The sequence below is a fragment of the Pyxicephalus adspersus genome, chromosome 1, assembly GCF_032062135.1.
Source record: "Pyxicephalus adspersus chromosome 1, UCB_Pads_2.0, whole genome shotgun sequence".
Classification (NCBI taxonomy): Eukaryota; Metazoa; Chordata; class Amphibia; order Anura; family Pyxicephalidae; genus Pyxicephalus; species Pyxicephalus adspersus.
This window is the reverse complement of record NC_092858.1, coordinates 87,418,357-87,554,138: the sequence shown is the minus strand read 5'-3', so window position 1 is coordinate 87,554,138 and position 135,782 is coordinate 87,418,357. Positions and strand designations below refer to the sequence as shown.

The window sequence follows — 135,782 nt, the reverse complement described above, 5'->3', positions numbered from 1 at the left end:
CATGTTGCTCCCATCATACCATCCACACTCCTCTCCTGTACATGTTGCTCCCATCATACCATCCACACTCCTCTCCTGTACATGTTGCTCCCATCGTAACCTCCACACTCCTCTCCTAAACATACTGCTGACCATTATACCCTCTACACTCCACTCCTACAAATACTGCTGTCTGCCATAACCTCCACATTCTTCTGTTCAACTTACTGCTAGCTATCCTATTCCCCACCCTCCTGCACCGTATCTGCACATGCTGCCCACTGTCAACAATCTGTTTACATTTTTTGAGCATATTGCCTGCTAAGAAAATCCCTAACATTGTTTTTAACCACCAACATTTTTGCTTATTGAAACACGTTTGACATTATCTCAATCTGCTTTTCTCAGTGAAAAAGGAGAAACGTTTTTCTTCCGTGCATGCTTTTTCAGTGAAATCTGAAGCAATGCTTTTCTGATTCTGAGGCTTAGCCACCAACAGTCTGTCCAAGTTCAGTGATTTGTTTTTACATTTGTTCAAAGGTAGCATAGAAAATGATGTGTTAACAGATCTGGTTACATGTCTTGGTGCATAGAAGTAAAATGAAGTCTGTAGTGGAGATGTGTTCTTCTGCCCATTCCATTCATAACAAAATTAGCCTGTCTTCTTAAATGTATTATACAGCTAAGTACAGCTTGAAAATGTTATTTATACACTAAGTAGCACCTTTTTTAGGTATCTCTGCTAAAAGCCAAACAGAAGATATTTGACTACAACTCAATAAATAAAGCATGAAGTCTGGATGTTTTTTTTTTGTAACCTGACCAAACATTAGAGTGGTAAAGGATGTGTAATGTAAAACACTTTGGCTGTGAAATGATTGTTAGTTCTAGACACCATGGTTGACGTATTTCAGAAAAGACAGAGCTACTGCTATTTTATTACATTTCAGTATCATGAGGTCAAAGAATGGCTCAGAAAACAAGTGTAGCATCACCTGGGTTCCAGTAGTGTCAGAATAAACAGAAAGGAAGGATCATCAACAGCCTTATAAGAATAACATGAAGAGCATGGAAAAACAATAAATAGATCTTCAACAATGTAGGCCCAATTTTTTTTACTGGATGCTCAAATTACTAAAATGAAGCTGTCAAGTTTTGGTTGTATGCCTGTCAAGGGAAGGGACCTCATGGGTATTTGTATAAAATAATAGGGCTTACAGGGGGGCCATTTGGCACAGAACAAGTCCAGGATATTTGAAAGGAGCATCTGTAACACTCAGGAGATATTTAGGGCCCAATAAACCCTTAAAACCACTGCCATTTAACCTTCTCAAATTGCCCCAACCCTGTTGATGACAAGTTGTCCCTGAATATCATTTTGCTTGAATGGATAACCCCAAAATTGATACAGTCTATTGTCTGTTCTTCTATAAAGACAAATTTTATGTTCTCACTTTGGCTAACCAGAAGCCAAATATCCAAACATCATAATGCGACCCTACAGTATTTTAAAGGTAAAAGATGGTTCAATTACACAATATTGTGTTAAAACATAACATGGCCAAAAAGCACATCAGTCACTGAAATCATACTGGGATCTCTGAAGGCTAATGTTTGGCATCTATGTTAATGGTAACATTAAATTAGTTCTTTCTTTATACTCTCAAGTAACCCCTGAAGAAACAGTAAATTTATGACTGCATAAATACATATACAGGCAAAGATATAAAGGATGTACACAGCTAGCAGACATTTCTGAAGCAAGACAGTGGCGTCCAATTGGTGTTATGAACTTAAATCTACATGAAGCAGATCCAGTGTAGCTACTATAAAATCTCAAGAGCTCATTTGTTAAGTATACATTCTACAGCCAAATGTAATACATTATAGTAATCAGGATCTATGTCGATTTTTCTGTGGTATCCTCACATTTTGGTAATGAATGTATTTGTTAAACAACACTTTGCTATGCTAATAAATTATGATCCTATATGTTTACTGCCAGGATTTTAGTTTAGAGTCTGAACTGGCCGAGACCAAACATATCTGAAAGAAGCACATCAATCCCCTCTGTGATTTCATTCCACTGGCATAGTCTGACCTTTCAATACCGCATTCAGACTTTATAATCATTTACTGTACTTGTCTACAGTCACACTCTGGCCCTGTACAAACCATGTAGTTTCCCTTCATAAACTTCCTGGTGGCAGTTGCCAGTTCAGTTCTGTTCAGGTTTCTAATGATTCATATTAATTTGCTGTGCCTGGGAGTATACTTTTTGCTGGAGTAAATCCTGCTTGTGGTTTGTCTGAACCATGCTCATGCCTATTTATTTGGTCTCAATCCCTCCACTACATACCTAGTTCTGTTTCCATTTCAATGGCCCTGATTTATTAATGTTCTCCAAAGCTGGAGAGGATACACTTTCAACAGTGAAGCTGGGTGATTCAGCAAACCTGGAATGGATCTGGTTCAGGGTTCAAAACATTTGCTAACAAATAACAATTTCTTTGAAAAAATCCATTTCAGGTTTGCTGAATCACCCAGCTTCACTGATGAAAGTGTATCTTCTCCAGTCTTGGAGAGCTTTAATAAGTCAGGCACAATAACTTGCTTTTATTCCATGAAATTGCCTTTTGTTAACCAAAACTAATATATTACACAGCATAGATTATAATCCTAAACTCCCAAGCTGCTCTGTTCTTTTAAGTGGCAGCAGTAGTTCTGCATGTGTCGATAACTAGAATCTAATGAGACTAATAGACCTGGAAGAAATTCTAGGACTGTAAAAGACCTGAGGCACCTTTGTGTACCCTAAGGAGAATAAGGATGCGGCATGCATAGCACATTGCACCCAATAGACATGGCTACATTGGCATGGTTGAATAAAATCAGAGCCTACTCACTTCATGCACGACACACATATGGCACAGTCTATGTACCCATAAAATATAATTTTCCTGGTAAGAATCTCACAGACACATAAAAACCACAATCATTACTTAATCACTTACATTATCTGTGCTTTCTGCACACCTAAAATAGATAGAGAGCTAACTTTCAATCTGAGTTTATTTTAAATAAGCTGCTCCACAACTATTACCTGCAACAATAAATACTCAGGTCGGGTGTATGTTATCTACAATTTAGAATAAAAGGTTTATGGTTTAGTTGTATGTAATGTACAACTGATTCAATAATGTTCTCCAAGACTAGAGAAAATGGACTATCATGAGTGAACCTGGGTGATCTAGTAAATCTGAAATAGATTTGTTAAAAATCATTATCAATTAGTTTGCAATTTTTTTAAATCCTGGACCAGAATGCATGGGTCAAATAAGGTATAGATAGTATGCAATGGTCAGGAGTCTGTATTGTACAGTGTGCAGGGGTCTAAAGAGTGTAATATACAGTTTTAGAGTTCAGGGATGTACAATCTACAGAGTGCAGGAGTCAGGGGTGGGTATCAAACAGTTTGCATAGGACAAAAATGTGTAAAATTTAGAATACTAAGGGGTTCAGGGGTATGCAACAAATTGCCAAAAATGACTCCCTCTAAACCTTCCAGAACAAGGGTTCAAAGTGCAGAATTCAGGCATTAGGAGTATGTAATGTATAGATTGCAGAGGTCAGGATTGTATAAAACATAAAACAAATGTAGGGATTAGAAGTGTGTATTGCAAGAGACAGAAGGGTGTAAAAAATCTCCCCTAAGCAAAATGTTCCCCTTCTTCTCCCACCCCTACTTCCCGCCTTCCTGAACTCACCAGATCTCATCATCCTAATCATACAGCACACTGACTGAGGATTTTCCCCAGGCTTATCTCGGCCAATGACATATGAAACATCAAAGGAGTTTAGAGAAGTTTCCTTTGGCTTTACATTGCCTTGACTTTAAGGACAGTGGAAACAATTGATGACTTTTGCAAGCGTGTCAGGCATTAGGGCATCCAGCAGATGGATAACCTAACAGATAGTATCATATCTGTTCATCACAAAATTAAACAGAAGATAATACCTTTTATAGGATTGATCCCTATTAAGACAGAATTTATTCAGCCAACAAAATGTTATCAGTACGCTGAGTTTTTATATAACAAGTTTGGTTCCTTTTTGTACACCAGATGCATTTTCATATGAATTTTAAGAGTATCCACCACTCTGTAAGGATTGTTATAAAAAAATCAGCAAATATTTTTTTGTCTGAGTAAGGGAGTTTTTGTGTGTGTTTAATATATTTTTATATGCTTGCTGTGCATGTCTGCATTTTTTCAGAGGCTTACAAGACTCAATGTTGATCCCAATAGTTACATAGTTACATAGTGTTTATTTTACTTATATATTACATGAATATATCACTTTTGTCCATTGGTTGATGACTGGGCTCTGTCCCATGTATAATATTACTTGTACATACTTAACCCGGTTACTCTAAAATGATGAATTTACAAAAAATAAAATAATAAATAAAATGAGGTATTCCAGCATTCTTATTTTAAGTTTTTTTTGCCAAATATATTTTGAGTTGTATCTGCCCAGCCGTGTTCTGATATCTAAGAACCTAAAAGCACCTAGCGAGCTCATTGCAGTAAGTTTAACAAGCTATGTGCCACACAATAATGTATGTTGTGTTAAAGCTGCTCATTTCTTTACAGGTACAGTAAATGTAGTACAGAGGTCTGAAAACTGGATGTGCACCATTTTTAATCATAGTTGATTTTCCGACCAAAGTTGTTATACCTGGTTAGGTTGTGATTGAAAGTGAATTGCAACAAATTAACACTTATTTGGTGTATTTCCATGTCTTGCATAATGTAAATATTCCATCATAGACAAAGCTCAGTCCTGCCGGACTTCATAGCTATAGGGTCTTCATTACAATAAAATCCATAAGTTGCAGAACTGATAGTAAAGAGCTGAAAGATTCTTGTTGCTTCCGGGTTCCTTCCCATTGAATAGTAATGTTTTGGTGAGTCACTCTGTGAAAGAAGACATATGACAGACACGTAGTAGAGTGAAATAAAATTAAGAATTAAAAAGCAGAATAAAAATCACATTAACAGCTCAGGGGAGCTTGCCAAATCCTTACAGCACACTTGGATTGCAGACCTGTAATCCATAAATTGTTCAGAGGAGGTTGGCAGCCGTAGACTAGTCGGTGTTGATATAGTGTCATTTTGACAAATGAAACTGTGCAGTCCACCAAAAATAAAGAGCACAGTCTATGTCACACTTACCAGTCTATTCAAGTATTGTTTTTGTCTTCCACGATAGCCTTTTTAATTACAGCAGTTATGTCAACATATATCAATAAGATGTGTTTGTATTACTGTATTACTTACCAGATCTTATCTACTGTATGTGAAATTATTTTTGTACTCAGTCAGCAAATGTCTATTTTAAACTTTTTCCAAGCTTTACTTTTTCCACTTATTTTCTTTAAATTACCTTTTTATGGCTTTCTAGTGTGTTTGGAGACCATTCTAGAATTTTCTTTGTGCCTAAAATAATGCAATGTACGTGACTTCACAGTGCTTCACACTGACTATGCCTAAATTGTTCCATATAACAAAGGACACTGAAATGGAACACACACAGCTGTTTTCAGAAAAGGAAAGAAACAAACTAATGTTTTGCATATGTACTCAAAGCATATACTCATGATGCTAATAAAATTTAAAAGGAACTCAAAGTCTTAACAGAAATTTACCAGTGTTTGTGTTATAATGAATCGTGCTATACACAGGAAATGTTTTGCAGTCTTTTAGGTAATTTTGGTAGAGCTCACTGACCTTTATTAATACACCTGTTAAATGAAATTTGGTTAAAGTGGAACTTTCATAAAAAAAAAAATAACACCTTTATGGCTAAAAAGCCCTTAATCATGTAGGCTCTGCACTGTCCCGGCTTACTTCTTTCTAGTGCGTACTGAACAGTGGGTGCAACCACCATCTTTCTTTTTGTCAAAGCATGTACTTACACACCCGAACTTGAACTTGGCAGACGCAGCCAGCAGGATTAGGCAACTTGTCTTCCAGAAAATGTAAAAATATTCACTCTGCATGCATGAGATTGGGAATTTTTTTTTCAGAAAGCCCCTTATGACACAGGTTCAACCCTGGCCATGCCCAGAAGGAGCAGTCCAGAGCCTCCTGATAAAATGTGATGATAGGTCTGCTTTAAATCCAAGAATATACTTACCTCTCCCAATGCCTGTGCTGCATTTTGCTGAGACATAGCACCTTTCTAAATCTTCAGCATCCAAAATGCTTTGCTTCCTGCTGCACTCCAATCCAGCCCCTACTTCCCTATTGTGTCCATTATTGACACTGAAGTATATGGGAATAACTAGAGAGTACAGTCCAGGTCCAGGCATCCAACACAAGTGTCAGTTAGCTGGATCTCTGCGAAACAGTGCAGGTGAGATTAGAGGTACATCTTGTTGCTTGAACAATTTGTATATAATAAAAATCGTAGAACTGCCTTTCCCAACCTTTCTAACATGACTGAATCCTAAAATAAAACCTTCAGGTGTAGGGGAACCCCTACTATAATTACAATATCCACAGCTCATGGTATATTAGTGTTGTGGTAGGTGGAAAGAATGCTTCTTACATTGCTGGCCAGTGGGAAGTATACCACTCTTATAAACAGCCAAAAACATGTGAGTGGTAATTGACCTGAGAGGTACAAATTGCTCATGTTTCAAAGAACCCCGCAACTACTGGAGGTTCCCTGGTTAAAAATCACTGCCGTAGAAGGTTAAACTTGTCAGCAGCACAGAATATGTCAGGAACTTTTTATTCATATTAGAATATTATTCAGAATATGATAGAAGAATACAACTGTAAAGCCATGTATTTGCCTAATGTAGGTCCTGAGCTAGTCTATTTATAAGGTCTATTTATAAAGCAGTGAATCTGAATCTGACATACATTGAAACATTACAATGCAGAGGTAATCTTCCAAGTCAATGTGTTTCAATGCCAGTAACTGATTCTCCACTAGTGAAAGTTTTGATGAATGTAAGATTTTCTGCTTTATAAAGAGACTGCTACGTGACGCAGGGTTTGATTCTTCTCTTATTTCCTTAGTGCTGCATCCTTATAGTATTAGCCCTTATATGTTTTATTATTGACTGTTTTGTTTGATTTTATAAACCCAGATTCATTTGTGCTGAAATCAAATCTGCTGATATTTTGCCTTCCCTGATCCCATCCTCCTCAAAATGCTAATAACAATTACTAAATGAAACGTTTACATTTTTTTTGTTACATATCTGAATTCAAATTCAAAACTACATGGTTTTTAAGTTTTTTAAATGTTAAATGAAAAATGTTTAAAAATTTAATTTAACAAAATTTAAATTTTAAATGAAACTTTTACATTTTTTGTTTTGAAAACAAAACATTTATCTGAATTAAAATTCAAAACTAAATGGTTTTTAAGTTATCTAAATTTTAGGCAGATTATGGTTGGTGAAATAGGTTAGCAGGGTGCTGTATCATAAAAACAGGAAGCTGTGATAAGGCCCAAATGTACTGCTAAGCATTCAGGAAAATAGTTATAATCCAATGAATAAAAGGGATGGGCCACAGAAAAAAAGACTGGGAAGGGAAAGAACCAGATGATCTTGGATGCCATTAGCCAGTAACTTGAATCTAATGTAAAAAAAGGTCTGTGAGACCATTGTCAAGCTAAATTAGTGGTGAGCTTTAGTTAGTTAGTTGTCCCTTAGCTACTATTGTCCCATTCCGTCTACTGGAAAACCGGAAGAGTAGATGGAAAGGGCGATCAATAGCTGGAGTTTAGGGGAAACCTAAAAAGCGGAAAAAATTTAACAAAAGCAAAGGTAAACTACAGCTCAGCTGCTAAAACCAATACATAACTTAGGCTAGAAACAATTCAGCTTAATTATGAACAATTAGAAATATCTTCTGATGCAACAGGAGCTGAAAAACCTTTAACTTGAGTGGTCATCCATTCTACAACACAATACAATAAGTACACTCAATTGAATTTTATTGGGTACATCTGGTTGTTAATGCAGATAGCCAAACAATGAATAATGTGGCTGCAACTCAAAAGAGAAAACATGCTGAGATAGCCAGGAGGTTCACTTAAATCAACGGCCAAATATTAGAATAGGGAAGATGCCTGACTGCTGCTGCCAAATGTGGTGATTGCTGCATCCCTGTCCACAGGAGAATCGTTAGAATATGTCCGGCTGACAGGTTTTCCCCAACTGTTCAAATAACAAATATAATTACAGTAGTGTTGAGAATGGGACCTCTGTGAGCTCATAAAACATAGTCCTCCAGCAAGTTTATCTAATCCTATAATTTACATAGCACAGCCCTGTCTGGTATACAAGGTTACCTTATTTTACTCAGCTGCCTTTCCGTAACTCTTACAGGTCTTCCACATATTGTAACTGAACAGTAAAAGGAGAAAAAAAAGGTTGTACTTCACTCTGCAATGAATAATTGACTTAACTTAGGCAAAGAGCTGTTGACTCCAGCTATCCAATTACTGTGTATATATATATCTATATATATATATATATGAGTATATTTTTTAATTCCTTGCAGATGATTTAGGTATTCTTAGCATAATTAGTTTGTATCTCATTGAACATTATAAACTTATTTAGTAAAATAACCCGTACTGGCTCTAAAATAGAAGATTACATGTTTTGAACCGGCACTGGCTTTGAAGTATTTTAGAAATCAGAGGAATGATGAATCACAAATGAAGTGGTGATGAAAAAGAGTCAAAGAGAAAATGCCAATTGTTTGGCCTAACTTACAGTAGTTGGAGAGAATTTACACATGTTTTGGCAGCAGCAAGGTAAAGAAAGGAGGAGAAGGACATGGTGGATGGATATGAGAGGCAACCATAATGCAAGGCTAGATGGAAAGCAGTGGTAAAAGCAAGAAGAGAACATGTATTTATAAATTCACATCTCTGTTAATGTAAGTATTTTTTTATCTGCTTAAATATCAGGTTTATTCTGATTTGGTATAAAGTTTGTGGAAAATAAAATATTTAACCCAAGGCAGGGTATTCAGCAAATGTGTATAGTTACATATGTTTCTTTCCTAGTACTAATGTTATATTTATGATTATATGCATGTTTAAGTCATCAGGTAATGCTTCTAGCATAAGAGGCACCACACCCTCCGTACACAATCAGATAAATGGCATATGTAGTGATACGATTAGTTTACTGTGAAATTGTAAAGGTTTTATTGAGTCAGCTGCAATGGAAAACATTAGTAATATTTTAATGCTGACATCATAAACACTAAATCCACATTTCAAGTTTCCTTAGTATGCAACTATTTCAATGTTATCCTTCTGTATTAACTTTAGAAACTTGGAGATAATAATAGTCAAGGCAAGTCCTTTTTAAAAGACTATGCATTAGAACATTAGCTCCAGGTTCTCTTCCACCCATACTGAAGCCCCATTTAGATATTTTCCTTAAAAACCATATACGTACCATTTTTCTTCAACATTTAAATAATCTATTAACGTTACAGGGCCTTCCTCTTTCTTCTTAGTGACAAGGGTGGACAAACTCCTAAACTGAGTAGTGTTCATGTAATGATGTGTGAAATTTACTTTGAGCCAAGGTTACGTAAAAAGTACCCTACAGTGAGGGTTCAAAAATATACTTTAGTTACTGTTACAACAGTGCAAATATTGAGTGTAAAGAATCATGTGAAATAAGAAAACGATCATTTATTTATCTACTGTAGTAAACATTTTACTTAAAGATTTTTCATACACCATGGATGTGAACGGGATGCTCCCAATCACCCAAATAAAATCTGGCAAGTGTAAAGAGAACAAAGCGTTAGAGATAGACCACCAAAGTAAAATAGTTATTAGTTCAAAAATACAAATTTACACCAAAAGAAGTTCTTTCAACGTAGGTGAAAAACTCTGCTAGGATTCCAAATATTTTGAAACAGAAAAGGGTCTTTATTGTCAGAAAAACCCGAATGCAACATTTCAAAAATTTGAGATCTACAGGAAGGCATAAGATAAATGAAAAAAGGCACACCTATCTAATATTCCTATATTACTATGTAAACTCACTTTGCAGTAAACTAAAAAAAAATGTATGTAAATAAATATATATGTAATGCTGTTTCCAGAACAATTCAAAATGCTGGAAGAGGAGACAACTATCCTTCACCGTACCCAAAGATATTGCTATGTACCTGGACATATCATTTTGGCTTTGACTCTCAGGTAGGCACCGTCTCTATCATATGATGATATTTCATCTTGTTCCTAAAGTGTACCTGAACTCATTAAATATTTTAGCTAGTCCCCATAACAAAGACATTTTTACACATAACAATTGTTTGCACTTGAGCTGTTTTTAGAAGATAATGACCAAACTTTTTTTTAACAAAGCTCATTTGACAGTAATATTGGCGCATTATTGGGTTACAGCAAATTTACACCAGAGAGTCTTAGAAAAAAGTAAACCTTTAGAGTTAGAAAAAACACCAGATCCATGAGCTATGCAATGCAGTTACCTCATAAAGTAGTGACAACACACTCTGAAGACCTGTTTGGCAAGGTAAAATGACAGGGCACTAGTAAAAAATTTTTAGGTATGTAGAACATGGCAAAGATAAGATCAAGTGAAGGAAAGTTTAGTTTAGGTTTGCATGAACCAATTAGGGATTTTTTTTTTAATTAGGGTTTATGCAAACTCAGTGAAATAAGCACCTTAAATGACTTCTTTTTTAGCTCTACTAAAAGTTCAACTTATATTTAGTTCTAGGAAATGTGTACAGCCCAAGGATATTAGAAGATTTAATCACTGCATTTGTTAGTCCTGGCGTCAAAATTGCGAACTGCTCTGTTTCAACAGCTGACATTGCCCACCAGTGTCAACATGTCAAATAATTTCTTTGACAGTTATTGCCACTTTAGGATTATTACTTTACATACCAATCCTATTACCCAGATCTTTAAACCTTAACACTGATTTTATTATGCACCTTGTTTAATTTTATAAAGCCTTTCTCACTGGACTAAATAAACAAAACGTGCAGTACACTAAAAGACCCAACCTTTATAAAGCCCTTATAATTAGATCATGTGATGGGTCATATTTAAATGTATGTCAAAGTGTCCCTAAAATAATGGGAAGCAACTTTACATTAGTACTGTCCTCATAAAATGGAAAATAACTTTCTTATTATACTTTTTACACTCTTACACCCTAGTGGATTTTTCATATCTGATCCAATCACAGATCTAACAAAATAGTAATTTTTGCCCAGGATTCCAAACTGAGTTTAACAGGTAACCTATTGAAGGCAACCATTTTTTTTACTTTGGTCCTTGATTTAAGGCACACAAGTTGTGTTGTGTGAACAAATGATTAATCAAGTTTTATCAAGAGCTCCCATCTGTCAGTGTATTTTTAATCTGTGGTCCTGTGGTTCACCCCATCTCCACCCAAACAATCAGAAGGGCAGAATATCATCCATCATGGTGAAAAGAGACACAAGTACATCAAGGTTAACCAATACAAAAGAGTAAATATTGAAAACCTGCATGCACAGAAGACTTTCTTACAGCTGAACCAGAGGAAGGCAAGAAACCCCTCCTAAAAAACATGGTCTGATTTGCTCCAACATAGGGAGTACAGGTAGTCCCTATGTTGAGGGAATGTTAGATTCCCTGTTGTATAAATAAAGCCCCTAGAATTATATGCATCTTTATATTTACATTACAAAGGAACCACAACCATCAGAAGTAACAGTTGTTTGTAACAGGTTACAAACGAGATAGGGACTGTAGGTTTGTTCTTAAATTGAATTTGTATGTAAGTCGGAACAGGTACATCATTTTAATAAATGCAATTAGGACAGATGTTTGTCACAACATATTATTAGGCAGCCTGGTGTCAGTTACTGTATAAAATCCTCACTGTGAGTTAATCACAAACAAAGCAAAAAAAAAAATTTATGAAGCCTAGACATTCATTAACTTCTGGGGCAAGCTGTACTTTGATATACAAAAAGAAACAACTGCAGAGTTTGTCTTGGTCATTAAAAAGTTACAAGAGGCTGCAGAAGAGCTCAGTCCTTAAGTTTACTCACAACCTCTGTTGTGTTTAGCAAAAGATTTCCTCTGCAAGTCATGTAAACCGCCCCCCCCCTCACCCCCATCAAGCCTCCATCCTGCACACGAGCAAGCAGGAAAGCCCCCTTCGTATCTAGGAGTCGTCCCTATGTCGAATGTCCTTAACTCAGGGATTACCTTTACATCCTTCCTGATATATGGTAATTGGATATTCCCTGGATCAACAGTCTCTAATGTGTTTAGAAATGCATCCAGATTTTAGTAAAAGACCATCAGATGGATTTTTTTTCTTCTGAAGATTGTCCAAAAGATCTTTCAGTCCATTTTAAACTACTAGTATATGAACGTATAAAAAAGAACAAATAACTTTCAATTAACAAGGAAAACTATTATTCTGTCTATTTTTCTAAAAGTCTAAGCAATGCAATGTGTTCCACAAAAATTAGGTCTTGGTACTACTTGGTAACTACATTTTGAACATTTTCTCCAAGTCATGCAGTCTGTAATGTGCACTACTTTGCTAATTAATTTTGTGCAGCCTGGTAAAATAAAAATATGTTAATAAAGACATTTGTGGAGCAGCTGATCATTTACAAATGTTGTTACCATTTAGACAGCTGTGTGGTATGAGCTGAATGAAAACCACTAACACTGGTAATTTGATGATGAATGAGACCTTAAAGAGGGATTAGGCAAAGTAAAAGAGGGTATTAAAATTCAAACCACTGTTACTTCTGATGGTTGTGGTTCCTTTGTAATGTAAATATAAAGATGCATATAATTCTAGGGGCTCTATTTATACAACAGGGAATCTAACATTCCCTCAAACATTCCCTGTTTTATAAATTGAGTCCTAGATAATGGTGATATAGTGGCTCGCAATAAGGCAACAAAAAGGGTCATTAGAGAAGAGGGGTGGTGCCAAAGATGAGTTATTTGCTGCATATCTCCACAAAGGTCAATTCATATTAAAGTAGGTAAACCTGTACATAGCCAGCTCTTATAAAATAAACATTTTTCTTTTCAGGGTACAGAGGTTCCTGCTCCAGAGGATGAGGTTTCAAGCCACCACATTTAAACTGAAGTGAGGAATGCTTTCAGCTGCCATGGCAAACAAAAGCTTTGGAAAGTGACATGATCCACCGAAAACATACTAAAAAGTCCAACACAAGTGCTAAGAGATTACCCTTTTGCAAAAATCATCTTTTGATCAGTGAAGAATATTCTGATGTTACACCCCTTGATACATGGATCTATCTATTTTTACATGCACATCTGTAGATTCCAACCTACCCAACTATTATGAACTACATTGTTCTTCAGATAACTAAATGGTCCATAGTAGTTGCAGCTAATATTTCTCCTAGGCATCACAGCTTAGGTTTTTCATTGCTGGCTTCCTGGTTTCTCCTGTCCAATGGCAAAACTTTTTTTTTCAGTTAGCAATATTAAGTTCATTGTTCCTGTTAGGACAAGATAAAAGAAAGCTGTCAAAAAAACAACCAAATAAAACACATTTGGTGTGTGTGATCCCAGTGGGGGCTTTACTTGCTTTCCGGCCATAGGTGCCCAGACCAGCTTCAGGGATCCGTCTTCTCCCACAATAAGCAAACACAAGGTTCTGGTTTTATTATTTACTTAAATATGTGATTTACAGATGTGAGTTACCGTTCTCAATGGGTTAATCATAGAAATCCATAGGGTTAAGACCTTGTTGGCGAGAACCTTTTTGGAACAATAAAAAAGACTCCAGTAGAGTGTAGTTTAAATCCTTGTTATCCACAAAAAAAAGATTTTACCTACAGCAAGTAGATTTCCCCTATATTTTTACGACACATGTACCTGGATGTGTGTTTTAGACCTAACAGGGTTGGTTCTGGCAACAAAAAAAATGTTGCATTTTTTCCTATTTCCAGAAGTAAGTGTTTACACTTTCTAGCTGATCTTTATAGCTGTTGTTTTGTGCATCTCAGTGTTTTCCTTTGTTGTTTCACTCTATTACAAAGTGGCCCAGCATTAAAAAAAATGCTGCAGATGGTTGTTTAGCTACAAACGAATCTGTTAATAAAGGTTGTAACTGCAGAGAAGAGCAGTTTTAGCTGCAGACAGTAGGCTATGCTGCAATTATAGGCCTAAGCTCTCCAAGACTGGGGAAGATAGACCATCATGGGTAAACCTAAGTTATGTAGCAAACCTGGAATGGATCTGGTCCAGAATTGAAGAATTTTGCCAAATAATAATATATAAATTGAGGATTACCCAGGTTCTCCAATGATAGTCTATCTTTTCTAGTCTTGGAGAGTCCTTAATAAATCAGGTGCTAAATTTACTTTCTTGTGTTTATATAGCTTTGACATTTATCTCCTATATCCTATATATGCAAACTAATTTATTTGGAAATAGATTCTAATTCTATTTAGTCTGATTTGTCCCATTGTGGTGCTATATTGTATACACAGCTGATAATGATTCTAATAGGCTTTATAAATCTGATGTATGTAGATGCAGTGAGATGTAATATACATTTGTAGTAGTGGATCACATGAGTTATATAAGTACAGTTTAGCTCCTTTGTTATCTGAGTTCAAGATTGCATGTCTATTATTTACACACAGTTAAATATTGTAATTATCATTTACAGTTTCCTATTCCACAGGAGGCAGTTCTATGTAGTTCAGGAACTGTCAACATCAAATATTTTGTGTTTGAGGTTACTCCAATATACAAACTTACAATATAACATATTACTATAGATGAGAACCCTTACATCCCTTCGCTACAATATATTATATAGGATAGTTTGTTTCTATCTACAGATCTTTTGTGTTCAGACATTAACTGATGTTGGCATACTTCCCAATCCAGTGTTTTGTTGTTATGTTGTGATGGTTTATTGCTATTTATAGCAATGTTGGAAGATCCCCATATGTTAGAAACTGTTACCAATAAAATGAAATTATGGGTCTTCCTTTAGTTTAAAGTAGTCCACTGCACTGCCTTACCTATGTATTTCTGTAAATGTAGTGAATGAGACGTCTTACTTTGCCCAAAGCCAGAAGAGGGTTTGGTTTGCCAGATGCGCTCTTGTATCATGGGTTGGCCATTTGATGTGTTTGGTGGACCAGTGTTATCACAGTAAATGCAAGCAGTGGACCACTTTAGAGTCCTATTTTACTAAGGTCCATTTTACCTGGCCTTCCTTGGGCACCCTAGGGAGTATTCTCATCACTTGGCAAAACATCCCACCATCGTCCCTACTATGAGAATTCCCCATGCATATCAGCCCAAACCACAGCTCTCTCTATATCCCTCGCCGCTTCTCCCTGGTATTGTGTCCTTCTGGCCTTTCTCCCAAGCCTATCTGAGCTTTTCTTATCTTTATCTTACTGTTTTTTATCCAGCCTTCGTACCCACCGCATCTTTTAACTATCCCTCTCAGTTTAAACATAAGTGTATTCAGGAAGAACCTTGGCATCTTACGTTATACTAATTAGCAAAACTCCCTCTACTCCTCTATGCTTTATATCCCCATGGGAAATGGAGTTGGGAATCTCCCTTCCAGCTGACCAGATTGATTGCACCATAGCTTTCACCGAGGTTTCATCACCAGTAGGTACCAGTAGATTTACCCTATATTTAAATTATACATTTTTAACTTGGTGGTAAAAAGGCATGAGTAAGTAGAACAATGTTGCTTTAAAGACAATACAAACATTGATATATTTTATCCTCTTTTAAATATATACTGATAATCTTACCCTTTTCAGTCGCTCTTCTTTTAAGGTTGGAATTCCAATAAATAAGACAACCATTACACAAACACTTATAATTAAATCACAACATCATTTTAATGTTTTTCACTATTCCAGAGAAAAAAAATGACCAGTAAAGAAACAAAAAATTCTAGAATATGTCTGAAAGTGTGCCTGCTTTTCCTGAAGAAAAGATTTATGGATTTAAAACTGAAGAATATAGTCCTAAAATTTGGACCTTCACATCAGCTCCAGACATAATTTATAGCTTTGATAAAAAGTAATGAAAGCAACTGGAGCTGCTGCATCATCGAAATATGTGTTTTCCCCATTTATTTAATATAAGCAAAATGTCTATGATATATCTAAAAAATGACATTTCCAATCTGTTTGGATGAAGCTGGATTTCTTATAGATGGTATAGAATATTGTCTGATATATAAATGCTATTTCCTTCACTTCCATTTGCCATCTCTACTTTTTACTTAACGTTTTTTTCTACATCAACATAAAAAAAAAATCTTAAATAGATGTCTTGAAAAACCCTGGTAACATTCACAATTTTATTAAGCATATCATCTGTAAAAGCAAAGCTTCATTTGAAACATGGCCTCATTTTTGATAGATATATATTTATACTTTTATATATATACACTTATGTATAGGTATAAATAGCTATTCAGCATGCAAACATTTTAGTGATCCCATCATATTATCTTTTTTTCTTAATTCTACAAATATCTGCTATGGCACCTGTTTAGATAAACTCAATGTTGCAGACATGGTAGACACAAGCCATCTGGGTGGATAATTTTACCCTGTATAGTATTCCTTTTAGATCATGGAGGAAGAATTTGCTTAAGTGCAGGATACTCACAGGTGTCAACACAACATAGATTAGATTGTCTTGGTCAATAGAACATTGACTTGAATTTGAGTATTCAGTCTGTTGCAGCTGCAGTCATCCATCGGTCCAGTTTTCCACAGTCCCCATGCCTGAATGATACTGTAGGGATGATTCTCTAGATAAAGAAAAGCTTTGAGAATATAAAAACTCATTGGCTGTGTTTATGTGAGGGGATGGAGGTTTTCTTTCACACAGAGAAGGGTGAACTCTCTCTCTAGGGAAAGATGAAGTGGGAACTCTCTCCCGTACCTGAGACTGTGAAAGTTGATTGTAGACACTAAAGTGAGATTCACTTGGAGGCTGCGACCCTTGGCTTGCAATTGTTGGAAGGCGAGGCATCATGGTGGTGGTAGAAAAGTGAGTTGGAAAAGGCTGGTATGGTACAGTTTCCATCGTTTGGACACTATAACTTGTGTAGGGTGCAACAGAAGTCCACATATTACAGCTTAACGGTGGGGGTGGGGGTGGCAAATCATCAACACCTGATACTCCGCCAATTTCTGGTCCTGAAGTAGAGTACATACATGCTTCTCTGGGTGTCACATCGTTGCGATAAGGTGGGCTCAACATCTGTTGGTCATACGGTGGAGGAGATCGAAAGTAGTGATCGTCTGTCATAGAAGAAGAGGGATCTAGGTAAGATCTCTTGCAAGGAAGCTCAAGGTGGCGTGCACCCTCTGTAAAAGAAAGAACTAAGAATTTAGAGAAGTGCTCAATGCATGCCATGAAACCTCCTGATTCTTTTGGAAGGCTATGACACAGTACAATTGATCAACATAATATTGGTGGATTATTGTACTGCTTCATCAAACAATCACGTGTTTGATGAAAGGCAAATCCAAAATAGAGTTCAATTTTCAAAGTTATTGTGTTCCAAATTCTTTTAAACGTAAACAGGATTTTTTAAAATTGACAATGTAAGAGTAACTGCTAATTGCTTTTATTTTGTATTTTTACATTTGATATAGTTCTGTTTAAAATTTTACCAAAATTGAAGTGACACTTCTTGCACAATGGGTGGCATTTATCAAAACTGTCCTATTCACTGCAGTAGCTATTCTGTTGCTTTCTTTTGTTATTGCTAGGTAATACGTTAATTTCTAAACAATTCAAAATAGGGAAGTTAGGGAAAGATTTAATTTCTAAAAAATTGTGTAAGAATTTAGCCTCAACTGAAATTAAACATAGCTGCAATGATTCTTTAGAGCTTCAAGTTTTTGTAACAGTTCTCTTGTATGGTATATAAGCACTCACACATTTTACATTAATACCATCCTCCATTGCGTTTACTAAGAAGTGTGAAGAACTGAAGTGACTAAAAAAGTGACTGTCAAAATCTGTCACCTATAAAAGTCACACCTGATTATTTAATCGAATTTGTTTTATACTTTACAACTGATTGATAATACAGGTAGTCCCTAGGTTACATACGAGATAGGAACTGTAGGTTTGTTCTTAAGTTGAATTTGTATGTAAGTCGGAACAGGTACATTATTTTAATAAATGCAATTAGGACAGATGTTTGTCTCAATATATTATTAGGCAGCATGGTGTCAGTTACTGTATAAAATGCTCACTGTGAGCTAATCACAAACAACGCAAAAAAAAATCTTTATGGAGCCTAGACATTCATTAACTTCTGGAGAAAACTGTGCTTTGATATGCAAAAAGAAAGAACTGCAGAGTTTGTCTTGGTCATTAAAGAGTTACAAGAGCTTGCGGAAGAGCTCAGTCTCAGCTGTGTTTAGCAAAAGGTTTCTTCTGCAAGGGATGCAAACCGCCCCCTCCCCCCTCCAGGCCTCCATCCTGCACACAAGGTAGCAGGGAAGCCCTGTTCCAATCTAGTCGTCCATATGTTGGATGTCCCGAATTAACCTGGGGACTACCTGTATTACTGTATTGTCAAACCTGTTGATTATTTTCACATAATAGCAAAAATAATTGTAATCTATTTTACTGTCTATAGTGGTTGTTTATTTAGTATAAAGTACAAATCTTACTAAGATCCAGGGGAGTTAGATTGTTAAAAAAAGAAGAAAAAAATGTTCCTCTGTTATCTAAAACAAATGTTCACTCGCATTATATTATTTAAAATAGGTGGCTGGACTAAGCATGACTGATAGTGGGCCATGATAATGAATTACACAGATAAGCTGAAATCACAGTTTATCTTTACTGTAGACAGCAGTGTAGACTTTCCACTGCCATTAATTGTGAGGCCAGTTAAAAGTGATGAATATTTTCTCTAATAAATCCTGTGGTGTCTTGCTTGCTCTGATGATTCTATAACAGACCACTTATTCATTTCTGGTAGGATATTCATAGCACTAACAGCCATAAATAAGCACTAGCAAGTTCATTTATTATAAGGCAAATAGTATTTGATGTAACCTGTAACTAAACAGATTATGGTTGTTAGTTTACTCTGAAGTAAACCTATTACAGCCCTTTATATTCTTTATTTTCCTTCTTTTCTTTTTAGCTTGTTGTTGCAGCATCTTAATGATACACCTTATTAGTGGAAAGGGGGCAGGAGGCAAAATGTAAGCATAGTACAGCTGTAATCTTTCTACTTCTAGGTTAAAATTATTTTCATGCTAGAGATTTGCATACACAAAACGTATCTTGACAATGAAAATAATATAAAACAGCACTTCAAATATGTAAGTCTTTACCTTTACATTCAACAGCTAAAATATTTGTGTGCATATTTAAGTATAATTGACGAAGGGAAGGGAAACACTAACAGACACTTTTGGTGCCAGAATTTTCTGGTGGGAAAACAATATCAATCAGCCCAGTTGATCAATATGTCCTTTGAAGGCTGACTTCACATTGGCAGTGAGGTTGCAGTGCGTTTACCACTTCCTCATGCCAGGACCTGTTGGCACTTTGCGATAGTCCCATAGGGAATTGTTATGGGTGGCAGTGAGTGGTATTAGTACTGCTGCCAGCTGCTGCATTCAGGGATGCATGTGTTGGAGCTTTTGGCAAGGTGGCAGCGGCAGGGAGCAGTACAAAACTGTGCAACTTAGGGGTATGTGTGAACTTGCCGCAAGATAAGTCACCCAAGAGGGTATCTGGGGAAATTCCAAGGTGCTCAAAGAATATTTAGCAAATTAACAGGTCAGATGTTCATCTAATGTCTATGGCATTTAAAAATAAACTTGAATTCAAAGATAAACCTTATCTTTCACTATAAAAGTTAAGCTTGGCTTTCAAACTTACCTCCTAAGTCTTTCTATTTGTCCTGTAATATAATAGATCGCCTCACTAATCAATGCATTCAATTTTTACAGCAAATGCCAAGGTTTGAAAATAGCTTTAGCTGCCTTAATCTCTGGACATACTGATATTTTGATGCAATGGGTCTGATTTATTAAAGCTCTCCAAGGCTGGAGAGGATACACTTTCATCAGTGAACCTGGAATTGATCTGGTCCAGGATTAAAAACATTTGCTAACAAATAGTAAATGACTTAGGTATTCTATTCCAGCCTTGGAGAGCTTTATTAAATCAGGCCCAATGTCTTCAGTAATAGTTAGCTATTCCTCCCATGGCTGTAAATGAGTTCTCGCTTAGAATTGTTTCCTAGATTCCAGTAAACAAATGACCTACACTGGAGTGAAAATTGTACTGGCAATATTTGTGGATGAGACAAAATCACCTAAATCATGCAATGCACTACCAACAATTTAAATTTGATCATTTTATCAATCAAAAACTAAATGAAAGTGGTTACACTTTCTGAAATTTGCATGTGTTTTTTTGCTAGGACAAGTCTATTCAGATTATTATCCTTCATTATGATTTACAATGTGCTTTTAGAAGTTAAGTTAAAAAAACCAAAAATAGAAAAGTTAAAAACTTAGAATAAATATATATAAAAAAAACACTATTATGACCACTTTACCATTGATAACTCCCATGCAATTAAAAAAACATGCATTTTGAAATTAAGGACATTTTTCCAAAATAGTAGTCAAACAGTTAATCTAATGTAGTTTAACAGTACCTCTTCTTTTTAAACAGTGATAGAATAACCCAGAATCCCTTTGTGCTGTGAAGGTGTTAAGTGGCAGATCCTGAGCATCAGATGCAGTAAACTGTATGTGTGCCCCATTCTCATACTGGTAATGCTGAAGGCCTTGATGGCTACCATGTAGTGCATTCAGATCTGATTTACTAGGCAGTTGCCCTGGATGACTTGATACCAATCGCTGTCTCATGATGCTTTTTGAGATCACAGGATATTCTTTGCTGTAGGGAGAAAAAGATTACTTGAATTATAGAATAGTTCAGATGTGCAGATGGGAATTCTGCGCTTTCGTTTTGAGGAGTGTATGATAGCAATATACCAGTTAGTCCGTCTGTGGCTTAGCTTCTCCTAATACAGACAGATATATTTTGCTATGGAGTAAAGGTTGTTCATTAAGAAAAGCAAATGTTAGTAAAAAGGATACTCATCAGTTTACCTAATACCCAACAATGTGAAAGGGTAATTACTATTTTTTCTAGCACATTTGAGTATTTATAGTAAACATGCCCACTTTCTATTTTCTAACATTCACTTTGCGAAGTGCATACACAATGCAAACAGTGTACAACAAATATGTATACAAACACCATACCATAATATCATACCACTAAAATATACATTCCCCACAAAGCAAGCAACTAGGAAAATTAAAATTTAGAAACAATACTTCTTTTGTAGAACCAGGATACTCAGGCTGAAGTAGGAATTTTAGCAGCCAAGCTGGATTGTTTCAAAACTATAAATGCATACCTAATGTTATAATAAACTATTGCTTGCTCTAACTATACGGTAGAGTTTTTTCACTGTCTTGCCACTGCCATAATCAGTATAGCATAGAAAAATCTTTAGGCTAAGTTTATTTTAGCAAGGAGGATAAAATTCTTTGAAAAATGTTGATAATAAAATAAAATTTCTTTGAAAATGGATTTTGGGGCTGGCAAAGAGATGGTTTAAAACACATACAGTAGGTGTACAAGAATGTTCATTCTATATTGCCCACTCAGCTATGCCAGGTATATTTGTGATTGATCAAATTTCCATTTATTTTTTTGAGTTGACAAATGCAATAAATGAATAAAGTCCTATAATAAAAATGCACAGTGTTCTCATCTTATACATATCACCTAGCCACAAAATGCATTTTAGCATTCACTTGTACAAAAGAAAAATATTTCTTCTTTTTGATACTTTCAGAGATGCTTTTGAATGTATTTTAAAAATCAAACAAAATTCATGATTTCATGATATGAATTTTAGATATACAGTTGACTTTCATTTATATCTGGACAATATCAAGACCAACTAATATAAATATATATATTTATTTTTACCTTTGCAGACGTGCCACACGGAGGTCACTGTCATCACTTCCTCTAAAGCCTTTGGCAAAGGGATTATTTTCAATTTTTAACTGGGTAATCTATAAAATACAATATAATAATATTTATAAAGATCTGTGCAATCTCTGCAGAAATGTAGACAAAACCTTAATATTTAATATGTCAAAGTAAAACAAGTCCTTATGATTTATGATAACAATAGGCATGCAGTAGATACAGTAAATGTAGGTGATGATCTTCTAGTAAAACTAAACTCAAGGGAACACTTTTATACCACCCAAATGTCCTAAACTGGAGACATATTTTATTTTTTAATGACCAGGCTTCTTAATGTTTAAACTAGAGATCAAATAACTGAATTCAAAATTATTTTTTAAATTAAGTAACCTTAGTTACTTAAATGGTCAACAGATGCAAAATGCTGTTTAAAAAAAGCGCCATTGATCCTCAATGTGGCCTATGGCATTTTCTATTAAGTAGCAATTCTTTAGCTGATACAGTAAATTATACAGACACTTTCATAATTGGGGCAAACTAAGAATGGTGTTATTTGTGTATAAAGGGATATAAAACCAAGCAATTTCACACTGAATAAAGCATGGTACTGGACCCTGATTTGCTTAGCAGTGCCTTTCCTAACTAAAGGTAAAACTGGTAAAACCTTTGTGGATCAACAATGTGGAATGACAGTCATTTTTTACATTTTAGGTAAAATTGAAATATCTCTTTAATCCTCTCCTGTCCAAAATCTGTAGATGAATATTCTCCTGTAAAGCTCCCCTGATTTCTGCTACTCAGTACTAAAAAAAGAGGTAGGGAACCATTTTGTGTTGTAAATGATGAAAGAATCTGATTAAGTGCCATTCACAAATGGTTTGGTGAATTTTGTTCAAAATTCAGTAAATCTGAATTTATGGGTAAATCCTGTTGAATTTTATGAAGGGGGTCACTGTGTTAAATTCTGGCTTTTTTAGGGCTATAGAAATACAGCTTCCTAACTGACCCCAATTGTAAGTATTAATAATCGGATCGCCAAAACTTGACAATGTGATTCTGCAAGCTGTTTTTTTTTCTTTTATGCCTTCCTGAATTTTCAGGTATGGTTTTGCTCTGCCAATCTGCCATCTTACTATCAAAGATATAGTTATGTCATATCAAACTTGGATTGCTCAGATTCCAGGTTCCCATCTGAGGTTGGAAATCAAGGTAAAAATCATCTCTGACCAGAACTATCTGACCACTGCTTTTGGTATGTAGACAGCAATCCTCATTCAAGTAAAAGCTGATCTGGGATATACTGAACTTGTTTTTGTTAAGAAAACCATAATGTTAAATTCTATGCCATCAGCCTAACAATGAATAGAATATATGTGTGTGGAACATGTATGGTTATGTAGCAGTGTATTTTGTGGTAGTGCACACATCTCTGTTATTTGATACAGCTGTAAACCACTAAGTTTTATGGCCACTGTGTTCATAACGTCTCAGCAAATACACGTGCTCTAATAAGTTTTCACCTTAGATTTATGGGCAAGATTTTCTCATCATTATTAGATTTGCTGTTCTGTTTGAATGACATCTCAAGGTTTATGAGTTAGCTGATTCATTAAGCAATATCCCGGAGGGTACTATTTGTGAAATATTTCAATTTAATATTGCATGGGATAATTGTGGAGTTTAGAAAACACATAATATTTGAGGTCTGTCTATAACATAAACGTGTTTTACTTACTATAATAAGCACTTGTTAGAGTTACCTAAATGAATAGTTTATTTTTAAATGTTCTCCTTTGTGAATTGTGACTGATAATTGTAAAGAAATTGTAGTGTAGTATATATATATGGCATTGTGAGTATTACTATTGCGTAAAGTTACAATAATGCAGAAAAATCAAAGTGGGCAAGAAGTCATAATAAATGAATGTTAACAGATGATTTAATATTCAGAATGGCCGCCATGACTTACCTTGTGATTCTGATAAGAGGTCACAGATATAAATGCTGTCTCTGAAAATACATGAGTACAGAAAGCTGTGTTTTTGGATCCAAATGCATTGTTTTCATCTGCTTTGACTATATGTAACCTTGGCTGATATTTGTGCATTGAGTTTAAAATAATCTGAAAAACAAAACTCAGTAATCAGAAGTTCTGATATATGAAATTGAAAACATGAACTTGCAAAAATATATTATAAATATTGGTCAGTTATTCTCCAGTATTTCAAGTTATTTCATTCTCCCGACACACACTTCAACGTTTAACTAAAGTATATTCAGGTTTATTATAAATGTATTTCTAGCACAATATATTATTGTGCTACATTGTGCTACATTGCTTACATCCATGATCATTTTCTATCATACCTTCCAAATTTATGTATAGATATTTAGGTGATATATTATAACCCTACATTGTTCATCTTCAAATAATTAGGGTACTCAGAGCAGTACATTAGATAATTCTGAAGAGCGACACAATACCAGATCTACTGAATAACTTGACAGGCTAGCTTCTCTTAGGTGATCTTTGAGGTATGTTATGCTACTTACCATGACTGCTACAGCTATCAACTATGAATAGGTGGTCACAGTGCCAACCTAATACTGCAACATCTCAAAATAGTACTTGGTTTGTAACAAATCTACTTTAAAGCTTCATAAATTTCTGACCTAGAACAAATATGCAGGTCAGGAGTTGGGATTTTTTTTTTACTTGAAGTATACTTATTTAGGGACCATTACAAATTATTTTGCAACCCCCCCTCCAACAAGTCAGATGAATACAGAAACATACAATTTAAAAATACACAAACTCCTCTGCAATGATAACCACCTCAACGACAAAAATAACATACAATTTTATGGGTCAATATAACCAATATAAAACAAGACAATGTTAATTTTATTATACAGTATTTATATAGCACCAACATATTATGCAGCGCTGTATTCTATAGTCATGTCACTAGCTGTCCCTCAAAGGGGCTCACAATCTAATGTCCCTACCTCAGTCATATGTCTTTAATCTAAGATCAATTTTGGGGGGAAGCCAATTACCCAAACTGCGTGTTTTTGGGATGTGGGAAGAAAACTGGAGTACCCGGAGGAAACCAACACAAACACGGGAAGAACATGCGTATAGTGTTTTGGCCGAGATTCAAACCTGGGACCTAGCACTGCAAAGGCCGGAGTGCTAACCACTAATATGTAATTTTTACAGTAGCATTAATAAATGACTAACTATACATAATTACACACAACCTTCAATTCCATTCTCAATTTATAAACACAATTACATATGTAACAATTCACATGCATATTCCCTATTTACTATATTTATTGAATGTTCTCTTCCTATTGCCACTGTGGTTGGTCCTAAGCCTATACAAAACGTTATTTATGTAGTCCCCTTCATTTAGTGGACAATGGGCCTGATTTATCAAAGCAAATGATTTTTAAGAAATTATTCCTGATATGTTGGATCTCCCTTGACAGTCTATCTTTTCTAGTCTTGGAGAGCTTTAATATATCAAGCCAAAAGTGTCCACATTTCCTTGCAATGTACACTCTACTGTCCTTATGTCTAGCTGTTGCACATAGCTATGCTTTCCCTATTGTGTAAATTAAATTGATTTACATAACCTTTAATACCTTATTGAAAAAAACTAAGCCATTAAGTAAATAGGTAGCAATAATAAAACATATTTCAACAGCCTAACAATATCTTATTTGTTTTGCAGCTTAATGTAAAATATTCTGGCTTCTTTAGATCTCATATGAATAACTTTATGAGTATCCAGTGTCACAGGCATCTGTATCCCAGACAAGGCAGAAGCTGATGACCATCTGGCCTAAGGAGTGACAGCCAAAAATACATTTTTCTTCATCCAAGTAGTAGTACTAATGTTATTTTTAGCAGTTTATTTTCATCCAATTGCATAGCACATTCACACTGTGACAAGAATGTGAAAATGTTAATTTGACACCAACGTTTAGCACGTCTGTGGTCAGAATATAAAATTCTCACCTACACCTTACCCATAGAATTGCTTAAAGCAAACCGGTACTGAGAGAAAACCTAGCCTGAATTTGCTAGCTTCATTCTGAAAACACTTATTTAACAGCTGTCACTGGCTAATACTTTATGAGTACATGACTTGGAGCAAACATAAAACTGGGCAAATCAAAGCAAAATCATAACTTACTATCGGAAAATTTACTACAGGTCACTGACCCCAAGAGCACTGGTTTACCATGATAATCAGGTAAGTAGGATTTTCTAAAGGGGAGACCATATTTCTATCTTTATATTTTTAGGCAGAACTCTGGTTAACAAAGAAAATACGCACACTGGGAAAATATGCCAATGCCTCACAAACTGAACATCAACTACAAGAGCTCTGTAAATCTGATATTTAAATGAATCTCCTTTTCTAAATGTCTACCTACCATTGCCTTGTCTGCTCTATCTGATTGAAACCAGATTTAGGGTTTATTAAAAGGAATGTCCACACAGAGTTATGGTCTAACAATCTTTAGGCCAAAAAGTCCAATACATAACTAATAAAACAATTCCCAACACAAGGTCTTCTGTTCTATACTTCATTATCCATCTTCCCTACCTTGCTGGTATGTATTACAGCCCAGAGGACTCTTCAGTCATATCACTACCCTTAATGAAATTCTTCTATCCAGCTTAAGGAAACTAACCATTTAAAGGGTCCCCGTATGGACAAGATGGACTTCTAATGAACAGACAGTTCAGAAATGAGGACAACATGACTTCTGCTAATGGCAAGCCATTTAATCAAAAATGGAGCTCTGCTTCACAATGACCATAGGCTAAATGTAAGTCAGATACAAAGTCAGGTATAACAGAAATATATTACCAATACATTAGTCGGAAGTTAGGACAATTATTTCATAACTTATAAGAAAATAGTTTTTTTTTTATTAGCACACGTTTGATAGTTATCATTTATTAAATAATATAATAACTTATGTTAGTTTATTTGGTTTAAATAGCCATTCATCAGGAATACCCACCCCTAATATCCATATGGGGATGCAGGGAAACTTTGGGATTCCCTGCACCCTGATAATGTATTTCTGACCTCAGCCAGTGGTGCAGACCTGGCTATGGGTCTCCTTACCTTCACATTTTATATTCTAGTGGAGCATACCAACACACCCAGGTTTTCTGACATATAGAAAAGCTACAGCTACAGAGCAGACCTACACCAGCCACATACATTATAGTCCCGAAATTATCCAGATTAGCAAGTAAAGACAAACACATAAAACAATAATAAGGAACACAAAAAAATGTTACTTGAAGAAAAGAAGACCAGAATGGGTAATACAAAATATGGAAAGGAAAAGCAAAAGGTAGTTCACTATAACTTTATGTGTTGCTTTTAAAATGTAAGACCATAATTTGCTAAATGCTCTACCTTTCCATAGCACGCTTGCATTCACAGCTGCAGAAAAGCTATAAAAAAGGTAATCGCCTTGTGCAGCAAAAGCAACAGTAAGGTTTAAACACCCACAAAACAATCCATTAAACCTTCCAGAGTATGATGGAACATTAAACCCTGCATAGAATAATTACTTCTTGGAAAATTTTATGTTGGGGTTAAAGGGGAAAGGTTTTTGGGCAATTTAGTTTTAAATCAACACAATAATATAGATTTATCCTTAAGAAGCAATTCTTGAAGCGGAACTATCAGTAAAAAAAATTTAATAAATAACACTTACCTTTATAGGTGGAAAGTCATCGATCTCAAATCAGCGATTCTAGCTCCGTAGATCCTGCGCTGCACCGACTTCCTTCTTCACTTCCATCTTCTTCTTTTTTTAAGGTTCCTCTTCCTACCTTACCAGATCTCGCACTATGCATGCACAAGATTGGGTGACTCGTTTCAAGAGAGTGAAACAAAAAAGTGCCATCTCACTGCACGTGTGGGATCACCATTTTTTTTTTTTCTTACATTAAAGGAAAGCCCCATCGATATCAGCCATGCGAAGAAGGAGCAGCCCATAGCCTCCTGGGATATGTGATGTATGTATCCCAGGAGGATGCAGATTTCCTATTCAGTCTTTATTCAGCCATGTTTTGATGTATTAATAAAAACTAAGCTGCGTTGATTTTTACATGTTTTATACGTGAATTTTAGCTTTAATTTTAGAACTTCTGATTATCATACTCGTTTCAAGTCAATCATTTAGAAAGCCATTACATAAGTATGACAGCCAGGCAACGATTTTCAGAGGAGGTCAGCAATGGCGACCTTTATTATGCCTTAGTACATGTCTTCTCTACATGCCGCCATGTATTTTTATTGTGAATAGTAGAAAAAAAAATTTAACCCCTGATCTATAATTTTTTTTTAAAGTTTAATTTTTATTCACGTGTTAGTGACTCACTGTGTGTTTGTATATTCTGTAGCCTCATATAATTTGAAATAAATAATCCTGGATGGGTTATCAGATCATCTGGCCCCGTTAAACTTGACCATCCTGCACTTACTTACTGCTTTTCTATGAAGACAGCATCTGGCAGATTACAAAAACAGAATCTGCAAGTTTGTCTTCACATGATTAAGGATGTGTAGCTTACAGGTAATAGTTAAAGATAAATGTGCTTTCAGGAAGATAAAACAGACTGCATTGGAAGCTAGTCTAGATATAAGCAGTAAAAATATTATCCAAATTTAAGTGAATCTGAAAAGATACCTTAAAAATTGTGAATTGAATATACTTGTGTTTGCCCCCAGTATTTGTTCATTAACATTCCACTGTAATTTTTATTGCTGATGTATTCCAGATAGTGTCCTTTGCTTACCCTTTTGCAGAATGATGGTAAAGTACATGATATAGCATGAAGAAACTGCTATGAAATATTTATTACTTGAAGATTATATCAGGGTAGAAATATGGGAGCTGGCATTGCTGGCTTGTTTTTGATGGTGCATAATTCTGGGTTGTCAGATCTGTCCTTTATCTTCATTGCTTAGAGAGCAACTGATCTAGAAGGGGTATGTGTATATCATGTGTCGGGACAGGGTGGGTCCATGTCAGTGACTCAACTAAGCAAGTATGTCAGTATTGGATTTTTTTCTAAGCATTTAGCAAATTTAGTTCCTCAGATTATAAAAGATGACTTAATACATTTTTTTACTTCACTATAAAGTGCAATGATGTGCAATTAAATAGGGGATACAATTGACAAACCTGCATAATAGTCAAGCACAAACAATGACAAAGGAGGAGAAATGGACCATGTACAAGGAAGCTTACAGTCTGAGAGTTCAGATTTCCTTCTATATATACCTACTCCCTAATTGAATAATAAACAAGCTTACACAGATTTGCGGGAATATATCAAAATATAAAATGACCTCCATGAATACTAGCCTAGGGAAGCCAAAGTTTTAGACTTAGGCAAATAGTAATAAATGTATTTCTGAGAGGTAGTTTATAGGGACTGGCCAATTTAGATTGTTATTTACAGAGCATGTAAAGCTGCAATATATTACATTTTTGTTTTTGGGTTTGGATCAGAGGTTGGACGAAGTCGTCACCCCTGAAGTCCAAGTCGAGTCTCAAGTCATTGACATCAAGTCCCAAGTCAAGTCTCAAGTCACCAAGAACTCTTCCAAGTTGAGTCCCAAGTCAAGTCACTTCATTTATCCCCATTTGTCCCCACAGGATCGCATTTTAAGTCCACGGCTTTCTCCTCTGACAGCTGAACAGGGAAGGGAGGAAGGCAGTGAGGCTTCTGTAACACCACCCTTCTCCCCGCCCCCTTCAGCTGTCAGAGGAGGAATCCATGGACTTGCAAGAAAGGTGGGGAGGAAGACAGTGAAGCTTCTGTAACACTGCCTTCCTCCCCGCATTCCTTGCATTCTAAGTTTACTTAGTATGGCATTCTCCTCTGACGGCTGATCTGAAGAGGGAAGGGAGTGAGGCTTCTGTAACACTGCCTTCCTCCCCAACTTTCTTGCATTCTAAAATTTCTCCTCTGACAGCTGAATAGGTAAGGGAGGAAGGCAGTGAGGCTTCTGTAACACATCCTTCCCCACCCCCTCCCTTTTCAGCTATCAGAGGAGAAAACTTAGAATGCAAGAAGGGCAAGGAGGAAGGCGGTGTTACAGAACCCTCACTGCCTTCCTCGCCATCCCCTTCAGCTGTCAGCAGAGAAAGCAAGTCACAAGTCAAGTTGCAAGTTGCTGGGGAAAAACCCCAAGTCGAGTTGCAAGTCATTCATTAGGTGACTTAAGTCGGACTTGAATCCAAGTCGCGTGGCTTGAGTTTAAACCCCTGGTTTAGATACAATTAAAAGGAAGATACTAACGTTTATTTAATTAATAAATTAGGCACATTCACTTAGTTTAGTAAATTAAATAACGGTCACCCTACCCCTGTTTTTTTTTTTTTGTTTTTTTTTTAATTCATCACTATGGCATGCACAGTCTGGAGTCAATAAATTTAGTAGTCCGTCTTCTCCATCCGTCCATCTTCTCCTGACAACCCCTCTGATAAGGGGTTCTCTGTCGCATCAAAAATATCTGCTTTTTTAGAGATGGAACTTCAGTAAACATTTCTTCAACATAGTTTACATGGTACCGCCATATGTTGAGCACCAACAGGTTTCTGGCAAGCCGAAAGACTCAGCACTGAGTTGGTTGGTAGGAGACTAAATAAAAAAAAAGTTTTGTCTATGGGTTCTCTTTCAATGTATCATTGTGAAGTTTTATGGTGTAGAGTAAAGCTGCTTTTGCGCAGCCCACAGCTGATCTGTCTAAGTGTTGTGGTAAGAGATCACATCCTTAGCAGTTTCTCAGCTAGTCTTCTACATCATCTGTTTTTATACTATAAGTCTTTGTTCTCTGAAACCAAATGTCACTATGATATGACCATAATAGGTGAGGAGCAAAAGGTTAGAGGGTAGTCCTCTGCGGGTTTATGTAGGCCAGCAGGCAAAAGTCTTTCACATCATGGAGCACAAATCATGTAATAACATCACCTTATGCATAAAAGCCACATTTACCACATAAATATCTGCAGTGATTTATTAATCATTTCCTTTCCTTAAGACTGCCAGTTGATGAGCCTACCCCCACTCCCTCCCGGTTAGCCTAGTAGATTGACTTTGCACAAAGCCAAGAAATGAATTTGAGCAGCTGCATAGAGAGACTTAAAGTTAAAACTCGTGGTCTAGCCAAAAGTCATTAGAAATGCAAGAATGGAAGTGAGTGAAAAAGAAAATGATGCATAATACCATAAAAAAATCAAATTGGTTGCCAACAATATTTTAATGGACTATCAGAACAAAACCTTATTTCACCATGACAGTATGTAAAAAACAGTAAATACTAACAAAGCAAACAAAAACAACAGTCTGGGCAAAAAAAAAAGACATATACACGTTTCTTATAAATTAGTATTACTTGGTATTAAATTGCAAATTGAATAGAGGAGTTAAAACCTACACACAAACATATATATTCAACTCCTTATTTAAATGTATATGAAACTTAGTGTTGAGCTATGAATAGTCAAATAAACTTCAAAAATACATGAACCATTTAAATGCATAGCTATTGTTTAGGTTTACCAGTAACTTTTGTGACTGAAACTAGTTCTTCTTAGTATGGACGCCAGTATAGGCTCCAATATATCCAATAGGCTTAGTTATGAATTCACTGACTATAAATTAATACTTTCCCATATATATAGATATATTGCCAATCCTGTGATGTACACTATTAAGGTTAAACAAATTCATTTCTGATGAACCCATAAATTATATGGCTTTAATATAACCTTTCTTACAACCACTGTTACTGGAAGAAACAACTCATGCTGACATTCTGACCTTCAAAGGTTAGTTAAAGTGCAATATTATCCACATAAAAGAGGGGATTAAATACTAGTACATACTACAGAAAGTCAGATGTAGTGTTTTTTAAATATCTTAGTAAAATGTAAACTCAAAAGTATAGTGTTCAAAAAGTATAGCCCAATGTTGATGATGTGCTTCTCTTTTTGAATGATATATTAATATTTCCTATAAATACAACACATTAATTGAGTCTAAAGTCTCAAACAGGAATATGCTGGAGTAGGGGGATGCTACAGATTTATCCTCAATTTTTATTTTAATATTTAGAGTACTGATGGTATATTTCTATTGGGTAGGACTCTTTTAACAATGCAAAAGTTTGCCCTTCCCTGGAGGAACACTCAGAATATTTTTTAGGGGTCAGGGGAACTCTACTAAAATCAATTCATTGGGCATCAGTTGGAAATAATGCTCCTTACATTTGTTACCTATGATAGTTTATACAGTGGTCATCAGATTACTGACAAACGAGGACTACCTGTAGTTATTCGTAATGTTAATGACTTACCTGCTTATCGAATGCCTCTGCACCCAAGACCAGCTCTGTACAAGAACTATACTGTACAAGAACTATACGGTGTACGTCAACATGGCATCTCCTCTTCTGTCTTCTGGGCTCCATCTGTCTTCCTCCTTTGCAATCCTTTACAATTTCCCAAGATCCCCGGTCTGCAGACTGTCAGTGAACTTGTCATGGTACGTGCTTGCAGGGCTTAAGGCTGGGTTTATCCTATGTTCCTCGCTTAACAACCAAACCTGGTCAAAAAATGAGGAGCATCTGTGCAAAGACCCCTGGCTTCCTGCAGCTGGCTCTGCCAAATGGTGTTGGTCTCTATACGGGCATCATCAAATGGGAGGTCAATCAACCACAGCTCAAAGAACCCCTAATAACCTCTGGAGGAACCTTAGGGTTCCACTAAACCCTTGTTGAGAATGCCTTAAATAAATTGTCCTTTTCTTCAAGAGATAAATTGCCTCAGTGGAATTGCAATTTCGGCATTGTCAATTGTGTACTTTTATTATACCATAAAAAGCAGGCAGCTCTAAGTTTATTTCAGGTGCCTGAAACATTGAATGCTTACATTTTTATATTCTTCTAATACCGCAATGGGCTGACATTTTATTCTTGAGCTGTAGATTCTTCACCTGTTTCCTTAGAGAAAAACTGCAGAATAAAATTTTTGGCATTCTTATCCTTAATTGCTGTACCAGAGAATGGTTTTAAAATGTTTAACTGGTTCCTATACAAATGCTTCTTGAAAAAAAAAAAGATGTACTAAAATGATCCATAAAAAAAACTATAATAAATATAGAAGACAACAGAACAGGAGTAGCACCTGCCTGTTGTTGGGTAGACTAAAACAGGCATATACCCATCATAACCAGCTTTAGGTAAAATTAGTTCAACTGTTATAGATTATAACCATTTGAATAAGAGGTAGAAAAACACAAATTAAATTGTAGATGCCTATAAAATGTCTTCATAATCCCAGCATGGAAAGCACATGAATTCCAGGACAACACAGTATTTATATTTTTATTTGCGTATATAATGTACATTTATAATGACTTTTTTTCCTCCCTTTGAATATCTAAAACGGATTTAAGATTAAAAGACCATAGCATGAGCTTAAATGCTGGATGTACACAATTGTTTTACTTTGTTATTGCATTTAACATTGTATAATTCATTTTTTATCAGTTTTACTGCGATTTATTTTTCAGAATTAAAATGATGATGAGCATGATCAGATAGCTTTTTTAATTGCAAACTGATTGCGTGGTATCTTTCCAAGTTTGCAATAAAAAGTAAATTGTATTGCGGTAGCAACCAAGCAGCACACTGCACAGGATCAATCACCTCCCAAAAATCAATAAATATTTGGGCTAGTGACACTAAAAATATGTTCCAACATGGAATACAATCAATCAGTCACTGCACAAATTGAACTCACTTGCAAATAATAAAAACCATTCTTCTTATATATAATATTATTTGGAGATGTGCTACTTTTCAAAAGAAAGTGGATCCAAAAAAACAACTGAACTCTTCAATAGGAAAAAACAAACAGTTTCTTGACATCAAGGGAGAAAATATCATTCTATGGTCTCCATTCCATTTCCGTTTAAAAACACAACCCCGGTATTCCCATAAAATCTTTCATGTGCATCCAAATCTTTCGCAATCCTTGAGTTTGAAACAATTCCAAAATCGATAAAACTTTAAAACCTCATCCATGAATGGACATACAGATCCTCACCCTAATGCTGACTCCCAACATATGTGACGTGATTGCGTAGCCCAGGCCAAGTTCACAAGGCCTTTACGCATTTCGTCCAACCAGACATTATCAGAGGACGTGAACATGGGGGGGGGGGACTACGTTTTTATGAAGGCATAATAGGAGGAAAATATATGAAAAAATGTTTGGATAAGAGAGTAAATAAATTGCATAAATTATACGTTTCTAGGTTAAAACCTACCAACTATCATGAAAAAACTTGCCCTTTTGTATATAAATTGATGAATTAGTCTAGACAGGTCCATAAACCACTGTTTTAGTAAAATAGAGATTGTTCAGTCAGATTGTGACATGTATGGTGAGATCTGTTTTTTTTTAGGTTTTTAATGCTATTGAGGAGAAATTGCATCACTTTGCATCCTTGTTACACCAAAGCACGAAATAGATTTCAGTAGGACAGGAAGGCATGGACAGCTTTATAAATTGTAAACTCCTTCACTAAATCATCTTGCATGTTTTCTTGATGGCTAACACATTATTAGAGTCTTACCAGCTAATTGTAACTCCTATTTTTTATCTTTGAACAGTTGCAATCATGGAAATATGAATTTCTGCAGCACCTGCCTTACAAACAAGTAAGAAGAATGTAATTACTGTATTGACTACAAATACATTTTCTTTATCATCAAAGAATAACTTCACCCTTCAGAAGGAAGTTGCAATAATCCGAAGGCTATTCTATTAATGTCAACATTTATACTGGACATACGCCTATCTGTAAGATAAGACTCTTTGCTGTAAATCCTGAGGATATGTATGATCCTACATTGGGGGAGGTAGTAAGGAGTATGGGGATTTTCAAAACCAATTTTTCTTGTTGATGTTTTTTTTCAGCCTGAATGTGAGTTATGTCGACTAGAAATACCTGAGCATTTAGTGATTGTCTTAAATATGTATATGCATATTTTCTTCAAATATGTAATTGTTTTGGTTAAAGTTCTATATTTATGAACAGCACAAAGATTGTTCCTTCATGTTCCTGCCTCAGAGGAACCTGTAATATCATATTCTAGGGACACTGACCTTCTATGATGAATTTAGGTAAAAACCAGTAGACCCAGTAAACACCACTGGAGAACATAGCAAGATCAGTGACATAAAACCTTTTCTTGAACAAAGAAGTCTATTATTTATAACATGAAACTGTTTAGCAGATGTGACAGTATTAGGGGTTGGGACAAACCAGATCAGTTTTTCTCAAACCACGGTTCCCCCAGAATTTACAGGGGTTCCATGAGCAATAGGCAATCAATCAGTTTGACATCAAGTGACACCAATGGTCTTTTTGGTTAACTGTAAGGGTGGCATTCTTCCTACTGTTCAGCAGTGTAAAATACATTCTTCCTACCTGTTCACAATGCTAATATACTAAGATCTGTATGTAATATGTAATTATGTAAGTATCCACATGGGGTATGCAGCAACATGTAGACCTAATATGAAAGCACACCTGCCATGAGACTTAAAGGACTGGCAATATTTTCATCCCTCTATTAATGCCAGGTACTTGGACGGTCAGCACTTTTTCAAACAGTGACTTCAAATATGCATGTTACAAAACCTAGAAAAAAGTCAGGGGGCCCTAGGTGCATACGAGTTCTAGTTCTGTAATTCAGAAAGCAAGGGATCAGAATGACAGATAGGAAATAGCAGCAACCATGTGTATTTTTAAAAACTGATTTCATTCACAATGTTTATGTTTTTTCCCCATGGTTTTGGTTCTTGAAGGTTGTATATACTTCCTCCAGCAGAGGACACTCTAGTGTTCATCATAGCTGAAAATGAAGAAGCATTTGTTGTGTTTCAGTATTCTGTATTTGGTTGGTACAAGACATGTCTAATCAGACATGATGGGGAGGGGGGAATGAGTGCAACTTAGTCGTTTCAAAATCTAGAAAAAATATTAAGGAACACATTTTTAAAAAACATTTTTTGACTTTGTTATAGTTTTTGTTATACATAGACAGTGGTGTCTCAAAGCAGCTGCTAGCTTATCAAATTATGTGGGCCAGACAGAATTGTGACTATGAACTCGAAATTTGGTGTTAATAACTTTAAGGAACTCAGACTGCTAGGCTCATAAGAGTGATGTCCTGACAGAGAATCATCAGTTTCCTATTTTCCTGTGTGGATACAATTTTCCACACGGGGAAATAGATGAGTTATAGTTGGAGGCTTGGTATTTATTGAACAGTATGAACTGGGCAGTGTTTTTTATGTGTTTTACTGGATGAACAACTGACAAATAAGTTCAGTGGCCAAAAGTAAAAGAGTCCCTAAGTTTGCTGGGAACATGTTTCATGGACGATTAAAATCTCACATTCTCAATTTGTCTATCATACAATTATAGAAGGTGATTGATGATATCATTTTCATGGTAGCACTTTCAAATGACACTGGCTGAAAGAGATGCATATATTTGATGCACAGTGTAGTCTCTTTGCAATAGTAAAGCAACTTGTAAATAGATAGACACTAACTTCTGTACATAGAAACTGCCCATTTCTCACCATCATTACCATCACCATCTCCACTAAGATTACGTACACGTCAGATGATTCTCCCCTAATAGAAATGGTAAGGATTGTCTCAGGTGAACAACCACAATATAAGCATAACTTCTGCTTTAACTTACTAACTTACTTAACAAGCCAAACAAAATTATGAAAGGAAACACCCATTTCTGTTGCCAGGTTATTTTTTGCCTTGATACATTCTGAGCCAATAACCTTTATTGAGCATGCAGCATGTGAAGTCCGATTTAAAAAAAATCTGCATACTTGTGTCAGGTCAGTGGCTACAAAGGTAAAAAAAAACACTAATATCAGGATAACAGCCAGACAAATAATATTTTCAAAACAGGAACTCTGTCACTTTTCACATTTACATAATACCATGACTTAAAAAAGAAAAGGAGATCTAAACTTTTCACCCATTTAAATAAACAATATATATTTTCATCTAAATATGTAAAAAGTGAAAGAAATTAGAAATGATACAAAAAAGGCAAGTAATATTTCAGTAAAAAGCCACAAAGTAGTCCAAATCATCCATTTTAAAAATAAGAAATGAACATTGCATAACATTTAAAAAATGCATGGCAAATATTATACTGCACAATACTTTGTCAATGGTGTGTACAATAAGCTAATAATATAATTAACAGTTAATTATTATAATTAATAACATTATTATTATATATATATATAATATATTATATATATATATATATATATATGTATATATAATAATAAAATAAAGTTATAGGCTAATTCTTTTTGTTTAATATTCTAATAACATTTTTTTTAATCTTACATGTCCAAAGGGATCAAGATGGTTGTTGGTCAGCTTTAATTTTTGAAACGACACCAGCTGCCGCATCCAATGAGCTCCGGTTGCTGGGGAATCTGGATGAACATATAACCTTCCAGGCATTGCAGGTTCTGCTTTTCCAGCCACCATCCTATAAACATAAAATGGTCGCCTTATTTAAATGACTATCAAAGCCAAACATTAGCTTTAAATATGATGTATACAAGCATTTGAAAGACTATTACAACTCAATATGAGTGGTTCAGATCTGTGTGAAGTTTTTTAGTACTCAGAAGTTTAATAGAAAGATACTTTGGATAACCCCTCCTAAAGAAGGAACTTTGTATAGCTATTGTATAGGAGCCCCAGTTGTTGAAAATTGGGATTAACAAAATCAGACTGCAGATTTAGTTTTCAAGCTTGCACTGGTAAAATAATATATGTAGTAGGATTGTTTTCTAAAATATTTTGTAACTTTTCTCTTATATGTAACAAAGGGGCTTTGATACCCTAATGCTTAGGTGTTCCAAGCAACTGACCAGACTGGACTTGAACCTATACCTAAAATGAGGAGTCTTTCCATTTAAGCAGAAAACGCTATAGTAAGGTAACGAGTAATTTACAATGAATAGTAAGCCTTAGGGATAGATTTATAAAGCAGTGAATCTGACATTCACCAGCTTGACTGGTAGATAATCAATTGCTATGATCGAAACCACATCGACCTAGAATACAGTATTTCCCACCAGAAAATGTCAACTGAATGTTGAATACACTGCTTTAAAAAATGCAGCCCTTACCAGTAATCATGTTTTAATTTTCTGACTGCTCCTAACTACATGATATTAAAAGACAATCAGTTGCTAGGGGTAATTAGCTTTTGCATCATTTTGTAATGATTCTCTGAGATAAAAGTACTAAAAAAACTAAGCTTCAATGATTTACAGCTCAATATCTCTCACAGGGTAGCTCACTGCTATCTACAAGCTCAGCCCTTATCAGAGATGAGCAGTGAACAGACAAACTGGTTGTTAGGGGAGCTGCTGTTATTCTGTTGTATGCGTATCTATGGAAATGTAATAAAATTTATTAAAAACTTTTCTGTAACTCATTTTGGGAGCACTAGAAAGGGGACCACCAGCCATATGTGATCCATCCTCTGAAGAGCAAAACAATGTATTTTCTAACAAAAAATGCAGCTTTGTACCTGAAGGACTGTCTTGTATAATATTGGGGAAGTCTAAAGTTATTATTATAATTATTAATAATAATAATAATGATAATAATAATAAACAGTATTTATATAGTGCCAACATGAACTAGCGCTGAACATTAAATAGGGGTTGTAAATGACAGACATATACAAACAAAAAAAAAGGACTCCTCAGAAGAGCTTACAGTCTAAGAGGCTATTCTGTGCATCCAGTCAGAAGGATTAATGGCAGTCAACTTAATTTTCTCTTCTTCCATTAAAAAAGCCTACTTGTCCAGTCTTTTTTTTTACTTAGTGGATTTTACTTCCACTTTGTGAGAAGGGTTTCACAGAGCTTGAGCAGAAAACAAGCCGCAGTATAATGATTAAGTGGGTAGTCAATGTTTAGCAGTATTTACTTTGTTCAGTTTGTTCACTTTTTATCAGTACATGAAGAAATAGAGGTGGTCATGCTCATCTTGGGCATAAATCTGACATGTGGTTGCCCAATATCGTTTATGGATACCTTACAGTGAACGATGATCAGTGAATGACCACTATGTAAGTCAAAGGAGGAGAACAGAGTGAGTAAGTGGCACCCCACTCTGTTCTTGGCTCAGTGGCTCATTTGCATGTTCTCCCCTTGTTCATATGGGCTTTCTCTGAGCACTCCGGTTTCCCTCAATGTCCCAAAAACATACGGTTAGGTAAATGCCACCTAGAACTGACTTGGTGTGTGTGAAAAACTGGCAGAGCAGTGTGATTTGCCATGCTTGACTAAAAAGTTAATAAAAATATCAAAACACACATAGAAAAATAAACATAAAAAAAAGTGCCTACAGCAAAAAAATAAACTTAAACAAATGGCCCATACAATTCACACGGTATATTCATTCTCAAAATCTAAATTATTTACAATGCTGATCTGTTTTGAGCAAAAGAAAGTACACCACTAAGTTTTTTAATACTTTATCCAATGCAATAAATTAGAATCAGGTGTTCCAGATTAGGTACCAATGATTGGACCCTCCATAGGGAGCATGCAGGAGGAAGCCGTTCTAATTAAACCTCAGATATCTAGAGTCCGGTGTTCTCTGTGCTATTGACGTGTGAGGTGTCATCACGCTAACATGAAAAGAGCTCTTTCAGAAAGAAACTTGTGGATGCCTATTAGTCTAGCAAGGGATTTGTAAAGATTGCCAACATTTTTTTTCACTCAATCTGTTCACTGTAAGAATTATCTACAAGTGCAATAGACTTCAATGACTGCTAATTTGTCCAGGAAATTCAAGCCAAGAGCTGACTATTTGATGCTAAAAAGTCTTCAAACAACCTAAAACTGTATTATTGGATCTGCGGGTAACTTTTGCAACAATTGTTTCAAAAATGCATCTTGTTGTAGTTCAGTAAATTAAAGTCAAATATATAATTACTAAAGGACTTTTGCATAAAAGTGTGTACAAAAATCAGTGCAAGCAAGTGTCAGGCAGTGGTAAGACAGTGTGCAATATACATATGAAATGTATATTCTGCTAAAATAGGCAATAATTATGGAGCTCCTTTTTTTTTTTAAAAAGTTCATTTTTCTGTTTTTCCGAACACTTATTTTTGTTTTAATTAAGTACAGTAGAGACACTGTTCGCATAAAGATTTATGGTACCTGTTTAAATATTTTGACAAAATCAATTTCCACAGGGTGACTAAATAGTACAGTTAGATAATAGTAATAGTTAGAAATCTATGAGCTTATTGATTCAGCCCTCAGGCTTAATGCTGGTCCCCAGGTGACAACTGATGGTTTTAATGCTCAATTTGGCTAGAACCCAAACTAGACACTGAGTGCCTGATTTAAAGATTTCCAAGGCTGGAGAGGATACATTTTATTCAGTGAAGCTGGGTGAAACCCTTAGCAAACCTGGAATGGATTTCTTAAAACCCATTTGGTATTTGTTAGCAAATGTTTTCAATCCTGGACCAGATCCATTACAGGTTTGCTGGATCACCCAGCTTCATTGATGAAAGTGTATCCTCTCCAGCCTTGTAGAGCTTTAATAAATCAGGCCCTTAAGTTTATTTAAGGTATAGTGTACTAAATTGAATCCTACTTTCTAACTCTAAAGAAGAATTAAAAACAAAGAATAAAAGGAAAGATTAGCCCCTGAGCTGAAAAAGGTGTCTACTTGATACAGGGAGTAATAGAGCAAATTATTTGCAATCCCTTAATATCCAGGTAGACATCTGGAAATAAATGTGCAACCATATTCCCTGCCATTTACTTGGTTAAGATTGGAAAAAGATTTTTTACTATTTTAATTCCCTATCTGGCAGGTAGAAATATATCACAACCTATTTAAGACACCAGGGAAGAGGTGACAAGCTATTAAACATCACTAGGTAACAAAGGGACGCCTAATTTACAACTTGCTCTAACCTACTTAGTGTCATTTGAGGCCCCATTTCATATTGGCACTGGGCTTATTCTGTCTATTACTGTCTCTGATCAGAACTCACTGGACAAAACAGGACCCCAACAAGTTTACCTATTTACCTGAAGAAACATGTTGGTCATGTTCATATAATTTTGCAGAGCATACATTTAATGTTATATTATTCTTGGGGCTACCTTTTGCATTGCAATGTGTTTGCTTGTAAATTATCTTAATAGGTATATCACCACTGAACATCTTTAGTAGTAGGAGGGAGATTATTTGTTCAAATAAGTTAATGTTAAAAACATTATCATTAATTAAACAAAAATTCCTTACCATTTGTTATCGCAGAATTTGTACCGGTGATCATCGGCTGGAACAATGTCTATAAGTAGAATGTATTTAGTTTTGGGGTTCATCCCAGTGACTTTAACTTTGTAGCTGGGAAACATTCTTCTGCAAGGGAAAAAAAAGATACAGTATTCATAAAAAAAGAAAATATATATGTAGAATATACAATTTATAAAAGCTTGTTTGAGTAGTCCACAATTTATAATGTTCTGATTTTCACATTCAGCCTTGAAAATGTTTGTGAACTCATTGATGTTTCATGGATTACTATCTGAATGGCCAGCAAACTATCCAGGCACTGATAAAAAACAGACAATATTTCCATATCCATGTTTATTGAACCTATTGTTTGCCTAATCATTGACACTGACAAGAAATGTGTGTGTATCTCTAAAATAATAAACTTTTTTGAAAAGATAGTTGCTGAAGTCAAGTATTTCAGCAGGACCTGTTCTGCTAGGTCAAAAGATTTAAAACTGTAGGTTTGGTCAACTGTTCTGTACAACTAAACTGTGATTTGGTATTATGATCCAATCACAAAGATTCCAGGGGATATGAAATAATTCTTGTTTTTATTAAGTAAATGTAAAGCCTAATAATGAACTACTCATTTTTGCTTTCTTTTTTGTTTGTTAAATATACATATGAAAGCTTTTTGTTATATGTATCTGTTTTATAAATTCTTATTGATCCTGATGAAATGATGAGAGCTGGAAGCTCTCTTTGCCATCTGTCTGTTAGCATTGTTCTCAACTAATTAAGATTCAGCACCCAAGACTTGTAAGCAATTGTATATTTTGTTTTGATGCCTTTTAAGAACCCATAGAGTGCTAGTTATGGATATTTAGGTATCGCCACAAAAACTAACACTTTACAAAAGTTGAATACAAAAATGTTTCTCATCTGAAGTTTTCTAACAACCAATGGATTAACTATAAACATAACAGCAGATGGATGGTTACCCTGAATACAGCGGAGGACCGGGCACGCAGTACATCAAGACCTGTTGGACGCAGAAAATTTGAAGCCAACTTGGCTCTGTTAATGAGTCTGTGTCAAGGTGGAATAGGTGGAAGAACAGATAACTAGTAATTATTTTATACATAGGGAATCCTTATTTAAATCACTTTATTTATTTAGTGATGGAGTTGCTTTAAGGCTCCGGTTATGACATTTACTAATTTGTGCTTTACCTTTCATGGTGATAAACAACAAATCAGCTTATCCATGATGAATAATATTTGTATTTCATAACTCTAAATTATGAAGAATCCATACAATAGACCATGGAAGTTGGTTGTAAAAAAAAGTCTTATTGTGACAGCATTTCACTCCCCAGAGATTTAGGTATCATCTTTCATTATTTTACAACAGAATTATGAAATATGGCAGAATGCTGGTTTCCTATTTCTGCACTTATTTACTTTACTAATTTACACTTAAATAGTTTAGTGGCAAACAGGCACATTAAACAAAGTTGGACACAGTTGAGCTGCTTTACATGCCAGAAATTAAAAATTCCAGGAAATAATACATTTTGAGGAGTATGAGGCAATGCTGGAAACATAAAAAACATAAAAATTATGAAAATAATTATGCGTTCATATGTCCAACATACGCCAGATGTACAGTGACAAGTCACAGATGTCAGATGCACTGTTCTTTCTAGGTTAGTGATCAAAAGTTAAACTCTTTTGTTGACACCGATAAAACAAATGCTCCTATAACTTGAAAGCAAAAACAAGGAGTCTCAATAGTCAGGGAAAACAGCATTCAATTTATACAATCATTTCTAATACATCTATCGTTATCAATAAATACAACTAATGTATCCATCAATATAGGGAAATTATCAGTAGCCATGGGTCTAAAATGTTTTTTGTATTGTTCAATGTTTATTTTAACACATTCAAGTGATACAGTTTTAGGGTTCTATTTATAAAACAGGAAATCAGACAATCCCTCAAATTTTCTCTTGTGGGAATCTACTAGATTCATGTGTTACAATGGCAGTAATTGATTGCCATAAGGGATTGTTTGAATGAATGTCAAAATCCCCGTTTTGTATTTAGAGCAAAGTCTTCCATCATTTTGCTTATATTCCCCTGTCCATCCATGCTGTAATTTATGTTTGAGTCATTTTAAAGTGTGATTATATCTTTATAATAAACTCATTGACAAGGACTATTTGTGAAGACATAAACCATCTGGTCATTTAATTACAGTCTTTGTGGCAATTTCATGGCATGCAGTACAAATCTTTTTATGCCCAAGTATATATTCATACATCATATTGAATTAAACTTGCAACATTCGGCTTGATGGGCTAAAGCAGTGGTCGCCAACCGGTGGTCCGCAAGAAAATATATGTCCCCTGTATGTATCGCCAGCTCAGGGCGGTGGGCAGGTTATGTCTCTGGCTCAGACCTGAGATGGGAGGTTGGGTAGGTTCTGGCATCATGACGTCACTCTGGGGGAAGTTTCTTCCCCTTTCAGTGACACACGGCTCCCCGCGCATGCACGGTCCGAAGTCCGTGCGTTTAGTAGTCTGTAGTAGTCTGGGCTAAAGGGTGAATGGGAATGAGGGAAATGGCAGTGAAACTGAAACAGATTTATAAAATGTGTAAAATGAGCAGAATTGAACCTGCTTCAAACTTTCAGTTGTGCAGTAGTAATTTTTTTTACTGTTTTATTTTAATTGTACCATTCCACTCACTAAATGTTTGACATGGACACATATTCATTTTATTTTAAATGGTAATATACCTGGCCCAGTTGTGGGTTCATTTCACTGTAATTCACTTTACTTTGTTGCTATTCCCTCTTTAGTAAATCAAAAACCCACCAAGGCTCAGGTTGTAATAATAAAAAAATGTAAAGTAACTCAAGCATTATTTTAAAGTTTACCTTTAAAGATTGTATCTGTTATGCTTCACCTTCACAGCCTTCTGCCAATCTATTTATGCACTGTTCAGCACTGTTCTTTTACTCCCCCCTTATGTTGGCTGCCCTGGTATTAGGCCCCAGAAATGGTTCCCAACTTATTTTTACAGAAAAACATTTTTCTTTTAAATGTTTTTGGAATGTGGGAGGAAACCCACACAAACACAGGGAGAACATAAAAAACTCCATGCAGGTAGAATCCTGGCTGAGATTCAAACCTAGGACCCAGCACTGCAAAGGTTGCCAACCTCTGAGCCACCGTGCTGCCCATAAGTTGGTAATCAGAAATTACCTACTGTTGGTTCTTTAGGGGCAATTCATTAAGTAACCGTTAAAAAGCATACACATTAGAGTGCAGAGGTGGTGCTTCAGCAAACATTGCTACTGCTAACATGTTTGGCAATTTGGTAATAAGCAATAAAAATGGTTGTTGGTGTATTGATTGCCTGGTATATTAGTCCCCTTCTCCTTCATACAGCCTTGAGTGAACCACAAGCCATTAAAAAGATTTAAACTATGTGTGGTTTCACTAAGCCACAAATATTCACAAACATAAAACCTAACTCACTAAAAAGCACCCCCAGAAGGAAAGAAAGTACTCTGTTTTGTAAATCAAACCAACCAAAGGTGATCAATTCTTCAATTCTACAATGCTATAGGTAGTACTGGCGTGGTGCTTATTACTGTTTTTACACTCCCAGCTAACATATTTGTTTCTAAAAAACAAAAGAAACACTATGGCTGCCTGCCCTGCTTCTTAAGAGTCACTTAATGTTTCCATAAATTCCAGATGTTTTGTGTGTAGTTCAGCAAGGGGGGGGGGGGGGGTTGCTAAATGCTTTGCTCTACTTACAAGTAAAGAGCAGAACTTTCCCACAATGTGCTATTTATGTAGGTGAGAACTTGCATGATCAACGTATTGTTATCTGTAAATCAAACTTGAAACATGTAGTGGAAAGCGATACATGATGCAGAGACAAGCGACCTTTATCAAAGTCTAAACTCTGCATGGGAATGTGTATTATTAATTGTTCATTTATAAAAGTGAAGTAATAAAAATTTCAAAGCCAAAATTAGTCTACATGTCTGACAGTGATGAAGAAGATGTATCAATAACAAATATGGACAAAAATGATTTATGACACATAGCTTCTGGGGCTATTTAGTTTCTTTGCTACACTTCCAAAGCAGACTGCTATAGGAGCCGGACGCATATAAATGCTAAGTGCTTTTTTAATGGTATTTAAAAGTAAGCTTGAACATATGGAGCTGATGTAGGGTACCCTGACTTGGCTTAAAAAGTTCTTTTGTGTAAGTGTCTCTAAATAAATAGAAACACTGATCTCGACACTGAAGCAGATGTAATTCTAAAATTTTAAGTATACAAAAAAATGACAACAAATGCACTATTTCAAGCCTATGAATTAAGACAATTCTTAAATGTATCACTTGACTTAGAAGTGTATGCCTTCTTTAAACACTTATAAAATAACAGGAAAGACACCGAGCACAGATATGCTCCCCAAAACTTATTTAGATTGCCTTGGAGAAATTAAGCTGACTATACTATATGGACCATTAGAAAAAAATTAGATATGTTCATACTTAAAGGAATCATAGTACATATGCACCTTACATGATGGTAAGTTATTGTGACAAAGTTTGCCAAATAACCTTCAAGTTTTCCAGTGTAATGAAATTAAAGCTGCCAAATGAATGTTCAAAAAAATGAAAATTTGCTTTATGATGTATTTGAATCCTAAGTGTAAGTTTGTTACTGGCCACATTCTATATACAAAACTGTATTCTGAGGACCCCAGAATTAGTTGTTTTTAGAATTCTGGCTAACAGACTCAGCAGCTCCATAGTAAATATAATTATAATAATTATAATCAAAGCACCACTACTGTAAAAAAATAAACAACTAGTTCCTATAATAAGTGAAGGGTTTCCAGCACGGTAAATGGAATAATCTTCATTAGAGAAAAATTCTATGGATTGAACAGCCATAGACATAAGAGTCACCCAGTTCTTCAATTTGTTCTCTTTGGTGCAAGAAAATTTGACCCAGTTTCAAGGCCTGGCCTCATGCATCAACAACAGAGTTAAGTACTGTCTATGATACTTTTGTACTTATTTAAGTTTTCTGGACAAGCATCATGGGTTACCATCACTTCTTCTCTGGGGCAAGTAGTACTGACACAACATTAGTACTGCTTGGGCCAGAGAAGGAGCGAGGGTAACTTGACCTAAACATTTAAGTAAAAATTGCACTAGTGCTACAATTCCCTCTTGAATCATAAGTCTAGCTGTTGACCTGTAAGGCCACGTATAACAGAAATAGAATAATAATGAGGCTCATGAACTAAAAGGAAGTTTTTTCTATTTGCAGCAAAAGGAAATAATCTTATAGGACTTCTAGTTTGCTTTAAATAGTCTTCCCTGTTGTTGCAATAAAAGAAATGACCCTTTTAGTGGTGAAAGTAAAATGTCCCTTTAACTAGAATATTTTTTAAATGTTTGTGAATCTCTTGGGTAAAATCTCTTGTAATCTTAGAAAAACTACTACTATCTGCAGAAATGAAATAACTTGGCATCAGTTTATCTATATTTAGATTTGGTTATTACATAGGTCAAAACTATGCTATCCAGAGGATTGCAGAATGATTTTCCTACTAAAATGGCATTTACCAAAGGCTGGCGAAATAGATATAGTATATTTTTGCAATCAGACACAACTCTAAGTCTCTGCACCATTTACAAGACAATAAAAACATATAAACTCCAAAGCTATCTGTGCAACAGTAGAAAGAGCAAAGTTTCCAGTGATTCCACAGGATGCAACTGGTTATTTTTCTGTTTATTATACTTAACATTTGTTTTGGCTTCTTTCTCTATTAACTTGACACATGGTTTAATACATGGCTTAATTCTTATACAGAACAGAGACAAAAATTATTTCAGCAAGAAAAAGAAACTCAAATAGTTCCAGAATATCCTATCCAGCATTAAACAGATACCTTTTGTACAACCAGAGCTGGACACATAGAAGAAGTTACTATGTGAACTCCACAGGGGAGGAGGGGCGGGGGGTTTAGAAGGACCTATTTTGGAGACAGAAAAGATTCAGTGGAACACCCCAGATGGAACAGTTATTAGGTTAAAGCTTAGGTTCCTATGGTGACCACATGTTTAACATGGAGTTTGATGAATCACATCCTGCAGGCTAAACCAATTTAAATAGGAGTAGACTTCCTAATATCATGTGGTATACCATCGCTTTGCATTGAATAAGAAAAAAACAAATAAGCTATGCAAAACTTTGTGAACACTTAACAGTATCATAGTCAAAATTATTATTTTGATAGCTTCTTAAACAGATGTTCAAAAAAATGTGGGATTAACCGCCGAGTTAGTGTATTCATTCATCTTTTAGGACCTGTTCCACTTGTCCTTTTCCCGCAGTAAAACACATGTGCTTGGCTGCAGAATAGGCATTTCAAGAAATTCCATTCATTACTAACCACAGCTTTGGGCATTTTTAACAAATAGGATGTGTAATTTTTGTACGTTTACACACATACACAAAGTAAGCTAAGTTCTCAAAATAAGTTTAGCTTAGAGTGCTATAAAATAATATCACAATATTGATTGATACAGATAAACAGGTTCCTTGTTCATATTTGGGCACTGGGCACTTTGTGTAGACTCTGTATGTGATCTCATGTGCACAGCAAACGATTTATGGGGCGTGTCAGACTACTGTGCATTTGCATGGCTGCTGGTGGTCCAACTGGAGAGTTTGAATGAATGGAATTATTGTTGTCATTTTGTACCCCAAGAAAGAAAGTGCCTGTGTATACACCTTGTTGATAGGGTCATTAGGGGTAATTTATGGTAATTAAAAAAAGGAAGTGTTTAAAAAATAATTTTGTTACATACAAGAACACATTGAATGACATACTTGAATTTAGGTGTTAAAAATTTGTGCTTAAAAAATTATTGATTTAATGAATTTATTAAATCATTAGCACCATGTTCTTTACTGATTATTTCATCCTAATTTCACATAATTTATGAACAAATAATATATTAAAAAAACAAAACCCAAGTGTGGCATGTGATTGCATCCTTCACAGATCTAAATGGCCAAGGCTATTTCTAACTGCTAACTAAAAGATTTGAACACGTTTTGGATGTATCTTCATTTGCTACACATGCGAAGGAATGTGCTGTTAATAGGAAAAAAGTAAACACTTAGTAGCGAAAACATTTTTTTCCCACTTTAGCTTTTTTCTTGCTGGGGACAGTGAAGTAGGAGTAGTGATCAATAGGGTATGATTTAAGATATGTTTTATAAAAGTTTTCAGGACACGCTTACATTTGTGCAGGGTCTTAATAAATGTTGCACTAAGGTACCCAAAAACTTGTACATTTTGCAATGTACCACATTACAACTGTTGCATTCTACAATGCAGATGTATTGCCTTGGAGTGCATTGGAGTGCAATTCAAAATAAATGTCAGTGCAATGCCCGAATTTACATGCATTATGTGTTACATCAACGCAGAGATGTAAATCCAGCCTTAAGTGCTTATTTTCATGCCAGAATATAAAACATTGTAAAAACTGAATCTTATAACCCATTACAAACTATTGGCTAATAAATGTATGCAATTTTGGATTGGATTATTACCTTATGCTGACCATACAGCAGACATCTTTGTGCCATATTCAACCAATAAAAGTAATGTTTAATTGATTGTGGCTGAAATATGAATAAATGGATTAAAGCAGCCAACTAAAAACTTTGACACTGACGTAAAAAGCCATTCTTACAGCCAGCAACAGTGTTTATTCTTACAGCCACTGTTTGTGGAGATGCTCCTATGTGGCTCTAACTAGGGTACCCCCTTCAGCTCTATAATTACTTTTCAAAGCACAAAGCAATTAGGTGACGGTAAACATTAAAATCTAGATGTTGCAGACAATATGCTGCCAAATACATTACCTAATTAAACATTTGTACTAAGCTTTCAAATTACTGTATACACATTATGTTTATTACATTTTCACACGTGATAGGTTCAGTATAGATGTCAAACCCTGTGTAAGTTTCAGAAAAATGTTTGGATGGCACACCTCAAAAAAGTGTACACATTTATAGTGATCAAAAGTGTTTAATTCCTATTTATAAATTCAATTCCCCAAATGTCCCCATCTTTTTCCAAATTTTATACAGTAAATAACCCAGAGGGGGCCCAGAACAACATGTAAAAATTGTAAACCATTTCAGTCTTTGTTCATAACTATTTGCCAAACCATACAATACATTTGTTCTATGTACTTCATTACTAGAATATCCATGCTTTCAAAAGGATGAGTAAAGTTACAATTACAATATATACTAATATAGGTGATAGCTTTTATAATGAAATGCAAGAGATGCTGGAACATTAAGTCTCTTGAGTCTCAAGTCTCAAACGTAGCCTTGCCAATCATTACAGAGCAGTAATTCTGGTGAGGCTGCTCACGTCATGGGTACCCCTGGGGTCCCAAGCTAGACTGCAAGAAACAGAAATAGAAGGGTCCGGTAAACCACTTTGTTTTTTTTATGTTTTATTAAAAAGAAGAGCATATACTTATCTTGGTAAAAACAAGTGTTTAAGTCAGAGACAATAAAGTGTTAAGCAAATACAGGAGGAGACCTGTACATGAAACAAGGAGGGGGACAGTGCATAAAAATTCATTACATACACATAGGTATAACAGAACAAAAACGTATCCAAAACATGCGATGACAACATAAGTTCATCAAATAAAGGAAGAACTAATTGACAACCATCAAAATGTAATTTTACCCTGTAGTGTAATGGCATAATGTTCCGTATAACAGAAAGAGGTAAGCATGGGATCTCTCTCCTGTGCCTATAGAGTGTTAAGTATAACTTTAAACCATCTATTAAACAAAAAGATCAGTTTGTAGATCAAGATCTGGAGATGTATCCACATTGAGCTTTTTCAGGAACTTTAAGTGCTTTAAATGAAAAGAAACATCATATATAGTAAGAAGTTTATGTGCCAACCAAGCTTACATAATTGCCCTCCTCTCCACCAACAGGCAGATAAAGTATACACTGTGTATGTGAAGAGGCATCTTCAGGTGGTGGAGTGCCCCACTTTGTGAAATAGACCACAACCTATTGTTCAACAGCAACAAATACATCCAACACTTTTTAGTGGGCTTAAGAATTCCCCTTCTTCGCCTGGTATATACTAAAATGGGTTTTGATACTCCTAAAACTTGTTGATGTCAGACAATAATTTATGAACTCTTTAACAAACTGTTTTGGCACTCCTTTCTATAGGGTTTGCTGCTACGCTGATGTGCCTTAATTACTAAGCATAATATACAGAGAGCTTTCCAGGATAATCTTGCTTGTATTAGCTTTGGAGCCCATTTGCTACTATTGAGCCCTGAAGGACTAAACATTTGTTTAGAGTTATGTTATGTCTTTGTCACATCTTTTGTTGGTTCTTTGCAAATGTTGTTTCTAGTTACATGTTCTAGACTGTTCTTCTTAAGTTTTCACTTATTATTTTATTGAACTGTCTTTCCAGATTAAATTTATCTTGTTTTTGTAAGTTTTTTTTTGGTTTGGTTTTAATAATATTGATTTAGTTATTGTTAACATTATGTTTAAACACTTTAGGGTTTGAGATGCTTAAATATACATACGTATATTTGTATTGTGTAGATAGCCAGAAAACCCTGTCATGTGTCACACTTCACTGTGTCACAATTACATATTGTATTTGGAATTCATATTACAATGTCAAAATACCAAATATAAGACTATAGTAATTAGGGTCACTAATATCTAAATCAGTGGTCTTTAAACTTTTGGACCTCATGGACCACTAAATTTAGAGACTCCGGACCACGCATGCACGACCACGCACCACGGGGAGCCGTGTGTCACTCAAAAGGGGAAGAAACGTCCACCAGAGTGATGTCATTATGACGGAACCCACTCTCCCATCACAGCTCTGAGCCTGCAAAGAGGGAGAGGGCGGGTTGTGTCCAGAGACACTGCTGATCTAAATGATCTAATGCACAAGCTATAGGAGTTTAGAAGAATGAATGAACTGCAGACTTATTTTGTGCTACTGAATATTTGTCGTTTCCACCTAAAAACTGCCAGTAGTAAAGTGAAAATTGTGCAGCAAACCATTAAAAGCTTAAACATTTCAGAATGAAAGTAACAGTGCCGGTACATAATACTATTAGGCTTGCATGAATCAAAAAAATTCAACCAACAATCAACTATTAGAACAACCTTACGGTCCCAAATGGATTTTACCACAAGCCTGCAAGTGTACAACGCAAACCCTAAAATGTTTAAACATATTATTAACAATACCCATAGCAATATTATTATAACCAAACAAAAAAAATACACTACAAAAACAGGATAAATTACATCTTGAAAGACAGTCCAATAAAATAATAAATGAGAACTAAAGAACAACAGTCCAGAGTATGTGACTAAAAACAACCTTTGCAAAGAACCAACATAAGGTCTAAAGATAACAGATACAACTGTAAGGCACCATATTCATATATTAATTATGCATAGAATTAAACCTTGGATGATTTTTTTCTTGGCAGTCTGGTGAAAACTCTCAATAATTAATCTCTGACCAAAATGTTTTTTTATAGCGTAGGAAAAGATTAGAGCTTCTGTCAAAGTTCTTGATGTCCCTTGCTTCCTTTACCTGTGACAAGTTGTAACGAGGATACAAAATATTAAGAAATCTCTCTAGTGATAGAGACAGCAAAAATAAAACACCAAAACAAAATAAAAAATGTTATAGTTCACCATAAAAGTTCCTAGATGTGGTAGGCATGTTAGTTTCCTTTTGTTTACATATTTCCCCTTTTTTTAGTTTTTACCTTTGCCTTCATGGCTACACTTGTTTCTCCATTGTATCCATAGAAGTCATGGTTGTCGCATAGACCTGTCTAATGGATGTCTAATAGGAAAATTAAATTATAAACAGCTAGGAGATAATAAAATAACTCAATAGCTTGGTCAAATTACTGTTTTGTTGGGCCAAAATGTGAGATTTTGAAATTTTGCCTTTTAACATAACTTGACTTTTTGAAAAAACCTTGCAGCTAAATGAGAACCCCTTGACTAGTCCGAGGCCTGGATTGTCTCATATTAGTGACTTGATTTCAGGTCTGACCACTAAAGAGTACTGAATGTAAAATTGTTCATACTAAAGCCAGGTTGGAAGAGAATAATGTGGATCTTGGAAAAGAAGTCACAGTCTTCCCTTCCTCTGCAGGTTTTGTTTATATGAAAACTAAAGGACCCACCACAGCTGCATTTTTTAATTATTTGGACCTGTGGATCATGTCAAAAAATTTGGCCATAAACTAGTATAGATATTAAAAAATGCAAGAACTTCAAATTTCTGATTAAACTGTAAGCATGACACATTTAAAATTTAAGGAAGGATATTTGTGCTTCAGATTACAGAAAGTAGATGTCAAGAATTCTGTTTATTCATATATCTTGCTTACAGTGAAAAGCTACTTTTACATGATTAATAGATGTCCCCGATAACAATTGTTAGTAATTGTTTCCAGCAACAATTGAGCAAACTAGTTCTATACAGACAGCACTGTTCTGTTCTATAGTCAGGTGATGGGTGGAGAACTAGCAGGAGGCAACTTGCTGCATATTTCCTATTAAGAAAGAACACCAGTAATTTTTGACAGCCAAATCGCTAAGCAATTTATCCAAGTTGAAGTTCTCCAAGACTGGAGAAAATAAATTAGTGGTTTGAAGGGACAATTCTTTAAATTCAATAATCAGTAAATTGGAGATTATTATTGCTCTATGCTTGATTCGAATGAGTAGGGAGAAAAGAACAGCTGGTGTTGGATGCAGAAACAAATGTTGAGTTGGAAAACCGTAATGATTACATGCAGGTTTTTTGTTTTACCAGTTTTGTCTTTAAACTTTGCTCCAAGCCTCAGCTTTATCAATTTTGCAAAACTCACTTCTGTTAACAATTTAAATTTTAACAAGCTAGTTCAGATGAAGGCAGCAAAGAAAAAGTAAGATGCAATCCTTCTACTTTTCCTTTGTGTATGTTTCAATTTGCAAAACTCTCTACCAAAGACGGGTTACTTTATTGTTTAAATCATAAGCACAGTTAGGAAGAGGAGATTGATGCAGGAAGAATGGACCACATGAAACATGTATGCAAAGCAAACTTCTATTGGATTCCCCCCCCCCCCCAAATAAACAAAGCACCCAACTATCTACAATACCTATTATAAACTTGCAACAAACCAAATGCAACCAATATGATGTAACAACTTGTTTTTGTTTTGTTTTTTTGTAATTGTTATTAAATACAATATAATTAATGTAGATAGAAATCTAAAGTAAATGACATCTACAAGTGCTATTTATTCTTTAATACTTGGTGTCTCCATTTTTTCACCTTACATTGCATAAGAATTCTTGACCCCTTTAGCCTTTTTGTAACCACACACTCTGGAAATGGCTACATGGGTTTTTGATGGTGACAACAGGGGGTTATGCCTGTGTAATGTATATTTCCTGCCTGACAATAGAGGAGCACATGTAGAAGTCAAGGACAGAGCACTGTCCCCCTATGACAGAAGTGCCAGAGCAAGAGTCTTCAATGAGAATTAAAAATATTGGAAATATAACTAATTTTACAAAACAAAAGCCTATTTGAGATTTTAATAATTCAGTTTAATTATACTTTAAAGGATGTGGTGTATAAGGTAAAGTATGCTAATATTAGCTATTGAACATGTTTTGATGTGTGAAAACACATAAAGCTAATTTTAGGTTTTGGAGAACCCCTGCTATAATTACAATATCCGGAACTCAAAATGCATTAGCATGGTGGTTAATGGGAAGAATGCCTCTTACATTGCTGGCCATTGAGTGGAAGGTCATCCTTAAAGAAACTCAAAAAAAATCATGTAAGTTAAACTGACCTAAAAGGCTCATTACTCAAGGAACCCTTAGCAACTGTAGAGGGAACCCTAGATGAGAATCATTGCTATAACGCAACCACAAATTGCAGAAATAGATCTTGACAATTCTCAGTCTGTGTAACTTAGTACCTAACTACCACCATTTATTTAAAGTGAAGATAAAAAGGGAGACAAAATTTGTCAAACCCATTTAGTAATCCATGGCAGCCAACATGAAGTCAGCTATAGGTAGAACAACCTCTAAATATGATGATTAGAAGTAATCCTTTGTGTGTATAACTTCCAATAACATACACTTATTGCACTTTGTTTAACAACATTATATAACTTTTACTTAGCTTTTGTGTTTCTTGGATTTGATGATGACCAATTGATGAATGGATCCGCTAACATAATAATTTGGGATTTTATTATTCCCTGCAGACAAGGATGTTTGTAATAGGCTTAAGAAAGAATTTTATAGTGTGTATGTTGAATAAATAAGGTTGCTGAGAATGAATTGATTGTCATTTATCAAGTCTCAATAATTACATTTCAAGATTTTAAAAAAGGGAAAGTTGCAGGAGGGGTTCCAGAAATTTGTACACAGACACTTGGGGCCAGAACCTAAAAAAGACTTAGCATGCATGGATTAAGTGGCAGCAATCCATATGGTTTTATTTTTTTATTTCCTTGCTGCCAAGTCAGATTCACAGAAGCATGTATTGGAAAAGGAGTTGTATTGGCCACTTCATATTACAGTGGGGGCTAAAATCAAGTTTAAGTAGAAATATAAAGCAAAAAAATAGGAGGCAGACAGGGTCTGGCTAGAGTTGTTTAGTGTTGGATCAGTGGACCCAGAAAAAAATACTGTCAAGGGGCTTGAATTGCAGATTTAGGGGAGTATACCTTTCTTTGGAGGGAAAAAGAAACTTAAAAACAAAAAGGGTTTAGAGAAGGTAGCAGGAGGAATGGGGTTTATTTTGTTATTTAGGTGTCCTCACTAGAAAAACCAATCCTCGTGTTCTGCTTTCATTTCATGTGAGTAAAAAAAATAGTTTACAGTTGTCAAAGCAAAAATTATAATCATTTTTAATGGTAACACATGTTTCCGCTATCAAAGGTGGGATTTCTTTAGTCATCCAGATCTCTTGGCGATGCTGTTTCCATTTTAAAGGACCGCTATGGAGTTGAATGTGAGTTGTTGTGGTAATGGGCAAGACACACAAGAGAAAATAAAAGTCTCTTATCACTGGCCTTGCAGTTATGATATCAGTTAAAATCAAAGTCTGCTGTCACTGGGGTTCATTGTACTGGATTATTTGCATGTGCAACATCTATTACAGCAAGCACTCAGTAGCACCGCTACCCGTGTTCTACACATTTTAAAACCCATCCCTTTTACTGCATTGCTTGTTCATTAAAGGTTGTATCACAACCTTTAGTGTGTGTATATATATATATATATTTTTTTTTTTTTTCTGTTTGTATAGTATTGTAAGGGGGACAGTTATTTCTTTTGTGTTTCACTGACTCACTTGTCACAACCACTTTGATTCACCATTAAAAAAGAAGGGTTCCCACTACTATACACATTTCCCATTTTTTTATTGGTGCCATGTTTTTCAAACATTTGGTGGTCGTCCTATGTCATGCATTTGGCTACTGGAGATATTTTCCAGAAACTTGCACAAACCACTAAAAATTTTCCTGATTGGCTTTAATGGTGTTCATGTTGCGTACATTTAGAACCCAGAAACTTTGGATATGTTCAGACCAAAGGGCCTAAAAGCAAACTGATGCAGACTCTAGCAATACAATCACCGAACTAGCATGTGCTCTAGAGTATGTTGGGTATAGAGCCATTTTTGTAAAGGTGCACTTGTCTTTAAATGCCATCATGTAAACATCATCATGTAATTTATCCATTAACATTGATAGTTGTATAAATGCTAAAGCTAAAGGAGCGAGAGGGACACCCGAGAGCAAACACATAAATTACCTATACAAGGTAAAATTAGAGACTTTCTTTAGTGGTCCTATTCTCAGCAGCACATATTCACCTATACGTTACCTCCAGTACTTCCAGTAACGGAGAAGCATGTAACTGACTCCATGTAGCAGTGCCAAGCTAAAACCTTATGCACCAGAACTATCATACGAGAAGTGTCCATGTGTAAGGTACAACTAGTCTACAAATTTGCTGCTTGGCAGTCTAAATGAGTGGTTTGGAGTAAAGCAAAGCTGAAGATGTCCTAACAGTGGGGCATTAACATTAACCCGGTGCTTTGCCCATTACAAGCAACTTACAGCTTTTCTTTAACTCAAAAAAAGTTAAATGTAAAAGTGTGACATATATTTCATATTATAAAAAATAGCGTACTTTTTTGAACAGTAAAAAATAAAATGTCTTATCCCATTTCCTTTTGAACTATAATATTAACCTGACCACTGAATTAGCATTTAGCACTTTATCTGCCTTACATACTTAACCTCTAACCTTTCCTTTAAAGTAAACCCCCTACACTCAGCTATTAACCTTGCCCTTTGCAGAACCATTAACCCAAACATATAAATATACACTACAATGGCCTAAAATTTAACCATGTAAACCTAATTATGCCACTGAGCCTAACTAATGTTCATTTAAAAAATAATTTAAATAATTACACAGCAGCAATTATGGTATCAGCGAGAAGGGCGGTAATGCAATCACTTGGATACAAGAAACAGTGGTCATCAGGATTGTAAGTGGCTGGGAGGAAGATCTTAGAACTATCAGACTTGATTGGTCACCTGGACAAAACACTTGCTAGCTCTATTAGCAGAGAAAGAACATATTTAGTATTTAACTGCTCTTAGCAAGGCTTTAAAGTGCCTTTATAGGTAAAAAAATTAAAAAAAAATGTATAAGTTGCAGGTACCCAAAGGTGGAAGCTAATTTAATTGATCCAGCTATACCTGAGCAATTTACAGCTTAGCTTTCATATATAATAGGTTGAAAGTAAAAATGTAACATATATCTTATATATAAACAACAGCATGCCAACAGGATAGTAACATGAGCAACAGGTCAACAAAAAGTATTAGCTGCAGGTACCAAAAGGTAGAAGCTGATTTCATTGACCCACCATGTATGAGCCCTGATCCTTAAATAATTAATAACCAGACCCTCAACTCTGATCAGTCATAACATCTAGTTTGTGCCTAAATCTTTTTGCTAAAGGTTTTAGAATTTGAAAGCAGCAGTGAATGGCACTATAACAAAGCAGCACCAAAACCAGAACATTGCTGTATCGCCCTTCTGGTATTTAGAGAAATTTAGAGAAACCTAGATTGTGACATTTGTGTATTGATCTGATTAAACAATATAAAGCATGCAATATTCATATTGATAAAGGTTTCCATAATTTATTATTGCAAATTCTAAATAAAACATGGGTTTGGATAGCCATAGGAAAAATCAACATTTAGCCTAAGCAATATAAAAAACCCAAAGCACAGATCAAGAAGAGAGAGCTTTTTCTTTTTGGAAAGCCACATGTTAAACTGCAGTCTGGTGTAATAAGCCTCTTCCTTTTCCATTCACTTTTCCAAGCAGAGAGAGCATAATAAAATATTTTCCCCCACTTTCATACTAGGCCCTATGTAAATGAAATGTATTTCTTCAGAGGCAGCTCCTTTTAAAATAATATTTGGTACAAAAAATGCTTTTTGTGATTCTTTGCCAGGATTTACATTGCCAGTGAGTAATATAAAATAAGACAAAGACAAATGATATCTTCCTTGCAAAAGAGGAGATAGAGGTATGCAAACAAATTACTGGCACAGTTCATAAAACTAATCTATTCTTTTAGTGTTTATTTAATTTAGGCTGTGTATATTTTATATGTTTTATATTCACAAATTGTTTTAAAATTAACTGTGCCATGATAAGCTCTTTTGGAGATGTCAAAGATTTAAAGGCAAGTTTGCTCAAACCACTAATACCACACACAAATGTATGAAACATTGCCAACTTTTTAAAGCACTTCTCTTTTTTATCCCTGTTATCTTTTTTTCCTAGTTACAGTACTCTTTTTAAGAAAAAAACGTTTTGATTACTATATGCTATCTGGAACATATTCATTTACAAGTGAAGTTCTCTTTTGGGATTTTTTCTTGTTGTGGTTAGGTTTGGCAAGCCAGGAATATGTTGTATTGGCATTTATACAGACCCACACCCTGTCTGTATTTGTTGAGTGGTCTGTTAGGAAAGAAAGATTTTACTCTTTTAGTGGTAAATGCAAATACAGTATAAATCCCTAAAGAATTCCACATGGTAACATCAATGGAATTATACAGTATATATATATATATATATATATATATATTTATATATATATATATATATATATATACACACACACACACACAGCAATTCATCCATCTTTCTGTTTTTGAACCTACACAAAGTTTTCTTATTGGCTAACCTAAAACAGAACTCAACAGAACAAAAAAAAACATGATTTATAGATTATTAAAAATAACATACAACTAGATAATGACAGTCATGCACTGAAACTTTCTACATCTACTGTTCTGTTCCCTATCCATATGATATTTCATATAAAGCCTGATCCCTTATGTTATGTTGAATCTATTGCCTATATTATTGTCAAATTTTGTTGCTTTCTGTATGTCCCCCAAAAAATGAAATAAAAAATAACATTCAAATAAGGTTCTGCTATAATACCTACTTTAATTTTAGAACTTTCTATTACAGTATCCTTTTTCCACTACTTATCAAAATTCTGGGTTGAGAGATGACCAGTTTTCTTTAACCCATTTCTAAACCCAAGTGTTTATGGACCTACCCCACTCTTGGACTAAACAGTGAAGGTACATTGTAAGGCACTTATCCCCCTATTTCACTTCAGTTTCTCCTTCTATCACCATCATCATCAACCAACTGGCTCATTCTTCTCCCACTTTGAACTCTGCGAACTACAACGGGCTGATATCAAGTCAGAGTAACACTGTTTGCAAAAAATGATGGGCTTCATTAGGCATTATACAATTGCCTATGCCTATTACAATATGTGAATTGTATAATGTCTGTGGCAGAAACCTAAAAGAGGTTCACAAAGCTTGCATCCCAAATAAGTTATCTAATGAATATTATCACTTCAAAACATTCCACATCAATCGATGGCTAACACAGTTTATAAAGCTACAGAACCAACTAGATCTAAGAACTCGGCTGGAATGATGTACGAATGGTCATGAAGATGTACGAATGGTCATGAAAGTTTATTCATTCATGTCACCCAGGTATGCCAGGATCATACACTGTGCTGCACATGTGCAACTTAGTGTACGTTACAGAGAAGATTTCCAACAGGCAGGTAAGTTTTTTTTTTTTGCAGAAATAGACATAGCCTTACTCTACTGCAATAAAGAACCTTCCTGGTTGCAATTTTTTATTTCTCAAGTATAATCCTACTTTAAGATAGGGTCACACTTTGCTTTTGTACACGTGTATGTAGTTTGCTTCATTTTTTTCTATTTTCTATGGCACATTTGTCATACCATTTCATTATTTGTTGTATGTTTTTAAATGCACATTTTACTGCATTTGCCTGCATGCTTTTAATTGCTTTAAAAAAGAAGTAGTAATCTCTTGCTTGCTGTCATACAATTAAAAACCATTAAAAAGTACTGCTTTATGTGTAATGGCTGGCTGAGCCACTGACCACACAGGCAAACTTCATTGGTACAAACATATTTTTTTCCATCCAAGTTCTGCTTCCAAAAAGGAAAATACTCAAACAAATAGAATTTCCTCTGGCAATTTATTAATAAAGTGTGTACTTTTCACCTCAGACTTAATGTTAAGTATTTTGAATACTGTTCTCTTTCTCCCCTGGGCAGCAGCCTCTTGTAATTAAGCTTTAGCCAATTGATTATAAACCATATAAATGAAAATGATCTAATGATTAGGTCACTGAGGCCACTGTAAAGCTGATGTTTAGAAGAAGGGGTCAACTTTTGTTAGAACTGTTCATGTTTTATGATAAGAAAAATCATTAGCCCATCTATTTCTTATCTTGAGACCAAAACGATGGCCCTTAATTGGGCACAGCTTACACAACTACAAGCCCAAAGTTCTGTTTTATTAGCCCTTGAGTTAGCACTTCAGTACATTTCTGGTGGGTCAGTGGTTTTATACATTTGTTTGCAATGTTTAAAAAGATAAAAACAGCACCCAACAAAACAACCCCAAATAAAAGTATATTCTAGGCTCTGCAGAGAGAAAAAGGCAGATGTGCAGGTATTAGAGTGATTAAGTCAGAAGTTTTTTTTTCCTGACATATACTTTAACTAAACTACAATTTTTCAAACAAAGACTACATAAGTTCCAAAGTTACAGTACATGAAAGACCTGATCTCTTTTGTCTTCAGGACTTTAGAAGAGGATTATTAGCCTGTACTGCTGAGGAGGGTCATGTGTTGGCAGATTTATGTAGGTTTATAATAAGAATAGTTTTGTTGTTTTTTTTATTATTTAAATGGGTAGGATAAATTGGGAGCTTTTTCTTACTGAGCGGAGGGTATCCGCAGTTTTGCATATATTGTATATATAGAAGTAAGTGTATGGCAATGAAACTTTGCATGCATTTCAAAACACAGCGCTTTACAGTAATGATGGCTGTGTGTTACAATATGCTACTGTAAGTCATATGAGGTTTATGTTTTTATAGAGCCCCTAAAATGCCTTGTTTGTGAAAGAACAAAACTGCAGGTGCTGTTATAAAAATAGCAGTTCTATCAGTCCTTCATAAAGATGCGTTTCCCATATACCTCTTTAAATTTTTCATATAGAACCTCACGATCTACAGTATTACAAAATATTCCATTTGAGGACATGTTGACTAATTCAGGTTTCTTTTAAAATATCATGTGAATTTACACAGAAGCTAGGTAAGGTAAGACTGGCCATTTGAAGCAGTACAGAACATTACTAATCATCATCCAACAAAGTAATGATTTACACACAACTGATGATGAGCACTTAGGAGTAGAGCTGAGTCAAGCAATCTGCAAAATGTGCATGTTTAATCTATTCTGGTAATAATGTTGTATGGATAGGTCTGACCTGCAGAGAATCACATGATCGTTGCTGATATGTATTTCCGTGACTGTAATAGAGCTAGCGGTAGACTACATTATAAAATGATGCACAAAATAGCATCAATTGCCTTTTACCAATGGCAAAAAGAAAAAAAAAATCTACAGAGAGAAGAGTTTATATGGTTTGAAAGACAACATCGCAAATCCTAAAGCTGTACGTTGTGTTACAGAACAGTGCAATTTTTACAAACAGTGAACATTGGCAATCCACAGGCTGTAAGGTGGGTTGTGTGCCTTTGCAATGATCTATGAAAGTTGCCTTTCCAATGACATCTTGAAAGTAGTATTGAGTTGGGTGTGGATGGTAGAGGGCAGTTCCTTAAAAATACTATTAGCATGAAAACCTTCTTCCAACTATAGAAATGGGCCACTCATCAAAACCCTATAATTGTCATTGATAAGGATTGTGGGAGGCACAGAGATACAGCTACTTTTGCATTGTCACCGGTACTGTTCCAAAACATTGGACATCAACTACCTCTAGAGGCCTCCTATAAAGTGGCAGAAAGTGCCCAGCTTTGAGCAATTGTACTATAATCCTGGTTTTCTTTCTGGAGCATGAAGGTTGTAGTTGGGCCCCTGGGCTCCCGCTCCTGCTTAAACAGCCATGTAAGTGATCAAGCTTTTAATATCACTAGGGCTGACTAGTAACATTGTGTACTTTTAATATTTATCTCCCAATTCGGTAGACATCTGCCAGGACCAAATAATTTAAGGTAAACAGAGGAGTTTGTTAAGATCTAATAATTTGTTCTTCAACAATCAGATTTCTTTGTGTATGGCTAGTTTCCATAGTTTACAGATGGGCATTTACAATTTCTTCCAGAAATGGACTTAAATTTTTCACATAATTAGAAAACCAATTTATTTAAAAAAACGGTGACATGAATGATGTGAAAATATTTTTTATGAACCGTTATTTTTTAAGTCAATCTTACTTTCACCAGATTCTAAGGAGATCAAAGTTTTACTGACAAAATACCATTTTCCCAGTGTATTCAGAGCTTGCCGTCCCTTACTACTCTTATCACTCACGCCACTCGGCAATGACATTCTGTATACAAAGTAATGGCCGTTAGCTTTGAAGTGCTGGATTAGACATTGCCAAATCCCAGTCACAGAATAACAAACAATACAGGTTCAACAGGAGTTCTCATCAGCGATTCATTTTTCAAACCCAATTTCACTGCCACTTACACAAAAAACATTGAACTCATAGACTGTGGTTAGATAGTGAAGATTTATCTGTTGTCCCAGTGGCTGGAGGGTCAGACAGCTAGGAAAATTCCATTTTCAGAAGATTATATTTGAAATTTGTTGGATTGCTTTTATCAGTTCTTTCAAAGATATTGTTTTGTTCTGCATTTTTCTGAGGGTGGTATTTTATTATTTCAGGTAACGGTAACCAAAACCTGTCTGATATGAAAGTTTTATGTGTTAGACAGCTGAGGAAAAAATGGTTGGCTATTTCAATGTTTTTTTTTAATTGTTTTTATATTTACTATTTCTAGTATGAGAAGTGCAATTTGTGGAATCCATAATGGACTTAATGAAGTTTCTACTTTATTTAGTGTAAAGCTGAATTCTGGGTAATAATCAGTTAGTCAATCAAGTTAAGCTACAAGTGTTCATTATAATTACTAACGTAACAGTTCCATTTTACAGTTATGATATACTTAGTTTCATTTCTCATTTTCAAATTTTTCACTATTCAAAGGCAGTATAACTATAGAACAATCATAAAATAATGTGCTATAGGAGACTACTGTGGGATTACTTACAGAGGCCACGTTATACATTTATTTTAACAATCTTTACATATATTTTCTAAAATCATAAAACAAACAAGTAGTTAAAAAAAATTGAGTGGTAACACTATATCATTTAGACATTTAATCATAATTTACCACAATGAAGGAAAATGTGTGGCAGGGAAAAACCTTGGAGGGTGGGAGGGAACGGTAGTGCTAGAATAACTTTTTTTTTACAACAGTTCTGTTTCTAATATTCCTGCTTCCTTCTGCCAGACAAAAAATATGAATAGGTATGTGAACTACCTATTCATAGTGCTCTCTGCTCAATAATCGCTTGGCCAAGATGATTTTTTCCAACATTATGCAATGATGGTGGAAGGGTGATGATTCTGTTTCCATATCATACCACCATCAGCAGATGAATTTCCTGTCCCCAGATTGTCAGTTCACAACCACGATTACTCTGAACCAACTCTAGACTGCTGACACATAAATGAGCTGCAAATACCACCACAACCCATACTCCTAGGTGATGATCAGATACATCATATAAAAAATGCTACAGCCACTTATCTGCATATATAACCCATATCAAATTTGAGATAAGTAAGGCAACTGAAATTGCTAACCTCAGCAGTTCTGACTGTATGGGCTGTAACACGTATGCAGTGTACAACAGAAAGAAAAAAACCCATATGGTTCAAAATAAATTACCTGGTTCAGGTAGAATCACTAGGTAAAAATAAAAGGAAAGGACTGAAAAGGAAAAACTATACAGCCACAACTTCAGAACTGGTGAGCAGCAAAAAATAATATATTTTTGTTCTAGGGTTTAGATATGCTTACACCATTCACTTGCATATTTCTGAGATATTTGTTGTGCTTCAGAGTAGTACAATCAATCATGTAGTACAAGGGTTTGGTAAATATGATAAAACATTGAATGAGATTTAACATGTTACACAGTTTTGGTAAATATAAAGGAGATTGTACAATAGGATGGTATGGTCAACTTTGTTCTGAATGATGTCAGGACATTGTGCAGGATTTGGATTAGGCAGCACACATTGAATAGGGAATGAATATATTTTTTCATAAACTAAATACATGGGAGTTTGAAAAGTAATAGGTAAAGAAGTTCACCCAAACCCAATTATACAGTGAACTTGGCTCGATCCATTGTGAGCAGATGCATGTTGCAGATCTTCACTTTGCTCCACTGAGTTAGTGATCAGTTCTGTAGACTTGTAAATGGAATGTGGGCAATAAGGACATTGAGAAAATAAAGCACTGCTTTTCAGAGGTAAAGAATAAAACCAGCCGTCCTATTCCCCCTGTGTGCATGGGATCTAATACACATACTGAGCTTTCAGGATAAGAGAAAGGTTTCTCTGCTTTATAATAGAGCACATTCTTCTGAAGTATAATACTGAGGAATCGATTTATTCTCCTATTCTCCATATGACAGGAAAATTATTAATCTCTGCCATGAGAAGAAAAAATTGCTGTCAAATGCATCAAATGTTGTGCATTTTAGATTTGTCAATTGGACGGAAGTACGAGAACATGGACATAAAAGTCTCAAACAGCAGCAAAAAGACATACCGGTATATTTAAATAGACTGTTGTCTAGAGCTGCTTAATATTTTGAATAGCAGCTTAGTATAAAATTTTTCTGTTAAAAATCAAGCTTGCAGTGGCATCTATTGATCCAAGGGAAGGTTGGACTTATTAATATACAGGTATATACATGTTGCACAAAATGTTTGGTAACTGCAGTCCTAGTCTGTTTTTGTTCTATATATCTATGAACCACCATCCTACAATAATGTACACCATCTGGCTTGGAATATTTTGACTTTTGTAATTAACAAACTCAGTTTTATACCATTTAGAAACTCAAGTGACAGCTGCTGACAGATAACGTGGCCCGATCTATTCTTTATACTTCTACACCTTACAAATATGTTAACAGGCAGCTGATATTGAATACAAATGAATATTAGCATGTGCTGTGTGCAGAGCCGATCCCAGATGCTGAACATGGGGTATGGTAAAAATAATGCATGAGCACTGTTACTATGAAATAAGTAAAAGGAAATAAGTAATCCTTAGAGATTCATTTCATGCTTGTTTCCTATACAATGAATGAGGTGTGCACATTGTAAATGAAACCTCTGCAAAGTTGAAAAATCTGAAGGTGGCAAAGTGCAATTTTATCTGTTTTTATTACTTATTTTTGCATAACAATCTACTCTCTCTGTTTCCTCCAGGTTAGACTGCTGTCTGGTCTCAAGCATTTTGCTGTCAATAAAATAGATGCCCTATATGACTCCTAGTTACAAGAGAAACTTAGCTTTTAGTTTTTTTAGTAACTAGTAAAGTCCTGAAAGAACAAATTAGTTTCTGTTTCACAAATGTTTCAATTAAGAATTTTATTTCATGAAAATAATTTCATATTTGGGTGATTCTCAATATATGTTCTAGGGCACTGGTCGTCAACCTTTTCGGACCCACAATCCACTAAGTTTACCGGCTCCAGACCGCGTATGTGCGGGGAGCCGGTTATTACTAGAAGGGGAAGAAACTTCCACCATAGTGACGTCATGATACCAGAACCCGCCCACTCTCCCATCACAGGTCTCGTCTGAGCCTGCAATGAGAGAGTGGGTGAGTTGTGTCCAGAGAGACAACCCGCCCACTTCCCTGAGCCTGCCGTCTGTACGGGGGATGTGGTCCAGTGCTCTGGACGGTGCGCCCCCACTCCAAGTGGGGTCCATCTGATGACCTCACTGGGGGGGTGCACTGACCAGAGCCAGGGACCACCAAAATTTTCTCGCAGACCACTGGTTGGCGACCACTATTCTAGGGTAATCATTTAATAAAGAGTGCTTCAGTACAGCCAGTCTATAATATTGTGTCTAAAACAGGACATAACTGGGAGCCTATTGTAGGCAGATAGTTTTTGGTAGCAGATTGGCCAAAGTAAAATAAATCACTTCCTTTTTGCTTTATTATCATTTATGCACTGAAACCTACATATAAGTATGCAATATGCCACTAATTAAATTTTCATTTACTTCAAGTCGGACATTTACAAACAATTGTCATTGTTGGCATCAAAATTCCTTTCCTCAGCTGCCAAAATTAGTGTGTAAAACATGATTTCCTATGTGAACACAAAATCTTTTTTAAAATGGCACAGAACTGCAAAAATAGAGCACAACAATAAAGAAATAATAAGATGCATACATGTCAATGTTTTTTTTTAAATGCTACAACGTAGTACCACCAGAAATTGAATATGTCTGACAATAAATAGAGTAGATAATGTTGTATTCCAAAGTAATAGTTAATTAAACTTTGGCATATTGCCTTAAATTATACTAATAAGGGCTATGAAGATCTGTCCACTGTGCAAAAACTTAGAGACTCATGGGAAAACTCCAAAATAAAAGTTATGTTAAGGCCAAGGAAAATCAAATAAACAGCATAGGAAACAGAAATTAAATAAAAAAAAGTCCACAGATCAGCCTAAGTGATTCTTGTCAGTGCAAAAGTCCCTCCATTCTAATAGTTATGCCATTGAGAACTTCATTGATTGAGAATTCATGATGCTTCCATGGAACCGTATCAGATTTACATCATGCTGTCATACAGCTCTGTAATATGGCTTGATGCTTCACCCAGCTTTGCCCCAGGATGCAAAGCCTAAAGTCTATACAAAATTTTAGCATCCATGCAATTGTATTAGATTGGATTCACAAAACCCACAACTGGTAGAAATCCACCAAACTTTTCAGCCGTTCCATATTCTCAGTCCAGATCTCCAGTCTTATAATGGACTCAGTGATCTAACCATCACTAAGCAGGAAAATAATGTTTCCCTAGATCACATACCAGAGTGACAAACACAAGCTTAACCTTCGTCATGCAACTTTGCTATATTTGCCCCTAAGTTGGTCCATAGTGTTGCTTTTCTGAAACTCATCTCAATCCCATTGTAAACAACCTGCTTCAAACCACTATACTTCCTATGTATCCTATGCTCACAGAGCTACATGTATTCTTCACAAATCCATCAGTAGAACAGCTGCTTTGAAAAATATATAATGAGCTACACTGAAGAAAAGAATTTCACAAACACTAAGAAGTCTTTGACTCATGGTCACGGCAAAATTGTAATAGGGAACTTTGACTACATGCTTTACATACTATGGGAGGCTTTATTAGACACCAAAGCAAGAAGATTGAACATGCCCCATTTTGCTTCCCTCATCTTCCAATAAAACTTGAAGCTGACAAAAGAGATGTTCTGTACAGATCATTAAACACAGCTCTGTGTTCAAGTTGCACTGTACATGTTCAGCAAAGAAAACAAACAGAAAATAATGAATACAGACCCTAACACCTACTCCAGATGTCAGAACAGTGCAAGAATTATCCCAGCAATCTGGCATTAGGCTGTACTAGTCCAATCTTCTAACACCTCATTGCTGAATTTAGTTTTGCAATATACACCGATCAGCCAAAACAATAAAAACACCTGCTTAATATTACATCCTATTTGTGCCACCAAAGCAGTTCTGATTCATCAGAGAATTCACTACACAAGACTTCCACCAGCCTGCCATCTACCCTAGGTTCATATTGCTGCCATCTCTTCCCTAGGTAAAATAGGTAAAATATCTTTATACATAGTTATATGTAATGATGATTCTGTACTTTTTAGACCTTACATATCTCCTAGTTAAAGACTCTGTAATTGACACACATATTAGTAATACCGTATAATCCCAGCAAATAATGAACAAGATTTGTTACAAACCTGCCAGCTTTGGTTATTATCATTTCAGTTCCTGCTTCATGAAACTTCTTCCATAGTTCTTTCTCATGAAGGTATACTTTAATATTTTCTATTGTCTGCAAGTTAGAAAGGAAATAGGGTGTTAATAATATTGTAAGCCTTCAATTCTATAGACAAAACTTACCCAGGCAGTTTTAATACAATACAAAAGTGGGGTTTTATTCTTACATCCCTGTGATAACCATGTGCACTTGTTTTTTTCATTCACAAGCTTGTATTTATGTACATTTTCATATCACATAATTTGTATGTGAAGATACAGAACAGAGGTTTTGAACCTGTAACAGATGTAGCACGAGCTGATATCAATACATCTCCCCAAAGCAGCTGGAGACCACTAGTTATGGTTTGTATAAAGTACATCCAGCGAGTCTCTGTATTTTTTGTTTTTTTCCTGCCAGAATTTTAAACTGTCTTGAATAAGTCTGATCCTCCTGTATTTACTGTATCTTTAAAGGAAACCTTCACAGGAACAGATTAGGGGGTTACCATTACTGACCTTTTCTAAGAATAGTATTAGCCCATCTGTCTTTGGTTTCAAGACTTTCTGAGTCACTGACTTATATTTTACATTTCTGCAGATTACAATGTCAAGGAGAAGTCAAAACTCCTAACCTGCATACTTCCAAATCAGTTCCTCAGACAGAAAATAACGCAAAGTGGTAAAAAATGACAGCCAAGCAAGTAGTATTTCCAAAGGAAAGGTTGGTAATGGTACCCTCCCTTCAAAGAAGATTTTATTTATTGTGTATAAACAGGCTTTTTTTTGTTTTGCATGAGTATGCAAGAGTTTGACCCATTGTTGTCCAATAGTTGTCCCCCGTATAAGAAGATTTTAACCTCTATTTGTATCTGTGCTCGTTCTCACCAAGGCAAACTGCAAGGGCAAATCCAAACATTCTAAGCCGTCACTTTACAGAGAGGTGAGGTAAAATCCTCCAGTGTCCCTATGATCCACATTTCCTTTTCATAAACCTATGATTCCTTTGAGATTTTCCTAAGATAATTTAGGCAGGATTTCTGCTCACTTTGAAATTTTTGTTGTATTTTCAGGATAGGAAGTAAATGAAACTAAAAAAAACTAACCCAGTTATTCTAGATTTATGTAAACTTTAAATAGATGAGGAAAATACTCTATATATAAAACAGGGAATAGGACTTTTCCTATTACCTTTTTTTATAAATAGAACCTTGGGTAATCATTGCACCCTTAGTAAACAACTTTATGTTTTGCAAGTAATAAATGGTAGAAGTTGCCACAAAAACAACCTAAACCCAGCAAAAGCCCCTTTTCTTATGTGTGTCAGTGTTTGCTCCAAACAACACTTCTGTCTGCCATATACTTCCACCCTCTGCCAGGTGGAACACTGGTTTAGGATTGACCTGATTTTGCCAATGATATGGTAAAGATGCACAATCTTCTAAAGCAAAATTGTTTTTGTACAGCACTGCTCAAACACTCCAACAAACACGCCAACAGAGCCTTGATAATTTTAATAAATATTATATAATATAGCAAAAGGCCAAAGTATGTAGCTTATTATGCAATTTTATATCAGAATGTGGATGATTATGCAGCTTCATCTTTTTTTCAGATCTTCTTGTCAACCTACCGACACTGTTAATAAAGAATCAAAATATAGACCCTCATTGCAGAGTTATGCCCTTAGCCTTGTACTGAACATCTCACCGAGACTGCAAACCTCATCTGGGGGAAAATGATTTGTGTTCTGCTCAAGCTGGGAACATGACGATGGTTCTTGACATACAGTGGACACTACTATTGTGATGTAGAGAATCGGAGGAACACCTCTCATTTTAATCTATAGATTTGTTAAACTGTCAAAAAATAAAATATAATTTTCTACCAGTGTTACAATATGGTGACATTCTTTATTATAAAGTGGTACAAAAAAAATACATTATTTAAATAATCCAGGATGTATTTGTATTATGTATGCAGATTTTTCTAGTCTTCAAACAATTATTTAATTAATAAAACATGATTTCCTGGATTGCCATATTGCTTGATTCTCCATTCATGAACATATTTAAGCTGAAAAATATGAAACTCAGTGATTGGCATACCATTTACAGTCAGAATTCTTCCATTATTTCCCAGTTTTGTGATTGGCTCTTCCCAAAAGTCTGCACTGAGCTACAGGTCACAATTCAGACATCCACTGCAGCAGGAGTTTTATTTCGTGAGATAAGACGAAGCTTTCTTACAATGTTGAAATTGTTCAAGTTATCAAAACAAAATCAGACACCCCATTCAAAATCCAAAGTCAGGAAAAAACAAATATCACATTTTTTAGAACCTAAACAGATATTGTAAAAAAACTTTGAAATCCAGGTATTTGTGTGGTGATAAAGCATTACTACCTATAGCCCACCTGGCAGGGAATAGCGTCCTTCATTAAAATGTCCTCTAAATGGTTGCGTCTTGTGCACTACATATATGTCTTTGGGGCTGGAATTACATTTCACTTTTCTGTGCATAGTTGCTATCAATGTTTGCACCTAGGTTATTCATTCCTTTAATGAATCAGTACATGTAACAAGGACTATGCAAGAACTTGGTGAACTTTGTTTCACTGATAGGTCACTGTTTTATTAGTTGCCTTTTAGTGCAATCGTAGTATGATATACAGAAATTGGAATGTAAGTTTTCAATTTATATTTACTTTTCAGATATATATGAATATTCTATGTATTTAAAATAAAATATTTAAGAACATTGTTCAATATTTTATCTGTATGACTGCCTAAAAGTCATGAGGATTTCCAGGGAAAGATTTCAATGTGGAAAATGTAAAATTAATTTCATCTGCAGACTGCGCGTGACATGGCTGCTTACCAATACTAAAGTCCTTTTTATACACAGATGTACGGCCTCTGAAGCATCTCAAACCTTCTTGTAACTGAGATAACATTTCTTCTCATGTATTAGCCATGTTTATCTAAAGAAATGATTTAATACTCACTAAAAAACAAAAGAACTTTTTACAGAAAGCTTATTGAACAAGAATAATTGTAAGGACATTCATTTACGAACTGCGGAAGTTTGTGCTTTACTAACAATATTGCCTTAACATTTTTCTTGCCCCCAGAACCAGCACCAAAAAAGTACTTATGCTGACATTGATGATCATCTCTTTGAAAAATGCTGGTTGGCTGTCCTGCGGATGAAATAGATTCTATGTTTGTTGTACACAAATAACCCACAAAGTATTGATAGAGACAGCCAGGTAACTAGAAATAAAAAATAATTTGCTATGTATTTCTCTATATATTTGTACATTAGGATTACATCTATTCTCAATGATAATGTCTATATTTGAGAATTAATTCTAATTATTATTCCTCTGAACAAATAATCTTTCTATATTTTATTTTTTACTACCTACAGTGGTAAATTAGTACACTATACTTTCCTTTTTATCTCATTCCCGATTAAAAGTGATGTAGCCAGGATTTGAGTATCCTTTACTTTGGTTTGGCTGTGTAGAACTTCTGTAACAAATGCACAGAAATGTCCACACTTGTTATCACACAACCATTGTTCTCCTATTTTTAGGTACAAAAAAAGCACAAAGCTTTTATTGCACATGTGCTCCATCCATCCACTGGCCGAATGAAGGAGAAGATAGTGGTGGGTCCCAAAAGCACTGTGTTACACCAACAATGGTTTTTAGCACTTCATTACTGGCTTGTCAGGATGTCTGGAGATGTGAGGTCTTCTAGACATGGCTTAGGATTCTTGGAAGTGTGGTGTGAATATAGCTTCTGTATAGAAGACTTCACAACAGCACAGAGATTAAACTACATGCACATGAATATGAAGGCAGAGGAATCTTCAGCTTTTATCCAACTTCAGCAGCTTTTTATAATGTAACTTTTACCGACCTAACTAAAACTTAGTTAGCAGCTTAGTATATCACATTGGCAGCACACAGAATGTTCAAAGCTATCTTATGTAGCCTAAAACTACATTTGCATTCAGTATATTGTCTTTTTTTTAGGGGCAAAAATTGGTGAATTTTCATATATTGTAACCCAACATTTCAAATGTCTCAGCATTCTATATAAACAGTTTCTGATAAACCTAAAATACTTCATTGTCACCACAGAAACATATACATCCAATATAACCTGTAATGTTTGATTGATCAGCATATTAGTATTTATTTTTTTATCCATCGCAATACATTGTAGGGATTTAGTGGATGGCTTACTAAAAGTATTTAGGCTGATCATTTAGGAGAGGGAATTATCCCCTTATAAGAGTTTTTTCTTACATAGCTGGGTAAAAGAAGTTCTGCTGATGTCAATCATCCAATTATCTGCAAGCAAAAATTAACATTTGTTTATATTTCCTTGGTCAGGAAGTAAATTATTACCACATCCTCTGCAAAGTGATAATTCACCTTGGTAAGCTACCAGACTAAATTTCTTTAGTAAATGTTAGTGTTCCTTTAAGCATATTATCCATATTTCTACAACTTTTGGCACACCAGGGAATGCCAGGAATTTCCATTTCATTCCTATTTATTGTGAGAATTCTACATTTGAGATTTTCCCTTAGTTTTAGTCCTAGTGACAGTGGTAAACCAAATAAACAGGGTTGCTAATCCTTACCTACTCTATCCAAGAGGAAAATCAGTCTGTACTTTTGACAAAAAGTCATATATTATACATTTTGGATGCAAGTTAAAATATTTATGTACATATATATAAAAATACCAAACAAATAGTTTACAATACCATCACACCCAGTGTTAAAAACCATAATATAACAAAAATTATTGTGTTCTCTTTTCAAGTGTACATTCTTATTGTTGTATAAGAGACAAAGTTAGGGTTTCTGCTTTGAGCGTACACGATTAGCTCTTTATAAACTCATGTAGCAAACTAATGTCTTATGCAGACTAAACTAAAGTGAAGGATATGGGCTTGATGGTTTAAAAGTTGTGATTCTTTTAAACGTGGCAGATCACTGTTAGCCGAACCAAAACCGACCATATTTGTCTGTTTTGTGGTTTCTGAGGCACTTCTTATACAAGCTATTAAAGTGTTTATAAAGACAGGCTAATATTAGATTTCAAAGTTAAGCATTAAAGCATAATACAATATATTTGGTGCTGAGCTTTATCTCCAACATTTTATATTGTCGGGATTTCTTATGTCAGGCATGCAAATCTAAATAACATCTGTTGCTAAGAATATTATCAGGTATAAGTTGTTCTATGTTCACAAAACTCGAGTCATATTTGTATAGAAGTATAACATACTAAAATGTTGCCTATATACCAAACACAGCCTATTCTTGAACTATGCACACTTGTTTGCAAGTCAAATACAGAAATATGTTTGGGCTCATTCTCCAATACCATGGAAAGGTACAACAAAAGGAAAAAAACGAACAAGGAATGGTTTTTTTTTTGGCCATTTACTTTTTTGCTGCCTTCCACACGCACGTCAGCTAAAACTCCCCTAAGGAGCCAAAGGAACAGTTATCTGGAATCTCCAAGGAGGATTTGTAGCATTATATAATACCAATCGCTCTATATACCTATCGCTCTCAATACTTTCCAGTTTTTTTTTACATCAACTTTGAATGTACCCTGAAGCTTCTGGACGAAACGCGTTGGGAAAATGAGCCATGAATATTTATTGCCACTTCTCCTCTCACCTCCGAAGTAGAGCAAGGGGATAAATTTTACTGTTCTGTTAATGACAGCTAATTAACTGTATAGAAAATGTCCCTTACCCCCCATGATGAATTAATGGGGAAGAGCATCTTACTGTTTGATTTGTTTGTTTAAGGCATTATGATTATCTTAATATATTTTGTTATATGTTACTGTTAGTACACATTAAATGGCCAAGAAAAACATGTTTCTTCTTCGTTTTTTCATTTTGTTGTATCAATAACTAGAGGTTGGCCATAATTGATAATCAGTGGTAAAAGAGTTCTGTTTCTCCTTCTGTCCCATTGTAGAAATTGGAAAGGGGCTCTAAGCAATAAAATGGTGCTCATATCTAAGCAACAGCTGCTAACAAGCCAATAGAGAAGACATATTAAATATGTACAAAAGTTATCTGGCAACAGCCATACAATAACCTAAAATGTGCAACGCTGTACCTTAAAATAACTGCAGCACTGGTTTCCAACACCAGTCTGTAAAATATTCATATTAAAACTATAAAAATGCCATTATGTATTTACTAACTTTCTTTACTTAAAGAAAAAAATGACTATAAAAAATTATTAGATGTAAAAAGGTGAACATTCATGGGGACCGGTCAGGTCAGGTCAGGGGACAGGTCACCAGATATCTTCTAAAACAAGTGCAATATCCTTTAGAACTGTTTCAGAGAAGAGAACAGCAAATAGGGAAACAAGAGGGAGGGAAGAATTAAGGATTGATAGAATACAAATGAAGAAAAAAGGAGGGGGTTGGACGGGGAAGGATCCCATGTTTTTTTGTTTTTCGATTAAGTCGTTAAATATTGAAGATAATATATTCTTGTGCTGCCCTGAAAATAATTTCAAGTTTTGAGACAGAACACTTAAACAGTGACCTCCATTTACCTCTAAATATCACAGAAATATTTGCACATATTTTTTTCTTACTATTTGGAATAAAAGCATCATTTTATGGAAAACTTCTCTAGTCATTATGACCAAGTTGGGTATTATAAATATATTTTCTCATAAAACCAAGGATCTCTCTCAATCTCTTTTACATAAGTTCCGTCCAAAAATACTGTTATAAAGCAAATAATTTACTATCATTGCCACAGGTGGCTGTATTTAAACCTTTTTTTCCATTTCACTAACGATTTCTACTTTCCAAACGGCAACAAATGTTTTCAAACTACAATCTTCAGACCTAATGTCTTCCTATAAACTGATTTCCAGTGATGACTCTCATCATGAAAATTGTGCATGTTACACAAGAAACACAATTAAAACACAATACAAAAAAAACAAAGAAACAGATGTATACTTGTGCATTATTGGATCCAATTAACTATTGAATCTGCCATTGGACAATAGAAGTCTACTAAAATAGCCCATAGATGTAGTAGGGTGATTAGAGCCATTTGCCCTCTGACACCTGTGAGACCTGAGTGTTCCGTACATTCTTTATTTACAAATGTCCCTGTTCATGTCAGTAGAGATGTAGAAGGAGCAAAGCTGATGATGCATAGTGAGGAACAAAAGTAATCAAGGAACTGGTTAACTGTTGATCAAGATAACAGCTGCCTGGGTTAAGAGCATTTTAATAAAACTCAATTGTTATCTTGTGTTTATTGATAACTTTAGAAAATTTTAAAACTAGCAGTATTTTAGTGGTGTTTACCGAGCACCTACTAGGACGTCACCAACCCATAGGCCCATTTTGGAATGCCTGTGCATGTATGGTACATGGTATTTTTCACTTTGTTTCTAGAAAACAATGCTTGCAAATGTTTAAAAATCAATACAGGTAGTCCCCGGGTTACATACGAAATAGGGACTGTAGGTTTGTTCTTAAGTTAGGTTTGTATGTAAGTCAGAAAAAGTACAATATTTTAATAAATGCAATTAGGACACATGTTTGTCTCAACATATTATTAGGCAGCGTGGTGTCAGTTACTGTATACAATCATCACTGTGATTTATTCACAAACAAAAAAAAAAATCTTTATGGAGCCTAGACATTCATTACCTTCTGGAGCAAGCTGTGCTTTGATATGCAAAAAGAAACAGCTGCAGAGTTTGTCTTGGTCATTAGTTACAAGAGCTTGCAGAAAAGCTCAGTCTCAGCTGTGTCATGCAAACCATCCCCTCCCCCCTCTAAGCCTCCCTCCTGCACAGGAGAGAGCAGGGAAGCCGTGTTTGTATCTTGGAGTCGTCCGTATGTCGGATGTCCTTAACCCGGGGACTACCTGTAATCAGTAAAAGCAGTGACAAGCAGTTTCAAATCAATTCTATGGAGATGACAGAACAGCAATGTGATCCTTGACCTATTTGGTCTCATGTTACCTTTTTTTGGCAAATGATTTTGAGTGGCTAAACTGCTCAAAAGTGATTGCAAATACTGCTAGTCTAATTGTATCCTTAGAAATGCAAAAGATAAACAAATAAACAAGCATTAAACATATAAGGTTTTATAAAAACTGGAAAAAAAAATCAGGAATAAGAGAAGCCTCCTTGTTTGATTTCTGAAGAATATTGGACAAATAGCTCCCATAGTGCTATGATTAGCCGATTGGCTATGAGCTGTGTATATCAGATTTGCTTTGTGAACAGGTATTTTGGAGGTCAGCAAAATTCCTACGTAGATTGAAATTTACTTTGAAACATTACTTTGGAGACTAATACCCTGTATAAAACAAACTCACACAAATTCGATTATTACTGGTAATATTAATTTTCATAACAGTAGTTATTTTTGTAAAGTAGATTCATGATAAAAACCAAAGCTATCTTTCACAGGATACTTAGTCTAAGAAAATGTGCCTGATTTATTAAAGCTCCCCAAGACTGGAGGAAATAGACTATTATTGGAGAACTTGGGGGATCCATCATTGAAAACTTTTACCAACTAATAGCAAGTGGTGTTCAGAAATCCATACCAGGTTTGTTGGATCACCCAGGTTCTTTTATGATAGTCTATCTTCTCCAGTCTTGGAGAGTTTTAATAAATTAGGCCCAGAGTGCACTTCTGTGACATGTACAACTGCAATACCTTGGAAAATCCAAACTATCTGCAGGAAAAGAGGATGGGAGCTGTGTTCAGTAAATGCAATCAACATCTGCAACTGAAGGGGTTTTATCATCAACCAATCTAGCTTAGCGGGTTTTATTCCTGAACTGAAAACCTATGCTGAATCATATGCTTAAAGCTCAATATAATTGCAGGTAGACCCAGGGGGAAAACAGTGAATAATTGTTCATCACAATCCAATTTTTCTAATAATTTACCCAAAAAGAAGGAAGAAACCTGATTGCTTATGTGTAATGCCTCTTCCTTGCTTTACTTTTTACCTATCAAGCCTACTGTGTCCATGATACAGTAACATTCATTTTGAAGTGCAGTAACTTATAGATATATATTATCTGTATAGCAGAAATGCTATACAAAATTCCTATTTACCACATTACCTAACTTAAAGCATCAGAAGAGGAGAAAAAGACTGGTTTAAACATTAAAAAATGCCACAGATAGGGCAGCCTGAGAAGAGGGAAATACTATATAATATCAGGGAATTAAAATAGATCATATTTAGCATCCCCCTTCCACCACTTGCCTGCCAAAAATGTTAAGAAATCTGTAAAACCAAAATGTCTGATTTACAGTAGCAATATGCTCAAAAGAAGATCTGGGGAGATCTGAAGGAAATTATATTTGTTCATTCTTTTCCAGTCATCCAAAGTACATGTATTTCCTGCCCACAAAGGAAAAAAAAAAGAACAAGAGATTTTCCACTAATTCATGCAGCTCCTAGTATTCATAGCACATAGCATAGCATGTGGTCTGTTCACCAACACACATGTATGGAACCTTTATACATGACTGATAAATAAAAAAAACTTTTAGTGATTTGTTTCTTCATAAGACTTCAGAAGACAGCATATTATGTATATAGAATCTTGCCATGTTCACCACTAAGTAAAATAAAGCCTTGTCATTTGTTCTAATTAGCATGTTGATGCTGCTTTATTTTTTTGGTACAGCACTTTTTTAGAGCCTAAAAACAGAATGTTTTCTTTTATGGAAACTTGCCCCAAAGATCTGCTCAAATACTTTACAGTGCCACTGCCAGATGATATATTTCTGTCAGCGGATTTTAAAGACAGCTCAAGTTTAAAATGCCACATATTGTAAAACACATTGTTGAATGCTACCCTGAATTACAACTGAAGCTCTGTTAAAAGAAGAATTAAGAGAAAATATTGGGTGAAAAAGACAGCAAAAATTGCATACAGGAAACAGAACTCATCAGTTTTGAAAGTGATGATAGCACAGCCAACATCTGTGTGTTGTGTGATGAGCTCACTAATTTGCAGGCTGTACATAGACATCCATACCCACAAACTCTGATGGTAAACCACCACGGCTGATTGAAGAGTATTCTTTCCTAATTAGCAAGCTTTTTTCTGTAATGTGATTGCATGGTCACTATCTATATAAAAGACATATGTAATGCATGCAAGGATTTTTTATTCTGAAATAGAAGTAAACTCTAACCTAATGCTATTCAGTTAAAGTGTTCTGTATCATTAACAACTGAAATTCAAAAAAAAAAAAATATATATATATATATATATATATATATATATATTGTTTTCCTAAATTTTTCATACTATGTTGTGTTGCATATTGCACTTGTCCTGATGAAAATGACTTTAGATGTTACGAAGCATATTAAAGTTTGTACAATATTCAAGTGATTTGGTGTTCATAAAACCATATTGATCATAATTCGTTATTCTGCGTTTGTTGGTCACCAAGGTATGATGTGGTTGATGTGGTTTAGAAACTGCTGGAAAGTTTAGGATTTATTTACCTTTACCAAACTCAGGGCTCTGTTTATAAAAAAACTGACATTCACTGAGACATACCCTGGTGGAAAATCAATTACTGCCAATGAAACACACAGACCTGGAAGATTCTCCACTGGGAAATGTCATATTAATGGATTTATAAATGAACCTTTGAGTGTTTTTTGTTTGTTGCTTTTCAGTAGTAAATGTTAACAAATTGCTTGAATTTTTTTATTTCTTTGTATTTGTTGCCACCAGGGAAATTTCTGGCAGTTGAAAAAGTTAAAATCCAGTTACAAAGACAGGACTATATATTGTAGCCATTAAGAATAATTTTAAACAGTTGTCTATGATCACCTAAACATCTTAATTTTATGTGCAAGGGGCAAAACCTCTAAAGATTGAACTGTCCTTTTAGGGGGAGGGGGGATAGGTAGGGCATAAGGCTGAGTGAAGTATTTTTTGAAGAGTAATAATTAAAGTGAACAGCCTAAACTTCTTTAGTAAATCCATTCCATAATATATATAATGATGTGGCTTTTTTGTTTTCTGCTAACTTCCAAAATAAATGTTCTAGCATTAGTTCATCATATGGGCATCACACATTTATACAACATATTTTTGGAGTACTGTAGTAGGTATGAAATTGTTTGTTTTTGTAATCTTTTTTACAGTAGCTTAAGGGAAAATTAAGAAATTAGAGGTCTACCTATAGCCTGGTTCAGTCTTTAGTCATTCAGTCATGTTCAGTTTAACCAAGCATAAATATATTAAATAGAGTCTTACCTGCTCTGGATCTTGGCTCTGTGGACTGCTCAGTGAGTTGCTTAGTCCAGCTACTCCTAGTGCTGGTGATGCTGCTGCTGCTTCCACATGTCCAGCAGTTTGGCTTGTTGTGAACCCATCCTCACCCTCAGACAAGCTTTTCTCCTGTAGCATTTCCTTTAAAAAAAAAAAAGTAGTGTTATTTTTTGCATACTTTGTTACTTTGTGCATTACCTTTAACTAGTTTCTATGTTGAACGCCTTCACCATTTATTTTGATGCAAGGCCAATGTAAGTCATGTTATATGCAGTTATAGTTAGCTAAATATCATCGATGGGCTACAGGCTCTGCCCTCAAACACCCCCAAGGGCCAAGTAAGCCGTTTTTATGAGTCAAGCAAACCCCAAACTGCAATAGATTTTTTTTAAAAAGTGCCATAAAACATTTTAATGTAGAAACTTAAGATATCATTACAAGTTGTGTAGTGTTCAAATCTGAAGTAATAAAATTCCCTAAAGTCTCATAATCACATTAAAAATATAGAGAAAATATAAAATGTGACCCAATACCTGACACATAATTATTCAATTATGATTTAAATAATTTGAAAACTTTGGAATTGAATATGGAATCATTTCAAAAAACAAATGATTGAATCCTGTTTCAATTTAAAAAGATCATTTTTGGTTGTTTTGAATCTAATGCATTGTAAATTCAAAAAAAAGATTAAAAATAGTATTTTTATGGTCTGTATGTAGTTATGGTACTTCCAGTAAAGGTATTTTTACATGTTATAATATCTGTACAGAACTTTAAAGGACTGCATTACAATTTCTTTTTCACCTAGGCTAGTGCAAGTTATTACATTTACATTGCTTCCACATCTTCTGCGTTTTACGTAACAGTTCACAGATATAGTATGAAAAGTCTGGAAAGTATGGATAGTATGTCTATGTTAATGAGATAATTTATAAATTCATGTGAATCAGAGGCTTGTACGGTATCTTCTATAAAGCAACCATGTACTGCACAAGAACATCAATAAATCTTCTTAAAGTGGAACTAAACGAAAATATTACATAAAATCTTACATAAAAATGTAGCCAAACCTTTTATATCAAGTAAAAATTACCTTCTTTTCTTGGTGAGGGGGTTTAAACCTTTTTTTAAAAAAAAAGGTGAAACCCCTCCTATTTCTGTCTTGATTGCTGCAGCGATATGGGAGCACAGAGCCTATCGGGATACATACGTCATAGATACCAAGAGGCTTCTCGTTGCTCAGAGATCGGGCATGTGTAGAAGGAGCTTTTTCTGCAATGGGGTATAAAAAATGCAGATCTCCCACATACCCAGTGAGATCAGCATGCTCTTTTTTCTACGTCATTTATCTTGCGTCACACATCTAACTCACCTGATCTTGCGCCTGCATATGGCGAGATCAGGAGACAAACAAATTAGACGGAAGAAGGGGAAAAAAGATGGCAGCACCCGGCGAAGGAGGATACCAGGACAACAGGGGACCTCATCCTGGGAACCTTGGAGGGTTTTTTTTTCTATTTACTTAAGCTTTAACAACTTTTTTTTAGATATGCATGGATTGAAGCAGGTGTTAAGGATGAAATCCAAAAGAGTCTATTCACACCAAATCAACTGCCACTCCATCACGTGATGCAATATTATATTGTCTCCACTCCACGTCATTTTCATTTCCATTCTCTTTAATTTTCTTTATCTTTCCTCACCTTCTCTAGTTCTTGGGCCAATATTCTTTAATGTTGTGTTTAAAGCCAACTCAATTCTTGCTGTAGACATTCAACAACTCTTTCAGTGATCTCTCTCTCTCCTTTTTCCAGCAACAACTCAACTTTTTTGGAGTTGATACAGATACACAGAACTTATTTAGTGTAGACACAACACATGCTGCCCTGAAGAATACAGTTTATGTTACTGTACCCAACCCCCCCCCCCCCCCCATAGGGCAACACCGTCTTGCTGGGCTCCATTCACCACACATAAGAAGATCTTGTTTGACCTACAAAATCAATATCTGTTTGAGTTTTCCTTCTCCTTTCATGCTCTTTCTTCTGATTGGAGTAAAACTAACTCCACAACACAAGCTGTGGCTATATGTCCCTAGGAAACACACACATTCACCTAAAGATTCCTTACAGGCTGAACCGAATAATACTTTTTCTATAGTTTTTTTTTTTGTATACACTAACCTATCAGACCTATCTGTCTTGCCTGTATATCCAATTCATCCTCATCTGTGTCTGAGCTCCCTGTAATCAGCTGATTGTTTATACCTTTGCCCTGTACTTGGGAACTAATGAAGAACTTTGCTAGTTTGAGTTCAGCTTCCTGATAACCGGCTATATTGGATTTCTTACTTTCCCATGTATTCTCTGTTTGTTTTGCTTATATACTGCTGTCGTTTCAAGCTGCATTCAGCTCTGCATTATATTTCTGTAATATGTATGGTTTTCTTTTTCATTGTCTTCTCTAACCATTGCTGTTTTTGCATTTGAGTTGGTCTGATGTTATCTCTAGTTTACAGTTATCAGTGTATATAATGTTAGTTTTCCTAGGAACTCTGCTATGCTGCTTTAGTCTGTTAAATATCTTATCCTCTAGGCTCCTTTGCCTATTTTGATGTCTTTTGGTCTACTTTATGATCTTTCTTGATTCTGTTTTATGCCTTAACCTTGGTAAACATGTTCTTAGAGGTATTTTAATCTTACATATATGACTTCTATGTATCTTCCTGCATTCTTCATTCTTCAAGTATTCATCTTTCTTCCAGACAATGGCAACCATGCCCAAGTATGTGGGGGGACATTTGACATATTTTGCCTTTTGCTTGCCTGCAAATTCGTTGCACACATCCTCCAATCCTCATATCTTATAATTTTAATGGTCCAAATATTTATGTACTGCATTCCCAGGAAAAATAATCCCAAATGAGTGGGGACTGGTGAGCCTTTGAAATTCATTGGCTGCTGTTTTGGGGAAATTTTATGTGCAAATAAACTAGTAAATTTTCTAAAGGCAAATGTGGCGCACTCTTCTATCAAGCAGTCTTTTTTATTTTGTTGATGACGGCTTCTAAAAATCATAAATATTCTGAATCTAAAGCTTCTCAGTTGTTCTTCCCTATGTGTCTTGTGCATCTCCAGTGGATATTCTGACTTATCTCATATGACTTGGCTGACTACCATTTGGTTTCTATTTCTGTCTGTCTTATTTCTAATCTGGTTTTGATTCGTGAATACAAAATGTCTAAGGTTATTTCTAATGTCCCTTTTTTAAGCCTCAGTCCTGCTGATTCTGACAGTTTTTTGTTGCTTCTAATTTTTAGGCTTAACTTAAATATCACATTCCACATTTTTGTTGCATTTGCATTATTTGCAGGATATCACTAGTTTGCAAGACAGCTTTACAGCTGGGTTATAGTTAAACGATTTGCTGGCATGTATTTGTTTACATAAATGTTTCCATGTGTTAAATATTCTTAAATTTGTAGGTCAACTGCTATGCTGACTTACTTGTTAACCTTTGGCTTCTCGCAAAAAAAAAATATTTATTATTAAACAAGATTTTGTCATAAAATAGCATATAGTCTGTTCTCTATACAGCATTCATTGCTTCATATTTATAAAAACTTTAAATATTGGTAGAATTATTAACCTCCTAAAACTTTCTTGCATGAGTATATTACTTTCTTACCATAGGTATATCCCATATTCTTCCAGAATCCCTTTGACTGGAATCATTGAGAATGCATAAGTATGTGCTCCTATACCTTTATTTGGGCCAGAACTCCACCACCACTTTGTATTTAGTAAGCTACTAAGTGGTTTTTACCAGTTCAACCACATTTCTGTTACTTGCTTATCTCTTTTAACCAAATACAGAAATTTGCTGAGTTTCTAATTTTTTCTAAGTATACAAGTCTGTCTGTATCACATTCACTCCTGTTTTTTAGGAATCCAGGCAATCATGTTTCATAAATGTTTACTTTATGCAGATTGAACAAACATGCATGTTACATTAAAAATTTGTTTGACTTAATTGTTTCCTATTTCACTAACCAGTGCATGAAAATATGAGAAACTAGCGCAATGAGTGTTTGTACACAAGCAATACAGTTGGTTTGAAAAAAAAAAAGGAGTGGGATGTCTATGTGTGTAAGTTTGCATGTATATATCTGTGATGATGGGTGGGCTAAAGAATGGTTAGATATTGTTACAGATTATGTGTTGGTTTTAAACAATTAAGCTATATGTGTGGAATGTTTGAATAATGTACCTCAAATAGAAGGAATCAAAACAAATCATATACGCTTCTTTGATAGACTTTATATTACCATACAACACACAGATGTAAGACTGTACCAAGACAACAGAGATTCTGGAGTAGTCACCCTTAAATATCTACATTCATCTTGTATTTTTTTTTCCCATCACTCTTACCTATTACCCTGTGAGGCTGTTTATCCCATCCAGTGGTGAAAAGGTGAAGGCATGAAAAACTGTCTATACCACGACTGTCTAAGATCTACATTTAATTTTTTAATTAATTCATAGTAATAATGATGTTAATATTATAGAAATTATTATTATTAATTTTATAATATCCATGATGTATGTATTCCATCTGGATACATATGATTACAGAATATTTGCCATGATAGCAGCCTAAGCATATTTTGCAAGGTTAGCATTTTTTGGAGAAATGATTGAATGCTAAAAGAGCTTTAATCCAGTATCTAGTATGTCAATGACATAGCTACAGCTTCTCTTCTTCAATATTAATCTTATCCTCCTGCCTCTTTTTTATCACCCTGGCCAGTATTCACATCCTGAACACCAAATGCTTTTATCTTAAGTCATTTCAAAGGCAGTTGTTTTTTACATTAGCAACTTTTCCAAATAATGTTACCATCACCACCACTGTCAACACCCTCCTCTATCTTGTAACCTCTCTCTACATACAGAACCTTGGGTGTCCTCAAAAAATTGTATGGGTTGAGAATGCCTGAAAAAAATTATTATTATTATTATTATTAATATAAAATCCTCACTTCTCAGTATAAAAATGCACTTTGTAAAGGTAAACGTTAACTGCAGTTTTCACCTAATTGACATTAAAAGTCAATAAAGCTTAAAGACATTAGCTGAGCTAAGCAATGAGCGTTCAGTCTCCGATGAGAACATTCTCTACGGTTCTTGGTAAATCAGCCTCTTGTCCTGTCAGTAGCTTGATTAGAAAAAATAGTGCCCATACTTTGCAGTACTTTGGTGGTGATGTTTTTCGTTTGCTTTTGTTTATGTTTGCTGCTAGTATTACCTTTTACAACTCATTTCCTCACCTCACCCACCTTGTACCTTGTATGTGGCTTTTTGGCAAAGACAACAGTTACTTTCTGTTCTTGCTGAAAATGTTTTTACCTATGGCTACTTCTAGACTCAACCATGAGTGCATTTGGTTGGGTTGGGTGACAACAGAGAAATAGGGAGCAAGGACTTGCGTGAACAAAGGACATTGATGGCAGAATCATTCATTTCTAAAACACCATGCTAAATTTCTTTGAGATTTTAGTGAACGGGCTCAGATCTACCTTATTAGACTGTATCGTTCTTAAAGTGATAAGGCGCACACAAAGTGACAACAGATATGAGTGGCAATAAATATGCTCTAAATTTATTCTGTATTTTTGTAAGCACCGACAGCCTGAGTAATGTAATAATGTATAATCTATGTTTGTATTCTAGTTATTATTTTCTAGCACTAAAGTGATTAGTGAAAAAAGTGATGGGAAAGACATAAGGCAAATCTTCCACTGGAGGTCTAAGAGTTAAATAGTTCCTTTGCTAGTTTTATAACTACTACTCTAGTTAAAACTAAAACAACAATGTTGGCTATACATATGTATAGCCACATTATGTGTACAGAAAGAACAATAGGTTCATTGATCAGTTGAAATAGATTCTTGCTGATATAATAAAATGCAAACACAGGATGGTTGGTGTTTTGGGCAATGACAGTAAAAAAATAAAAATAAATGAAAAAATGCTTTTGTTGCAGGATGTTAAACACAACCAGGAAACGGTGCATCTCTACAGTCAGTTTTTGTACATAATAAATATATTACTAGTAGACCCTGCCATTCTATCTGTCTATCACTTGTCACCTTCTGAGCGTGCCATTATCCAGCACAGCAGAAAATGACATATAGGAAACACTTGCCTGCCACTTGACAGTACAATGCTACCTATTTGTATGATGATGATAATGACGTTATAGGAGACTCCCCTCCGTGCAGGGTAGTCCATCTGCTTTGTTGTCTCTAAGCTGCCTCCAAAGATGCAACCAGCTTCAGAACTTATAGAAAACAGCATTACTACTATGCCTAAGTTACGTCTGCTGACACATTGCCCTAGATATAAGTTGATGCAAAGGGCAGAACAAAAACAGACTGCCTAGGGCCATGGAGAAGCACATTAAATGTCTTGATGTTGCACAAAGTGCAGAGAATGTTGAAGTCCAGTTATAGCTACTGTCATCACTATTAGTTAATTGTTAACATATTTTAAGTATTGGACATACATGTCTATTATGTTAGGGCTGGTGATGGGTACCTGGTACAATAATGGTCAAATCAGTAGTAAAAGGAACACCGTTGAGTTTTCAGTAAACCTTACTAAAGTTTGGTAATATAAATATCCCATAATAAAGCCCAACTGTTTTTTAGAATTTTGAAAAACAATGAATAGCATAGTGCTGTCCATAAGTGTTTATCTACTAAAGCAGACCAATATTTTTTTAACCATCAACCACAATCAATGGATTAGTTATTGCATGTGGGTTACTGAAAGCAGCATTCCATGATTTTCATGCTAACTTCTGCTGCTACTTAATTTTGAGGGGATGCATTGGGGCTGACCATACATGTAAAAAGTACAGTTTTATTATTGCTATTATTAATAATATCAGCAGTGTCCATTGTAGTAATATCAGCAGAAACAACAATAGAGGATATATTTTTGTTTCAGGGATTTCAGCATTTCTAAATTTTGACCTAGGCTTCATGAAACATAATACCACTATAGGAAAATCTCTCAGCATTTAAAACCAATCTTTTCTTCCATTCCATTCTATTTTTATAAAATCTATATTATAAAACTCTAACAACTTTCAGCTGTCACACTGGTACACTGAAAATGATTTAGCAGCATGCCTAACTATACTCAAACTAACCATGTGCATGGATATTGTGCATGAAAATGAAGCCATGGGTAACATATTTTAATTTGATATTTTGTATAAAAATTATTTTGGTAAAAAATTAAAATTCAACACATGACCAATTTACAAAAATAAAACAAATAGGGCATTTTCTTCAAGAGCTGTTGATTTCTATAATTTATTTGGTTTGTTAAAGAGAGCAAACTTATAATAGTCTGTGTTTGTTTTAAAATTTCAGTCATCTAATAAAAATAAATTTGCCTGCATTAGTAGTTTCAAACAAATACAAATGTTGTGAATCTAAGGTAAAAAAAACACACTTTAATAAATTGCACACAAATAATATCTCATGAATGAAGTGTATAGGATCTGGATATACTAAATGTGTTGTTACAAATAAACAGTTCAACTAAAGCTTGATGTATTTTTCCTGTTCACCAGAGCATGTATTTTGGAAAAAAAAAAGTTTATGTAAAACTGAGTTGTACTTTAAAATCCTAAAGCTAAGAGCCTTATTAAATAGTTAAGTTTACACTGCTAAATGAGATGAATCTTTAATCTTTATTTTGTTTACCCCTTGCTAAGACTTTCTAAAGTCATGGGCTTGCCGTGCTGGAAAACAAGGATTGTGTGTGCCGCCAGTTGAATATACAAGGGGTACTAATATACTTGACATGTGGCATATTTCTTCTTTTATGAGACAGCTCCAGATTTTTTTATTTTCCTAGAACATTTTTTCCTAGCTGGATTTTATGTAAAAAGAACTTAATTTCATTTTCACATAATGAAAGAAAACTGGTTAGGATTAGATTTCTTCAAAATGTTTCACACTTTTTTCTTAGCTGGCACATCAAATGATAACATAATGCATTCTTTTGAAACATTATTCAGTAAACTGTGATGTGGTTGCCCTTACTTATTGTTAAAGTTTTAGAAAAGTAATTCTCAGTAGAAATTTCTAATGAATATGGTTTGGTATGTGTTCTATTAGTATTTACTATAATCACACATAACTATGCTTTGCCTGATATCAGTTTTGTTTTAGGAGACCTTTTGTGAATAAATATGATAACATTACACATTTATTAATGACATGTCTATCTGTCATTTTTTTTAAATTTATCTTATTGATTGGTGTAATTGGTTTGCGTTTCCTGAAAATTGGAAATTAGGAGATTTGGGGGTTAGTTTAAAACAGACTTAGCAGCACATCAAATGGAGAATTATTCCAGGAGCTTGCTGGCAAGGAATAGGATGCATTTAATAATGGCTGAAGTTTAATTTAGGATACTTTTGATGGGCATTTTCTTGAATAGTAGAAGAAAATACAACTGAAATACAGTATAGCAAAGCAAAATACAACCAAAATGTTGTGGTGAGGTTTGCTCCATTAGATCAAACTGCATATTCAAATATTGCCTTTTATTAGTATTATTAATATTATTCAAATCTTACCACACTGCTTAACAAAACACTCATGTATACAAAAATGTCTGCACTGCTGTAAAACTCATCTTTTCCTTTGTAATTTAACTTTAAGAGGTGATTTACTAAAATGCTAATTTTCACCCCTCCCTGCTTTCACTTAAAATATGAAAAACATCTTTTTATGTTCCTCTGAGCTTAGAAATATAAAGTGAGGATTGGCTGTAGAAGAACTAGTCCCTTAGTAAATCAGCCCACCTATGTACAAATATTATAAAGTTTAAATAGGAATATATGGGAATTTTGGAATCCTCACTTAGGCTAACACAGTGTGTGAAACAAATAGATTAGCAGACTGGAATTAAAATCAATGCATTGTCCACTAACTCTAATATTTGTTAATTAAACTAGTCTAATATGATTATTCCTTACAGTACAAATTACTGTTGCACATATTGAGAAATACGTTTGCACTCATTACAAATATTGTACATGTTAAATATTTAGATAGTACAGTAGTGTGCGTCTGTGTACACCATGTAAGTATAAGCAGATTGAGATAAAAAGCCTTCTCTTAAACTTGGGCAAAGACAGGGAAGCACAATAAAGATAAGGTATGACAGGAGCTTTTGGAACCTGTTGCTCATCAACGTAGACTTTTACTGGAAAAATGCACTGTTTATTCTCAGAAGCTAAATCAAAGCCCAGTGCTTTGTGCCATTGTTCAATTAGCGATATTCCAAAAAAACAGTGAAAGGTCCAATTTTATGTAGTTCTAAATGTGCTTTTCCAATCATAAATGTTTTCTATTACAGTTTGAACACGAAATATTACTAATCTTTCCTTGGGGTTTAGATCTGGCAGTTAAATAGTTCTGTGACATGAGTGGATTCTTCACATAATCTCTATAATTGGAGCAACATGAAAGTTATAGAATAGAGTATGGATTTGATTGGTAAACTGGTCATTGTAAAAGGAAAAATTCTTATATGATATCTCATCACATTACTTTAAAAGACATTTAAGGATAGCTAAAAATATAGCACAGATTTTTAAGAAATAGAATTGGACTGAAGGTACCCTGTCTGAAACCACTTTCAAATTTCCAAAGGAAATTGGATGCTTTATGAATATTTACAATTTCTACCAAGTCTTGTTTCCCTTTCCAGCTCTTATAAAATATTAATTCTCCTAAAATGTCCTAACTATGAAACAACTCATTCTCACATTTATAAATAAATTGATTTAAATAAAACATATATATGCAGTGAAAATAATAACTTGTTGGTTGTTTCAGTTGCAACTTTTTTGTACTTTAATACAGTGGATACTATAAATTAGGACCTAATTGTATCCTAAAGGCAATGATCATACCCCTATACAGGAGATTAACTTAAAGAAATGCATATATCACGGCCGGCTTACTTGTGTTTTTACTGCAACCCATCCTCCTTTTATTGCCAATACTGCTAATGATAATAACAAAATCAATCATTATCATCATCAATTGCATTTTTAAAGAGTGACCAGCCATTGAAAAAATGCTTAGCACCCAATTAGGGCAAAATTTTTTATTTTAAAATTTGCCTTTCAAGACATTTAAAATAACATTTCGGTCTTATCTTTTATAATATGTTTGTATACAATTTTAAAAGTATTGATTGGAAGAAGAAGACAAATAGAAGATTCAACATAAAATAATTTTTCTGTCTCTATACATTACATTTTTTTTGAAAGTCACAGACTGGTTTGTACAAATACACACAGTCAGTTGCTCTGTATTGTCTTCAGGAAATACAGATTGGAAAAAAAATTATTTAAAAAATTAACTAAGATACAGGTTACCTCACTTGATAAACTTTTAGTTACCAGTTTTTTATTTCACATTTTTTACTAATAAAATAACAAATAACAAATTAAGTATATTCAAATGTTTAAATAAACATATGAATCATGTCCATATTTGGCCAAAGACTTGACTTTACATTAGAGCATGGATAATTACATGTCCATACAGCAGTGTAAATCCAGCAAAGCATTTTTATTAACCTGTTTATCTACGCATGGCTTTAAAAGCTGAATAAACATAAACTATTAGTAAACTACATGTTTCAGATCTGTTGGGTAGAGCCCCAATCATGCCCACCCAATTACAGATTAGATTTAAAAGGCAAACGTTGTGGTGTACAGGTATGTCAATCAAAATGACTGATCTATTCACTGGGCCATTTGCTGAAGCAGCAATATCAACACTACCAATTATGGGTCCACAAAGACTAAAGCTGTGCTTTGGGAAATGGCCTCTAAAGGTAGCTGAGGAACTTTTGGAAAACTAGTTTGACTTTTATTTGCGAAAGGTTATTCACAATTGGTGTTATTTACCATTACACCACATAAAATTTGAACTTTGTGCACTACATGCTAACAGAGCAAAAAAAAATTGAAAAGAAAAATTAGGCAGTCAAAATACTTTACATCCTGTTCTATTTTTAAAAGCAATGCATAATTTAGAAAGTCAAAAAGTTTTCCTAATATAAATGATAAAGAAAACAAATATATATTACCAATAAAATAATTTTCCGCCAGCTCATTTTACATTCAGAATATATGTAAGCAAGATCAATGTGAAGAAGAGATTTACACAACTTGCCCTCACTTTAAAAAAATGCCAACAGTGCTAAGTAATCAGCAGTGGAAAACAATATGGACTGTTTTGTGTGCTTTTTATATAATTAACTAACAACTTTTTTTCAGTTTTATCTATTTAGGCACAGTTGATAATTTTTTTTATAAACACACCTTTTTATTTCATATTTCTTTTTAGACAGAGTCCTCTCTTCTTCTTGTGTCTTTATTTGTAACTGTCTATTACACAGGTTTGGCATTTCCAACCCCTATTTAATGTACAGCACTGCATAATATGTTGACACTATTAATAAGGTTTAATTATAATACCATTAATCTAAGCACTGTTAAAGTTTGCAGAGACAAGCTAATTGCTTTTAAGTATAAGCAAATTGTTTAGGTTTTTTTGATATGTAAAATGCTGTCTAAAAATGTATTATTAGATTTTTTTTAATATTGATTAAATTTACCTATTTAATATGAAATATATAATATCTATATTTTTCCTAAAATATTTATTGTTTATTTTTAACTACATTTTTTTTATTTATTACTTTAATCTTAAATCGTTATTGGATTCACCATATTCAAAGATGATGTGATTTTTCGCAAATGAAAAACAATGACCAATATTGCTAAACATTCACAGTTTCTAGCATCTAAAATGTTGTATACATAGAGCTTCTCTGTGTAACCTCTGTGAAGTCATAAGGATCTGAAACTTTCACCGAAGCAGAATTATCAACAATACAACCTTGATCATTCTATGTTCACTATGTAGCAAACGTCTATGAAAAAGATTCTTTCATTTGCTTTCGTAATCTCTGAATGTTTTGCTCACGGCACGCAAAGGCCTTAATATTCGAGCACAATATTTGATAGCTGTTAGTACAGATGAAAAGTACAGTAAGTAATAGAGCACTTGAAATGAATGCTTTGCGTAAGTGAGATGAATGAGGTTCCATATGGTTAGAAATGTCATTTTATAAATATAGGGTTAACTGAAGAATGATCTGTTCTAATTGTACATCAAAGCAACAATCAAATTCATGTCAGTGACAGACGCATGTTAAAGTCTCAAACTTTAAAAGGTTTAATAAATGGTACAGTTTAGCCTGAAAATAAAATGCATTTCTGACATTTCCATTTTTCAAATAGGGTTAGAGAGCTTTATGACGTATTTGAAATAATTGTGTTCCTACAGTCTTATGTACGAAGGTATTGTGAGACGTGATATTCTTGTACAATATCTCCAGATTTTTTTACTTTTTACATATAGATTTTTTAAACTATTTACCCATTTTCTTCTCCCCTTCGACTACATATTACAGTTTTTATGAGAAGCACAAAATGCTAACTTTACTGTATCCATAGGTTAGAAATGTGATATAAGTTTGAAAAATATTAAATGCCTTAAAAATTCATTGGCCATATAACTTAACACAGACAGGTTCAGTATGAAATCAATGCTTTAATAAATGTGCCCAAAAATTTCTAGATACAGATCACTTTTGCTATTCTATAATTAGCACATACTCAAAATAACCTACAGACATAAATATCAACTATTGCAGCGTTTCCCATAATAGAAGAACACATTTCTTTCTTTTTCGGGTTGTGTGACATTATCTACAAGTATTCATATACTTGTATAAGTGGGCAAAGTCTATTAAAAAGAAGGAGCTCTTAAATTGTAGGTGTAATAAATATTTGAAGTATGATCCATAAACGCTGATTTCAGGTCATAACCATCGAAGCATGGTGAGAATCATTTAGACCTTTGCACCGAAAGCTGTGGGTCAAAACATCCTGTTGTTTTCAAAATGGAGTTAAGCTTGAGTGCTAAGATATCAATGGAGGTATTACAGCACCCTTTATCTCTGCATCCAACTTATTGCATGAATCGACTTTGGGATGCATTGCCAAATGCAATGCAGCACCAACGGTACAAAGTCTGGGAGTTTTTAAATTAGCTGCTTAGGGAAATTTGAATTGAATTTGTGTAGGTTCCTATTTAGAACTTGAAATTAGTTACTATACTTTATTATTGGTGAAGAATAATTCATATATATAGTTTAATACTATTTTGTAATGATACATTTCTTAACTAAATTTTATTTTATTTTTTTATTTATATTTTTTTATCATATATATACATATAAATATAAATATATATATATATATATATATATATATATAAACTTCCTGTAATATATATCTTCAATATTAGGTATTTTTATAATACTTTCATAAATTGTCAGGTGTTTAAAAATTCTAAGCATATTTTAATTTTTTTAATAAATTTATTCTGAGTCAAGTATTCACATTGGTTTTTTTATATTTTTATCCTAATCCACATAATTTTATGTATATATATATATTTATATATATATATATATATATATATATATATTTAGTTTTTTTATGTGTATGTATATACATATAAATACATGTGTTTGTTTATGTACGCGCACATTTTATCCTAAGTATCCTCATTATAGAAGAAAAGAAATCTGAGCCCATTCAAGCAGTTCAAATGTAAGCAGAGTGGGATTAGAAGGGACTTCTCTTAAACTTGAACAGAGACTGGGAAAAAGCAATAAAGATAAGGTATGACAACAGCATTGCAGGACCTGTTGCTCATCAACATAGTTCTTTACTGGATACAGGCATCTTTTAGAACTGGCTATGCAGAAATCAAAGCTTGTGTATGTGTATTTACAGCCAGCAGTCAGGGAAAGAAACTTCAAGAGACTCAATGTCATGTGGTTTTACAGGTGACTTGTTTCACCTCTTTGGGTTAAATGTTTTCTCCAATGGTTTGACAACAAAACATTATAACCTACAAGCAATACAAAGTCATAGAAGCTACTGACACAGATGAAATACGTACATTGTCTGTAATACTTTTACTGCTTACTACATAACTATATTTTATCAAAGCTTTATTTTTTTTGTTTTGTCACTGGAAAAATATATTATGGGATTCATATTCATGGGGTTCAACTACCATAGCAAGACAAAAATGGAAATTGTAATTTGCTATAAACTGTTATAAAAATGTGCCTTTTATTCATTTTATCAATGTACACAATGAGTAGATATTCTATTCTGGTCCTCACTTGACATTACTTGACATTATTTGACTATATATATATAGTAAGATTATTAGGTAATGTCTATAGTAAACTGTTGTATACTTGCTCCTAAATAATTTATTTTAATATTAGCCAGGTATTATGTAATTAATCAATTTTGGTATTGTTTCTGGATATTAATTTTTATTCTAATATATTTTTTCTATTTTCTGTATATTTAAAGAAGAAAACAACTATACCCTAAATTATATTTTTTTTTACCATCATTTGAGGTACTGTCAGGAAATATATAAAAGTTTGTCCTCTAATGAATCCAAATATGATATAACTGGAGTTATGTACTTCTGGTCCTAAAATATTCATTTGGTTTTAAAACACATTGCCGTGATAATGTTTGCAATGGTTTAGGTGACATGTAACTGCAAATAATGGAAAATTGAATTTTTAGGTTGTGAGATTGCAAAAAATATTCAGAGAAGTAAAGTAAATATCACTATCATCTAGGTAAATATTTATTTCTCTATTGATATAAATAGTCATTTCGATGTTTTCACTGTCGTATGCCTAGTGATTTACTATTGCAAAAGATGCCGCTGCATATTTAATAATATTACTTGTTTATAAATCATTCTATGGTTATCTATGACCAATGCTGTGGAAGTTAGAAATAGCAGGAAAAAGTATGCAGGATTAAAGGGTTCAAACGTTGAATTAATTCACTTACAGGATGCATATTTTCAAATCTCTTCCTTCATTGATCACTAAATTTATAAAATGCGAACGATGAGTCAAAAGTTGCAGCCTCGAGTAATAAAACAATGCACCAGCTATGCAATATATTTATTGCAAACTTTTCATTTTCTAAAACATTTTCTAATAAAATTTGGGAATTGGTAATGTAGTGCAGGTTTCTCCTTATCTCAAATATATTCCGATAATGTAAAACAGTTGCAGGCCTCCGACTAAAGGAAAATCTGCTAGTAGTTGGAACATCCAGAAACACCAGGCCCAACACAGGCAGCTATAGGACAAAGCAGTTGTAGTGAAAAGGATTTGGCAGGCTAGGGGGAGGAGATGGGGGCTGGAGATGAAAAGAGTGAACTTGCAGTCTCTGTGTACCTGCAGAAGGTACCAAGCCATTTCTTTAAGACGGTGTTTACACTAGTGTCATGTGTCTGAAACCGTTATCACGCAAGCAACTCCCTTTGACTTTACTTTTCAGCCATTTATCAGATTAGATTATTATCATGTCGTGTTTATTGTCTGTAAAAACATTAAAGAGGATGACATATGTATCATTTCAGCACTAACTGAGTCAATAATTGATTATGTATTCCACACACTTTACAATGAAATTATTATACCATACGGAACTGAATACATTTTCAACATTACAGACAAGTACTGCAGGCAGAAAAGATTAAAGAGGAAGAAAAAAAAGACTAATTGCACTTACACTGGCTTTGGTGGGTCCAAACTCCTAAACTTCACTTATACTTTGACAGTTGCATCCAAATAAAAAGAAATAACATGTCCTGAAAGTACCAGATTCAATTACAAACTCTTGCTTTCCTCGTCTTGTTACCGAAGCAGAGAAGTCTGGCCAGAATCAGATTGGTTCTGAGTAAGACCGATGATGGGGTAGAAGCTGTAGGCTGAGAGATGAGGGTCAGCTTTTGACAAGAGATTTAGAAACAACTAGTGGTAGGGCTGTAATGGTCCCTGTCCAGTGGATGCATCCTTCACACTGATCACACACTGCAGTAAGGAGACATTCCCAGATCCCACAGAAACTTTTCCTTGATCTTCTCTAAAAAATGTTTCTCAGAGATAGAATTTTTGGCCTTCTTTCTCCCTCCCCTTTGAGTCTCCCCCCTCTTGCTGACGTTGCTGCTGTCAATCAGTTCCTTTAGGACTATGCTCCAGCAATATTATACACACTGAACTTAACTGTTTTGGTCCTTTATATATAACCGTGCTACTGCTTTATGAAAACAACTCCCAGCCTAATTCAAAATCTCAGTGTCTGACCATTTCAATTTATAACTCACAAGTATTTTTCTACATTCTTCTGTGACTGCTGTAAACAAAATACCAGATATGATTACAACTAAGCAAGACTTTGACAATCATTCACTGGTAAATATATTCATGTTTCATGTCAATTATTAGTTTTAGGAAAGTTTCCCTTTTTTAAATATAATGTTTATTAGAAAATGTAATATACCTAAAATGCAAACAATTTATAGCACTAAAAATAAAGGACGAGAAGACTGACCTTACCACTGCAATATATATTTATATATATATATATATATATATATATTCTAATGACTGAACTCACTTTATGTATGTTTTTTTTATAGATGTAAACCCATTTACTATATATATTTTTTCTGTATAGTTACATTTGATTTTATTGTCTACATGCAAGCAATCTGCATGACATAATTTTTATTTGTAGGCGTGTCTGTGAATTTTCAAAAAGTCAATTTGTGATTTCCCAATTTTTGCACAGGTTACACTAAAAAGTGAGACTAAATTTGAACTAAAAGAACTGACAGAGGGAACAGTAGTTTCCCCTGATACATAGGCTTGCTTGGAAAATTGACAATACAAAAAAAAAACTATTATTATAATACTAATATTTTCTAGTTTGTAGCAAAAAAAAGTAAGTAAAATAAAAATATTTTTTTCTGTAGCAAAATACAGAAATTGTTGATAGAACCAATATATGTTCTACAAAAGTTCATCTGTTGAGTTTCCCATTTAAACAACGGGTATGTCAATGACACAAAATGTAGACGTGATCTTCATTTGAACCCGCGTGTACTTTTTTCAGCTTGCCTTCCTTAAAATGAACAATTTCCACACATACTACATATACTTACATATAAAGGCCTACTTATATCTTATTTTACAATATGTCATATCAAGCAGCAAGCACATAAATGCAAAAATACGTAGTTGTCTATGTCCTAAATTTTAATTAGTAATAATACCTATGTGAAAAACAAATTTCTTCCTGAAAAAAATGTTATCCCATAGATGTTGGTTCCGCAGTTTTCTATACCGATATACACATCTTTCTAGAATAAAAATCTTGCCCCAATAGAGAATTATTTACATTATCATATTGTCATGCCTAATGACTATATCACATCCAGTAGGCAGCTCTGTGGATCAAATGTGGATCAGATGAGGCAAAATTATAAATTTCTAATCTGTGGTCAAGAAGGTTAATGCCCAGAGATGGAAATATGGTTTTCTAAGTCAAATATGAACAATGGCATGGCTTCACTGAGCTGTTGGCTGCATATCACCAAACAAAGCAAACTATTCAGTTAGTGCCAAAGGCTATTAAGAAGCCAAGTATGTAGACGGTAATAAATAAATATTTTGGAAAGTCTGTAGAATGTCAAACTAGTGGATATTATTACAGTTCTAAGGTCTTACTTCAAATTATGGCAAGTAATTTGTATTCAGAGTAGATTGGTTAAAAAATAGGGCAGTGACCAGCACTTCTAGGACCAAATACAAAAGGATAAGTAGTATTTTTTTTTTCACCAACTTTTCTTGACTGCTGTTGGCCTTTCAGCTAAGTTGATATGTGTAAGAGAACTGTGTAAAATATGTATGGTCTTTTAATACGGTGCTCCTTTTACTACTCATATGTTCAAAATATTTCTGCTGTCACGTCATGATTGTCAATCATCTTGCTGACTGTCAGTTACCTTTCTATTGGACTGTGTACATGTTTACTAGAATTGAATGATCTGTCACAGAGAAGGGACCATAAAAATTAATAAAATAAATCTGGAACTACAGTGTCCAATAAAATATATTGAATTGCTATATTTGTGCTATGAATATGTGTGACACTATTTAATACAGCTGTTTTTTTAATATATATATAATTTATTATTCTGTATTACATTTCTGTGCAATAGTTTGTTACTAATTTGCATACAATATTCCTATAATGTTATTTTATTTTGATGTTTGAAAATCCGAAAATTTGATCACTATAACTTTTAGAAAAGTTTAATTGAGCATAATATTAAATTGAATTTTTACATTTTAGCTCTATTAGATACAAATAAATTAATCCCAAATAACTTTATTGTAAAAAAGTAAAAATATGCTTTTCCTTACCATTTACCATTACATTTCTTACTAATATATATATATATATATATATATATATATATATTCCAATGAGTTTTTGCCATACTTTGTTTTGTACTTGAAAAGCCCTTACAATTTAATATTTATGATAAAATAAAAGCCTAAAAAAACACTACTGGCTAAAAACAAAAGTTCACGACAGCGAGAGCAAATATAAGAGCTTATAAGAAATACTTAACCAATAGTCTCTAAATACGAATCATGTATACACGTTACCAGTTTCTAAACAAGATAAAATTAACATGAATATGTTCCATTGTATTTAGTGATTGAATGGTAACAAAAAGAAGATAAGCAGCAAAGATGTAAAATATACTAATAAACAATGAAAGTATGCTGATAGACTGTACTTAGTTAATTATGATTGATTTTCTCTTACTGTATCTGGAAAGTTATTGAGATTAGATGCTTACCAGTTAGATATTTGTTGGTCCTCTAACTGAGATGCTTGAAGAGTTAGATTTTTTCACAACCTCGAATTTGCAAAGACAACCAATTCTCCAGCATATGAATAGTTTAAGAAAGACAATGCTATAAAACCACTGGTTCTTTATGGGCAAGATTTTATCAGATTTTCTTGAAAGTAAATTTAAACCAAACTCACTCCCACAGTCACGTGGTTCAGAAATTGGGAACAGAAGCAGGATAAAATAAACAGGGGTCAACCTTTTAATGAACCATTTTCCCACTCTCAAAAAAAAAAGGGTCGAGGGGAGATACAGTGATTTTTTTTCCTAGGAGCACGAAGAAACTTGCACGGCCTGGTAAGAACTGCAGAAAGGCAATAAAACAATCCTATAATGCTGCCCTGTTTAAAACTATGTATAGGGTATTTATCATGCAAAGCTAGTATATTTGGCACATTCTAGTAATGTTGCAGTTGATTTGTTTGTGTATATTTACTCATTGTGTAACCATTTACTATTTGTACAGCATTCTTTGGACTGCTAAATTAAATAATTTTATTTTTTTAATTTATTTATACATTTAATATATAAAAAATATTTTAATTGTTTGAATCAAAACATTGCTCTACTTTATTACCGCTTTAAATATGGCAAAATATTCTATCTTTCTATTCTATATATTCTATCAACTTAATGTCCTAATAAATAAACAGGTCTTTAAAATGGAATGTCATTTTTGGGAGGTGCTGTGGATCCATTAGGTGTAGATCAAACAAGGACATCTTTGCAAGAAATTTATAAAGTTCAGATGTGGTTTTTGCTTTTTAAACTTTTGTTTTGGCATTAGGCTATCCATCCATAATGGACCAGTACTAACTTTAAGCATGCAAATACAGGGCACAGAAGTGGAATTGATCATTTCTTAGAGACCAATAAGCCCTCATTATTTCAAAACCTGTGCTAGGAACGACAAAATACTTACATTCATCTGTGATTTTTTTTAAACATAACTGTCAAAGTAGTAAAAGCCAAACTAATTTAACAAGGTAGAATGCTTTTTTAATTATATTTTTATTTCACAGAACAACAAATATTAATTAGTGTTGAACAAAAAGTTTTTTTTGGAAGCAACAGTCTGAAATTACAGCAATGAGGGAAAGTGCATGCTTTAATCCATGACCTAAAAATTAAGAAATATTTTCCGATCAACCTCAAACCAACCATTACAAAGCATGATCTGAATTAGTGGGGCTAGGTTAAGAAAGTGAGGTCCTTGTGAGAACTCCCCTGTCGATGTCTGTTCACTGAAGGAAGGTGATCTCTATACATGGATCCTTGCAATTCTCACAAAGAAGCAATCAAAGCTCGGTATACCATTTTTTTAGTGGTGAGAGTTGCTAAAGAGAGAACTAAAAAAAAAAATCTATATTTGTAAAAATTTGGCTACGTGCAAAGTGGGGCTGATTTTAGCATAGCAAATGCTCACTTTTTAAATCAAATGTTTACTTTGCTTAGTTAATAGGGTGAAGCTGCATTTAATTCCTACATCCAATCAGATACATGCAAAATATAATTTTAAAACATTTCTTGCATGTTGTTAGGTATTCAAAATTAACACAGCTTCACCTTATTTACTAATCTAAGCCAACATTTACCTTGCTTAACAAATAGCCTCTAATTATATAGTAAATCATTCCCAATAATTAAGAGTTTATAATAAGGGGTTGTTATTATTTGTTACAGCATGTTTACGGATATTCAGTGTAAATATTTTTTACAATAGACATGTTTCCGTTATCACTCTACCATTAGTTGCATTGAAGATTTTAATTTATTTTTCCTTGAGTATTTTTGTTTATAATATAAGTTTATATAAGTTTTATAATATAAGTTTATAAATTATAAGTTTCAAATTTTCAGTGTCAGTGGGTGTTCTCTTGTACTAAGTAAAAACATGGACCTTTGTTGAAGCAATGCATGTGAAACAGGGTGAGAAGTGCTTGTATGCAGAAATTCCATCCACACACTTAGTAATCTGTGTGAAGTGAAGATAATGGTCATCTTCCACATGTCTATTAAATAAAAGCTACTAAAGGACCAGCAATTTACAACCATGGGATTACCTTATCTGCAATATAGGTCAGGTTAAAAGACAGGCTTTTAGTGTAAATTCAAGAATTTGGACTTTATTCTGAAAGTAGGATAAAGACCGTAATTTATAGATTATGTAAGGTTTTGAAAGGGAATTGGCTTCATTACGTGATCAAATGTGGTTCTAATTTCACAGGCACCATATGGACATATTAAACAGTGTTTTAAGTATATATGGTATATATAGTGTAAATATAAATATATATATATATATTTATATTAAAGATGTGTTGTATGTAAATATTTATATTCTGCTCATATAGGTATGCACACATGTTCACAATTTACCAATGGAACTTTTTTATTTTGCATTTGTCCACTTGTATACAATTTGTCCATTGAATACAAATGTTTTGATAACTCATACTACAAATAAAGTGTTTACATATAATAATATTGCAGCACATGTGCACACAACACAAGCCCTCCACAGAATTAATGTGAACTAACATTTATTATTAGGCTAAAATTGATGGCTTTTACATTACATGTTTATAGGCCCATATTTTTGCAGAACTCTGAAGTTATAAGAATTGCAATATGAAAGGTGCACATGTTTAGAAGGATATACTGTGAATCCCACAGCAGAAAGGTACTTTACAACTAAGTGCAGTTTTCTTTCTGAATCTCTAACCAGAACTATTTGTAAGTTCCTGAATTATTTTGTGTTCCCTCCTCCAGTTTTCCTACTCCTTCTGGGGTTTCATTTGAAGATAGCTTTGAAGGTATAACTTCCTCTTAGTAATTACAAGTAAAGGGGGGCTATAGTTCTAAACAAGGTAAATATAAAAGTACCAGCAGGAAGCCAAACCAGACTGATTTACAAAAACTGAAGCAAAGAAAACAAGAGCATCGGTGGAGCAGTTATCCATAGTAACCAATCAGTTTCCTTGCTGCATCTGAAACATGAAACCTAACTTTCTGCTACTGACAAGTTCTCCATTTTTCTACTAATTTTTACATTTTTGCACATTAGCTCAATTATTTGACACTAAATTCAATGGCGGAGAAGAATTACAATTTCAGGTCTGAACAGCAAAAATATTATTCAGAAAATCACTAACTAGATATTAGCTAACTTTAATCACATGTTAATTCTGCATCCTCAGTCTTATTATTACTGTGTCTTGAACACTGATACCACATATTAAATATTATACAACAATAATGCGGAGAAGGATTGCTGTATTTAAATCGGTATATTTAAATATATAATGTTATAATTTTCATTTTTTATTGAAACCACAATGTAATATGCACTTATTAGGTAACTAAAAGGAAAATGCAAATAGAATTAATGCTAGGGTTGTCAACTATTTAATTGCATGTATATGAATTACACAGGTTGCTGGCTAATTACTTAATCTAATTAACCACAAAACCTGTATTTCTTAGATACAACACTAATTAAAGAGATTAGATGGCAACCCTGATAAACACCTATATGTAATAAGTGCGGAATGTTAAGTAGAAGCTTATTGCAAACTGTCTTTTAAGTTATGCAAACTTTATAAGCTACTGGTGTTAAGTGATTTGACGGCACAGCTTTACAATTCTCAGATGTTTTCAGAAACCATTTTTCTTATTATTATAAAAAAAGTTTTAAAACACGTATGATATGTAAACAGAGCAAGTGACTGCATATGAAATCTGTCAAACCTTCTCTCTTTGAACTTACCCTTTTACATTTCTATATAAGGACTGAGAAATAAACCGAAAATCTTCTTGATCCCACAGCCAAAAATATTTAACTGCATCAATATGCCCCTTACTACTGGTAAATACTACTGGTTGCACATTATTTGTCATAAAATGAGACAGGACGTTTACATACATGAAGAAAATGAATTTACACAAAAAAAATCTTTAAATATTTAACATATCATGCAGAGTCATTTGTTTCAGGATTGTGTTCATATAGAAGCTCTTATTTGTTTAACCTTGTCAGGGTACAAAATATCACCTCGCACACTTTCAAGGTATTACCATGCTTTTGTTCTATTAGGTCTTTTGGTTTCTGCTGGATACATCCATTGCTTTGTATTTAGAGGAAATATTGGTATACATTTTAAGATTCCTTGTTTACCTACAAATACTTAGTAACAAATTAGCCTTTATTAGCAGAAAAAAATGATTACAATGTGATACTTTTGATGTTTTCTTCATGTATATTTTATTTTTATTTTTTTAAATTTACCATTTTCTAAACAATGACATAAAAATATACATTCAAAACATTATATGTTGGCAGCAAAAAAGGGTTTTGATTTTAAAAGAATTGTTCATTTGCATCAAAAGTATCTTCAGCATTTAAAAAAGCATCATTGGTAATGATATCATATTAATTAAGAAAATATGAGGGGATTAAAAAGTGGCAGTGCAAGGAGATTGTTGAAAACTGTGTTATGACCTGTGATTTTTTTATATTTTTTTTTTTTTTAGTTTAACAGATTTAAAAAAAATCTTCAAGCACATAGCTAATACGTCTTCTATGGTTTCTAGGATGCAAGGTGATGATGAGTAGGGGGTTTGGTATCTTGAAGAGTGTGAGAAGATGATTTGTTTGTTTTTTAAAGGCTATGAAGAATGACAAGAGCAAACTGTTAGCACTGCAAGATAATGTCTTAGACACACTGTTAGCGAAGTGATCCGTTTTCACACTTTGGCAATGACTTGGCTAATACTTTCTTCTTACCAACGAGTTAGCAAAATAAAAAAAACTCAACTCAATATTTATTAATTTTCTTTCATTACATTTATAATGTTGTCCTATTAGATATATAGCATTATCTTTTTATATATATATATATATATATATATATATATATATATATATAGAACACATATTAAAATATCTTCTGAAATGCTGTGTCTAATGTGTTTAAAAAAATGGAAAAAAATGTAAAACATTGTTTAAACTGAAATAAATGTTGTGAATAACTTTACATAAAAAGTATTACATAAAACCATTTTTGATGGAGGTTTTGATTACACAAGCAAATCTTTAGCTTGTCTTTCTATTCTATGATGGGAAATATGATTTGTTTGTGGTTAAGTGAATGACATTAGCTGTTACATAATATATTTTACAGATTTTTTATTATCAAGGTGTCTGATACTGAACATGGTTTGAGGTACAGAAAAAACCTAAGGACAGCCTAAAACCCCTTGTCAGCATCTGGTCGCAAAGCAGCAGTTAGTATAATATTAGATTTGCAGGATTTATCAGTGGTCTGGAAGTCCAGCATGGCTGGATAGCAGTGGGCAAATCTAATTCTTTAATACAAAGACCTCAACAGCCTATTAGAAACACTTTACTTGCATTTAGAAATGTTAACTTAATTTCATACATTTTCAGTTACTGACCTGGTATCCACATCAGACAAAAAAAAAACTTGGCAGCAGATCAGAGATTCATTAATTCAGCATTATGTATTTGTGTATAAATGAATGAGAAAATTATGTCTATCATAAATAAAACAGATTGCAATGGGCACACAATGATTTTAATGTACTTTTGAAGTTCCGAATAAGACTTTGATAAGAAAACGTCATATTTTTACCAAATAAATGCACAGCTATAGTTGAGCATTTTTTTGTGTGTAAAATAAACATAAAACTTTAGTAGCTTTTTGTAGCTTCAATAATTATTTCATCATATTAGTACACAGAAAGCAACATTTGTAGATTTTTTTACTAGGTGTTTTAACCTAATTTAAAATATGATTGAACCCCTGCTTGAAAGTGTGTGAGACAGTTTTATCCCTTTTGTGGAAACATTAAGGTTTTCACAGGTCTTTAAATAAAAAAAACAAATAAAATATTTTACCGCAAAGCAGAAGACATTGAAAATAAAAACTAATGCAAACAAATGTTTTATTCATGGAAATGAAAATGTTAAAGTTAGTCAACTATTTACTCAGATGGAATAAAAAATAGAAATATCTTGTTTTCATATTTGAAAAATGTCTTTTTTAATAAAATCAATCAAAAAGAATTTTTATTTTTAAAATGTAATTTTAAAAACTAGTAGGTTGACCAGAATTTAACACGATCATTAGATAATGAAAAAGAACTGATGTTTTAACTATGGTGCTAACAATTTAAATAAATTAATTTTTATTTTTATAGGTAATATATAGAATAATAATATATAATAAGATAATAAATATAGGGGTAATATCTATCATTCTATTTACAGCTTACAAGAAACCTTTTTTTCATTATCTCCACCCAATTTGAATATGTAAAACTTATTAAGTGCAAAATGACAACTATGAACAATAAAACATTATTGTAAATCTGCTTTAGCAGGATCCTAAAATAGCATTTACTACATGCAGAGGTGATGTTCTGTTGTGCTTATTGGATTGTCATTATATTGGGTCACAAGGCTTAGTAGCAGTTCATTACTGCTACTGAAATCAGCAAATGATTTTATAATGTGTAAACAAAAATGGTGAAATGGCCTCACATTAGACATCAAGGAAATATATATATTATAATATATAATATATATAATAATTTCAGTAAAGCTAGCCATACTTGGTGGGATTTAAACATGGCTTTTACAGATGACACTTTTGAGTCCGTGATATATTCACAATATATTGACTAGTGGCTAATTATCATGAAGAGATGCTGCACCCTGGATCCTAGCCTATCTATGCTGAATTCATACAATATGCAATAAAGAATTGATGTGAATGTGAATTGAAAAATGAAAATATGATCATATAGCATCAGATTGCATTATGTGTAGTTTGTGCAATGATTAACAGCCCATTAGCAATATTGTTTCATTGATCTGACTATACCAAATTAAAATATGATTAGATATTATAGATTGATTGTTAGTCTATGATTCATAATACAGCTATAAAGAAAACGTATCTAATCTGAAGTAAATATTATGTAGCATTTGTTTTTATTAGCGTAATAGCCGATACACAATGCCTATACAAATGTATAACCTATAGTAAAAATTACATACAGTTGAGTAAAGCTGTTTAGAAGTTCTCCATAAATTAAATTTTCTTGGAAACGAAGTATTTTTTAGTAGAGAGGGCATTTTTTTTGTTTCAGTAAAGCCATCATTAAGATGTTTAAATAATAATCAAAAATCAAGCCTTTGGTCCCAATTGGCCATAATTATTTTGACATGTCAAAAAATGGAAAATCTTTATAAAAAGCGTAGTTTAAGAAAAGTATGTATAGATATTAGTGGCCTATATCAATCCTAAAGGTAGAATCAGACAAGACCTGGAAAGTTTATAGCCCCCTTATGACCTTAGTTGGCATTCCTGGATGATTGTTGTTGGGGCAAAAGTTAAATGTAAGTATATGAATTAAATAAAAGGTCTCATAGCATTAAATATAGCTCATATATGTTTAAAGTAAAGCAATCTTCATAGGGGGATTTGGCTTACTGAAAGCTTTACATCAGCCTTGAAAACATGTGTTTGCTTTAAAGATGTAATTTGGCTATGGAAAACTTAAAAAAAATCCCTTTATTTAAATGTTCAAAGCAAATGCAGGTTTACAAGGCTGAAATAAAAATGCACCCCTTTTAGTAAATAATCCCTGTTTTGTTTGTACTTGTCTACTTGTGTCTAGCAGCAGTATTGACTAATACCATGACCAGAGCAACAATTAGAGGCAGTAATTTATTTGTGACTGAAGATTAACAAAGCCACAGTGGGTAAAGTGGTTTTCACAATGTTCAAAAATATTCTGCCATCCAAATTGCTTGGATATCCTTACTTCTGCCAAATGCTCTGTGAATAAACATGTTTCAAAATGATCATAGGGTCACTAAATAAATCAGCAGAGGGGTTGGAGATGATTGGAAAACCCAACCCATATTCAATAAAAGTTTGTAATGTGTCAAAGTGGTCTTAACAGGCCACTAACACTTCAAGTGGAGGTACACAGAACTACTCACATGAGAAATTCACTTATTGCATCTAGAGCTTGGTAAAGAAATCTCACAAAGTTATTACTTTATAATAGTACCCAAAATACTGAAGCCTTCCAACTTTGGTTTGCAAACTGATTTTGCATCCTATTGCAAGAATCATAAATTTATCACTGAACTTGATTCCAGAAATGCAGTTGAACCTATGGAAACTTTTTTTCAGATTAGATATCTACTTGGTCTTAACTGATATAGATGTATTTACAAGAATACTACAACAAACCTTCAAAATTTCTAAACCTTTTATGGATTATCTGAGTATTCCCGGTAGGCACAGTTAGAATATGACTAGAGCCAGCCCTGAGGGGGTCACCTGTTCTTAGAACACATTTTCTTTCCTACTGACTCTGGAAGTAAATGCCACAGATCTCGCTTGAATCTTACACTTTTTTGCAATCAAGTAACCCCCCCCCCCCCTCCCGCGGCCCTTCCCACATCTCTAAAAGCAACAAGCACAGCATTTACAGTTCAGCAGGCTAAACTTCAAAGTTTCAAAGAAACCTCCAAATAGCAGTACCTTTGTAAAGCCAATCTTATTTCATTCAGTTTGTGAATTTAAAGAAACAAAACCAAATCATAAAATAATTTAATTGCGTTTCCAAATGCAGCAGTCTAGTGAAATCACCATTTCTGGTGTATATTATAGGAACTGCTCACTTTCTTTCCTGGCTAACAAAGCACACAAGTAAATGCTCAGCAACAGCACTTGTTAAATCTGTGACTTTTGGAACTTTCAAAGTAGCAGCTCTTTTCCAGCAGCGAGCTGATGGACACTCAATACATGGAAGACAATGCTACTCAGGTAATCGGAAGCTCTCAGTGGACCTCTAAAAGATGATCTCCGTGGACTCTCAGCAGACATGTGTCAGCAGTTGGTAAAAGGAATTGTTATAGGGGAGTCGGAATGGGCAAATATGTAAGGCAAATAGCCAAGGCATATTTAGCAAATTTTTTTTATGTACTACAGATATACATATTTCTCTTTTTTTAATAAAATCAACCAGATTAACTTACATCTTTTAAACAAAACCATGAAGCACAATCATTGTGTTGCAAGTAACAAGAGTCTGTAGTCATCAAATGTTTTAACTCCAGCCCTTAAAATTCAGGATATGCAGACATTTTAGTGTCAGAATAACAGACAATAACAAAAGAGGTAAGGCTAGCAAGACATAGAGATTGACTGTGCTTATAGCAAAGCTCAGCCTGTATGTGTACCTGGAAAAATGGAACCCTACTATATGCAATATGCAAATAAGGGTGCCATATAAATGTATAAAATAATAAGTATATATAAATAACTAAGTAATATTTACATTATTGACATCTAACTTTTATTATAAAGTCTACACACATGTTTGCATACATATTTCCTTAAAGCATGTCAACTAATAGAAAGAAGGAGATGACTGACCGTTCTCACGTATGAGTTAGTAAGCATTGTCCATAGATTTCAAGAATGAGTAGCCAAAATAGTTGGTAGTGGGATTCCTGGATATTTTGGAAGCTATGTATGTGTAAGCTTTGGATAAGTAAGTTCAGCTACTTTCAAACTCTTCACTAGTGTAGGTTGAAGATTTCAATAAAATACATATATATTGCAAGATAAAGCACCAGTGGTCTGCCTTAGTAAAGACTTATGCTTAAACTGGGCTTTGTTTACTGTATTCAGGTTCAGGAGTCAAAAGTCAATACTTGCAGGCAGGATGGAAAGTAGGTATATCCTGGATGTTGAAAGAAGGTATGAATGTTCTTCTTGTATGTATATCTTTAAGCTTATATTGCCAATGGTCAACCAAAGAGTATAAATAATTATTACAGCTAAAACACAGTGCATAAAATTTGTTAATGGTTCTATGCACATGATCAGAGGTTAGGCATAGATACTTCAAGACATAAAAGGACATGTTTTTTATTCACTTAGATATACCTAACTGGTTCATTTTAGTAATACACAACAAAATACAGCAACCCAAGCAGTAATCCTAATAATTCAAATGACAAAAAAGGCAAGTTCTAAATAACTATACCACAGGATGCATATTATCTGTCTTGTATTCTTTAACATAGATAAGTACACATGTAGAAGTTTGTGTGGTTTTATCCTGTATGCAGTTTGTTTTAATAATGAATTGTAGCAAGCCAAGCAAAGTATATTCAAACATACAGTATAGAGAGAGGCATATTGGTCAATACATTCCTTTTACAAGCAAACGGATTTCTACCAGCCCTTTATCAAGTTCTGCTGAGTGGTCTCCTATTACCGTGCTGTACTGTGCACCTAGGGTGCAGTAATGCTCTTCATAAAACCACTCAGCCTCACTTCATTACATGGTAATGCTATTTTACCTTGCATTACAGCCTATAGAAGAGGAACCTAACAAGAACAGGCCAGAAAATGATCTAGAGACTGAATCTGGAACAAGGGAGCATACTGAGCTGTTCTACATATTCAAAGCTTGTTCAAGAAAACTAACAAATGTGATAACAGAATTATAGTGCATTGGAGAAAAGAACTGTTAATTGAAGGACGTATTTCCTTGCACATGAACTAATGACAAGATAATGCTTTACACGGTTTAGGTTTGACATGCCGGTATTCTATACTGGTATATGTGTGACTTTCAAATCAGCGGGTAATTTATTAACTAATGTGTTTTACTTCCACTTAGTAGTAAATACATATAGATGTCTTCCTATTAAATACTTTAATACTAGACTTTTTAAGACTGCAAACAGAAAAGCGCTTTGAAGATTGAATAATAAAATATATCTAAAGGCAATTCTTGTAGTTATGGGTAAAGTAGGAAAGGGTCACAACTTCTGACTTTTTCTGTTTGTGCCCCTTTTGGAGAATTCCATCACTTGCTGTGTTAAGAAACAGAAAGTGATAGGAGAATTCTCTAAAGGTTCCTAAGACAAATGTTTGCATTAGAGGATTTACCCTCTATTTTAGACCCAGTAACAACTCAACATAAAAACTCATGAGTCTAACTGGAGTGGATGGTACCCATTACTCCAAGGGTGGAAGACATTTGGCGTTAATCATGTCTGCAGTAGTTAGGAAGACTTTGCTCTCTTGTTGGACTTCTTCCACACCTCCCACCTGTTTCTCACAAAGCTTCAACATCTATTTTGTATAGATAGAAACCTCCCAACCAAAAGATTTATGCACTGGTGGGTGGGTGGCTTTTTGGTTCCTTTAAGAATGATTCATCATTGGGTGTGTAAAAGGTGATTGAAGCAAGTATCTGCATTATAATATTGCAATCATTTGTGACCTTAATACAGGTATAAGCAACTTCAAGAAGCAAACTATCAAGACCACCTCCCTTTGTTGTCCTATGACTTTTTTTCTTACATTTGCCTGCTCTACAACCACTCGAAACCACAATATAAACCAGAAATTGCCCTCAGTGGGAATTAAATTTATCTGTCGAGTCAACCCAAAGATTGGAGTAAATTTAAACAAACTGTTGGCGTACTGAACAAAGACAAATTCAACCAATCAACACTTGTTGCCGAAGGCATAAACATTTTGCTTAATACCTTAGCAAAATGCATGAATAACCTGGATAAAATCTTAAATCTCTTAGATGATTTTTTTAAATCTTTTATTTTTTTGTTCTGCTTTTGTCATTGATATCTTTCTTTCTTTCTTTCTTTCTTTTTTTCTTTCTTTCTGTGAACTCTCCCCTGAAGACAGCAAGATTCCAGCTGTTACTGAAGAATTCTGAAAGACACTGGCATTTGAGAAAACATCTCATCCACCAATATGTTTTCATCAAATTTGTTTTTCTTTTCATCTATGTATATATGATCATATCTTTCAATCTCTTTGTATCTGTCTGTCTCTTTATACTATGTTATTATCAACCCACAATTAATCACAGACACTGTCTACTTTTCTTCTCTCATCCTCCAATCTCTATAACCACCTCAATTCATTCATCCTTCACATATATATTCTTAAAATCACCCCATCGTTCTACAAAACATCTTCTCACTCTCCATAGACACTCATGCATCCATCCCTCGTGCCTTTATTCTGGTTTACATGCTTTTTTCTGGCTCTGTGCTTTTCCAAAGTTTCTAGTTACAAATTATCATGAATATGGTGTGCTACACAACAAATAAAGCACGGGCAGATAATGCAAAAGAAAAAAGAAAGCTAATAAAAAAAATTGATAAAATATTAAAACAATTTAATTTATTCAATGAAAAGTGATTGTTTTTTGTTGTATGTGTGGTAATATGGGCAAACATATTTAAAATAACTTGAAATGTATGAAATGTTAAAGTAGACATGCACACGAGTTGGTCAGTTTGACCGACTAATGAAGGGAACCATCTCTAATGGAGCTTTGGATAGCAGGAAATTAATGCAATTAATGCAAAAAGAATATATATATATATATATATATATATATATAATCACACAAGACAAGAAATGTAAGGGCTTCCTGAAATGTCTCTTAAACATGTGTATGCAGCAAAATGTTGTGTCCACCATTTTTTTTAATTTTTTTATGGTTCCAGTTATTCTTCTTGTTGTTTTTTATTCTCCTTATGATATTTGTGTTCTCCTGTTCCAGGATGGATCTGGTCCAAAACATTTGCCAACTTAAAGCAAACAATTTGTAAGAAATCTATTCCAAGTTTGCTAAATCACCCAGTGTCTCCCATGACAGTCTTACTTCTCCAGTCTTGGACAGCTTTAATACATCACACCTACTGTAAAAGTTAGCTTTATGGGAAGTTGTGGGGAAACTTTTACCTTTAAATATTACCTGAATTGTAATATTTTCCAGTAGCTTAACTATATTGTTATGCAATAAAGAGAACTGGAACATTTCAGTATTAGGTTGTCCAGTAACTGCTCAATCATTTCAAGTTATGTTCCAGATCAAGCTCATTTGATTACCGCTAAAGATATTTTTTTGCAAGTAGTAATAATGAAAGTGATAAGTAGTCATTCCAAAGCCTTGTAATTGGTATTTTTTTAAAATTGTAATGATCCCTAATTGTTCATCTATAAGCAGCTGCTTCTCATTTTGTATGCAGAAAAAGGGTATAGGGTGTGGAATAACCAAATCTTAAGCATTACAGACTGTGGTGGGAATGATCAATAAACAAATTGTATTTAGGACAGACAGATGTTTCAGCACATCATACATTGAAGGAAACATCTGCAACAAAGCAGTTTTGGGGTTTTACAGTTAGGTCCATAAATATTTGGACAGAGACAACTTTTTTCTAATTTTGGTTCTGTACATCACCACAATTAATTTTAAATGAAACAACTCAGATGGAGTTGAACTGCAGACTTTCAGATTACATAAAAATGTGAGGAACTAAAGCCTTTTTTTAACACAATCACTTCATTTCAGGGGATAATTAGATATAAAAGTAATTAGACAAATTAAAAAGCTGATAATAAAATATTAATTTCTAATACTTGGTTGAAAACCCTTTGCTGGCAATGACAGCCTGTAGTCTTGAACTCATGGACATCACCAGATGCTGGGTTTCCTCCTTTTTAATGCTCTGCCAGGCCTTTCCTGCAGCGGCTTTCAGTTTCTGTTTGTTTGTGGGCCTTTCTGTCCGAAATTTAGCCTTCAACAAGTGAAATGCATGCTCAATTGGGTTCAGATCAGGTGACTGACTTGGCCATTCAAGAATATTCCACTTCTTTGCTTTATTAAACTCCTGGGTTGCTTTGGCTGTATGTTTTGGGTCATTGTCCATCTGTATTATGAAATGCTTCCCAATCAATGTGACTGCATTTAGCTGGATTTGAGCAGACGATATGTCTCTGAACACCTCAGAATTTATTCGGCTGCTTCTGTCCTGTGTCACATCATGGATAAACACTAGTGTCCCAGTGCCACTGGCAGCCATGCACGCCCAAGTCATCACACTGCCTCCGCCATGTTTTACAGATGATGTGCTATGCTTTGGATCATGAGCTGTTCCACGCCTTCTCCATACTTTCTTCTTGCCATCATTCTGGAAAAGGTTGATCTTGGTTTTATCTGTTCAAAGAATGTTTTTCCAGAACCGTCCTGGCTTTTTTAGATGTTTTTGATCAAAGTCCAATCTAGCCTTTCTATTCTTGAGGCTTATGAGTGACTTGCACCTTGCAGTGCACTCTCTGTATTTACTTTCATGCAGTCTTCTCTTTATGGTATACTTGGATATCGATACGCCTACTTCCTAGAGAGTGTTGTTCACTTGGTTGGCTGTTGTGAAGGGGTTTTTCTTCACCATGGAAATGATTCTGCGATCATCCACCACTGTTATCGTCCATGGACGTCCAGGTCTTTTGGCGTTGCCGAGTTCACCAGTGCTTTGTTTATTTCTCATGATGTACTAAACTGTAGATTTTGCCACTCCTAATATTGTAGCAATTTCTCGGATGGGTTTTTTTCTGTTTTTGCGCGTAAGGATGGCTTGTTTCACCTGCATGGAGAACTCCGCATGTTGTCTGTTCACAGCAAAATCTTCCACATACAGGCCCCCCCCCCCCCCTCAAATCAACTCCAGGCCATTTATCTGCTTAATTGATAATGACATAACAAAGGAATTGCCCATACCAGACCATGAAATAGCCTTTGAGTCAATTGTCCAATTACTTTTGAGCCCCTGAAATGAAGTGATTGTGTAAAAAAAAGTCTTTAGTTCCTCACATTGTTATGCAATCTTTTTGTTCAACCCACTGAATTAAAGCTGAAAGTCTGCAGTTCAACTGCATCTGTGTTGTTTCATTTAAAATTATTTATGGTAATGTACAGAACCAAAATTAGAAAAAAAAATTGTCTCTGTCCAAATATTTATGGACCTAACTGTAGATATCTTTAGGGGCAGGGTAGAATCTGTATCTAAGGACTGTTATAGTAGTTTAATGGCCTGCTGCAAAAAAAGGCAATTCTAATCACCTGAAAATGGTATGGAACAAGTATTTACTACATGTCTCATCAAGTTTACTTCTCTGGTACCTTATTTGCTTAGATGGATAGGTAGAAAAAAATGTTTTGAACATTTTTTTTTTATAGAAAAAGAGAAGTATTGAATGTGTGGATGGATATGTAGATACTGATGGTTAGATGAATTTCACACTTTTTACCCTATGCCATGCAGTGTCCACTGAAACTCTTCTACCCTGCCCACCACTGGATGCTGTTCCCCCCCCCCCCCCCCATCTTTATTCACCTCTACTGTGTCCAAAACCTCTTCATCCACAGTATGATTGCCTAATTGCTTCACTATAGTCCTATTATCCAAAAAACCCAAATACAAATTTCTTAAAACAACTATCCTTTACCAGTAAGTTTGAAACAATTCTCAGAGACATTTTCGAATCCCAAGAAATATGCATTAATACCACTACTTATTTCCAGGTGTGCCCTTTTTTTCCTTGAGGTCTCATGAATAATATTTTAGTGAGTTTGTAGCTATTGTTATAATGCATTTTTGTGGTGTGTGGTAGATAACCCACACAAGTGATTCGCTTAGCTCCAAATAGTCAAATAAGAGAGCATTTTACTAGTAACACAATGGTAAGCGATACCTCATCACCTAAAGGTTCATCTCACAATTGGTACTGTTTTAATGGAACACCAAACCACTTATCGCCGAATTCAAATAGAGGACATCACACAATGACCTACAATGTAAAAAAGCAATATACTGATCACCAATGTAATGAGGACACTAGACTGACCTCCAAAGAGGGGTGATACTCTAACCAAGGCAATGGTGTGGCATTACAGTGTCTAATAATGTAAGGAGGACACTACTCTAAAAACCATTGTGACAAATGTGTTATACTGACCACCAATGTAACAAGAGTTAAGATATTGAACACCCCAGGGAAACAGCACTTTAGTATTCACCATAATAAAAGATCATTACAAGGATCACTAATAGAAGTGGAGCATTTCAGTGATCACAATTGACATCATTGTAAGGACAATTAAAACACTGTCCACCAATTTAATCTAGGGCACTACAACAACCAATATAGCAATGCAGTGTTTTCACTCTGACCACAAATGTTACATGGAGCCATACACTGACTATTAGGATAATATGATAACCTACTGACCTACTACATACGAGAAAGTGCACTTTTCTGATCTCCCAAGCGGTATGATCCATATCAGTGGCTGCTAACATATAGGGGTGTTCCGTTTGTTTTGTTCAAGTTTGTTCATTGGGGGCTGGGAAGAAGGGTTGTTGAAAAAATAATCCACCTCAGGCGTCAAAAGCTCTAGGCAAATTTTCAGACAATTTTTAATATATGGCAGCCCATCAGTGAATAGGTAGGTGAGCAGGGATCAGGGGAAGACAAGGCACCATTAGCCATCAATATTTTTGTAGATAATTTTAGAAACAAAAACCTTGTCTACCCCTGTATCTAAATGTGTGACAGGAGCAAGCGGTAGTAAAAAAATGTCAGATGCTGTCACTGCAATTAGATGGTTCTATCAAGGAGAGTAATCTCCTGTCCAACAATTAAAGTATAGCTCTGGATCTAGCAGCAAGGCAGTAGTATGGTAGTGTGCAAAGGTAAATAAAACCACTGAACATAATGGCCAGATTTTAAAGTTTCGAAGGAAATCCAGTGATCCAGCAAACCTGGAATAGATGTTTCTCAAAATTATTTGCTATAAGTTTTAGGCAAATGTTTCCAGTCCTGAATCAGATGCATTGCAAGTTTTCTGGATCACCTAGGTTCCCCCATGATAGTCTACTTTCTCCTGTTTTGGAGATGTTTAATAAATCAAGCTCTGTGATGGAGGGGTTTCTTGCTGTCCATACAAACTAGATAATTGCTGTAGCCCATAGACACCAATATTGGAGTTTATATTTAAAGGGGGTGCAATTTTACAAGTAGTTTAAACATAGAAAGAAAACTGTCATCATTTTCTGATATAAAATATTTATTTGAACAAAGTTCATTTATATATCCATTGGCTGTAATATTTGCACATATTATGAATCATAATATGACGGTATACAAGGTTGATGGAATTTTACTATCATAATATTTACACTTGTATGGGTATACTGCCTTGACTTCTACAAGTACAAAATTTACAGGCCAGCTCCACCTGTCCGTTGTGCTATAAAAGTGTTAGAAATTCAGATTTCTGTAGGTCTATTGCTTAGTAAGGGTCTTGGGTTACGAAGGTTCTGTGAACAGTACACAACCTCTCTCATATGGTAGCCTCTGTTTTGATTAATATGAAGCACAGCTGGATTATCTTCACTCACACTAATGTCTTTACCAATATTAGACATCCTTTGAGTCTCTTTGCATGATTTTGCCTGAAGAAAAGGAAACTATTTATGTTGACCTAGATAGAGAAAGAACTGGGTTGTGGTCCATGGTCTTCCACAAGATTCTAGGGTGGGTATGTAAGTGCTTTACAAGAAGAAACTCTCTGGTCAAACATATATTGCAGTGCTTCCGCAGCCCAGGAAAAGGTCTCACTCCTCATCCCTCTGCTTTATCCAGGCTGGAAGTCCATAAAGTTCAGTTTTCTGTTTTTTCCACTTCTTGTAAAATCTGGACACAGTGTGGTTGTACTCCAGAAAATGACCATTAAATGATTTATTTTGGTTTAATGCATCATTATTACCATCCTTCCATGTGCTGATGGTATTTATAGCCAAAAAAATGTTTCCCTAATACTATTAGCAATATACTTTTCACCTATAATATTTAAAGATGTGTGCCGGGGTCAAACATAGTTGACATGTATTTTGGAACTTAACATTAGCATAATAGAAAGACATTGTAACCTCATAAAAAATTAAAACATGTAAATTAAATGTCTTCTAACCCCCTGTGTTTACTAATTAACTATATGGATTACATTGTCTCCAATATTTCATATTAACCAAGACAACAAGGTCAACATTATTGCAATAAAGTGCATGAAATACACAACTGTGCATTACTGTACAATGCATAGCTTATGACGTTTATCCTGTGTAGATGTTTGAGCTAACTTTTGAATTTACCATTAATTACATTCCATTAAGTTCACAAATGATGATAGCACAATATTTCAATATATTTGTTAGTAATGTATTTGAAAGGATACATTATGGTTTAAGTATATGATCAAAATAACATATAGGGCTTGGTTAGATTGATTTAAAAACCTGGAAGGAATTTCCTAAAATCATTTTCTATTATTTGTTTGCTGGAGCACCAAGGTTCACTCGTCTATCTTCTCCAGTCTTAGAGAACTTTAATAAAATAGGCCCACATTATCAACATTATTACGAAAGCTTTCTTGTACAAATCATTTAATATAAAAAATGCAAATTAGAGTTCTTATATCAAGTATATATTCCTATAGTAATGTTTATTGTACAATCTTTACACCTTCTAGATCCAGGAGAACACAAGAGTTGCTCCAAGGCTGTAAAGGAGTTAAATAGATTGGGGATTCGTGGCATGTATAATTCCTTGTGTGTCTCTCACAATGGGCCTGATTTATTAAAGCTTTCCAAGACTGGAGGGGATACACTTTTATCAATGAAACTGGATGATCCAAAAAACCTGGAATGAATCTGTTCCTAGATTGAAAACATTAGCTATAAGAAATCCATTCCAGTTTTGCTGAAGTGCATCCTCCTCGGCCTTGGAGAGCTTTAATAAATCAGGCATTATACCTCTTAATTCACATTGTGAAAAAAAAACAATGCAATTTATGGAACCATCTTTTCCTATTAATTCATCCACAATTTTGCCATACAACCATCCCTCAAATTTATCACACATTATTCTAGATATCTGCTACTTCTTTCCAAAACATTAATGTTGTATTTTTCCTTTCTTTGCAGGTCATATTAATTACAAAATGTTGGAATATTTTTATGTTGATATCATGTACTGAAGGTGCTCTGCCAAAGCCTATTCATTACAATAGTGTTTTTTTTACTGCTTACCGTCTTTGAAAAAACTTGACTATATATGGTTAAACTAAGGACACCATTGGTTTGAAACTATGCATCTAAGGCATTCCAAAAGAAATCTAATGAATATTTCATTTATGGGAGCTCTGACATTAGAATACTCTTGTATTGACTGCAAACTTCCAAGGACATGAATCAGGCCAATTGTCTAGAACCTTTGCAGAAAAGGTGTCCCTTCTATATGCATAGTACCACCTGTACGCCTAGTTCCCTGGATCACTGGACATGTCAAGGTGGATGTGTGATATACATTTATGATATATGGCAATTTGTTTGTTCATAGATAAATTATTTTGTGTTTTTTGTTTTTGTGACTGGCATGTTTTTCTTACTACTATAAGCAATGAGCTGTATAATTTGGCTGGTAAATGGAAAAAAATATCATGGCATTATTGTATGCTCTGTAATTTTGCTTTGTTCTGAGGTAGGATACTAAATATGCTCTACCTTTTATACAACTGAACAAAAATTAATTTTTTTCAGTAAATGGAGCAATTGTATTTTACTTTTATTTTAAATATTTTGTAGAATACACCCTTAACATTTAATATGAATGAATTGTACAAAATATACAATAAAGACACATCTTGATCAAAATAGTTTTTCCCTGATTGAAAAAGGAGTTCAATTTACATTCTGCAGTCTATACTATGGGCCAAAGGCATTATTATCATTTGTAACAACAGTTTAAAATGTACATGACATTTGGGAGTTAGGGTACCTGAAGAGAATAAGGAATGGATATTGGGGATAATATTAACAAATATATACCATATTTTTGTGAATCTGAGAGTCATGGGTTGGATAAACTGGGAAATAAATGTATACTGTTGGTATTTTACATTTGTACACGTATATTTGTTGCTCTGTCTGGACCAACAATTTTATTTCCAGCAAGAAGCAAAATCCACAACCTCAATGACAAAAAAGCACAAATATTTAATAAGTACCAGTTTTTTATATCATTTTTCTATCTATATCATTAGAGATCACATTCACAGGACCCGAGTGTACAGAGCATGACAGAAACATTTCATCAACCCTGCGATCCATGAAGTCTGCATTCATTTTTTTTTTTTAGCTATAAAGAAAACAAAAACATTGCATAGAGACAACATTCACAAGATTTAAAGCAAAAACCAAAGTGTGATGAAACACAGGTGCCAATAAAGCTTCAGTTTTACAGGGTTGGGGGATGTGCACACAAATCTTTTTTTTTTTTTCTTTTACAAGTGTTATATAAAAGAAACCCTTTTAAAAACACCTCTGGAATGCATTTAATTACTTTTATTTTATATTGCTCGTATGTTGTTCATTCCATTTAATTTCACAATCTCAAATTTTTATTATCTGTATTTATATTCATATACATATTAAAGTAAAATATGCTTGTGTTAAGTAATCTCACTCTTTTGAAGCTAATTTGATGATAACTGCTTCTCATTTAGGATATTACAACATGATCCATGGCCAAGATTTAATGTTTGTCACCATATTTTAAAAAGATTTCAGTTTTGTAATTTACAAAAAAATATATATATATATATATATTTTTTGAACCCGCAATGAATCCCGGGAAATCTCAAATCTTGATTAATACTTTTTTTTAATTAGATTTAGGAAAGAAATATTAAAGTAGGGGGTAGAGGGTATAAAAAAAAAATTATTTGGCAATTCACTCCATCTACATCTTTAGTCTGCTGGTAGTTCATCTAGTTGTTTTTTAACTTTTCAAAAACTTTTTGTATAATATTTTTTAAAATATACAAACCTCTCTCAACAAAAAGGATATTAGCCTTATGAACCAGGCATACAGATTGGTAATCCCATAGCTTGAAGGCCACAAACAGGCCCACACTTCATGAATATTAGCCCATATATCTTTCAGCACGAGTAATTGTTTCGAGAAGGAGTTAAAAGATGGGTTCATCAAACAATGCCGACAATGCTCTTCCAAAACACTATAACCTAAGAAAATGGTAAGGAAGATATAGATTGTGTACAATATTATACACAATATACCTTCCACTTTACTAGGTATATAATATACTAAATATTATTCTAAATTATTAAGGAGAACTATTCCCAATCTGTTGGAAAACTGGATTAAATATTTTCAATAAATTATATATTTAAATTCTTCAGGGCTGAATCATAGATCCATATACATGTTTCTAAATCTAAGCTTACACAAATAAGACTGTGATTATAAATGATTGTGTGACACATTGGGCCTGATTGTACAGTGCTGAGTAATATGTCAGTGCTATATAAATCCTGTTTATTAATAATAATACCAATATTAATAATAATAATAATTTATTAAAGCTCTCCAAGACTGGAAAGGGCTCACTTTCATCATTGAAGCGGGTTGATCCAGCAAACCTGGAATAGATCTGCTCCAACATTTGCTAGCAAATAGCAAATATTTTTTAGGAAATCCATTCCAGGTTTGCTGGATCGCCCAGATTTACTGATGAAAGTGTATTATTTCCAGAGCTTTAATAAATCAGACCATTATGTTCAGTGTTATGGGAAAAAACAAGTACTAACGTTAAATTCAGTAATATTTTTAAAAAGATCAGTGTCTGAAAAGTCAAATAGAATGTTATTATTAGTTTTTTTGAATATGTCCCAACTGTACAATGATGTTGCTATTTTTTACACTACTAATAATGAGACAACAGATTCAGGAATTATCAGAAAAAAATGGGGTTAACAAACCCCATGACTGAATTTGCATTTGCATGACTGAAAATCGTTACGGTAATAGTGAACAGGGTGAAAATCCTTTGAGTTAGGAGTTTTCAGAACAAGCAAGTGAATGATGTCCCATCACCTAAGTTAAAATAGCTGGCTTTGTATGGTTTGCCATAGTCAATACCCTCAAAGAAAAAAGAAATAATAATCCTCCAAGAGCCACAGTTCTTATCTAAACACTAAGATCATGCTTAATTTGATGCAGTGATCAGGCAGTCATTTAAATAGGTTTGGGCATCTCACAAAGAAATTCAGCCTAGCGGTGTACAATAATGTCATTTAGATGTTTCCCATAATGAGCTTTTTGTTCTTCTTTGAAGTTATGGAACAAAGTGAATTTGGCATAGGGAAAGAAAAAAAATACTAAAAGGCACTCACCATGTTCTATTGCACTTGAACTTTATTGCAAGAAGAACATATACTGAATATAAATGGTCAGATTTTTCCATGATTCATTTTGTTTTTATACTAGGATAAAACTAAGCAGTATACGAGATAAAACAAAACAATATACGAGGTACTGCCCTACTGCACAAAGCAGTGCTCAAAGAACTGTGAATAAATATCCATTAATTGAAATCCTTACAATAATGTTGTAACACAGAAATTAGATAATAAAAATTAAATACACTTTATTTACACTTTATTACTAATGGTAGTAATACTTTATTACTCAGAACACGACTTCTGTCTTCCATTTGTCTTCTTAAATGTTTATGGAATCGAATATACATTGAGGAAACCCTTTGTGTTTTGCTTCTTATCATGTAATTTTCTTTATCTCTGATGGGTTTGTGTATATAGCGTGGAGCCTTGACACATTAGTGGAAAATCCTTTAGGGTACTTTTGTAAGCAGTTCTTCAGGTCTCTATCTACCCCCCAATCTATATTTGCAACAGCGCTGTCAAAGAGCTAGAAATAATTTACTCTCAACTTTTTATAAAGCTCTGGGGAAATCACAGTACATTTATCCTGCTGGATTTGCTTGTATTTGCTGAACATTCACCAGTTTTGGGTGAATATTTAGTAAATGTCCATAGAAAATACAGTGGATCATTATAAACAAAACCACAAGATGTTAAAGGTTTTGGTTTAACACAGCCTGGTTTTCTGTCCATGGAAATTTTAATCTAAATATGATACATTTATTTATATTTCTCTCTGGTAATCTGTATTATTTGTATAAATTTAACTATTTTTTTCTTGTTCCTATTATTCTGTGACCTTTAGTTTTGTTAAAAACACACGTATTAAGTTAAAAAATAACCAAAGTCATATATACAGAGTAGGATGCAGTGCTGTAGATTTGGTTACAATAAACTTTATACTGTAACATAATTGGTATATATGTTTTTCTTTTATCTGAATTTGTTTAGATAGAGTCTTCTTTTTGGTTTTGTATGATTGTAACATTTAGAAAAATCATCAATTGATACATTTATTGAAAGAAAGAATTGATTTATATTTAAAAAAAAAAACAATGTTTTTAATTGTGTTATAGTTATTTTTTTTAAATGCAGAATTGAGGGGATATATTGGTGTGCCAAATAGTCCATGTTATATAGCTCCTACACTTTTAGAACTTCACAATTTCTTTCACTAAATTACTTTAAAATAGGTCATGAAGAAATGATATACGATTACAGGTTATCCCTTAGGACTGCAAAGCAGAGTCTTTATATGGCACGTTTGTTTTTAAGAGATACCCTTGCTTCTTGGCCTGAACTGGATAAAATTGTGCACAAACTTTTCTTTGCACACTAGGTCCACTTTATCCAAATAAATAAATGATGAAATAATGAAAGATGTGTTCTTTGTTAGGCACATTGCATTGTCCTTTTACCCCTTACTTCCCCACCTTTTTTTGTTCCCATTTTTCTACCGCCCTGGTGCACCCCTCATAAAAGAAGAGATTGAATAAGTGTCAGTCAGGTGAATAAGTTGCTGTACCCAGATTAGCTATGTGTTCATTTTTACGTAGTAAATCTCTCTTTTACTCTGCTCAGTCTTGGCACAAAGTTTTGTGAGGCCTGTGTGTCTTCTCACACACTGCCAAGGCTCCTTTTCTCGCTTTTCTTTATTATGAACTCTCAATTGGCCCGGGGAAGATGAGAAGGCCTATTTCCAGTATCTCAGTAGGATTCAACAAACACTGCAGCTAGCATAGGAATCGTTCTCTATGCATTCTTTATTCTGGCATGCTTGATTTGCTATACCATTTGTGTACTGTTTAATGAATTATTACATATTGTTAGCTCTTTTGTTATTTGTCAGTGTAGTTTGTCTTGGTCTATGTTACATCCTTTTCTTTCACAAAATAAAAATTGGTACAAATAATAAATGCAGATTCCCAATTTCACAACTGTAAAAGTATGATGCAAAGGTGAACGTGCAATGAGTATTTTGTTAGCTTTGGGGCTTGTAATTGTAATTGCTATTGACACCATGAACCTAGAAATACCTGTTCCACATCCCAGTGGGATGGATAGTCAGAAGGTTTTTCCTTGCAACCATTGCAACAGTAGAGAAGCTTTCCGAATTCTTGTCATTGTTCTTGTTGACTCCCTGGCTCACTGGCCATAGCTTATGACCAAATATTTCACATACCCTTCTGGTAGTAAATGCTTTCAGGGATGCTGTGAATTCAGTGACTCTTTTATTACAACAGTGAGACGTATCTTGTGATTTAGGCAGGTAGAACTTTTCATTTTGGTTTCAGAAATGCAATCAAATTGTCTCAGTAACTTATAATGTGCTATAAATAGACAATTGTTTATTCTCAGCAAAACTGAAGTTTCACTTTTAAGTCCTGTTGCTATCAATCCTGGAAATTGTATGTTTAGAAATAATTTGTACTTTTTTAAACATGCCTAGCATATATTATGGGTAGCACCATGAATCTAACATGTTTATTTAACTCCTGTTATCCTTTAATATCAACCAGGAATAACAAAATAAGTACACAGAAGAGAATCTACATTGACCTAAACTGCATGATATAAGTAATTTGTGGTAGGAGTGGTAGCCCAGCAGTCAGATTTTCTGTAAATAATTTCAGTGGAAAGAATCCTATTTTTGTGCCAAAACTAAATATCCTCATAGAGTCATAGTATTACTTACACATATTCTTTGTTCACTTGTGGCAATAAATGGCTGTGCAATGACAGTATGTTACAGTTACCAAATTTTATCAAATGCATTGGAGTCACCATTGGTAAAGATGGTGAAATTATATTGAGTGTATTTTTTAAAGTACAGTTTTATCACATGGTGGCTTGTCCCTATTAAATATATTGGGAAAATATGTAAATCCACCCGGGCAGCACAGTGGCTAAGTGGTTAGCACTCTGGCCTTTGCAGCACTAGGTCTCAGGTTCGATTCTTGGCCAGGATCCTATCTGCATGGAGTTTGCAGGTTCTTCCCGTGTTTCTGTGGGTTACATCCCAAAAACATGCAGTTAGGTTAATTGGCTTTCCCCCAAAAATTGACCTTAGACTGTTCTAAAGACATATGACTATGATAGGGACATTAGATTGTGAGCCCCTTTGAGGGACAGCTAGTGATATAACCATGGACCTTGTACAGTGTTGCGTAATATGATGGCGCTATATAAATACTGTGTAATTATAATAAAAAAAGTGAGCATCAGTGGGTTTCACCAAGCAGTTTTAGTAATTCAAATTTTGCCCAGGTGAATTTGGAAGAGATTTATATCTGTGGTCGATTCTCTGTAGAGATGTTTTGTCCAATTCCTGTTAAAATAACAATGGTACATTCATTTACTTGCTGATGAATGCTGTCCATGGTACTGAAATTGTGTTTAAATTGCTTTGTATAGCGAAACCAATTGTTCACCTTCGTCACTGCTCAAACCAAATCAGAGCATTAGGAAATTTCCCATACTGGGCAACTATTTAAGTGCCCAGCAAATTCTAGAGAAGCAGATTCTACAATACTGCAAATATTGGAAATTATGCCATAGCATTCCCCCCATAACCCTGCCCATAGCACTCACCCAGTGCTTATATGGACTGGTATTATCATGACAGGAGGACTATGTGCTTGTTTCCCTTGCTATGGGTATACCAGTCTGATATTCATTTTTTTTTTTTGTTACAGAAAAAAGCATTTAAAATAACTGGAAGTATGGAACACCACACACACACACTAATCTTACCTTATTGGTCTCCTTATACAATGGGAAAGTCGCAAAAATCAAAAAAGCAGTTACAATCAGCGGGGGCATCATTCCCACTGGGAAGCTCCAACATGCCCTGGATCCCACCATTGCCTATTCGCCATCTCAGACCTACTACCTAAAATGGCTTTTCCTACTGCATTGAAGAGTTACGCCTCTTAACACTTCCAATCTTCACAATGATATTTCTAACCTGATAGAGATGAGATGACCTTATATTCCAAAATAATAGGATTTAGAAGGGTATGAGTACCGTAACTGACTGCCTGTACAGTCCCTGGAGGATTTCCTCCAGAATCACTTGCAGATAATCAGCACTTTTCAAAATGTTCACCATACCCAGGAATTTGTTACCTTCCCTCTATATATTCACCTAGATGACTGAAAAACATCATTGACGTAGTAATATCTGTATCCAAGGGCCTCTCTAAAAAGTGATCAACTCTGGAATGGAATGGATTTCTTCAAAATCATTTGCTATTAGCTAGCAAATGATGTAAATCCTGGACCAGATGCATTACAGGTTTGCTGGATCACTCAGATTTACTTTTGAAAATGTATCCTCTCCAGTGTTTGAGAGCTTTAATAAATCAGACCCATAGTGTTTTCTCTCCAGTCCTGCTGTGAGGATCACTATCACACTCCCTAAAGAAATCTCACTGTTTGGTCATATGTTTCTTTACTTGATAATCACATTTTTAGGGGCTTTCATATAAAAAAAAATTTATTGGAGAAGACAAAAAGCATACAAAATAAATTGGATCATGAAATACAAATAACATTTCGGTTACATTATATTTAAATTACATTATTTGCCTTGTTGTCAGTCTCTAAATACTTATGTCCATCTTAAGAAAGGGAAAAATATCAATGGATTTCAATGGGTGGATCAGAATCCATTATCCTTGCACTGTACCAAGAGGATATATCAAAAGTTTGTTTCAATCTCTCCTTTAAATCTCTGGGGAAAGTATCGATAAATGACTTCCCTGTCAAAAAAAATGTTTAGAATATTTCACTCTTTCCAAAAAAGCCTCAATCCAAACTACTTGAAATATAAATCTAAGTTTCTCTAAGAGATGAATTGAGGGCAGTTCTGGCGATATGCACATCTGGAAAATCCACATTTTTTGGAGGATTTGGACCTTTCATTGTTATCTTGAGCATTATATATTTGGTTGCAATATAATTACTAGCCATGTTTTTTCTAAATTCTTCTGTCTGTATAGTTTGGCACACCCATTGCTGTGGACTGCATTTTTGTGGACTGAGCCTTACATCAATGGCTAGTTACCTTCCCTTACTAGTTTTCGAAATTCACATCATATTCTCTAGTAGTACTTGTATAAAATATGTACTTCAGTACTTTCAGACAACCACTGGGGAATAAATCTTATCCTAAACTATTTTTGATTCCCTACTTCTCTCTGTCAGACCAAACACTGGGGAGATATTCTCTCCTAGATACCATACTAACTTTAGTTTCCCAATTTCTCTCTTTTTTTAACAGCTTTGTAAATATCTTTACATAAGCCATTATATTTGTGATGACTCACACCATTCTAGTCATTTGGTTCCTGCTCCCCCTTTTTTACTTTATCCTTCAAGTGTTTTACAACTTTTTTTCTTCTTTTTTATTGGGAGCTGGGTGATCGTGGAGGTTGTCTTATTTCCTCCTCTAGTGCCTTTCCCACCCTGTAGGCTGGCTGACGTTGTTAGCCTTGATAGCCTTTAAGGGCATTAATTTATTTCCCCCTTATTTACAATTTATTTATGTTCCCTTTGTTTTCTTTCTGTACTTTCTTCTCCTTTTACCTATTCTACCACAATTCCCTCATCATGCTTTGCCTCTTCTCCTACACACCTCTGATTACAAACACACTGACATATATATATATATATATATATATATAGAGGGAAAATTCTTTTCCCGTCTCCGTTTCATTCTTTATTTCAAACACTTTTTTCCAACCCCACCTTTCACCTTAAAAGCTTCCATAGGACATAAGGACATCAATCTGTTATTTTTAGAATACATCAGGTTCTATCACCACAAGGCTGTTTACAGCTACCTGAAATTTGCTCAAGAGCCAACAACTCTAATTTGGGTATTTGGGGCTATTGCCAAATTTAGGATTTTGGAATTTCTATTTTCCCCCAGGGGGATTTTGGTTTGAGTTGCACAGATGAGAGCAACTACTTTTCCTGAATGACAGCAGTCTTGGTGCTAGAAACAGTGAATGTACCTACAGGTAATATATCTGTGAAAAGTTAATTCATTTTATAGGAAATCCCAAACGTGACAGAATTGCATGTCTTACTACCATATAACCAGTGTGCATGTTGAATGGTTTTCTACCACCACAGCACATATTCAAAAACATTTTTGAAATTCTCACAAAGAAGGAGCTACAATAGCCACATCCGTAGCAAGTTACGGTCTGAAAACATAGCTTAAGTCATATTCCCAATATAACATAACCCTTCTGCAAATTTTCAGAAATCAGGGCAAAGCCTTGCACCTTCCTGGCCAAAATAGACTACCTAAAGAAGAAGGATTTTCTGTGGGAGTTGTAAAGGTATTAGGTAGTACCTATTAACCTTAATCGGGTTCTTGGTCCTATGGTTTTATCGCTAAAATGTAAGCACAAGGAAATAGGTAACCACTGACATTCATTAGAACCACTTGATCTGATGCATAAGAAATCATCTAAATAACTACTCTGAATGATCCTGATGCCTTGCAAACCATCTGCTCCAAAAATGTGCATAGTGCCTCAAAATAAAAACATGTGTTACAGGTTGTCTCCTCCTGTCAGGATTACCTGAGGCACGCAATCTAAGTGACCCCTGGGTATTCACCAGCGCACCTCGCAAGCAGTGATGAGCCGGTGACCCTAGCGGCCACCGCGCTACTTTGCTGTAAGAAGTTCCCCAGGTCGTGACCCCAGGCACTCCTCACCAGGAGGTGACAGGGATCAGATGACTTCAGCACAGGAATGGTGATCAGGCTTGAACACAGGAAGTCCAGACGAGGTAGTTTAAATGGCAGAGGTCAGGACAGGCAGCAGACAAGTCAAAGTCGAGGTCAAACCAAGGTCAAGTCCAGAGAATCAATATAGTGAACTAGCCGGCAGAAAAGCAGGAGGTGCACTGAGGATCCAGTAACCTGAGCCTGGATCTGAAGAGGTTTAAAAAACCCTAGCAACCAATAGCAGGACAGATTCCAGAAGCCCTTTCAGCTGTGCACAATCTCGGCTTCTGTGCAGGGGATGCCAAAAATTGTGAAATTTCATGGCTAAGAGGATGCAAGTGATGCTGTAGGTTGCTGAACAGAGGATCTGCGGATGGTAACAACATGAAATTGTCTAAATTGTTTATAGTAACATATCAAAGTACCCTTCAATTATTTTACAGGCCTCCAAAAAATATATAAAAAAAAATTTTTTCTAATGTTTTTTATTCCCAGAATTAAAATGCTGGTCCAGATAGTAAAAGCTTGTGACTAGTTGTTAAATGTGTGAGGTGAGAACATATACTAATGCCTATCTTCCTCCTCTTCATGTTGGTGCTTCTCCCATTTATTATTAGAAAAATAATAAGCAGTAATAGGGTGAAAATATCAATACATTCCTTTTTCCACACTTTTTTTGTTCACTTTTTTGTAATGGACCTTCATAGCAGATGTAAGTGGTACTTCCCATTGCCATTTATGTTCTTCAGCCACACCCAGCTCTTTACAATTTGAGCCCAGCTTCACTGTTTTACCACCTCTCAAGAACCATATATCAACCCAACCACTCAGATCATAGTGTCTAGAAGTATTTACAGCAAAAATGTATCTCCAGGAACAGTGAATTAACCACAAATTGTTTTTATATTTTTTTAAACTCACAAGGCAAATGTAAGCTACATTCTACTTTTTTTGATTAAATTGAAAGCATATACACTAGAACAAAAAATGGAAGGAAAAAAATCAAGGAAACAAAATGCAGTTTGGTGGACCTTCCCTTTAATCCTTTTATCTTTTTTTTTAAATTTTGCATAGTCAGACTAAATGTACAAAGTATGCAGATAAACGGAAGTGCATTAATTATGTTACTGGAATTTTAATTCTGAATGTGGGTTTATACAGTTGGTTAAGGAAACCAGCACAAAACCAGACCACCTGCTATATGAAGCATGCTATTCTCTGTTCCCAGAACCACATTATTTTTTCAAAACAGTTATGTAATTTAGGTTGACTGAATCAATATATCTGTTTCTATATGTGTAAAACTTGGTGGCTTGTTAAAATATGTATTAAAATGTAAGGATTCAATGAAATGCTGACTAGAAGTCTTCTTCTATATGAAAGTACATAATATTATTAGTGTTAAAATGTAATTTATAATGTGCTTAGGCTTAGTGGTTGGATTTATGCCGTACAGGTTTTTTTGCTTATAAATTATTACATATAGGGTAAAAAAAAATAATCTAAAAATAAAGTCTAATAAACTAAAACAAAGCACAAATTTTGTGAACATAATAAATATACCTATCTTTATAAAAAGTGTTAGTTGGCATATTCAGATGGAGAATGTCCACATAATAAATTGTGTGAATATTTGCATCACATCAAAAATATGTGTAGATGAAATAATTAAAATGTGGTTTTAAAATTTAAGTTAATTTAAGTTGTTATTTCACAGATCAGCCTCATTTATGGTAGTGTTTTACTTTTTTTTAGCCTGGCCTATCCAGTTATTAGCTTCCAAGGTGCCAGTCACTGGTTGCCCTTTCAAGGTGTGCAAGTTTCTTTGTAAAATTATAACTATACACGAGACCAACATTCTTGTCTCTGAAACAAGGGAAGGGGACTTGAGCCATTTCAGCTCATTGGTGATTGTTGGCTAGCTGGTCCAACATTTACTTGTGCCCCAGAACAATAAATCTTTGGCTCTTTCTGAATATAATTCCACCAAATAGACTCAGATTGTTGGGAATATGTGAGTAAAATTGTGCAAATCTCTACATACTTCTAGGCTTCCCTTGTTTCATAGACAAGTATGTTGGTCTTGTGTATAGTTATCATTTTACAAAGAAACTTGCACCTAAGGAAAGGTCTTATTAGTGGCATACAAATGTTAGTTAATGAGCTTGCCTCAGCTTGGTGTTCCTCTTTAAACATGCCACTAGAAGAGATTAAGTGCATGCAGCTCCACAGGAGTTTGGTAGCTTTTATAGTTATTTGTGCAGAGAACTGGTATCATAAACTTGTGATTTGGAGAATGCACAAACTACACATAATTGTAATCATACACATCTGACTACAAAATTATCTAGCTAAAATGCCTTAATTACACAATGGTTTTAACTGCACTTGTTAAAATGTAATGAGGCAGTGACCGAATGGACAGAGAAATTTAGAAGTAATCATGACCAGACATGTACACTAAAATCTCTATGCGTCCAAATGTGCATGAGGGTGCTTACAACACATATAAACTTACATAGCAAACCTGTTGTTCACTTTTTAAAAGTTTATTCTTCAATGCAGTCAACAAATGAAAATAAACACACATTCTATTTAAAGGGAAGAAGGGCTGGAATTCTTAACAATGTTTAATTACTCAGTTCTGCCTTTCTGTTATAGTGTAACCACTATACCCCTCATTTCTCTATATGGATGTCACAGTTAAAAATAAAATCTTAAAATATAACTCTTACGCATTATAGGCAAAAAAAAAGAAAAAAATAGCTTTATGTCTGTGTAATACATGCAACTGGCCCCATGTCTTATCACATTACAACTGCTTATTTACTAAAAAAAAATACCTCCTAGAAATTCTTTGAGCTCCCAACTTTCAGTTTCAGATATAAAAAGCGTCTTGTGCTCTGTAACCCTAAACTGTGTTGCTTACCTTGACCAATTTTCTTCTGCTGGACACAAGAACGCTTCCCCTCTTATCTCCATAACATATGGGGTTAAACTGGGCATGTTTTCCAATTTTCTATATACCAAAAATGTAACAAGACATTTCTTCAATGACCACCCATATGAGACAGCACTGCAGTTTTTACTGTTTGTGTTTTTTATGTATATTGTTGCTAAATTATTTGTTTAATTTTATCATTACTATTTTTTATTATCAATAAATTTATTTTGTCTAAAGCAGTCCTTGGTGTAAAATACATTAGATATGGAACATCCCTTATGTTTTTGTATGTTTCTATGTCTTAACTTACTGTTCAAGCTAAAGTACTGTAAGCAGTATTATTATTTTTTGATTTGAATAGGCATTGTTTAACATATGCTGGTTTACTTTTAACCTAGTTTTTTATCCTAGTGCATATTGCCATATATATGACAATATAAACTGTTACAAATATAAAACAAAGAACAGTTTTTACCTGAGAATAGAGGAAATTTGCTAGTATAAATCTAGAGCACTAAATGCAGCTGTTACTGATAACATTCAAAACAGTATTTAATAAATACCAGTAAAAATAACTTAAATAGGATCTACCTGTGGAAGCTCCATAGTACCAAACATTTAGGAAGTAGTATATGACTTAAATGTACGATGTTCCTTAGAAAAAAACATATTGCAAACGCTTTACTAAAGATTGGCATATATGGCTAAATCACCTAAAATGTGTGCTGAATCAATAATAGTATCTTCTAATACCGCGGTGTTCTAGACTGTTTTGTTTGTTGTTTGCTGTAGGTTTTTCTTGTTTGTTGATAGACACTGTGGGGCTCTTACTATCATCATGCTAACATTATCTATACAATACATTTAAATTACTGTACCTATCAATTTTTGATCAGTGACATTAACTGATCAAAAATTGATCAGTTTATGTCACTGATCAAAAATTGATCAGAGTGGTTTCCATTCTTTTCAAAGTCCTGACACACAAAAATGAAATATTTAAAGTTTTATACATATACCAACTTAACCTTTAGCAGACTCTTGTAAAGAAAACCATATAAGGTTTGGTTGTATATTGTAGAATCAAAAACAAAAAAAACAAATGAAGTCTGTGGTACAGTTTGATTGTTTTAAATACCTTTTAAAATGATTAAAATGTGCTTTTTCTTTTGTAACAGCGTTTGTCTGACCCAGGGGAGTTAGCTTACCTCGTTATAGTTAACAGAATAAAGGATTGGGGTAGTTGAAACTGACTTCTGGAAGCAAAAGTAAAAGAAAGTTTGTGCCATCACATTGATCTTCAAGTGCTCAAGATTTTATCTTATAATACTCTTATCTCAGATGTAAAGTTAATAAACCCAAAAACATTTCCACTACAAAAATCTAATTAGGACTAATAAAATAGCTGCTGAAGCAACCAGTTGGACAACAAATAAATAGGGGAATGTAATCTGATTTTTATCTTAGACAAGATAAATATGCTCATTATAACAAAAAACAATAAACAACAAATATTTAGGAATAGGACTAGAAAATAAACCATTGATTTTCAAAAGAAAAATATTGGACACATCAAGTCTAAAACAAATGTTTTTAAAGCAACATTTTCCCAAGTAAAATGCCATGGGTGCAATCTATTTTCTAAAGCCTAATAGAAGTTGCAAATTACAGCAAGACAATGGGCCTGATTTATCAACGCTCTCCAAGACTGGAGAAAATACACTTTCATCAGTGAAGCTGAGTGATCCAGCAAACCTGGAATGGATGTCTTCAAAGTCATTTTCTAGAAAATGTTTTGAATCCTGGACCAGATCCATTCCAAGTTTCCTGGATCACCCAACTTCACTAAAAAAGTGTATCTTCTCCAGCCTTGGAGAGCTTTCATAAATTTATGACCAATGACTGAAGATGAAAAGTCAACCAACAACAAAATAGCCTAAATGATTCAAAATATATTCTATATTTGTAATGGCAAATTCCAGAATTTAACCTAACTAATCCATTGCAGTTAACCAATTTCCTATTCTCCAATCATTATTAAGTAATGGAATGTCTTGCTAAATCCTAATTTAAAGTACATATGTTGTGTGTACAAATGAGCCATTTTATCTAACTGAGATTTGGATTACTTTCTAAAAGATGACAGATGTTTGTGTAATATTGTATGTATCCATCCTTCCCACCGCTCCTCTTCTGCTCCATCTTTTAGTAGTTCTCTTTGTAGGTTTCAATTTCACATTGGAATCAAATTCAAGCTCCTGTGCTTTGCCTTCACAGTTATTGTCCCTTTTACCTCTCTGACCTGGTAAAAAAAATACTCCCCCAGCTGTTATCCCCACTCCTCCAATGACCTACTACTGACTTCCTCACTCATAACCTCATCACACGCACGGATACAAGACTTCTCTCCCTGACTCTCTGGAATGGTCTTCCTCATCCTATTCGGCTTGTTCCTACTTTCTGCTCATTTGAAAGAGCACTCAAAACCCATCTTTTCAATCTGACCTACCTATCTTCTTCTGTCTCCTAAAACCCTCACTGCTTCCCACCACTCCATATCTCCCTTCCTATTCACTCTTCGGGGCAGGGTCCTCTCCTCCTCCTGTATCACTCTCTGTAATTTGCAACCCATATTTAATGTACAGTGCTGTGTAATAAGTTGGAGCTGTTTATTAATAATAATAATAATAATAATATTAACAATAATAATATTCTTGTATGTACATTATTGTGGTTTAGCTCAAACCATATTTTAGGAACTATTTGTGCTAAAAAAAAAAACACATCCTAAACATTTTAAGACAAGCTCCACTGACAATTAACATTGTGGGGCAGTACCAAAAGTATCAGTAGTAGCAAAAGAATGTGGCTATTTTCATACTGATCTTGTTAGTGTGATCCTGTTATTGTGAATATTCACTCCACCTATATAACCATATGCAAAGAAAATAACTAGTTACTAACACAGTAGGAAAAGATTGTATGGGGGAAAAGAAAAAGCCCAGCTCCGTTTTTAAATTACGCTGCATGCTGTTTTAAGCCCAATGATACCCTTATGTATTTAATTAACCTAATCATTTAATCAACAAAGCAATCATATAGGCTAAGGTACCCATGATATCAAGTGAATATTTTAGGCTTTGTGAATTGTTTCAGAAATGTCAATGAACAAGCTTCAGGTATTTTTTATGGATGAAACATTTTCCTGTTTGTAAATCAAAAGTAGTATTACATGTGTTCACATTGATTTGACATTTTTTAACATGTATGTGATCCCGCAGCCTCGTGCATTAATTTTTATCTTTAAGAAATGTGTTAGCCTGACACAAAACATTTCACCAATACAAAAAAATCTATGTGCAGTCATAAGTCCTGAAATGTTTCTGTTAAACTCATCACATCCCCATGGAAACCATATCTCATGAGAAGTTATGAAAAGGTAAGTCTATGTCATGTAAAGTTACAGTTTTGCTTGGGTTATGGTGGATTTCTCAGTTTAAAGAATTGCTTAGGTATAATAAAATAAAGTATTAGAAAATCCATTGCTTTGGAAATAAGTAAACCCAGTTGTGGATTTTGAAATTGGTAAGATTTGATTATGTGGATAAAGACTGTAACCTAAGAGGCTAATAAGTTCTCAAGGGGAGAATAAATGTTGTCATTTCACAAACAACAGCTGTCCATTGTATCTGCTATTAAGTTGAGCAAGTTTGCAATGGATGTGAAAATAGTCATTTTCTGTTTTGTATTCTTTGCTTATGGGCCTATTTAGGTTTATTAGATGCAAAACAATGACATTTAACTACAAAAGAGTGACATTGTCTTAACTTTTGAGGATAATACTCAATGACTTTCAGAAAGGCCTACAAAGTTCTCAATGTAATGTAGACCTCTGTCCTATTGCTGTGAAGTACTGTAATCAAGCCAACCAATATAAATGAACACCACTATCAGAGAATCCATACTCTCCATAGGATAGAATGAACCAAATAGCTGTCCAGATTTTACAAGGATATTTATAATTTAATGTTCACAGGAGGATATATCATAAAAATAAGTTTAACTTTAACCTATGGTGATTGGTGTTAAATGTGTCCAGAATGTAGGTTTTGTGTGTAATATTTAATGCATTGTAACAAGTAACATGTTTTTTCCCACCAATACATTTTGGATATTTACTATTACATTTGTTAAAAAGCAATTTATCCTGATTAAAAAACATTTTAAATTAAATTTATTTAATGATGTGATGTCCATATTTGTTTAAGGGAGAAATTTCAACTTCCATATTTTTATATTGGAGAAGTACATGACAATTTTGCAAAAATAAGATGTTTGTAGACTTGAAATGTATACTCAGTGGAGTTGAGTTGATTTACTAAAGGTGTTTAGGTTGGTGAGGATGAAGGACAGGGCTGATATTACACATTTCTAAGCCCCATGCTAGGTAAACTTCTGGGCCCTCCTTCCCTAAGTCTAAAAGTTTCAGAATTTCAAGTACTTACTGCCCCCCCCCCCCCCCCCCACACACACACACACACACACCTTCCAAAGCTGCCCCGTCAAGGAACTTTCAGTAGTATAAATTACGTGTTTGTATTAATGCAGTTTTTATAAACTTTTTTACCATGAGGGAACTCTTGAAATAATTTTTTATTCTTTAAAGAACCCCCACTATAATTACTATATCCACAAATCACAGTATATTAGTGTGGTGGTCAGTGGGAAGAATGCCTCTTACATTGCTGACCAGTGAGAAGAATACCACCCTAACATATAGCAAAAAATATCATTGGTGTCACGTAAACTAACCCTGGAGACACAAATTGCTCATTGATCAAGGAACCCCTAAAAATCACTGGAAGATCTCTAGGGTTCCACCCAACCCTGGTTGAGAAACACTACATTAATGCTTGGAGTATGCTAGAGAGATTCTTTCTGATTCAAAGATATTCCAGCATGATGGGTTGAGTAAATTAAATATAACTTCATTTACTTATTTCTGTAAACAGTTACTTTGCATAGTGAAAACACTCTACTGCTTTAGCAAATTGACCCCAAAATGTCTTACTACTACTTAT

At 34.4% G+C, this 135,782-nt stretch overlaps 1 protein-coding gene across 3 annotated transcripts; it reads right to left on the bottom strand.

The window, feature by feature from the left end:
- Positions 1 to 15,922: 15,922 nt before the first annotated feature.
- Positions 15,923 to 98,798, bottom strand: TBX4 (T-box transcription factor 4). Of its 3 annotated transcripts, none has more exons than XM_072417182.1 (9): positions 98,707 to 98,798; positions 79,731 to 79,886; positions 68,363 to 68,457; positions 41,617 to 41,736; positions 37,663 to 37,810; positions 24,104 to 24,256; positions 22,129 to 22,217; positions 20,774 to 21,018; positions 15,923 to 17,435 (listed from the first exon to the last, which is right to left on the bottom strand). In XM_072417182.1, the coding sequence occupies exons 2-9, from the start codon at positions 79,881 to 79,883 to the stop codon at positions 16,813 to 16,815; spliced, it is 1,626 nt and encodes a 541-aa protein (XP_072273283.1). In that variant the 5' UTR covers positions 79,884 to 79,886; positions 98,707 to 98,798; the 3' UTR covers positions 15,923 to 16,812. The 3 variants fall into 3 exon arrangements, with proteins under 3 accessions (XP_072273283.1, XP_072273275.1, XP_072273291.1); XM_072417174.1 differs by lacking the exon at positions 98,707 to 98,798 and adding an exon at positions 95,562 to 95,904; XM_072417190.1 differs by lacking the exon at positions 98,707 to 98,798 and adding an exon at positions 95,562 to 95,904 and having other exon boundaries at positions 15,923 to 17,369.
- Positions 98,799 to 135,782: the final 36,984 nt, after the last annotated feature.

Coding starts and splice junctions, on each gene's coding strand:
- TBX4 (XM_072417182.1), bottom strand. CDS start 79,883: ATGCTACAGGAGAAAAGCTTGTCTGAGGGTGAGGATGGGTTCACAACA. Junction 41,737..68,362: donor ATAATAACCAAAGCTGGCAG/GTTTGTAACAAA, acceptor TTTCCCTTGCAG/AAGAATGTTTCCCAGCTACA. Junction 37,811..41,616: donor AAATTCTGCGATAACAAATG/GTAAGGAATTTT, acceptor TTATGTTTATAG/GATGGTGGCTGGAAAAGCAG.